The 144,179-nt window shown below is 40.2% G+C and overlaps 1 protein-coding gene across 3 annotated transcripts; it reads left to right on the plus strand.

Moving 5' to 3' along the window:
- Nucleotides 1-3,867: 3,867 nt before the first annotated feature.
- LOC124124320 (homeobox protein Meis1-like) lies at nucleotides 3,868-115,386 on the plus strand. Of its 3 annotated transcripts, none has more exons than XM_046487454.2 (13): nucleotides 3,868-4,196; nucleotides 18,428-18,541; nucleotides 18,668-18,891; nucleotides 19,282-19,429; nucleotides 20,139-20,189; nucleotides 20,913-20,963; nucleotides 22,117-22,317; nucleotides 45,823-45,955; nucleotides 63,955-64,112; nucleotides 74,492-74,568; nucleotides 108,602-108,741; nucleotides 111,080-111,154; nucleotides 111,550-115,386. In XM_046487454.2, the coding sequence occupies exons 2-13, from the start codon at nucleotides 18,530-18,532 to the stop codon at nucleotides 111,885-111,887; spliced, it is 1,608 nt and encodes a 535-aa protein (XP_046343410.1). In that variant the 5' UTR covers nucleotides 3,868-4,196; nucleotides 18,428-18,529; the 3' UTR covers nucleotides 111,888-115,386. The 3 variants fall into 3 exon arrangements, with proteins under 3 accessions (XP_046343410.1, XP_046343417.1, XP_046343426.1); XM_046487461.2 differs by lacking the exon at nucleotides 3,868-4,196 and adding an exon at nucleotides 17,592-17,715; XM_046487470.2 differs by lacking the exon at nucleotides 3,868-4,196 and having other exon boundaries at nucleotides 17,807-18,541; nucleotides 108,602-108,660.
- Nucleotides 115,387-144,179: the final 28,793 nt, after the last annotated feature.

Here is a 144,179-nt window from a genome sequence, read left to right on the forward strand (position 1 = left end):
GCACAGAGGATTGTTAGTTTCATTGATATTCAACAGTAAATGCACATGTCCTTTTTCAAAGGATTTAATTTGATCAAACTTAACAGACAGATTAATCTCCTTCAATAGAATTCATAATTTCATGCATAAATGGTTTTCAGATCTTTTACCGATCGCCCTTACATTTGATAACTTATTAGATTTCAGAAACATAATTTTAAAGTTAGTTTTATTAAAGTCAGTGGATTGATTACCAATATGGGCGTATGCTCCGATCATACGCTCTTGAGACCCGGGTGTGAGATAAATAAAGGCCTGGGGTAAATTACAGAAATGTTGTTTTCATAGGTTTGTAATCGAATCAGTTAAGTTTAACAGCTGAAATTTACAAACATAAAAAAAATTAAGTATGGACGGGAAATACTATAACGTGAATTGTGTTAATTTGTAACTTTAGAATGAAAACTTCAAAATGTGTGAGTTAAACCTGTTTCATGTTTGATATAAATATTCACACGTCATTTTTTGTTGTGCAAACCTGTCCGTAATGCATACATTGAGTTTATGTTGAATTGTTTATTGACGAATAATTACAAAAACATGAACAATGTATAATTACAAACCTTTTGAAACAGTATTTCAATACCTAATAGTACGAAAATTCATTTTCTGACCTTAAAGCAGTTTTTAATGTATTTTTTTTCATATAATGAACAATACATCGTGTCACGTAACAATAATTAGTTTCAAAACGTGATGTGACATATCTTCTTTCCTGAATTCACACATTAATAAATATTAATTCAGCCAAAGGGTGTTTTGGGCTAATTGAATTTCAAAGTAGTACTTTACTTATACACTAATATGACATTAAATTTCATAACTTATAATATATGTACATGTATATTTCAGTAAATATTTTATATCCAGGATTGTTGAATGGCATGAATATATGTAGAATAATAGTAATACATGTACTTGTGAAATATTTGCCAATTCCTCGAGTTGGCTCTGGTAGTCTGTCTGCTTTAAGTGCTTACGAAAACGCTATAAATGGGCGGAATCAGTACACTAACGTAAAAAATATATATGTAAATATATTCGCGCGCGCTGTGTGTCCGTGTGTGTGTGTGTCTGTGTGTGTGACATGATGCTATTCATGTTGGGTTGTTCTACTGTGAAATGGCATCTGATGGTGGTATTGATACACTCGCAGTCTTGTACAAAAGCTGACATATCTTTTCGACACAAGAAGAAATCATTTAAATATGATATAGAAACTATTCTAGTTTTGGTTGCATGTCTGTGTATATCAGATATACAGATATATCGGATACCGTTAGTATTTACAAGGTCTTACTTGTGTCGATGGTGACATTTTCCTCTTCAAGTTATAAGGCGCCCCTTGATCATCACGACTTTTTAACCGGTAACCACACAATACGGATGATTACGCTTGGCACAAATCACTTGCTCTACTGTAACATGGGTTCGTTACTTGCAGACTATAAAAGAAGTGATTTGTACTGATACCATGTGATAAGATTAATGGAATTTATTTAACAAATTAAACATATTTTTGTATTATTATTATTGTTGTTGTTGTTATATACAGAATATGCTACACAAAGTGTTTATGGCATGTGCATTTGGAATAAGTTCATTGATTTTCGTAAACGTCCATTAAAAAATATCAATAATTTAATGCAATATATATGTGACACGAGCAGTCTGTAAAGTTCAGTATGTATTCTAAACTTTACACTTCGTATTTAAGAACGGTCGTGTGACATAATCTTGGTTTTGGAAAGTGAACACAATATAGCGCGATGAAACTATATGTTTTCTAAATACGTTAAAGGATCATGGTTCGTAGTAAGGGGTTGACGGCAGTTCAAGATATCTCATTGCAAGATACACCGTGTAGGGGTGGGGGCGTGGGGGGGTAGGGGGGTGGGGTGGGGTAGGAGGAGGGGAGGTCAGTATTGCAAGATGCAAAGTGGAAATGTATGGAATTTACATCTGTTGATATCAGTAATCAAATTGAAATCGTTACTAATTCCTGTTTAAAAACAGCATCGCTATCAAAAATATGTTTCATTATTGATGTGTACTAATCAATATTCATATATCAATGGAGTATATTTTACAAAATCATCAGTGATATTTACACTTGTGTAAACAAAGACAGTACATTTCCCAACCTCACCTCACCCTATGGCCACGAGGCACTACCCATCAACACGTCATGTACGCGGATATGTAACAACTTCACGGATCATCAAACAAACCAATACTTAATCGGCAACAGTTACGACAATGTAAACAACACTTAAGTTTCTCAATATACTAATTATCCCAACAATGCTGAAACAAATAACAACAAAATGCCCCGAAGAACTGCTGCCGCTGACACAAACAATAAACAACGCCAATGGTCAAAGCGTCATGGCCGCCTAATTACCGTCCGACTCATTAACGTCAGCGTCGCACTAACGTCACGGTGCCTGCACATGAGGGCTTGGATGGAAGTTACGAAATACCCAGGGGTATTCCTTGATGGTAAACGCATCGGAATCTCTTTATTAAACCAATATACGTTGGCGTGACATGTACACAAAGGCAATTAAACAGTATCTAATTTCGTCACGTGACGCCGAGCATCACCTTTGTTTTAGGGGTGTTGGATGACGAGCGATGAGCCTCCTGGAACATGCTTCTTTGTATATAATGGTCATGAAGTCGATGATGTATATGAAACGTTTATTTTGATTTTGATACGACAGTGGGCGTTGCGGCTTTTACTGAGTTAGTAAGACTGCAAACATTAGCTTTCTGCCGATAAACACGAAATCTTACGATTCTGAAAGTTTGATAATTGATTTATACTTTATGTGACGGAAGCGTAGTTGATTATATAATAACACATATGCATGTTACATTTTAGACAGTTTAAGATATACGTGAACCCACTGCGTTTGTGTTGTATTTATGGCGTATGTTTTTTTCTGATTCTCAATCATATGTTATCATATCAAGGCTTAAATTCGAGAGGACTATATAATTGTCATGGTATCTCCACCATGTGTGTTCTCCACCTGGATTCAGTACCTGAAACATAAAGCTTGACATTCTTTTATGGAAGAATGATTCACAGTTTTATCATGCACGAACAGATTCTGATAGTTTCACTTAGGTTTAAAAGCTAATGGAGGCTTAAATACACATATGCCATTTAAAGACAGTACATCAAAAGGCCGTTTAAAACCTGTAACCTCGAAATATGCCTCGGTAAATTCAATTTTGTTAGAGACTAAATAGTTTAACTCAACGTTATATTCCTCCGTGTATTTTGTCAGATGAACCCGCGCTATAAACAGGGACAGAAAATATGTCGGAGATATTAATGGGGATACCCTTCCCTCTTGTTTCGGAAGTAACTGCCGAGCAACGAAATCCGAACAGCAAACGAGATTTTTCCACCCTGAAAATAGACTGTTTAATGAAAGATGGTGGATGGAGAAGTTACAGTGAAAAACGATACTTCCGAGAGCCCCCCTCCCCCTTCCCATCACTTCTGACACTTACCGCCACTCTCATATTGTTTTCGGTACTCAACAGATGCTTGTTTAGCTGGGCAAGGTGAAAGGCTGCAGGGGTGAGGACACGATTCCTGACTTCCCCGGGGGTGGGGATATTGTCACGGGGGTGATCTCGACTAATCACGACAATTTGAACGATCTTTGTCTCAGTTTGTAACTAACTCAATTATGCCACCGGTAGACTGTCATCAATTAATCTTCTTAACGGTTCGAGTGACCTCATCATCTAAATATGACCTTGACCCCCAGATAGAGGTCCTCGCCGTAAGAAAGTCTCCACGTACCCCGGGCTTTGCTCATATCCCCGAACGCATCACATTGTGACAGACGGGAGAAAATTTATTGTCCCTAATCGCAACTGGAATTTGGAACCCTAGGTTTTAGCCACGAAACCTATCGCGGAATCTCGCATAAGCGCTTTGGCGCGTTGAGAGAACCTGGCTGACGCTGGCTGTGTGAGTGCTGAAACGATAGTGGAAACTTATCGATTGTGGAGCACTTTACTAAAGTTACTAAAAGTTGGAGTAAGTTCAATTAGCCCATCCCACGGAATACCATAAACCTATACATTCTAAAAGACACGCTGGTCGGTGGAAACGGATTTACGGTTTGAAGGTAAGCAGCGAGATTAATGCGAAGCTAATATAACACAGGGAATCGCTTCTAATGTGAAATGTCATTATTTTTCGACTCGGGTAATTGAAATCTGAGGTTCGAGGGGTTTCTGGGATGTTCAGAAAGGATCCGATGAAAGCGTTTGAATGTGATAGAACGATAAGCTACTTGGATAGCCGCGAAATTCTGTAAACATTTTGAGAAAATCGTTTTATGGATTGCTCGAAGCCACGCGTGTGTATGTTTAAGTCGGTGGCGCATCAGCTCCGGACAACTTATCGAATGTAAACTTGCACCATACATCAAAAAGCTAGGAAATGCCGATGTTAACTTTTAATTCAAACAATCTCCAAGCTTCACTCGAATCTTTGAGGAGCAGTGATTCACATAGAGAGCAATCTTTCACCAAGGGATTCTGCGGCGAGAGTAGCTTCCTGGCGGCGATACAGCTACAAGCGCGGGAAATTCTTCGTTTCGTCTGCTTAGTAGCAGACGATCGCCGCCATGCCCGCGTTGCCAATTACATCCAACACTAAACAACACCAGCTTCGGCACAAACAATAGTAAGATTTGTTTACTTCAAATGATCGAAATTCCAATCTTGTCAATCCCACAGTCAACCGTATCTGGAGCTTTTGTATACGTTCAGCTATGAAGGACATTCGACGCTTTATATAAATTAGTTACTTACTTCGAAATTAACACCTAAAATACATGACCGCAGACATGATCTGCCATTATTGTTTTACGTCGTGTGAACATCACGTATACAGATATATGTGGAGCAGGGTTTAGTTGATGTTTCCATTGTCCTACCGGGACGTGATGACAAGGAAAATAATGACAATCATTATTAGTATTGTTATTGTTATTATTATTTCAATGAATCGCAACAATTATCATTCATGTAACGATTCCGTGTTGATCATGTAAAATCACAAAGAACACGTTGCAATAGGCCTCCCACTCATGTGGATAGTTATATTCTAATGGTAGAACAAAATCACATGCCAAACCATTGACTGTGAGTTCTGAACTGAGGTGAAGTGTTACAATGACACAACTACAAATTTATAGGCTCAAGTAATGAGCATTATTTTAGTATGAGACAAGGACATTTAACTTTGATGTGATTTTATGGTGTTTTTTTTTATTAAAGTAAGCCTTAGGATTATGACCCTGTACCATTCCCCTTAAATGAATGTGTATTTCACACGAGTGCTGATACAGTAATCAACCTTACATGTAGATATAAACAATTGTAGCCACGGTTATCTGTAAGTGATTTTATATATCGGGACTAGAGGGTGGGTGGGGTGGGGTGGGTGGGGTGGGTGGGAGGTTGCCTCATTACAAAATATTATAAAGGATAACTACGAATATAGTATGAAATGACAGTGTATCATAACAGAGTAATACAGCTTTGTTCTGTTTCCACCGGCATTAACTTGTTTCAATGAATTCCATTTGTTAAATCGAGATCATTAATATTTTAAAATATGTCGTGTCTTATCATAATGATATCTTCCTATTATATTTCAGATATTACTATCAAATTATTAAATAAATATGGAAACACTATTATTTTGATTCACGAACAATTGTGTAATCACCTATTTAAGAATTGAACCAAGCAAAAATATACACCTGGCTCGCCCGTTACTGCAAACAGTTGTATATGTAATTGAAAACGGCCCGGTTTAATAGCCAGCATAATTACACAGAAAATATTAAATACATCAGACTGCAAGGCCGTAATAGCTTATGGTTAGGATATATTTCTAGACCTACCTCCATATGTTGCTAACTTTTAACAGCGTGCCATATAAAACTAGACACAATATACTGAATGTCTGTCAACATGTCTATATAATTGTGTGTTTAAACAACATTATATCTGATTCTATTGTTATATGGTTTAATACTAAATATGATATTGAAGGATGGAATTATATTTTTGCACGAAACAGTCATTGTTGAATATACAATTTGACATATGTATTTTTAATATGAAGCCTGACAAACGAGTGGTATGTATATATTATAACTATCGACATGGCCAGGACACGTCCGACTTAAAAATTGAAATGTACGCAATTCCAGTAATGACAATACTGTGAAATGAAACTTACTTCCTGTAATGAATTGAGAAATTGACACATGTAAATTTCATTTTGGATGAAGTAGTTCTACCTTTCAATCAGTTTCACTAAATTATTCCTCGACATTACAGACCAGAGCTCTCGGCTCCATATCGTCTCCTACGCTAATACAAGTTCCATGTATGTTGATCAGTCACCTTTGTTTACAAAGCTCTAGAAAACCGACCCATTGTTTATCATGTAACTGAAATGACCTAGCCATCAAGCTGGGGCGTGCACGCGGCTGCTTGGACCATACACAACGTTGACGACGGAGCTTGTCCGGCACTGGTGTCGCCCTGGCGGCAGGGTCATTAGCTCGTGCTAACAATACCGACTCCACCCATCTACAGGCAGTTGTACATTTCCTACATGGGATTTCACTGCAGGACCTGCTCATGACGAATGACAATTTCACACTTTCTGTAGAAACGAAATGTCTGTTTTATGCATTCCCCATAATGACGCAGAAAAGTGGGAGTACAAAGTTAATTTCTTAGTATGCACGTTTGAATGAGAAGTTAGTGAGGCGTTGTACCAAATATTGCGCATAATTTGTAAACGCCCAAACTTTTAAATAGACTTCAGCGAAGTGAGACACAGGAATAATTTATTGAGAAGCTATAGAAAAACAAAAGTTGGTCGATGTTATCAAGCCTGAAGACAAATACTTTTATAACGGTTTTAACAAGTACGTTAATAGTTCATGTTGCAAAAGTACTTGACATCTAGTATTTCTAAAATGTGGATCAATTTTAAAATGTGAAATTAGAGTCCTCGTGGACTATGGTAAAGATTAGCATATGCTGTGTGATATGAACATGTTATTATAATGCTGCTGTGTTTTTATAATGTACAATTCGTATATATGATGTGTTTATACGGTTAGGAAAATATACTGATAAAGGTTAGTGGAACCGGCTATCTTAGCAGGTATAAATGCATGATGTTTTTTCTATACGTGGGGAAAAAAACAAGTAAGACGCTGTAGTTTATGTATAAAAACATAGTTGATAATAACACACACGACTATGATTATTTATCTGGTAAAGTGGTACTTTCCCTAATAACATGGAGACATACAACGACCTGCCAGAATAAACAAATTGACATAGACTTGTAAACTCAGCTCTGAAACTGACATCGGCGAGCCAGGGCCACTTACATCACTTTGCATCAGTAATCAATTTCATAATATACCGTAATGTCAACAAATTGAAACTAGCAGGGCGGGAAAACAAAATAAACACAGCAAGTAGGTAGGCATTAACTTGCCAACGAGTATGTCCTAATTGACAGGCCTGTGAAATCGACAACAACCTGGCGATCTGTCGGTAATGCTTTTCACCTGCAATGTACATTTCTCCCCTGGACGGTGTCTATATCATCATGAAGTCGATCAATGAATCGTTCTTGCAGAAATAGGTGGATACAAAAGCCGTGTCGCCTGACAGAGCAGCGATTAATGGAGAATCTTCATCGTCAATAGCAGGTGCAATCAACAAGCAGATATCGAGTGGCAATAAGCGATTATGAAAGTGTAGGTATTCGTGAAATTGACATCTCATGCTTCGCTGTTACGACAGGTGCGTGATCGGTGATGATTAAAACATAAATTCATTTATTCCGAATGTTATGGTGGTAATTTGATAAGCGGAAGAGAAAGAATAGCATAGTGAACTGATGTAAATTTCATGAACTACTGAAATCGATCGAATTGTCCCCGCACTGCAAACACCCAAGCAACGCATGTAATCAGTGTGTTCAAATGTATTCGGAAACAAGGCATGCTGCTGAACAATCCTACTGTTTAATGAGGATATATTTGAAACTAATTTACCGTTAATATCAGTTTCATATAAAAAAAAACCCCAGACCAAACAAAACCTCCACGGATAAATATAGTATAACATATTGACACAGCGACCTCAACTAAGAATGAATGTATCACATTGCGTGTTGTTTCTGTTATAATAGAACAACTTAAGAGGTCAGAATACAGTTATTATTCACTGCATGGGTAGAGCTTAATTTTATTGAACAAAGAAGTTCACCGAAATGTTTTTTTGAAAAAGTGAATTTCAGTGGGCAGTGGGCTATTAATTCCAAGTGAGACTTGTGACGAAAGATAAGTGACACGGACGGGCTTGGACAATGCGACTTGAGTCTTATTTGAGTGACAGAGTGGGAGAGAGGGAGACAATAGCCAACTTGGTATGTTTGTCAAATTTCATAATCAATTTTGACAAACTTTTGATGTGACATTTGTGACACGGGAAGCTCCCACCAAGGCAAATATGATTAATTCAAGAGGAGCGAGGTACCGTTAGAATTTATCCCGGCTTATTTTTCAGTGAAACTTTTAGCGTTTACAAACTGTCAAAAATTAAAATCTTTTATTTCGGAACGTCGGGAGCAGCCCCCCTCGACTCGTATCATTTTCACGGTAATGCTGTAATATTCAATTTGCTCGGCCTATCCATCAAAGATTTCATTACGAGTCAGATTGTTACGAATGAAAGCTTGTCAAATGAAGAGGTTACCAAATTGAGGGGCCACCTCTTAGACATCTCCAAGTCGCGACACAACACTCGCTGTGAGAAACAAGCGCTAAATACTCTCACTCCCCTATTAAACGAATAAAATCATCTTCAAAACACTTGATATGTCGAAAGTCCCTTGTTCTAGTAATTTTCACGTGCGCAAGACTAAGTCAGGAATGTTTGCGAACGTGCGTACGCACGCTATAGTTTGCGCAGTGTCGAGATGTAAAACATTGAGTCATCGCGAGGAGGTGTTGGCCCGAATCTTCAGCCTGTCTGGAGCCAATAAAGGAAATGAAGGAAGACTGACAGAAAAGACAAGTTAAGGGTGGACGAATGGTAGAAAAAGTATTCTCCAGATTAGGCCAAGGGGATGTGTGACACGCGCATTCTACTGGGCCAGGAAAGCAAATATAGCTCACTGTGTTTTTCCGATATATTGAGTAACGAATGTCTGGGAATCTTATTCGTGACCTTACCGAGGTTTAGTACTATATAAACAACGAGGAAATGCCCGGTGTTTGAAATACACGAATATATCACCTGGGGATTAGGATTGAACGTGTCACTTATCCTTGTCATTCAAACAACCGTATCAGTCCCAAAACTGCACATATCACTTATTGTCTGAGATATATATTAGCTCAATAGTCCGTCACTATCAAAGATGATTCCTTTATTTGAGAGAGCGATATTAGAGTGGGACGACGTGGTCAGCGACTAGCCCAGCTTGAAATCTGTGATGACAGGCTGCTGTCAGGTGTGTCTCCTCCCCGTTTCTTGCTCACAGTGTGTGATGGTCGCAGACACCTTGTTTATTTCTCTGACATTGAAATGTGCTACGTGTTCCAGCATGGTCTGCTACATAGCCAACGACGCGTGGGAGCGACCTGTTCAGATATAAACGTCATGTTGGTGATTGTTCATTACTTGGATATACATTGTCTAACCCGTACTGCATAGATCACCAACATACGTGGAACCCTTACCAACATACATCAGTATACCGCTTAGAGACTGGGTTGTTCTGTAAATAATACAATGGAATGCGGCAAACGTAATTTGCGATACATAAGATGCTAAGTTGTCAATTTCGCTCAACCTTTCTTGAAACTACAAAGTACAAAGATTTACATCTCTCCACAAAGCCTTAAATCGTGTCCAATCGCACCCCACCATTAATCTGCCCCCTCCCCCACCCCCGTAACTAGATCCATGTGCGAAGAGGATATGAAACGAGGCTAGGGAATGAAAGAATGAATAATAGATGAATAAATGACAAACTTATGTGACGGGCGGCGTACTTTGCAGGAGTAGTAATCAAGTCTGGAAAAGAATATCCATGATAAGTCGGCCCCAACACAGGGTCTGAGTGAAGCACTAGATAGACAGAATGAATAAATGATAAGAGGACGACAGCAGGATGAAATGTGAGTGTTTTCAATGCACAGTGTCAATTTCGCCTGGTGCAGATGGTACGGGGTAGAGTCGACCCTGATCCGCGTGACCTAATTGTTGGGAAGTTGATTGCTTCGATGCAGCAGTTTATGTGTTTATAATTTATTGATATATATGTTAACCATTAAAAGAACACATCAAAAGAACTACAGCGTACATTCACTTGAGATTTAATTTTTCAGAATCGTGCAGCAATATTACCAGCTTTCAGGAAGTGGGTTGTTCTTGTGAAACAAATTGTTAACGTTGTTTATAGGAAACGATTTCTCAAACAATTTCACGTAATTGCTTACATGAGCCCAGTAAAGATGCAGTTTCACGGGATTGTATTATCTGCTTTTAAAAACAATCGCCATTGTTGGATATAGCGGGCTGTCACGAGCTCTTCGTGAATATTCTTCTAATTCGAAGCTGTAAGGAGAAAAATGAGTAATGTAGTTTTCTAATGGATCGAAAGTAATGGGAAAACTGGGAGTTTTCCGAAAAATACAAAATTGAGTTAAAGAAATCGTTTTCTTATCAGAGAGTGTCGCGACATGGGCAGATAACCCAAACAGACTCGATGGAGTGAGTGAGGGGGAGAGTGACAGATGAATGAGTGATAGACAGTGAGAGGAAATTGTGTCGTGTTACTAACGCAATCAATCAGTATTTCATTGAACAATTCATACCGGCTGGCGAAAGCGGCTGGATCGAAAACTTCACTCAAGCGTGTGCGAGCGAGGCGCAATATCGTTTGTTGCGGACGGCTTAGGGAGATAGTGGGAATTTTCTTATTAATAAACTGTGGAATGAAAGAAAGACGGGATTTGGGAAGTGAGAGAGATAGTGCGTGAAACGGATAAGCAGCGGTGAGAGGTGAATAGGACGTACATGTCACAGAAATCAGTGGAACGAAAACAGAACACGAATGCGTGGCCGATTATTGGTAGATTTCCGACTCGGAGCAATTGACAAGTTCTGTGAGGCGAGCCTCTGTTCGATCGTAGCTCTAGGATGCGCGTATCTTCTCGTGAGATTGAAATGAACAGGGAAACGCCAGTGTCCTTATTTCAATCTGCTCCCCAGGACCGCGCCGTATGCGTTGTCGATTTCACCACGGATGAAATAAGCATCGTGTAGATTTCAATATCACGCCATCGTGTCCATTTCGCTTTTTTAATTGTATAATTCACCATCCTGGCGATCCTACCTGTTTTGTTGTGTCAATGGTAGCCGTTTTGTCTGCAATTGCTCTCGAATTGTTAAGTTCTGTGCAATTCTAACCCCCGTTAGCCTCGCACACAGTAGAACAACAACGAAGGTGGAAATCTCGCTTCATTTTAGTCGTACCCTTTAAACTAAACGTATGCATTTGGCTAAATAATGAATATATGATTTTATTGTAAGTTACTATTCGGAACACTGAGAGATATAAATGTATTGTGAGAATAATTAATCTCTATTGACCTGCTCCAAGTCTAAGTCAGGATGCATCTACATGCGAAACGAAGTGTCCATGCAGAAGTCTCCAGTGATGTACAGCATGTCAGTGACGCTTCTGTAACAGCAGTCTGCAGGTGAGAGGCTGACTGTAAGATACACCACTCTAACGCAGAGAAATTATTACCCATCCGGTTAGAAATAACCGAGTTAATATAAATCGTATGTGCACTATTTCAAATATCCCTTCACGCGCACCTGTGTATTGTTTACGTCGTCGGGGCGGCATTGTTGACGCCATTCGAATCGTAATAGTGACGTAAGGTCGGAATGACATCACACTAGAAACGACGTCATAGCAGAAGATTGTTGACGTCATTCGGCAATTGTGGTTTTCTAAGACGGCGGTCTTGATCAGTGAATTCTTCTGAAGGGGAGCTCAAAATGATTAGGAAATAATTGGCACTGAAGAAATTATTACACATGTAAATTCATGTATTACCCTCGCTCTCGCTCGGGAACTACAGGACTTCTGACTCGTTTCGTCATAGCAGTAAGCGATATATGCTCGTATAATAATCTCTATTTACGTGATGGGTTGTCAGTAGCTGTCAGTCGACCCATATTGCCTCCCTGTCCACGCTAGTATCCCCCGTGCACCTGAACACATACATACATTTACAATAAAGAACGTTTCCTTCAATATAATTTACCACAATTCCAGTCATCGTTAGAATGTGTGTGACAAAGTTGTGCGTAGTTGACAAACCGTCATGTTTTTGTTGCATATAATGTTGTTGTTTATTGTGAGACCGTGTCTTTTTCAACAGTGCGTAATGAACGGTACATTGATATATGGCTGAATCTTGGTTCGGAATTACCCGGGGGATGTTGGGATGCTGCACGTGTTTCTAAAATAACTAACAGAACGCTACTCCGGTATCTGCTCCACACATCCACGACAACGGATGTTGAATTCGCACTAAATTAGGCTTCTTGGGGCTGGCAAGCTTGCCAGTCTCTTTGCGTAAACGGCTGGAATTGCTACTTATGTTTTGGTGAAATCATTTCGCCGAGGGGCCCGTTTCGCTGTCGCCGAGTTGACGGTTAAGTCCTGACACGTCAACACAGGTCGTATTGTTGAAGTTAGGGTGCAGAGCCAGGGTGCCTTGCGCTGGGACGGGCCCCAGGGCTTGTGGGGAGGCAGGGAGGGGGTCATCAGTAACGAGCGCTCATTAAACCACCCAGGCTAAACACAGAAGTGACGCGCCGAGCTAAACGCAATTTCGTTCGTACAATCTCGTCATGGCGAATATGTACAAGGACATCTCGTTAAACCGAAGTCAAAATATCACCCGTGAGAGCCGGGGCCGAAGTGTGCCTATAGAGTAATTTCACGCTATCTGCCTCGAAAAAAGGCTAACCCTCGACGCTAGATGAAGAATAGCGGACCAGCTCATTAAGGCAGGGAGTCCATCGACAGTCATTTAGGGCCGCTCCGAGTGTCAGACGGGCCAATTCTCCCAGTCGGTTTGTTCACTTCGGGGTGGCGTTACATATCGAGGGGATATGGGGGTCACTCAGTGGCACGCGCATCACCGTTGAAGTGGTTTCATAAACATTGGTCAGCTAGAATAGGCCCTGAAATATACAAACTTAACACCATGCATCAGTGAAGTGGGTCTCTTTTAACGTGAACAACCTTTCCAAAAAATATGCAGGCTTCCTTGAAGAAAAAGTAAAACTTACCATTGATGAGTGATGTGTATATCAAATTGCATGTTGATTGATGTAATTAATGGCACTCATTTTGTTGGATGTTTATCATGATGTAAGCAGATAGTTATCCTCTAGCTGCTTCTAGCCAGTGACACGAGATAAAAACGCCGTGTTTTTGTCATTACGTGTCGGAGCATTTTTTTAAATTAACAGTTATATGGTCTTTGGTCACGTGTAATGGTCTTGACTGTTGATTATGTGTGGGATTTACATTACTGATTTATAGACATCTTAATTCTACCACCCAAAGGTTACAGCAATTGTAATCGTAGAAACACGTTTTCAGGAAAATGGTCGACATTAAGATACTTCTTTTAGAGACATGTGAAACTAATAGCAACATTTGTAAATTGCATAATTAATGATTATGATATAATGTGCCCATATTTGCTCAATTTTGTGAGTCATTGATACTAATTACTGGCCAAATATCAACTATAAATGGAAATCACCAACACCCTATCGACGAGACGTGATGCCTGGTCCGTATAAACAGTTACTTGTATGTTTCACCTTGCTAATTGCACAGATATGTACATGATATGTACATGACGTTGTGCATTGCACTGGGAGCCCTCGTTACACTACTCGTAATGACAGCTCCGTTTGTGTAATGGTTACGACTCGAGTACTTATTGTGAAATTGCTATAAAATGATGGCAATATCGAGGCGATTGCTATTCCGAATGCGGGAATTACACGCAATGAAAGTGACATGACACCTGCATACGCAAATACACAACTAAACTCATTTGACACAACATCAAAGTGAAATAAAGCTGATATATTTTGCTGTCGTTATTCCCACATTAATATGTGCTTTCAATGGTTCTTTTTAAAGCCCCCTCGCCAGCAATACGAACCAAACTGTTAGCGAGTGCCTATTTCATCGCCAAGTTCTATATTGCATCGGCTGTATACAAACTATGTGTTATGAGGCCATATTGGCATTGTAGTACCACTGGTGTCGGCGAACGGCGGTTTACTTTGAAATAGACATGGTGTATTTCACTCCAGGCTTGATTGACAAATCCCCGCTAGTTGTCAATATAGGCTATCCTATGCTATGTGTTTACACATTTGCTAACAACAACGGTGTTGGAGATATGTTATTTTGCTATTGGCTTTCGTGTTGATTTCATCCTTAGCTGAAACAGACAATTCACATTGGGTTTCTAAAACTGGTTACAATAAATAAGCGAGTCTTACAAATAATGTACTGTTATTCAGTGTTGCCGTCTCTTAAACACGTGGAGATGTATCTGGCGACTAGGCATGTGGGTCTAGGCTCCCTTAATTCACACTTATTGGCAGTTTGTTGAATTGTAAAGACTGTCATTCCCACAACGCGTTTTCAGATTCTAATCACACACTGAATGCAACTCGTATGGGAGATACACCACAGCGCAAACAGACAAACGTATAATTGGGAGATTTTAAACACCCTTCCTTCGTGTGGGCTTTGATTATTACTGTGTATGTAATTTCTGTTCGTGTATCGAAAAGTATAGCATTCATCCTCCGCTGTTGGTTATCAAAGTTTTCCACAACCCTTGCTAGGTTGTTTACCATTAGGTTTACATGACGAATATGTAATGCGAATAGCGAGGGTTCAAAACCCAGGTGACCCCAACTGACACACAAGTCATGTGACAATATCCCACAACATATTTATCACATATTTGGAATATGTAAGAGGTAAATGAATCTAGCTCTATTTCAAAACATAGAATTAAATGTTTAGACTAAATGACAGGGCTTTATTTTGGCAACACCGTCATGTTAACTCCACAGGGTGGCCTGGTCTACAGAAAGTAGACCAGCGATTGTTCACTCCGCTCTTAATGTAGTCATCCCAGATCAACCAACATTTCAAAATAAACCAAAACTGTTTTCTCATCAATAAAATCGTGTTTTGTCAACAAATCATAATTTATGCACCAATCAGTCTGCGATGGGATTCTCTTGGGACAGATTAGAAACCCCGAAGGTACTTTTGCCAAGTTATTTTAAATGCGCAGTGCTAAAATCAAATTTTGAAAATGATACTAGCAGACGTTTATTTTGATTAATTGCGTTTTCCATGTGTGCTTAAAGGTCTTCTCCTTTTTATCGCCATTAACAAATGAAATGTTACTGGAATCAACGTAAGTTAATTATGAATTTAATCAGGGGTTCCATCTTAATGAAACAATAGGCTGCTGTTTCTGGGAGGTTCAGTTTTAATGTGTGAATTTAAATTATTTTTTCTTGTATATTTAAGGTATAAACTCAAATTCATAGATTTTTACTTTTTAAACAAATTTAAAACAGACATGGTGTAATGTTGTGCATGTTTGGTCTTTGATAATTTATTTAAACAAATTCACTCTCGATTAGAATATATTTCACAAAAATGTCATTATCTTTCAAATGATATATATGGAGAGAGAGAGAGAGAGAGAGAGAGAGAGAGAGAGAGAGAGAGAGAGAATTTGCTTCTGTCAAACAACCAGAGCAAATCCTACAACTATTTTGACATATGATTCGTTTTACAATAAACACCAAAAACATACTCAGAAGGTTAATACTATATTCAGGCGGCACCGCATAGTGTTCACGTATCAAGGGATTAACTCGTCTGGTGTCACTACCATCTATATGCGTCTATAACGGGCAGTGATTGTAAACTATCGGTACCTCACGTGTAAACTGTAAATTCATTTGAATGTATGATTAGGCGCAATTTAAATTCTCTCCATACAGCTGATGCTAATATACGTATTTGTCCCGCCGTGATGTGTGTATATTTATTCATCACAAAGTTTGGATTCCGTGTGGTTTAGTACCATGTTGAAAGTGCCGCACACTGTACTAAACCATTCCTATACGTATGTTAAACGATGCGTTAATTCCAATGAAATGACCTATTCTAGGTAACCTGATAAATGTTGCATCTGTAGGTATGCCAGACAGTTAACCTTGTGGACAAATAAGCCCCATGACGGTCATTAAAATTTGAGAAAATGTATAAACAAATTCGCAGACCTAGTGACGGACACAGAAGGACCTATGGAATTCCGTAATTGTCCGCGCAGTAGATACTATACGCTTAGTACTCATTGTCTCTGTATCTGAGGGTGATTTGATTTATTCATGTTAAGCCAATAAAATCATGGCGCGGAAAATTGTGACGATTTGGCCAACAGTTCCCAGGTAGGTGGGACTGAGACGACATGAGATATTCCAGTAGTCCTACTGTGAGAACGTCGTCACTTTATAATGCCACCCTGTTTAGTAATTAGTGGGTGGTATTAATTATACCATCTGTTAATTATATCAAGATGGCTTAAGACATAGACACCGTTTACAAGGAGTATTACTGCTGTCATATTATACTGGTATTTTATGACCCCAAGTGGTGGCAATCTGGTTGATTTTGACAAGAAATTCCTACAGATCATTGTCGATAACACTAATGGCAATTTCAGATGCTCATTTCATGAAATCCATAAGCTGGCCGGCGTATAGCGTTAACAATGATTTATTTTTAAAATCAATAACTGTTAAGCCGGAGATTAAGTTTAAACGACAGAAACTGAAAAACACTTACAAAAAGGTTAGCATGAAAGAATGCGAAAATGTTAGTCACTAGAAGTCCTCCCGTGCAGCGGAATGAAATTGGGGCCATGCATTTCTTGCGATGTTGAGTCTATCATAAACAACGTTCCACGAGTACGCTTACTTGCTTATTCCAGTAGATAGGGATTACAGAGTGACTTTCCAGTATATACTCTTTTCCCCATATCAAATATTTCCCAAGCACTGGAATATCACAAGCATTGTACACGGAGCTAGTCCCTGTTGTCGGCAAACTCGGCCCGAAACCCTGGGAGCTGAGCAGAAGAAGTCGAATTTGCGCGGTGTATAGGCGGTCGCACTGCGATTGGTTGAACGCTAACGCCCGATTACCCTTGAGTGTCATAGCTGAAGTGGGGCGGGGCAAGGGGAGGAGCGGACGAGTCCATTTCAGTCCGCGTGGCTGAGAGGGCGGAGTGTTAGGGATACGGGTATTCAGTCACAGTATGACAGTCTCTCTGCAAGTCCGATGATAAACAGTAAAGAAATATAGTTCACACACTTTGTCACAAGCAGCGATCGCGGAGAATACGGATTTACACCGAGACAACAGTTTAGGTATATGCATGGTTTAGTTATGTTTTGCGCTAACGTGGACGAAAACACGTGGGGAACCTAGATTAAATTAGTGCCGGGCCTGTAATTTAATTCCGCTGAGTAAGGTTACTGGATACTTTAACCGACTGGCGCCGAAACGATTTTCCTCGCATGCTTAGTTTTTCTGCTGTCGAAGAAGACTGCTATCGGATGGTAGATGTTATCGCAGTTCGCATGTAGGAAAAGACTGCCGGGGAAAACGGGGTTAGGCGAAAAACTATTACAGCGCAATAGAGATAAACAATGGGCAAACTCGATACGACTGAAGTGATTCGGCTGACTGAGACCGATTGCCAGCAGAAATAGCAGCAAGGGATCTGGAAAAAGTCTCGGACAGACTATAGGAAGCTCCGTGCTCTGTACTTTCCATATTGTTTCTCCAGTTTGAACGTCTACGGCCTGCCACTGATAGAGAGCGTGCGTGAGTTTGTGTTATGTTGCAAACTCGGATCCCCTACTGGTTGAAGTCAGATCGCCCAAGGCAGGGCAGGCCTTGACAGCTCATTTGTTATCCCGTTCTATAGTAACCCTGGCTTGATTGACAGATTTAGTGGTACTAGCTATAGGCTGCGACAGGCCAGTTGTTAAACTAAGGTTGTGATGACGGCAGAGCCCAACGTGTTTGGATCTATGGAGCTTTACCGTGTTTGACAGTTTGTTTCTTCTTTGACAGGGCACTGGATTTGTTTATACCAATCTGGCGGTGGAAGTGTAAAAACTTACGCAATATCTGGACTTAGATTCGAGAGTGGAGACGCTCTCCCCCTTTACGCCGATGGCTCAGAGGGTGAGTATTATACCTACAGTCTTGTTTTAAATGAAATTTACGAGCACAGTGCTCCTGTTTATAATATTTATGAGAAATTGATACTGTGCTTGGTGGCTCGTTGTAAGGTGTTGGTCTCTCTTGCAGTTTGACAATGAACTCCCACATTACGGGAGTATGGACGCCTCGGCTATGTACTCGGACCCCAGGTCTTTGCCCAGTCACCCTCTAACCCACTCCTCCACGAGTCTCAACCACGGCCCGTCCCCCATACACCAGTACCCTCCCTACACGTCCAGCAGCACAATGCCGGGCGTGATGTCATCGACACAAGACAATCAACTAAAACGGGATAAAGATTCGATATATTCGTAAGTATATACCCGCTTATGGCAGGCAATAGTATCACCGTATAACGCGTCTAGGTCCAAAGTTTAGTTCACAACACTAGGCACGTGTAGCCTGGCTTGTCGTCTATGAAACTGTAACACATTGAGCCAATGTTTTGGTTCGGTCGCGGCTCTCCGGGTTTGTTTTGACTAAATCAGTCCTGACACTTGTGTAGTGGCCCCGTCTTTTGGCATTGCTCTCTGTAAATGACATCTCCAGGCCTTATGTCGGCATATTTTGTGGCATTTGGGGCCGATTTTCAGTGATGATCAGGAAAACACGCTAGCTTTGCCCTGTAACTAGCGGCTCCCAAAATGGCGGCCATATCTGTGATGTTAAAAAATAACTGTATCTTTTTCCGCTTCTTTCAGACACGCACTTTTCCCGCTTCTCGCATTAATTTTTGAAAAATGCGAATTAGCCACATGTACCCCCCGCGAACCTGGAGTAGCGGGTGGGGACGTGTGTTCATCAGAATCGTTCAACGAAGATATAGCCGTCTTCAGCAAACAAGTTCTCGTACGTATAAAAATCATTGTCATCAGCATTTCAATTTCCCTAATAATTCTCAATTATTTCCGAGTCGTTATCCGGAGAAATCTGATCCAGGTTTTAATATTTTTACGCACACTGAATGCATCTGCAATTTCTAGGTCGTCTAGTTTTTTCGTCAGTCCTTGTAATCATGTACAGGACAGAAATATTAAACCAGTCGGTTGGCGAAGCATTGTACGATAATGATTTCCAATCAAACCGGCACATTTCATTACTTGTTTAGATATTCCGCTTCGACCGTAGACAATAGAGGAAAAGTGAGAATTTTATTATTGTAACCTTGCACAATGCCTCAATTTATTGTCCGCCTTTTATTTCATCACTGCTCGCCCGAGAGTTATAGCGCTTTGCAGAGATAATGAGGAACATAATAAAATAAAATGGTCGGGATGGATGTTCCGATGTGATTTGGTTGAATTCTGTATATAGAAACCCATACTTAACGTGGCTGTTAAAACCGAGTGTGGTCTAAATGTAGAGACAGGCCAGTTTTGTTCCAGAGATGTGCAATAACATTGAATTTATTCGGTCAAGTCGATAATAAAGTCCAACTGATACGTGCAAAGTGGATCCTATACGATTCTTTTATAGATACATGGATCCAAACATTTCCACCATCCATATTTATATTATTATTACTCTTTTTTCCCGTTTTCTAATTTTTCCTTGGCAGGCCCGGTCGGACAAACCCTTTTTCTCAGCAAACCACGAATTGGACAGTTTGGTATGTTTTCGTTTTTATTTTCCCTCAAATCATCAGTAATTTACTTGCTTCCGACTCGGAACTAATAACGACCATTTCTCCTCATCCCCAATGCACCATTGTGGCCAAGTCGATGGAGATTTGTGATTCGGAACGGTCTAGTTTCATCAACTCCAAGTGCCACATCGCCAAATGACCGTTTTGGAAATTTCTTTCGCAAACGGAGCGAGTAGTTTGAGCCTCAACTTGCCCCATGTTTTCGCTGGAAGGTCGAATTCGCCAAGTCACACTAATGAACCGTGAGACGCGAGGGAAATTCTGAAAATAGCGCCTGGACTGAGTATTTTACTTTAGACTGATTCTGCCCGAGAAAAACGTTCCAGATGGTTTTATGGGTTAACCTCCAGTGGGAAGACCGTCTTCCAAAACAAAAGACTCCCTGTAACTGATACGAGACTTTTCCATCTATCCTTGATTAGACGGCGGGTCTCGACCAGCTCCCAGAAATGATACTTTTAGGGCGCAAGTGTTCAAGAACCCAAGAGGCATAAAATAAAATAAATTAAACTTTAATTGGCATCTGGTTCGAGTGGAAATTGAGAGCCTAAAATCGCCCATGGTCTGTTGTGAATTTGCTATATCGCCTCGTATATTTTATGGGGCATTATTAGTCGTGTTGTTATCGTTCGTATGAGTACAATGCAACTATATGAAGTTTCAAATTATCCATGTCATTTTTTCCAGATGATTCAGTCAATCCAGGTTTTACGTTTTCATCTGTTGGAATTAGAAAAGGTGGGTTGAAATATAGTTATATGAATTGTTTCCCCTTGCATGTTGCCGTTGAAACATCTTGGAGTAGTATTGTTTAATTAACGCTGTAAACAGCTGAACAAAGAAATTATTATCCATTGCTAAAATCTTGTCTAGCTTGCATGTCACGCTGGTATTTTGGCGGTGTCCATTACAGTATATGTCATGAAACTGGCAACAGTATTCGTTGGCGATAGATTTTGATTAAATCTCAAAGCGGATTAACTAGCTTGCAATTTTGTTACATGTGAATAATTAACTGTTTAATCTCTGTTTTATTCACACGTAGGAAATAAGGCGTTTCTTACATGAAATGCTATGTATAAGAAATGTATGTTATAATTTCGATCGTGGATGTTGCTCGTTGAATTAAGTGACAGGCCAATATCCACCCTGTTTCTTGGTGATATCGGCATGAAATCCACTGAAGAAAATTTCCTTCATTGATAACAGCATTTTCTTCAAGTTTATGCAAACATATAGGACCCCGAAACGATAACGCGAAGTGAGTCGCACTGAGCTGATTGTACTAAACGTTCTAGGCAATCGTCGGTAGATACCAAGTCTGGCACATTATTACTAGGTGGCATAGAATCTAACATTGTCAACAGCGGATATGTTGTTTAGAAAATAGCATCAGCAATTTATTTTTGACATTTAATATACAAATTACGTCCTTTTGGAAACCACCGGGCGATTGAAGCGCCCGAGAAAATCCGAAACTGCATTTGTTTTGGTCAATGCCTCGTGCCAGCATGGCGGTCTGTAGCAGACGACGCATGTTCGCCATGTTGGCCGAGCCACTAGATACAATAAAAGGCTAGCTCTGCTCGGAGCGTTTAGCCGTGATCTGCATTCGAAAGACGCTAATAAGGCATAAGGATTACTAATCTAATAAATGAGGAAAAATCCCTCAACGAAATGTATGCCGACTTTGTCCTTTTTGCTGACCAATTTTAGAATCAAAAATTCAGATTTGCGAATTAGCAATGGACTTTCAGTGCGAGTCGTTTCGCTTGTTTTGATTCGTGGAAATTCACATGGTGCTTTCTCTCTCTAATTGAATAATGAAAATACAAGAATGTTTCTGTAAGAAATATGTCTTAAAGGAAAATTGGTATAATTTATTTTGTAGGTGCACGAACTCTGTGACAATTTTTGCCATCGGTACATTAGCTGTTTAAAAGGCAAAATGCCCATAGACTTGGTGATCGACGACCGCGAGGGTGGGAGTAACAGCACACCCTGCAAAAGTTCATCATCTTCAACGACAGTGAATTCTTCAAATTCTGATAACCCCATTGAACATAATTCCGAGACAAATAACCAGGAACAGGTAAGCACACGTTTTTATTTCCATTTTGATCAGCCGTAGTTTTCATGCGTTTCCATGTATCATAATTCGCAGGTGCTATTGTTTACTTTGTGGTAGACATAACATTAATGACAATCGTATGATGCTGTGTCTATACATACAGTTGGACCAGTCACGTAACAATTATAGCAGACAAAATGATATTCCGACATATATTCCGAAAATGCATCAAATATTATTATACCATAACACTAGTAACAGTAAACGGTATATAATCAAAGTTGTTTTTTATGGTGATTTTGTTTGTTCGACGGTCACTTTTAAGGGCGGTATGAAGAAATTTAAAGCCACCGGCGCCGCCAAGTGATCATCTTTATGAGAGTTAATGAATAAAAATCTCAATAGGCCTATCGTAAAAATGACATTGGCGCACGGTGTCACCATGACACCAGTATTGGACATTTCACCTGTAATTGGCAATTCTTATCAAGACAAAATTAGACATTTTCAGTGAAAAACGAGATAAATGTATTTGTTTGAACCCGAGCCTCAATTTGAATAGTTGTTTGGTTCAGACGGGGAATTAACGTGGGAAAAGATGAACCGCTAAAAATTAATTCAATTAGCTATGTCTGTTCGGTTTCTTTTTTCTTCTCAATGGTTAGTGTGTTATTAGATTAAAATAGTTTTGTTTTGGAGGTAGTTATAATTTGAATGACGCGTTTTTGATATGGCAGACATAATTCAATTATTTCATTGAGATATACAATTTTCGTTCTTTATTGTGGTTGATTTTAGGAACATATCGTGAATATTTAATGAAATGATATCATTTGGAAACTGAAAACTTTCGTATTTTATGAGAATAATTTTAATGTTCTAAAATATACCACTTACAGCGCATTTATGGCTTCTTCAATAATAGAAAGAATACAATTAATTGTAATAAATACACGTGTGAATGATCCAGTTGCATATTATCCTGCAGTTTATGAAAAACTTATACACATAGCAATATCCATATTGTCTGATTTGTCAAGTATTCGATTTTGTTGGTGTTGGGATCTGAAATTAATACACTGCGTGTGCATTGCAGTGAATGTTGAAATGTACACTAGTTAGATATTAATGAGCCTTAGTTGTCTATGAAGACGATGCTAATGGCGGTCCCAAAAGACCGTTTGTTTAGTCTTTGAGTTTAACTAATATTAATTTGATTTTTTCGAGATAATTCGGTTATTGTACTCTGGGGATTATCCTAAAATCTTCAATTATATTCTGGTCGAACTTTAAGATTTTGGTTTAGAAACAATTCTTTTTATCCCTCCATGAACTTTTCAAGTCGTCTGTACTGAATCTACTGGACCCTAATATTGAGGAGTCGGGTGTCTTATCTGGTGGCCACAGCTTTACAATAGGCTGAGTTGGTTATCAGGCAAATGATTATTATTTCGTGCCAGACCAGGGCGGGATGCCTATGGTCTATGCCCGTAATAATAGCTTAAATGATTCTTGTTTTGGAGGGAATTTGAGGGGCGGTGTGTTTCTATAGGGACCTAAGACATTTCGTAGAGTTTTCTTTCTGCTGAACCTACAGGCGGGTCAGTGGCGTGAATTGGTATAAATCGTGTCGGTACATGTGTGGGTGTTTTTAAAATTCTGAACAATAAGAATTCACATTAAGCGTTAATTTTCTGTGTTAGTTCGTGGCAAATTCTTTCATGGGTATTCGTGTCAAGTCCTCTAGTATCGCCGGGTTTTCTACTCTAGTAGTTTTGTTGTTCGATTTTGCTAAAACTCGTTGAAAGAAAATATACTTCTGCATGAAAAGTTTCACGTAAAATTAATGGTGGGTAAAACTAAAGAGCTAAACACAATCCCCGTTCGTTTTATAGTCGTTTATGGAATGACTTTTTAATATTTCCGTAGGGTTTTGGGTGAACAGAAAAGTCATTTGTCATGCAACGGTATTGTTGTTACAACAATCGACAAGTTAGGAAAATTTACCCCATTGATCCAGCACCACAGTGCCTTGTTTTATTTACATTTCCAACAACAATAGCGATTACGACTAGAGTTTGAATTCCCAAATAAAAACTTGTGAAAATAATTAAATAGATTAGGAGTCTGCCTTCCGGCTACGAAGTCGGGCTATCTTTTTCAAGTGGAACGAAAGTTTCACTAAGCATTGGTTTGTTAGTATTGTGCCAGGGATGGTCAGTTACCATTGTACCTTTCATCAAGCAATCAGTGCACCGAACAAAAAGAAGTTAGACTTAACGACTATAAAATGACCCATGGTAAAACGTTTATCTCGTTTCAAAAGCAGTGTTTAAATTTGACTCGTCCGTGTCCCGCCTGGCAAAAGACGGTCACTTCGCCGTTGGCTAACGTTCTTCTGCATGGCCGATTCCATTGATAAAGGGGTGGATCGGGCGCACCCCCATACCCTTATGCCCTTGAGAGAAATGGAGGTTATGGTCCACTAGTTTTGTCCAAAACTGCCCTTTATAGAAGGGAACGATTAGTGTGGCTTGCTCAAGAAACAATTCCCCAATTGTTAATCGCCAGGGAGCCGACACCAAAAAATTCCTATATCTTCTTATCATGGCCATTATCTGTTAATTAGGAAAGCTCTCTTGGGATATCAGAGTGTTGACATTGGCGACCGTTTGGCCACTTCAAAACAATCCCCGATTTGCAAATCCAACGAGGATTTTCTTTCTCAGATTTGAGTTTATATTTCTACAGGCTTTTGTTTGGGGCGGTTATTTCTATTATACATTTTAGCAATCACTTGTCTTCTTTTGACAAGTGGCAACTGATGTAGCAGTTTCTCTCCGATCAATTAAAGATAAAATAAATTGATTTTGCTAGAGCTTTGATCAACGATATTGGCGCTATAGGAAGAATGAAGTGACGCGCCAGGATCGTTCAATTATCTTGTTCCCTACTTAGAAGACCGTTGCTAAATAGGTAGAAGCAGATCTTGATTTGTACATTGCCATTGTTAAATAAATACACACACCATTTGAGCTGCTGGAATGATAGTGGGATGAAATGGCATAGGTAACAATAATACATGTCAATGTCCCCCCTGTCTGTTGCACATAATATTCAGTTAACCAAATTTATACATTACGGTATATGTGGTCTAAGGTTTATGTAAATAAACAGATGTATATATTTGACTTTATGGTTTAAAACAGTTAAACAGGAAGCTAGTGTTCTAGTTAGTGGAAAAACTCACCGAACCTGCCAAATAGGAAGAAAAAAATGTGCTTGTTTTAGATATTTTTGAAGATAAATTTCATAAATCATGACATGTCAACTGATGTGAATTTTACAGACAGATTATGAGAAAAAGTTGTAAGTTCATTTCGGAGAAATCAATTTTGTGTTGTTTTGTATTTTTTTTACCAGCGGGAAAGTGTATTTTGCACCAGGAATTGTGTCTGTGGGTATGGTTACAGCAGCTGCTGGCAACAATATAACACAAGTGAAATTTGAGATGACAAGTGTTAGAGTCCTATGAATGAGAGATGTTATCTGTGTCTCCCTGGACTAGTCATGGCCTCTCTTCTTCCCCCCACCTTCTCCCACCCCCACAGCTGGCAATATGTCTGTGTTTATATTTGACCTGATATCATATACCCTAACATACTGAATTTATCTTTGAATCAGGAAAATTATATATTTTTTAAAGTTATTGAAAAACTAATACCTATAGTTCACTATATGTAATTTAAGTTTATTCCAGCATTTTGTTGGAGGATGTTTTCTTTTATGAGATATTTTGGAAAAACAGTAATTAATTGCAACTGAACGTGTATTTCAGTTTTCCCATGGGAAATTAGTAAATATGGTAAAAATTTATAATAAACATGGCGTGTGTTAGAATGAGTAAACATGTACTGATGTTGCCTTTCTGTGTACTTGGTTTTACTTCATGAAAGATTCATTGTGGCAAAATAAATTTCTCTTTTGTTTGCATTTTATTGGCTGTTAACAATTTATTGTTTTGTGATGTTCTGTCGTTACTTCATACTTGGTTTGGAGATGGTATCAGTTAATGTTAAAAGTGATTTAAAATTAATGTTAAGTCTGTTAGTTAATATTTGATAGTGACAGGTGATTGAAGTTGTCATAGTGATATATCTACCTGTGATGATTGACAGGTCAGTTTGAATGGGCCATGTCTGTTTCAGTTGAATTCTTAAACATAAATCAAAATGCTGATTCACCGATGACACACATTTCAGTCAAGATTGACAGATAACTCAACCTTTTTGTTGAAAATTGACATATTACTTGAAATAATTATTTTGAATTCGCTCCCTAAGTCTGATGAAAATATAATCAGTCTAGAAACAGATTTAGAAAAAAAGCAACAAGTTAAAAAGATGCACATTTCAAGGTGAATTGGATCTAATTTCACTTTTTTCACCCATTTTGTAACTTCCCTACATCCATCCGTAGTGTTTTCATTTTGAAATGAATAGAGTAATCAGATATTTAGGATTCGTCCATTTCACATCTGGGTCTTGATATGTGTCTATCCGTCGCAGGGAAATGTCTAAGAGGGGCCAGAGAGACTCAAATTGCTTAAAAAAATGAAGCTGTCAAGAGTTATAGAAAATTTCTTCAAAGTGGAGATTTCTCCACTGCCTTTTACAAAATCAATAAATGTGATATAGATTCAAAATCGCACACACTTTAAAAAGTGTATTGCATTTTCCCTGGGCCTACAAAATAGCTAATGGCCCCTTTTCCTTATTTTGTCAACCCCGTCCTTCCCTCTGGTGCTTCTTAATCCAATGACAGAGTCCTCAAAGGGTCCAAAGAGTTCTAGAGAGGAGGGCCTGACACCTTTGTTACTGAAACTTTGACAGGTTTTGTTGACAGTCATTTTTTCATCAAGAAAATCTTGAAAATTGTCTTTCAAAGGATCAAACAAATTCTTTCCAATAATTTTTCATGATTCTGAATGAATTTTTTTAATAGAAATAAGCAAGAATAATTTGGGAACTGTAATAACAAATTTTGAAATCACTTAATTGTAATATTATCCAAAAAATTAAATATACCTATTGAATATGATTGCAGGGAAATATTCACCACCTTGATCTCTCCGAAACCCTCTAGATTTCATAAAAAATTTAAGTATTATTAATTTTAGAAGTTTCATCACATGAATTCAAAGAAGATTTTTATGCCAAAAGGTGATATGATTTTCTTTAAGAATTCTCACATTGCTCCATGATGTATGCAATGTGGAGTTTGCCATTTTGAAATTTTAATCAGCTGACTTGAACATTACTTAAAAATTGTTAGAGCATCATCACTAATATTTTAACATTTACAAGCTAACAAAGGCTTAGATTGATTGTTATAGAATGTACTTATATTGTAATGGATTTTTTATGTTCTGAAAACTTTGTTGGAAATCAGACAAATAAAAACACATGTTTCAAAGTAGGAAGTGTAATGTGTTTCAAAGACTGACAGGAGCTGTCATGCAGGCAATAAATCAGGACATGCAAAAATGACTGATTTCTTTTTAAATCATTAGCCCACCCACAGGAATTTACATCAATTAGTATATTATTGCATCAACCATAGAAGGTCTCAAAGGGGATATTTTTCTTTCAAGATCTAAAATTCACCACTCCTTAGAAATTCTTTGATTTTTTTGACAGCTTACAATCTGATACGTTTCTTCTTGTTCAACTGACTTCCTCTGACTTTGGTCATTAGATTTCGTAATATTGACACGAAGGTGTCTCACATTTTTTGTCATCAAATCTCCAAAGGAAATTAGTAGTTTTTACCAGGGGTATTGTGGGATAAGCAGTGACATATTTCTATAATGATGATGTTAAAAATATTTCGATAATTGGACTGAGAATGTTTATTTTCAAACAAGGGCCAGACAGAGACCCTCATCAATCAATTGCAGGCGCTATCAATAAACAGTAAGAAAGTGCATTGTACATTTCAAGACGTATCCAAGCATTAAATCACAGTGTCATGCAAGGCTAGAGGTATAACGCCACCAATACCCTTAGCTATCCAGTTTCACACAACAACCAGACTCCAAAATACTATCAACAAGGGAAAAAATGCAGACTTGCGTGGAATTTTGGATGCGTTATTGAAATTTGATGAAGTTTTCACGAAAGCGGTTTGGCCCCATGGCCCCAAAGTGTCGCGGACCAATGTGGGAGTAGGAGGGAGACTTGGAGAAGGATTCAATTATGAAATATACGATTTAAGTGACAACGTTCATGTATCGATTTTGATCAGAAAAAAACTAGGAGTAATTCTCCTCTCTGACAAATATTTTTTTAAAACATTCAGCCAGGATGGAAACTGATTTCATTCAATAATAGTTTTGCAAGCAAATTAAATTTTATTGAATCAAACAGTGGAAGTATATTTTTATTAATTTTGATATGTATTTATTATGATGGACAACATGTCAACAATGTTATTTTGGTTTTGGATTTGAAAAGTTGGGTTTTTTTAAATTATTGAAATATTTTATAATTATTGTGTGTCATCCATATTCATGATAAGCAATGTAACATTGTAAGTTGTGGATTTCACAAGTCGTGATTTATGTGTACATATGATATGGAAATAGACAACTGGGTCAGTCAGGGGCTATTTATAGTACTTATCACCACTCTTATATGGTGTGATATCGGTAGTATATGCAAATAGTTACTCACCATCAACATACCTGTCTTGACCTGACCGTTACACCCTACTCTCCTGGTCAAGGCAAGATAACACTTATTTCACAACGTTCCTGTCTTTGATGAGTGAACTTGTCATAAATTAATGATTAGAAAGAGTGTCCCCAACACATGTACCTGTGACAGACAGGGTCCGAAGCCCACTCAATAGTTTGAGGAGACAGTTTTCGGCTGTTCTGCATTTACAAAAAAGGAAAAGCTTTTAAAAGTGTGAATTTGGTCAGGTCAATTATTTACAAGTTGTCGCCTTGTACACATTGTCAGTTTCTTTCAGGCCATCAGGCTTGCTAGCACATAAAGTCAGTCCCATGGGCCTTCGCCATACTACACACTTTCAGCCCAGTGAAAAACTCAGCAGAGGGTGTCTGCCCGTTCCCACAAATGCTGATATCAACTCACGCCTGTGGTGTCATTCCACAACCTTCGTATCATTGGTTTTGTGCCATAAAAAAATTACTTGTTTATTCCTTGGAAAACAATGTCAATTTCTGTCCTCGCGTAAGGTCAATGATTCTTGAAGCCATTACCCCATATCAACCTTTTACAAGCTTGTATCAATGGGTTTTACCAGTTATAAAAAGAATTGTCCTTTCTGTGATAAATAGTGTCAGTTTCTGTCTTCAACACAAGGTCCATGATTCTCGAAATCTCCCCTACACACTGAACTCCTGTGTCAGCGACATGATGTATATTATCATTAATGTCAGTTTTTGTAGGGCTTACCTATATACATCTTGTCACACACCCACCCACCCGTCACCTCCGACCAGCCCTACTCACCCCACACAGACAACAACCATCAGACACGGTGTTAATTCTCAGTTTATTTTGTGGTGCATGGTCGTCAATTGCACATCATCTGCGTCCACGGTGCTTGTCAGCCCATGTTAAGTGTCTCAAGACAAAGATCGTTTATGTCCAAAGTAGATTCGCCTTAGTTCAGGTCACCCTGGCGGCCGGCAGCGGCCGGCACCGTCCCCTGTGCTGGACTTGGCTTTATCAGAAAATAATGAAATTAGAAGTGAGACAAATGCATTCTGATGGATGTGAGCGGTATACTTGGCCTAGTAATCACAAGAGTAAGTGACTCGAGAAACACCACCAGTTCAGGCCCCAGCTGGGCCACAAACACAGCAGATTTTACCCATTACCACCACGCATTTTCTTAAGGGAGCTTGTCCTGACAATGTATTTAATTTTCCTGTTTTTACTGTTAAAATCAATATCTTGGACAAGTCTAGAAGCTTATATTTGAGAGCAAATTTGAGCGATTATCACATGTTGGGCATTTTGTATTGAGGAAGCTTTTTTTAAAAGTCTTTAACATTATTGTTATATTGTTATGTAAGTTGTTAAAAGTAAAATGTTTATATTGATCTGACAAAAGTACTTTGATGTTGACAAGAAATACCTGTTAATAATTTTATGTACACTAATCATAAAGAATAAAAACATTAAGTATACTTATAATTAATGATAAAAACTTTATCTACACTAATCGTAAATAATATATTTACATTTTACTTTCCCCTCTAAAAACATAACAATGATAGTATCGATTTAGTATATTGATAATCTATTGTCTATAATTTGCCAAATAATGTGCTAATCTTGTAGAATGCATAGATAGTCCTATGGTAACTGCACTATTTCTATGACCCCTCAATGCCTGAAGAGATGTTGTAGGGATTTGTTCAGCCTTTGAGGTAACAAAAACACACTAATAGATTTGAAACACACAGGGAATTAATTGTGTAAATATTATAGAGGTTTGGAAACAAGCTGCCTGAGGCCCTGAAAGCAGCCAGCCCGTGGGGTCAGAATGTTAAATGTATGCTCGTGGCAAAAGTCTTGACCCGAAAACACTGAGCTAGTTGTGAACAAACCAAAAGCCAAATGCATCGTTTACTTAGCGTTCACTTTACCTGTTTAAGCATACTTCTTGGGATTCAATCTGTGTAGGGAGCCTGGGCCTTTGTGCGCACGGCACCTGTCCTTTCTTCCCATGTCTCTGTGATCCCCTCAAAGCTCTTTTGCTGACCCACTCCGTGCTTCGGCAATGTCAATGAAATTTCTAAGAGGGGGTAACCGGCCGGGCTACCCCCACCATAAGATTCCAACAGTGCTGTTCACAATTTTGGACGTCCCTTTGACACCCCCTTGCTTTCATCCCATTGTGAATAACGTCAAAACTTCATTTTAGCGAAATGAAAACTGGTAAAAAAGATCTTTCGCAACTTGTGGGGTTTTCCATTGATGTGTTGTTGTTCGAGTCTCTATTAGCTCTTTCTTTTCTTAATACGAATGAAGAAGAAATACCGATGTGGTGGTTGGTTTCAAATTTCCATGATTTCCCTTAATAACCATCCATAACAAAACATGTCTGTTTGAGCAATGGAGGAGAAGGGGGACAAAAGTTCAACTTGAATTAAATCATATTATGTGCACTAATCTAAAGAATTTTGAGAAAAGGTGTAAAGCTGTTGAAAAAATACCCATAAAGCGTGAATCTTTAATTAAATTCTCAAAACAGCACACTTAAAGATTATATATAGAGTGATCTATTGCCTCTCACATGAATAGCATCAGCTGTTTATGTATATCAGTGACAAAGTTTAGCAGGCAGCATGGGGATGTTATGAAGTAAGTACATGTATATGTCTATATGCATCTGGTGTTTTCGAAAATATTAAATTATTTTTCAATAGCTATTGATTTGGGATCAAGGACTGAACTGGTCACTGAGTGTGTCTTTATTCAAGGGGAAGAACTCTGTGTTCTGTTTTTTAGTTTCTTCATAAAATCTATATCTATGAAAACTAACCTTTTAGTATTCTACACAATTATAACACATATCAATGAAATCTGCTCATTATTTAATATACAATTGTCAAAGAGAATGTGATACATCTTTTTATCCAAGGTAAATATCCGCTTAATATTCATAGAGAAACTCCTGTCCCAGACATGAAATCAGCATGAAATCAACATGTTTTATGTGCTAATCACCAGGGCATCACTATGTAATATACATGGATCAACGACTATTAACGCCTATAACTTGCAGAATTTATGAATTGAGGACCGAGATTTGGTGATTCAAGGAACACTGGGTTTATTTCTCAACAAATTGATAGCTATGAAATTGACGATTGTAGTGTTAGACCGACCAGGTATATTACTTGTTGTCCACGACAGCATGGTATGACACTTTACTGCCCGTACCACCCACAATTTCTTGCTGTAAAAAAGTGTCCTCCACAGGGGGGGACATGAAAAGAGTGACTATGGCGAGCTAATGGCGTCATGGCTAATCTCATCACCATCTCCGGAGTCCAGCTCACAGGAATTGCTCTTTATTTGGGATGATTCACTTTGATCGACAAAAACCGTGGCAGTGTTGGGTCAAAAAAGTTTCAGCTTTCTCACCCCTAAAATGTGTTTGGGTGATTGTCATGTTCTGTGGGTACTGTGGGTCAATGCTGATTGCTGTTAGGGCATGTAGAGAAATATCTGTACACTGATTGTAGGCTCGTACATTTCACATCAATTTCATGTAGTGTACAAAGTATGTTCAAATTTCTTAACCTTCTTATCAAAAGTTTGGATATTACTAGACAGAATATTCAGAATAACTCTTTTTCAATTACAATTCGTATTCATAAACAGGTATATTATAATCACACAAGAATAATTGATACATTTACAATATTTATTGTTGTGTAAAATGGACGAGAACATGTAATTGTGTTCATGAATGTCAGAGTTTGGGAATGAAAAGCTACTCAGTATTTTAGCCATGATCTTTAATGTTCTGTCAATTTAAAAAAAAAAGTGACTTGTAAATTTTGTTTATTTTTGGCCAAATGCAGGAATATTGCTCTTTTCTTGTTTCTTTCTATCTCAGCACTTCCAGCAATTCTCAACAATGAATCAAGGACCAAAGCAAAACAGCCAAGTGATCAACCAGACCAGCTTGGCGCAAAGCTTAATGTCCTATAATATTCATGGCTGAATAAGCTTCACGTTCTTCGTACCCAATGCACGAAAGGACAGGGATCCTATGCGTTCCATTAAAACGGCCGTGCTCGTGGATGAGGAACAATAGTGCCCGACAATGGACAACACGGGCAGTTAGCACACATTTTACACTTGACGGACTCGGTCGTTGTCCACAGACCACCTTTCTGTTCCTCCCATCTGCAACCCAGCAATTCCCCCAAACCCCAGTGTGAATATTCCCATGTTCTCATGCATGTATTGTGCAGCATAATTCGACTGATGGGGTGAAATTTCAGCTGGGACCTGGGATAAGACTGTATGCATTTCCGCCCTCAGTTGTGAATAGTCTTCAAGGGTTACTGTCTCCAAGATATGTATCATTTAGTGCTTTTTCTCAGTCGTGATATTTCACTTATTCCCAAGCTGGATGATGTTGTTGTTGAATATTCATTATAACGATTCTGTTTCGCATTATCATCGAAGGCATAATTCTTTGAAAATTTGCGTGATTGAATAAATATTTATTTTCACAACTGGGTTGTGTTTTGCACTGGACTTGAACCTCCAAGAATAGGACCACAGAAAAAAATGATTTTGTACCAAGTTCAGCATCTTCAGTTCATTACAGAAATAACACTGATCATATTTTGTTGTGCCAGACATGAACACGAATGCGGAGAATGCATCAAGATTACCAAATCTGTGTCCAAAAGCATCCCTCTGTGGAGTAGTGTTGTTTTGGCGGCTTTCTCACACTTCTTTTCTTCTGTTGAAGATTGTAATTTTCCCGAATGCGCCATAAAAAATGAGTTTTCGTCTGGCAATTGATCAATATCTGTAAGTTATCAATAAGATGTCTGGTGATTACTAGTCCTGGTCGTTTCGCTTTGCTCTCTGAGTTACCCGTCAAAGTGGATAGTATTCGCCTGTGATCTACACTATTTGCAAGCAGAAATCCCTCCTAAGGTCACTCTCCTCGCGCCCTCAAAAAATTTCAATTCCCTCATCAAATCAGTGCCAGATTTGTCTATTTCAAATCATGTTCATTTCGTTGTGCATTCACAGCTTGTGAAATGCCTTCCCCAATGGCAGTCACTTGTGCTGTATCACCATTAGCTAACTGATGAATCTAGCAGCAACCAGAAGCAATTAAGTCATGGTATTTGCTTGATAACCATGGCCATGTTGCCTACCTTGAAAAACATTCTTGAGCATTATTTTTCTTTTCTTTCTTCAATTTTATCAGTGATTTATTGCAACGGTTATGTGTCTGAGCATCTTGTGAAACAACTTCATCAAATATTTATGACACATTTTCATCAAGTACGTGCACATGGGCTATTTTGTAGTTATTAATTCATGCAAACTCATCACATAGGTCTCTAAGACTCATTAAATAGGAATAAAAAAATACCTTTTCATAAAGGCTGTTAAACAGATCTGTGACCCTGCACAAGACAACCTGATGAATGTATAGATGTGATGACCCATTAAGCTTCATGGCTTTTACATCACATTATTGCTTTTAGCAATATTTCTTGATATCTGCACTTCTTAAAAATGTAAATGTCTGCCACAGCCTGATCCACCTACATTTAAGCATTGTTAATTACAATCTCAACCACATGTCAAGAATGACACTTTGTAAGCGAACAATATACTGCAATCAGCATCACCTACACAACAAGGTATTAAAACTAACCATCAATACGACGCAATCCATATCTAAATTTACATTCCTGTGTTTCATAAGCTACAGCTGAACTGTTTTTTGAGAGAAGGAATCCGTCCCATCTTGGCGTGACTGTAGATAAGCACCGAGCACTTGGAGCTAAAATCTCCCAGTAGGCACCTCCACACGTACACAGATTCTGTCTCTCACAATCATCATGACCAGGAATTCAACTTCCTTATTCTGGCCAAGTTCCGATCCCCAAGTAATGCTTCAATGTAGCGAGGAGTAGCCATTGTTCTTGTTTAATTACCCAGACCTCTTCTAGGCCCCTCTCACAGTCATATCCTCAGCAGCTGACAAACAGCTGACGAGAATTAAAATCTTGCTATTAGGCATTTTTTAATTCACTGGCAAGTCTTAGCCTGTCTGATAATGGCTTGAGATTTCAGAAGAAGAGTTAGTTGTCTATCCATCTCCCAGTTAATTTGTTGTGTGTTGGTATTAAAGGAAATGCGTTTGGCAAAGTTAACAATTGACCAGGCCTTGAAAGTATAAAGAAATGTATCAGATATTCTGTGTGTTTTCTACCTATGAAATCGGCTCATCATGGTAAACATTTGAATTGAGTCCTTCAACGATTTACTTGTGCAATATCTGATAGAACGTCTTTGGTATCAAATGTTAGCAAAAGTCAACAGAAAAAATTAATATGGCGACCATGACAAAAATAGAAACCTTTTTTTTCCCTGATCAGAAAGCTTCTAATATGGGGTTGCTAATGATCATGTATTTTTGTGTCGACTTAAGCCAGGTTTTTTGCAAAGAAGGCTTAATTCTTCAAAGCACAAGTGACAGGCTGAAACACCTCCAAAGTTGCCAAAATCTTCTCCTCCAATTGCATATTCTCATTCTGAGCTGTGGTCAGCAGCGATAGTAAGCTGTGTAGTACCAAGCAAGCTCCTTACCGCCCAAAATCCCTGCTACGACAAACCTCGCAGTGGAATAAATCCCCTCTCCTCTCAGTGAGTTCATTAAAGGTATTTTCAACAGAGATTGATTGATTTTTGCAACACAAATGCTGGGGGAAATCCCAAGTTGGCGCTAAGACACCTGAATGCGGTACGCAGCAGCGTAACTCCGGAATACGAAAAATGCTGTGTTTCTCATTTGGCGAGGGTTTCACTACAAGAGCATACAGAGAACAGAGGAGGCAAGACACAAATACCATCTGATGCACTTTTTTTTCCTTCTAGATAATGAAATTAGTTGGGTTAATTAATATGTCGTGGTACCAAACATGAAATTTATCTGCTAATCTCATGGGAAAAACAAGACAGGATTAATGGCTTTTCTTAAAACATTATAAGGTTTATAGGGATTGAGGTATTTTTTTTCTTTTTTCCTTAGAGATGCTGTTTGATAATTATCTTGATGTGTGTCCTTGAAATGGCCCCCTGACAAGGAACCATTAGAAGATACCCTGAAACCTTCACTTGCACATTTCATTTATTGAAGTGATCATGAAATCTACAAACACGTATATTTCGGATATTGTGAAATGGACAAGGAATGCACTTCAGCAAGACATTCTTAAGCTGTGATGGCATCCTTAGTTATTCTTTTGATCTGGAACAGGTGGCCTTAGGAATGGAGAAAGACATTATTTATTTTAATTGACGCAGAAAATAGCATTACGTCACTGATTTAGTGGGCTGCCATTGTGTTGCGTTGCGTCATGACAATGTATCATTAACAGGGCAAACATGGAAATTGTTGAGGAATCTGTGTAGAAAATTAATGAGTTTCCTATGATGTAATGTGTGTGTTTGAGATGGCTGCATTCAGGTGCAGAGTATGTACATCCTGCTACTGGCCAAAGACAATGGGGCTACACTTGAACCCTATGTTTATTGATTGCTGTCTTTGTTTCTACTTGCCTGTCTCATAATCGAGTACTAGAGGATTACTCTGCCATAAATCACATCAGAGCACAGGTTATCTCTTCCCTGTTGTCTATTTCACTGGCTAGTTATGGACATGCAATAGATCACCCATGGCAGGCGATTTGCCGTTCATTCATACACACTGCATTCATCCATCCATTGATTCCCTCTTCCCTGCACACCAACATGTTGCATTGTTTTCTAAAGCCTGCTAGTAAAATTTTCCTCAACTCTCAACATAAATGGACAAAATCAATGAGACCCATTGATAAACCGCTGCTTGTTTCTAGTCTAGCCTCTGCACAGAAAGTGTACTTCTCAAGTTCATTCAACGAGAAATAAAACTCACATTCGACGATATAAGGCATGTTGGGAAATCCATTCTGTGGTACATTTCATGCATCGGTGAAACTATGGATCTATAAAAGAGAATATAATCGGAATCCCACCGGCACTGTAAGCTTGAAATTAAGTCTGACAGCGAAAATAGATAAAACATTAACTGCATTTCCTGGTTTGCTAACCTTTTGTTTTGTTGGTGAAATTTACATGAAATTTACGTATGCAGATTACATGGTTTTTGCGGAATGCAGTTAAAGTGCTGCAAGGCCACCTGGGTAGAAGCTTGTTCAATTCATTCCCAACAGCTATACCTGTACAAACATGGCAGAGCCTGTCAATTTTATGATCACGTCTATTGCGATTTTATCATCCTTCCAGTGTCGTCAAATCGGCAAGACACCAAATAAAGCACCAGGTTATCTCTCATAATAATCCAGTAGTTTGCAGACAATGTTTTTGACATTCTATCAAATCACAACCACATTATAGACCTGGGTTTTATGACTTGAGCACATGTTGCATTTGATATTGACCAGTCAGCGTCTATTTCCACGTCAGATTACCTGCGCCAAGGGCAGGTTATCTGTCCATCAGCAAAAACTCTGCAGCGTTTTAATTGCAGCAATCAGTCGATGACTTGTGCGTACATTCAATACGCTAACAGGGATACCTCTCTTTGCATAGTTTCAAGTGGAAAAATGTGTTACGGATCTAAATTTCAGCCAGTGTCTGTACTGAGGTCATTATACACCAATAGAAAATTGCGTATAACAAAGACATGAAAATTTGCCAAATGTTATATCAATACTAGTTTGAGGCCATAAATGTCATTTCTGACAGGTGCCCATTTGCAAGGGATCACAAAAGACCTGGCAAGCCGAAACAGGCCTTTGTGTTTTTGCTCAGTTGAGTGGAAAAATTCTATCGCAGATCTCAAACGGTATTCTCTAGATGCCTGTGTAATCAATAGATAAAAGTGACTGAAAAAAATCTGATCGTACAAGCTCACCCTTCCCAGGAAAAAAATCTAACTTAATTTATTGAGAGTGAAAACAACTATCACACATTTGGAAGGCATTGCATCAGCCTGCTTGGGGAGTCAAATATTAGTCTTATAGATTGTATGTGTTATTGATAATCAATAAAGACCATAAGATTCTCCTTTACATGAATTTCCATAATAAAACGTAGCTTCAGACCTTCTACTCCAGAGACTATGGATTTTTCTCTCTGTTTCGGCCGATTCTTTCAATATACTTGTGAATTGCAGGGAGCGTGTTTCCTTGTTAGAAATTCTGAACACGTGGGAGAGATGCATAGTTTCACTTTTCCAGAATTTAATGTGCACCTTTTTATACCGATTCAATATTTGAATTGCAATATTTTTTTACAGCATTTTGATTTTTCTCAGCAGTGGGTCTAAATCTCCATTGTGATGCTATGAAGTAGGAAACCTTACCTTGCTATAGAAAATAGAAATAAGATAGAAATAGAAACTTGATTTGCAATATTGTCCAAATTTTACACACTTGTTTTTTTACATATACTTTTAACCACAAACTAGGGATGGTGACACACAAAGAATACTTGTCAAGAAAGTTTTTTCAACAGTATGTTGTATGACATTTTTTTGCAAATAAATGACAAAGTATGAAAGGAGGTGGTGGAAATGGTTGTTTTGCTTATAATGGCTCTTGAATTTTGAACCTTATCATGTGAAAAGCTGTCAGTAGAGCTATGAAATGAAATGAAAAGGGGAGCACTGAACCATATTACCCGTATTGGTGAATTCATTGGGTCATATAATAATTATTGTGCATTGATAGTTTACTTGAATAACGAGCATAAAACTTGCACGTCCCATACATTCAGTGAATTATATAACACTAAACTCTCACTTGGGTAGGTGTGTTGAATTAAACAGTCCAACTTGTGTCTTGTAGCTGCTGGCTAATGTCTGGTAAAGACTTTCCGTTTGATGTTTTTTCAATAGAGAGGTATGCATCCACATGGCTGGGATAGGGCTTCATTGACAATTTGCACGCCATAAATCACATGCTAGGATCGAGTTTATACACTTGCGTACCAATTTAGTCCTAGTTAAAAGGCAAACTTTACACAATCAATTATATTCGTATTGTGAATTCGTCCAATGGGCTGTTCATCCAGGCATTTAATGTGTAGCTTTTCATTTTTTGGGGCGCACGGATATTTATCTATGTGTATTAAGAAGCGAGGCTTTATCACAAATTAATACAGCGAATTGATAGGTGCATTACAGCAGGTAATCCCGCAGGGCTGTCGTAAACACGACCAACAGAGAATAATGGGGCCCAGTGGAAGGATGAGAAAGCACCTATTAATCACGGCGTTTACTGGTCGCACTAGACCTAATGTTATACATACAAACCTTGAACCAGTGGAAATATACATGATTTATCATTACCCCTTCTTGACACAAACCCTGCCTCATGCAGAAACACGGGCAAATAAGGAGATAGATTTGACAGACCCAGTAAAGAGGCAAAGCTTGGCTCCCTGTTTCTGTATTGAAGGAATACGCTGGGGATTTCAATTTTTCTAGCCTAAAGGTAGTCTGCATATGTGTCTGTCATATGCACGGGGCTCACTCTATAAATCCTCTTCACAAGTGTTTTAGCCCCAGGACTTGTGATGGTAGCTACCCCTCCCATATATTAACTTTGACAAATTTCATCTTGGGACTAAGTAGAGAGAACTGTCAAATGGCTTAGACTGCTTGGAAAATCCTGTAAGTGATCTCTTCCTCAGGGCAACAGACAATCTGGTCATAGATTGCAATAGTGGTTACATTCACTTCCACTCCATTCACATTTCTCCAGCTTTATTCTTCTCAATTGTCACTGGTACTCCAGCTTCCTTTCAAGAAATGCAAGAGGTAAGATTCGTTTTCATTTGCAATGAAATATACCAGGACATATGTCGCTAATCTAAGCACATTGACTTTTTCTTGACAAACTTAACTCGGCTTAGACAACTGAATGCACTGTGAAATTTCTTCCTTTCAAATTCAGGGGAAGTTTAGTTCATTTGTGGGTAATTTATTTCACTGATATGAACCGTTTATTTGACAGTTGCTAAGGCAAATATGTTATTTCCAGATAATTTATTGATTAACAAATCTTAATCGAACAAATCTTGTTTTCCTGTCCTATATTTGCTATCCACAAGCTGGGGAAAATGTCACAGTGCTGACCCAGATGACGCCTGTTATCACATATCAGCGGCACTCACCTGCTGAAATATCCCTGACCCTCACAAGAGGGAGATATTAGTTCAGGTATCCAGTTTAGGCCTTACCGGGCACTTCAGGAATGTACTCCTACAGTTCGCTACACGTGGACTTCTACCAAGACGTTACAAAAGCACAAAATAGCAACAAAACTATGAGATAATGTCTTGATGAAAATATGGTACGATAAAGTTTAAAACCTGTCATCAGTGCTTAGCTTATGAACTTGCATCTTTGTGAACATTACAGGCAAAGGGTAAACCTGGTTTAAGGGGATGTATAGGCTTTGGTGTGTGTGCTTGGAAGGTTTGACCCTGTGTGCTTCCATATTGACAAATGTATATTTCAAGCTTAAGATCCACTAATATCTTTTCACAGATATGAATCATAAGAAAGCCAGGCATGATTTGATAAATAGCAACTTGTAACTCGATTTTCTCATGACCTTTTGTACATGTCATTCACCCAAATATCCTGAAGCTTCTCTTGAAATATTTTTAAAAAATCAAGTCAATTTCATTTGTGTCTTTTGGAGAGATTTATTCCCTAATGTTTGACCAAAAACATATTTTTCTTTCTCTTTCCTTTTTACCAAAGAGCATTTGATGTTAGTGTGTCAAATAATTTTCAATTACTGTTGATTTATCAAACAATTTTATGTTACATTTTGCATTGAATTTATTATAGCTTTCAGCTCAATTGGAATCAGTTGTTAATTTCTCTCTGAAATGGGTTCTTGTTAATTTCTGTAGTATGTGATGGTTCATAAAACCTAGCCCACACCTGTTAATTGATATACAATTACAGCAGGTAGGCAGTTTCAACCTTTGAGTGTAGCTTATCACAGATCCATCTTTACCTGAGGGATCATTCATTATCTGTGAATGTCTGCCTGTCACCTGCCTCTATTGAGTACTTAGTAGGGCTTTGTTTAACTGATTCCTCCCTTGATCAGAGATTTTTCCAGATGTCCCAAGGCCACTCAATCTAGTTTTTGTTAATCAATGGCTTCAGAAATGCGTCATTACATTTAAGCTCAAGGATAGAGAAATGATAAACTTGTAAACATACTTAGACAACTGGATTAGTCCAAAATACAAGAAGACAAAATCCATTCAAATTTCATTTTAAAATAATTATTATTTTCTTATGAAAATAAAGATATCAAAAATATATTTGAACTTTATGGAAGTCCCTATATTTGAAGTGATTGTCTGACATTGATATTTGTTGGGGGGTTTCAATTTTATTTATGAAAATCAGCCAAGCTGCCCCATTTGCAAAACATGTCTGCTCAGACCGGATCTGCGATGTTTATCTGCAGAGGTGAAGTGATTAGGAGTGTTTACTTGGGTGTAATATGTCATGAAGAGTGTTGGTCAGTGAGTGGGTCAGTCTTTGACCCTGGTCACTGTTGAGATTAGGACAGGTGGGAGTGGATAATGACGGAATCTCCAGTGGGTTTACTTGACCATTAGCATAAGCTCTAGGGCTTGTCTCACAAATAAAAGTGTCAATTTAGTTTAGAAGTAGGTAAATTTATTATAATCATGATAAGGAATGCTAGTTATCATCACACAAGCATGTACATTGATATAATATCCAGAAAAAATATTAGGCTTTGAATAAGAAATTGTGACAATAATTTTGGCAAAATCCAAATTTTGGTAATGTCAAAACATAGTTTGATATTTTGTTTGTGTTTACTTAATTTACAAATTTTGATTTATTTTCATACAAAGTACTTAGACATTTGAACATGGGGAATCGGAAAGCCTGTTAAAGCTATGAAACGTCTCACATACTTTATTGTACTAGATGTCATATATGGGTGAATTGGACGTGCTGATATCTACCATGTCATTCTAAACATATCATGAAATCGAATCTTTGCCGATCCCTCTAACTCCAGCAAATATCTGTTTGTTTTCCTTGTGCCATGTTGCTTATTTGTTTGATTTTCAATTCTATACCATGATGTACCTGATAGACCTGTGAGGTCTCCCCACTCGACCCTTGCACCTAACAACTGGCCCTTGTGTTCATTGCACGCCAAATAAAAAGAACCTCAGATAATAGGAAATGTAAACAAATCAAAACCCCAGTGCCACGAGATCAATTTCTTACTTACAGGAGCTCAAGTATTTTGAATTCATTCACAAAGCCATGGCAGTTAAACTGCAATCGATCACTGTCGCTTTCGCTTGACAGATGGCGGACTGACAATAACGTACATTTCCCAATTTATTGACAAAGATGGCCTGAATAACAAAACACATTTTGTTATATTTGTGCTGGCGTGGAAAATTAGGATATTGTGATATACAGAAGGCTAATGATTTTTGCACCCACCGGCATTTAAAATACAATTACAATAAATAAGTGGCCATGTGTGGCAAATTCTGGATAAACTGGTTGATTCTATAGTGACGGATAGATATTGATAAGGTTGTTGGCTGCAGATGTCTGTTTCATAGTATGGATATTTTCCTGACTGCCACATGAAGTCTAGTTCTGATAGCTGCTACTGGCAATAAATATAAAAGGTCATTTGGCAGCTAGTTGATCCTACTAATATTTGGGTTGTAACTAACACGGTATAATGTTGGACTTTATCACATACATTTTTCTGGCATGGAATATTTTATCATGAACAAAATATTCCACATTCCTCCTTTAATGTATGAACGACAATTAGTACATACTTACACGTTGTGATTGATGAGCTATGTGATAATGCTGTCAATTGAAATATAGCATCACTTGATTGAGTAGAAAATGTGATAGAAACAACTTATCCTTGTATAAAATATGAACATTTACAAAGTAGGTTTATTACAATACATACATGTTCTGTTTTTGTTAATAAAACTTTATTGGCAGATCTACCCCACTTCCTACTATTTCTATTAGTCATTGGTGCAGCAGTTTGTACAGGAAACCTGTGTGGGGCTGGCCATGGAACGACACACCTTATCAAAATGAGTCATGGGAAATCCAAATTACTGTTCATGTACCGCATATGACCTCTGACCTTACACGTAGCAAGAAAAAAGTTGCCTTTCTGAAAGTAGGAAAAAAAGTTATCCGTAATCTAGGTTTTTATGTAGTAATCAGTAATTTTGTTGAAGAAACATTCACGATACGACAGTTAATGATAAACAATATTCCCATGTTAAACATCTCTGCCCATGTTTTAAATTTCACATGAATAATCTACTCTCATTTTTGAAAGTACAAGGGATCAGCAATTAAAATATAAGTTTCAATCGCTTGTTATTTTAAGTACATATTTATAGTGTAATATAATAATGCCATGCAGTATCTGATGAGGGGGAAATACTTCAACAAGCCATTTTTGTTAAACTTATCTTGCTGAATGCTTTAACATCACATTAATCTCCACTGAAGTCCACACAACTGATCCACTTAGTGAAAATACCCCGTCACTTAATTGTCATTAGCAGAACAGGTGATTTTAAGATGTTAATCAAGGTGAAATGTATCTGTTCAGCTGATAGTGTATATCTAGAGAAGCGATTCAGCATTGATAAGCCTATGGTCTAATGAGGCAGCGCCATGGCGCTATCAAATCTAAGGTAATAGGTAGCAGCTATGATACATATCTACCGTCGCTATAGGTGGCAGTCTGGATCCGTCACCCTGCGTTGTCCCTACCTGTCGGTAGGGGTGTCGGGTGTGTCGTCGCGACGCCGCAAGTCAGGAGCAGACGCTAGTCGTGCATGAACCTTGGGCCATGTACTCTCGATCCGATGACACTGGCCTGCTATATAAGGTGCAGCTAGCACAGACAAGTGCTTCTTGTTCTTAAATTGACCGAAATAAACATTGTAAGATACACCTGCTTGTCTATTTCACTGTCAAGTTATAACTTTCATAATTTATGTTTCAGTTGGAGTTCTTAGAGGTTTATAAACTTTTTACTGAAAATGAGACCTTCAAGTTTATTTCATATTTTTAAAATGTTTTTATTTTTTTTCAATTACATTATTTGACAGGATTGTTAGGATATTTTTACCCATAATTCTGTATATATCTGTTGAGGTCAAATTATTTCCTCTTTCATTCATCAGTACACACTTGAATGAAACCAACTGATGATACTGTCTGTACTTGTGGAATGTGTGGTGGATGAGACAGATTTAGTGTCACAAATGAACACACACACATGGTGGCAACCTACACCAAGTACATAATTCACACCCCGAGCATTGTCTTTGTGTGTCTACTGCTCTGAACATTTCTGTTACCACTGCCACTGAATCACATACAATTAAGAAAACAATTATGCTGAGCAATGGTTTAGCTCATGTTGTTGCAGGAGTAGATCTGACCATCAGAAATTACCCAAGGGGAGGTAGACAAAGTCAATGTGCCAACAGCACCATGCAAATTTTTCTGCATTTAGCACTGTGAATGCTATCGGGCTATCTGAGCCACGGTGACTTTAAGATCATTCAGATCACCAGCGTTGATTTCAGTCTTTTATATAGTGGAAGTATTTGATAATTACAGAGAACCGCGGACACTCCAGAATTGTATGGGATAGGTAGGGCTTTTTACAATTGTCAACAATGCACAGCTTTATCGTAGACAGATAAAGTTCTTTCTAACCCTGTGTGTCAAGGAAGTCATTGTGGGACATTCTTGCGCTTTGCAAACTTTAACAGACTTGCTATTGAGGTCTCGTCACAAATGAGATTTCAACAGTGTTAAAGACACACACACGATACTACCAAGTCCACCACATTCACCAGTCTAGGGCGAGTAAACGGCTTTTTTCTTCTCACGAGTTTGAGAGCTTCAGAAAATAAATCCATCCATTTCATATCTGTATGAATAAAAATATAATCTTGCCTGCCTTATACAGTGTCGCTAACCCAAAGACATTCAGCCATGAATAGAAACCTAGTTAGCTCAAGACCAGGAGCGCAAGTGTTAGTAAAAGTGTCTAAAACCTCCTTTCAAGGACCTCAATATGAGATTATCGCTAGAATAGATTTGGCAGGAGTGGTCGAATGTAAGAAAAACTAGAGAAAGCCTACTCCATGGGCCTCTATGGTAAAAGCGGTCCCTTTCTCTGGTGTATTTTGTTCCCGGCGTCCTAGCTCAAACTAGCAAACATTGTGTGTGTACGAGCAAAACTCATTATGTATATGGTATCCTGAGACTAAGAGGTGACTTTGTATACAGGCCGCTGTAAACCCCCCTCGTTACCCTGCCTCGTTGACCCCAGTTGAGGAATATCACCTGAAACATGCAAATAAATCCCCCTGTCAATCAAATGGGAAATGTATCGCACAAAATTAACAACATTGACACAACCTTTCCTCATTAAATTGAAAAAAAATAATGTTTTGATGCAGTAAATTTGCAACTTTCTACTAGGGTGGTCATATGAAATGAAATTTATGAAAAAAATATGTTTAATTGGATTTCAAAATGTTTCTATTTGCAGTGAAATGTGCTTTAAAGTTTATATGTACATGGTGCTGATGTTTGTTTTTTCAGAGGCCGCCATCACAAAGTTTGAATTACAGCCAAGCCGATGATACACAGTCCTCGCGGTCTGGGGATACACCCGTGCCATCTAGTCAGCCAAATACTAATTCCTCACACAATGCAGAAAACAACAGCGAGTCAGGTAAAAATAACCCTTTTATTTCATCCATACCAACTTTTTATGTCTATTTCATGAAATTGACATTTTTTATGTCAATCACAAAAATGATACAGGATCTTCATATGGACCTAAATTTCATGCACCTAAAAACAAAATGAAAACTTTGAAAAAATATCTTTTTCAAACTTCAAGCTTCTCTTTGATTATTTTGTTTGAATTTTAGATTTATTCTCTGAGAAATAAATATCAGTAGTAATGAGAGAAAATCAGGAGAACTTTGAGCCCATTACAAATCTAGACTTTAATATTCAAAATGAGAAATGTGAATATCAATTCAAGTTAAAAGCTTAATTCTGTTGAAATTTTCAAAGTTTAGAACTAAAAGGAGTTGCAAGTTCTTTTCTGTGCGACTCAAGATCTCGTCAAGTTAGCCGAGGAAGAGCAGGTTCACTCACTCTATTGAAAAATGATGCACTACATTCTTTTGAAACATTGCATCTGGCCACAGTGCTTGTTAACCTTCTCACCTCCATTTCCCCCTTCGGTGGCCATGAAATCAAATTTCAAAGAATAATGTCTTGGAAAACAGGGTTAAAAATTTAGAGGCTTTTATTTGAAGTTTATAGAAGCATAGTTTTAGATAACTTACGGAAAGTCTTTGGCAGTTTGAGTCTTAAACATCAACACCAGGACTGAACCGTCCCATCTCGTATCTCTGATCTTTGATGGTAACATTCCAAAATTTGCTTCTTGGGGCTTGGGAGGGGGGGAATTCATGATAAAAGTGTTTTTTTAAAAAAACATTGAGGTAATTGATTGCCAAGATGTCAGTCATCATAATTTGACAGGTTTTGAGTTTCGGAATTGATCAAGTTTTTAGCAAGGAAATATGCTGTTGTTTCGCCCAGTGGATAAGAAAACATTGCAATGTGAGCCTTGCCAGTGTGGTAGAATGTTGGCCAAGTTGTCTATTTCGGGGAGAACGATATGTACATGTGTATATAACAAGGAGGAAAGAACAAGAAGACACACAGACAAGCACCCCAATTAGATTGTAACAGAAACGCAACTTCTTCCCCTCTTCATGGACAAGTTTATTGTTTAGTTTCAATGAAACTGCAATGTCTTACTGTTAAAGTGGTTGATGTCGGCTATACCCTGGAAGTGTGTTCTGTACTAAATCAGTCTAACTATGTATCTGTGATTTCAATCATGCAGTAGATGTGAAGCGAAAGTGATGCTCGTTTGTTTCAACCCTCGTCCCATGTACTCTTCCCCCTAATCTGTGGCCTGAACAGCCACAAGTTTGGAGAGAGGGGATTTTCAAGGGAACTGATCCAGAAAATAAAACGAAAGGAGATTTCTCACCCCCCTGAGTCCCTCCCCCTCCATCTTCCCCCCAAAGCAGCCATTCGAACAGGCACTGGATATATCAGAAAAGAAATCCAATATTGCGTTTTTCTCTTTAGGTCCGAGGTTTAGTCATGTGCACAAGTCTTTGACTCTGTTGGCCTTCCTCTTCATGCCTGAATACCGTGCTGATGGAAAACTTGTTATCCTTGCAAGAAGGGATTGTTTTGAGAAGGCGGAAGGGGCTGTATAAGCACTAACACACTGGTATATGGCCAAACAAATTCAACATCCAGTAATGAAAAAGCTGCAAAAATAAAATATTTACTACGGAAAGGGCATGATCTGTTTCCCCTACTCTGGACGACCAAGACATATGTCATCAAATTATGAGAAAAACTTGTGGGGAAGTCCCATTTCATCACTAACCACACTGATTTCATATTTGATTAACAGTATCAACATACTTGTGTTTGTTGATTTCTACCCCCAAGCCACCTTCCGGTTTAGTGTAAGTCAGCAAACGTTGGTAGTTATTTAGGTATCTAAGTTTAGGTTGGCTGACTTTAGTTTATTTCTACCCTCAAAACACAGTTGTGGCATAGCTGACATTCATTACTGTCAATAATATAGAAGGATGTTAATTTCATGTTGAAATGTGCATGACATAGACAATGAACGTGTGTGTCAAATGACTATTGTGTATCTCTATCCATCAAATCAATAGGACACCAGGAATAAGAGAAATATCATTTACGTGTGGCAGTAAGCTAATACTTGTCATACATTGCAGTGCACACTTTCTAAGTGATATTGTCCATTACCATGTGCAGGAGATATCTGCCCATCTCCAATTTCATGTAATGCTATTTCTAATTGCTTTCATGAACTATACAGATCTGTTAAATTTTGATTGATGTCTGAATTGATACCTAATGCAAGTAAAATTCATAGTTTTCTATTCAGTTTGTTTTTTAATCTAATTTCACGGTTTCAACTTGATATCACACGCTTAATTCTGGTTACTGTTCCTATGTTCAGTTCTTATTGTGACTGTGGAGTGAGAATAATATACATTTGTTACATGGGGGGCAAAAAATGTTTTCAGAAACATAATGATGCTCTTTTATGAGTATAAACTAGACATGTAATCATAATGTTGCTCTTAAAAAAAGCATTGACATTTTTATGTCCTTGTTTGGCTATGGCTATGATATTAAGTTTGTATTTTTCATAGCATTCATTAAAAAGCAGTTAGATTATATGGGGAAGCTTGCAACACATGATTTTAAATCAATATTTTTACAGTCAATTGCTGCAAAAGTTTTATGGGAAAGACATTCTTCCCAGACAATTTTTAATTCCAATTTTTCAAATGAACCACCATTGATATTTTATCAGTTTCGATATGAGTTTAGTCTCTTCATAATTGCAAAGAGTTACTTCCAAATCAGCAAACATGTCAAAAAGGGTGACCCAAATTTAATAATTTTGAGATATTCTGTACATATTTCTGATTTAGGACGACTTAATAACTACTGGCCAGAAATTGGCGAAGAAAGAGTTGTCATCATAATTTGGATGAAATAAACGTTAGCTCGTCACCTAGTCTTCCTGTCACCAACTTGAAATTTCATTCAGTTTACGGTCAGATTTTATGCTTTCTTGGGAGTTGCCGACACAATTGCAACTGTCAGTGGAATAACAAATTAGGCAGATTTAATAAAGTGTCTTCTCATAAAGTTGGAGAAGAACACGGTTTTTGTATGTTGTCTGAAAACGACCGGTTCAAAAGGGTGTCAGTTGCTGGCTATTGATTCCAGGCTTCCAATGATCTTTTTACTGTCCTATTTATGACGATGGGACATAAATGTCCCAACCGTTAATCTCTTGTCTTTACATCAACCTATCTGTGACCATACAGACACACACAAGACGTGTCACACGTTGACTTAAGAATCTCACGTAGTGGTTTCATGTTTAGAAGATGAGAAATCAATTATTTTTATGATTTCAAAAATATTTCTGAATCTTTATTTTTGTGACCAGCTGTATACTTTTGCAAGAGCTGAGGTTTTATTTCTCTGTGCTGGGGGTAAAACCAATAATGTTTGCTCTTGATTATTTATGTTGGATAAAAAAAAACAAATTTAATAATTTTGCCTACTTGAGATATCTGCTTTGGGCCGTTGAGAATTGTTTTTATTCCAGCTTCACATGTTTGCATTCTTAACAACACGAACATTAACCTTTCCCGTTCTTGATGTGTTTTGGATTGCCACAAATCGAAAACGTGTGGGAATGAAATCTAAGTCCCTTCCCCTCTCAACCAGCCACCCTTCCCCCTCAGCGCCTTCCCTCCCCCCTCAGCACTCCCCCTTCACTGTACAATCATGTGGCTTCACCTGGTCTGCACGGAGGATCTCATAAACTCATTTTCTAAATGTATTTCCTGCCATGTTCAAATGTTCCTCAGCCCTGTAGAAAGAAAGCTTGATCATTGTCAGTGATAGGCGGTTAATACTGGTCGGAGATTGCCGAAAAATTTCTGAAAACACTCGAAACCCCTTAAAAACATCTTCCTTGGGGTCACATTTGATACGCCATTCCTGAGCCACTTGGGATGGATACACTCAAGGCAAGGAAATGCTAAACAGCTGTGCCAGGGAACAATTGGGCAGGCCAAACAGCCTCCAAAACAAACCCAAGAGAATAATAGTTTGGTGTAGAGATTGATAAGGCTGCAAGGTATGGAGAGAGAGAGAAATGAACGGATCCCAGCAACATGAGAAAAGCCTTGAGCCCCCTAGTTTGTGTAGATAGAGCGCAATGCAGACCGGTTGAGTAGATTTCCTTCACCATAGTCCTGAAAGGAACGACCGATCGGCAAGATATTAATTCCTACATAGGGCACCCTGGGTTAGATTCTAAGATCACCCCATAGTTGAGAGGTAGCTGTTATCGATTGTTAGGTATGAAGCTTTTGAAAGTCCCGTTCCGACCGCCCCAGTCTTTATCATAGTGCATTATGGTTTTATCAACATGGGTTTGGGGAGCACGGCGAGTTTGACCAGGTAGTCACTTGTGATCGCTGTTGGTACGCCAGTACGGTGGGCATTGTCACCCACTGATAGGAAACACGGCTATTGAGAGACACAGTGCACTGGCATTTGATTTCATTTCACGGCTCCTATAATACCCCATTCACAGGGTTTAGCAGCTGCGAAGCTGTACAGTGAAAAAAGACTGCCTACTATTCAATGTCCACACAAATCGCAACAAAACGTTTAGTCAACTCTCTGAAAAGGGCTGTAGAGTTTAAGCTAAGGAAACCACGATCCTATAACACAAGTAACATTACCTAAAAGGAATTAATGTTGGAAGGGCTGGGCTATCATTTGTACTGGACAATGGACCTAATGGTCCTTGACTGGTCAATGAGGCCTAAGACCATGTGATTTGATGCCCAGTTGGGATAGGTAAAAGATGAAATTATTACGAGGGATAAATGTCCCATAAAAATCAAATAGACTGTTCCGCCTAGTTAGGACAGTGAGGACAGTTTACACAATTTCATACTAAGTTTTTTCGGGGATTTTCTATCCGCTTCATATTCAACCAAGTCCTCCTCCGAGAGTATTTTGATAAAAATGAATGAAAAGCAGGCCCCCCCTCAGCTCCCCAAATTCTATCAGCAAGCCTAATGTGAAAATAATGGCATAATTCTTTAGCCTCTGCCCCCAGAGTCATACATCTAAAGAAACGAATCCGGGTTGGGAGAGGCAAAAAAGAAGCAATTCCTCTGTGTTTACAAACATATTCTTTCCACTATTCACAGGATACTTGTGCCGGGGTGAAGCTTGGACAATTAGCGTTTTCACCTTGGTATGATTTCGGTCGACCCAGGTTCCAGGTAGAAAGATGGTTCAAAGTGAGGTAGTGATCACTATGCACTTTGATGTATGCTCATCGGAACACATGGCCGGCAACGGCTTCTAACCCTCCTCGAATATTCTTAATAATCTATTCCTTGGCATACTCTACAGGGAGATGGGAGTGAACGGAGAATTATTTCGAATCCACAGATGTGGGTGGCTCAAATTTCATCTGGCACAGCCAAGTTAAAAACAATTTCCAGCGTATCCCGAGGAATCGGTAATTAAATCGTGCATTCATCTACATACAACAGTGGTGGGGTAAGCTCGGGTCCCAGGGGCCACCGTCCAAAGTGATATTCCATCAAACCATTCTCAGTGTCCCACAACCCACACCTGGGCTCGCTTGTCGCAATGCTAATGAACATTGATTGGATATTATATTATGAGGATAATGGACTGTTTATCCAGGTAGATTTCATTACAGGTAATGTAGCAGTCGATTTCTTTAATGGGAGGTATGCAGAGGGTGGGGGAAAGTAGGTCAGGGGGTGGGGGGTAGTTATTGAGGGGTGGGGATCTAGCAAGTTAGGACAGGAGGATAGCTACAAATGGAGAAGTAGGTCTTGGGCAGAAAGTGATGTAAACCTGGGAAAAGATATTATGATGATTGTACTGAGATATTCGTTCAAAATTGATGAAATAAACATGACGATGTTGATATATATATATATATGTCGCTGGTGTTTGACCTGGGAAGATGGAACAGGGATGAGTGTAGAGGAAGTGGAGTTTATAAACACTTCAAACTGATATGCATTTCGTATTAGATGAAATAAACATCACGACTGACCATCATCACAATTAATTAAGATTATTTATGATATGTGAAGAGGAATCGGTACACATTACCAAGCTGTTAGCTTAGGGCTAGCCATGGCCTGAGCCTGACTGGACATTAGGTGGCCGCAGGGCAAAATTAACGGAAGTGGCCAACGATTGAGGAAGTGAATAAAGGAAATATACATGCAAGAGGGTCAAGCATTTGGCTACTGCTGATGGCCAGTTGGACTGTGTCAGATAGGGGATGGGGGAAAGAGAAGGGGGTATCACTTTCAAATTAATGACATTGTTTTGAGTTTAAGCATTCTTTGAGATAGCAAGGTCCAGCTGTGGCCTGTTGTCAGGGACAAGCTTGGTCAGTTTTGAAGGGTCATTTAGCTGACCAACACCAGGAATTTTTCTAAGACTGAATTGCAGGAGTGGCATGGTGAAACTATTTTAATTGGCTGTGAGAGGACTGAGAAGGGAATTTGGGCACAGCTAATGAGGCCATATGAAGAATTTATTACCCTGGGATGATATTTAATGTCAGTTTGAATCCTTGGTGATAATCATGCTTGACTATACAATAATATGCCTCTGGCAAATAAATTACAAAGTTCTAGACCCTAGGAAATTTCTTAAAATGTCTGAAAGATTTACAAAATCATTTTCCCAAATATGCCAAAACAATTTTCCAAAAATTAATAGTAGCTGTCAAAAACAGGAATGATTGAAAATAGTAATAATAAAAATGATAGGTCAAAATTCATTTTTGTTAAAAATCCCATTGTCCTAAGCACCATGTTGTTAATGAATTGCCTTTCAATTCAGGAATTAAAATGTCCCCACCCACTTAGTCGAAGCCCTTTATTTCACAAGGTCAGGCTTCAAATGGGGATTTTAATCCGCCTCCCTCCTGGTTTCTGAGACAATGTTACAGTGATGATACCAGGGATTAGGTGTCCCATGGAGACAAAGTGTGTTGGATGGGGGACACAGGAGAGGGAGGGGAGGGGATTAGGAGCAGGGGGGGGGGGGGGGGGAGAGGGTGTTTCAGTTGCCAATGAGAGGCTTGTATTTCACATCAGCTGACTCCACCCCCAACAAACCAGGCATGTCTTATCAGTGTGGATTTAAACTTTGACCTGGGGTCGAGAAAACTTGGCTGATGGCAGTTTTACCCAATGATTTTGAAACATTACCACTTACAGTTTGAACCATTTTTTTTGGTGAGTGAGTACTTGTTAAAAACTATTTTGTCTTGAGAAACTGAATCTGAAATATATTGTCGATCCTGCATATGACATGGTAGAATAATGCTTTATTTCCAAATTGAAATAATTCAGAAAGTTCAATTTTTGTGTAAAGTGTCTAAAATCCTAGTTACAGGCAGGGGTCTGAGTCAAATAGTTTCTTTCTTCAAATAGATGTAAATGATCCTCTAGAATGTTTTTTGTTTGCATAAAAAGTGGATTTTTATCCCTTGTTGTCAATTTCATGTTTAAGATTTGATAACCCCTCATGGTTTTATGCCGTGATTGACACTTTGACTGACAAGCCAAACAAACAGCCTTCGGAATTGAACACATTTGAATGACATTGTTTTCTTAGCAGGAGAAAGTAGTCCTGTTTTCATTTGGCTGTAAGATATACATGTGAATATTTGGATAGAAAATATGGCAATACCTTTAATCTTTAATTGCCAGTAGCTTCTGTTCCGTTAGAAAAACTTGGACCTGTTTGTTTTGAGTAACCGGAATTCTGCCTAAAGGCGAGGTATACATTTCAGTAATGTACATTGCAAATACATGACACCCTTCTTATGTTCATTGGTAAGAAACGTGATGTGGTCTTACATTTTGAATAACACTGACTCCTGAAACAGACAAAGTTTCCGTCTTGCAGTCGTTGGATACTATATTGCCAAGATGGACAGAATTTGGAAACAACTCATACATTCAGGAAATAAACAAAATTAAAGTTGCCGGGAAGATATTAGGTGAAATCAAATGCCTTGTTCATTTCAATTTCATGAATTGATTATCAATGAAATAGACATTAGGACATTTTTCTTGGGGTTAAAATAGATAATTTGTTGGTTGTACATATTTATTTTCCTATGATGAAATCGACACTTTGTCAGCAAGCGTTGATATCAAAGTAATCAGTTATTTGTTGGGACAGTCAGTGCAACATTGATACTCATTTCAGTTTGTTATTGTGCATTTCACTATCTGATAGTTAGTTCCTTGTTTGCAACGTACCCATGTTGATGCCGCACATTTTTACGATCCTGAGAGATAGAGCATGAGCCAAGCGAGGGTGTCGACAGAATGAAAACGAGAATTATCATTGAAGCACCCGCCACCTGAAACAATAGCTAGGTTTGTTGCTACATGTCCTTTGCTAACCTCTGCAGTGGGAACCCTGGGTTAGTGCAGTGCTCACTGACAGGTTCCCACAAGATAAACACATGAAAGAATTTCACAATTGGTTTGGAAAACATTTCCTTAATTCGATCTGTAATGTGATCACATGTAAAACACTTGTTTCACATTTGCCACTGTCACCAGCTACTATACCAACAGTAGATGCTGACAGAGCCATGGCCGTGATAGTAGTGGCGTTTGCACCTTCATTTCATGGTGCTTGAAATGAACATATCGAAAATTCTGTGATATGATACATAGCAGTAGCTTTATCTGAAGTGTTTCTTCTGAATCAGTAGCGTTAATTTCACCAAGTCCTAAAACTGCCATCCATCAGTTACATCCATATGACACATACACACATGTTGAGTTTTGGGTTTTTCTACTGGGCTTGTTCCTGGTAAATAGAGGTACCGGTATTCTAGAACATATGGAAATACACCATGGTCTTGGAAAGAGAACATACCCATGACTAGCTTGCTGGATCGCCAGACTTTTTATACAGTGCCAAGTCACCTGTAGACATGTTCTTCCCACTAGTCTCATGTAGAACCTCATATCACTGGCATTTGTAAAGGCCAAACTAATAATTAAAGTGAAAAGACATATACCTCTTTCTGTATGTACGCAATGTTACACCAACAACACCCAACGAACTTGAATACCAACAAAGAATCCATAAATAGATTGAGCATGTATACTGCAAACCAAAAAAGGAAAGAAAAGCAATAGGTTTACTTGGATATAGACTTTGAATATGCTAACAGCTTAGATTTCTGAAAAAATACTTTCAATTACATGTACAAGGCTGATTACGTGAGATTTATAGGTTTGTGGTAAGGAAGAATGTTTTAAGTTGTAACTGGTTGTGAGTCCTATGTTGCCTTCTCTGGAGAAGGAAATGGATCTAGCTTTGATGGAACGAGCCTGTGGGTACTTCCCTACCGGGCTGATAAGTTGACTAGTTAAGTAAGTAAACCACCACAGCATGACTGTGGACAGTGCTGAGAGGGTCTGATATTAAACTGAGATCTTGTTGACACAGACCACAGGGGTCCTAAGCATCAGCCTCAGAGAACCTTCACTTTCTCAACAGCAGCGAGAGAAATAAAACAAAGAAATATGTGAAATAAAACAAAGAAATATGTGCGTCTGCAGATACACAAATAGATATTTTCTGTAGCTTGAGATGTAATTGGTTATAACTGCAATGAAATTTGAAAGAAACGAATGTGAATTATGTGATTGAAATGAACATGCTGCAATGGATTATATACATGTCGAAATGTATATATGCATCCATTTTGTTCAACATCTTTCAAGTCTATAATAAGTTTTAAGGGTTATTTTAGAGTTGTTTAGATTTTAAAAAGCTGTAAAATTCCGATGAAGTATTGTAGTAGTAAAGACACAAATATTGAATGTCAACATCCTCCAAATAGCTCAGTGAGCTCTGCTTCTTGCGAGTAGCAGAAATGAGGGCAACATTCCTGGAACTAGAACTATCTCATTTCGCTATCAGGGACTCCATTTCCTTCTATCAGCTTGCAGCAGAAAGTTGGCCTGCCAAAAGTAATGTGGCTTCCCAATATATCTCAAAACTTCACACGCTTTCCACTCCCCCATTCCCCTCTAGATTAAATCTCAGCCTCCCAAAACAATTTTTTGCTCAGTCTTCAGAAAAAAACTTTGGGTTGATAAATGTTGTTTTTGCCTTTTTGGCATTGCAAAGAAGTTTTCTGCAAACTGTATTACTACTTGCTATTGATTTTAAAATCTGACTTTAAATATACTTCTATTTTTTTTAATGTTATGCAAAAAGGATGACGCCTCTATGAGAAATACAGAATTATGCTTCCATTTGTATGGATCATGTTGGTATAGCATGTTCAGCATCATAGTATGTGTTATTTATTTTTTGGTTCCAGCACCATATCAGCGAGCTAGTGGATTTTACCAGCATTAGGATTGAAGCCTGCAGAAATAAACAAATATGAAAGATTTTAATAGTAAATCAATTCTTCAAGACGGTTGTTGGCACAGTTTTCTGAAATATTTTCTTCCTCATGATATTTCTTTTTAATGGTTAGAGATGACTTGGTCACGTTCTTCCTACAGGGGGAGAACAGGAAAAGTCCATTTCTTGACATTGAGGCTTTTGAGGTTTTGTCGGACTTAAAAGTGGTCAGAAGCATTTTTGCCTGTGGGAACTATAAGAGGAAGATCGTCTGATGCAAATCCCATGTTTGCACAGAAAATTAAGGCAGTGTTGCCGTTAAGTTTGTTTAGAAGTTACTTCACCTCGTTGGCTGACTTTTGACTTGGGAGGACTATTGATAACCCAAGTCCTCGATTGGACCAAATGAAGAAAATCAATGAAAGTTTGGGACTTTAATTAGATTGGATCGGGGAAGCCTTCCCAATTATGTTTGCCCAAAACTTGGGGAGAAAGCTGGAGATATTGTTTGCAATTAGCTTGTGCCATTCACCAATGATTTTTCCATAGTTTGGACTTGAGATCAGAAAAGTTACTATCAAATCTAGCCAATCTCAGCATTTTTATCACTCATTTCCAAATTTCGGCCATATTACCAAAGATTTCGTCTCCAAAAGCAGTGCCATTTTCCAACCTTATTGATTCTATCTTAGTAACCAATAAGCAAAGCTCCCAATACCCCCAGAGTGTCAGATTTGCCGTAATGAACGCCAGAAATCAATGCGTCAATGTTCATTTCAAGATTTTGTCGAATAATTACTTCTGTGCTCCACGACAGAACGAAGACAACTTTGGCATATATTCATATCTCTTTGTTTTATGGCACTAGCCATGGATAGATGGAAGCTATATTGTCTCTTCCAGTCATACCTTCATTTGTTTATGTACATTACAAACTCATTGAGACGTTTGTCAATTTTCGTTTAATTATTGTGTTTCATCTATTACATTGCGTCGTATGATGTTGCCAGTAAAAGTACTCCTTGGGAATATTTATTCATTCATTCTCTCCTTCTGCATCTATTCATTTATGACCAAGGACAATAGATCACCAGTTATTATTTTCTCATCAAGATATTTCCCTCGTTAATTACTGCCAGTGCATGGCCTGTGAGCTGAGATTGACAGCGGTGGCAATAAGCATGACAGGAGGCATGTAAAGCTGTTTATAAGTCAAAGTCTTCATTCATTTAAACAGATTTAGAAATTTAATTTAGCAGAGCAATCGGTGCATATTTCAAGCCTTTTGAAGTTGCTATGGGTCACAACTGGTGAAATTTTCAATAGCAAACAGATTGGACAGCCAGTCAAAAATTGAGGGATCCTTGATGAATGAATTGAAGTATTGGAGGTCTGTGGAAAATCATTGGAAAATGTGGGGTTGTGCAGCGATTGGTCGGATGCTTGTGTAGTTAATTGCGATATCGGTGAGTGCAAATTTCAGGGCCAGGGCCTTAGAGAAGATAATAGCTTGACTACTGGCAGTCTACATTTATATGTGACAGTTTCCTCACTTCTCCACCAGGCTCCGTATCAGACACAGCTAGAATTAGCCAGATTATTTGTTAACCTCTGACATCCCTCCGACAGGGTCTGTTTGATGCCCGAATGAGGGTTCTGATTAGACAAACAAAAAGTTCATTACATGCGGGGCAAGTCCGCAAATGACCCCTGACGCACCCCGCGATCCTTTTCACGCATTTTCTCCAACAATATGCCATATTAAATTGCGAATCATATTTTTTTCCTTCCACTACATGACTAATAGAAGTGCTTATCTTGTTGTTAAGGGAATTGTAAAATGCTAAGACTCGGTAGGCTTGTGGTAGTTAGTGAGTGGTTAGCTTGTCACGGTCAGGGATGGAACCCTCATATTAGGTTATATTGGCCTGGATCGATAACTTGCCCTCGGTAATGTCTATGATATTGCCCGAAATGATATGTAATCTTCCAGCTTGAGGTTTGCACCACCGATTTGATGGAATATTTGCATCCTGTCATCTTGTTCAAATTCAGACAGCATTCCATCACACCAAGTCGACCGAGGGTTTTCTAAATTGCTGTATTATTTCCTCTCATTTCCATGGCAACCAAAACATACATGTGAACAAAACAAAAAATGTGAAGTGGCTTTGTTGAAAAATTGCTTATCGTTGTCAGGGTACGAAAAAATTATTTCTTTGGCTGTCTGCAAAATTTGGTTCCCGAATCCCACAAAAAACAAGCAAGGCACAGCGCTAACAGAGGCAGGTAGAGTTACATCAGGAGGCAGTGGGCTTGAAATATCATGGAATCTGTTACAAACAGTCCCATGTTTTTTGTTACAGTCCGACTTTTTTAGTACGATTAGTAAATGCCAGGGTTGTCACATGAAATTTGATATCTGGCTTGCAAAAAGTCATCCTGCAACTGACAGTGTAGAAAATATGGAACATGATCATAAAGATCAGCTAGATGAAAAAGCATCTTAAGTGTCAGTTTCACTGCTTTTGTGCAGTACATTTCACACATTTACTTGGCCTTCGTTCCTCATTGCCATTCATAGACACAGCGCTGCAATGAATAGAATGAATATTTTATTGTTTCGTGGACCAAAATACTTTACAATTGCTCTTTTATGTTTGTAAGTCCTCTCAAATTTTCACCTGAATTTTGAAATTTTGATAAGATTAATAGCCCAGTGTGTTTGGAATGAGGATACTTGTATTTATGCCGGGAAGAGTGATGTTGATTGCAGTGTCTATATACTGGATCCCGTTACAAGGGGAGGCATATTTCACTATGTTGATTGTGCTGTTAGTGATTAATGCCTTCTCTCAACCTATGAAAAACAGTTTTTGCTCATGTTGGTTTTTCCGTTTGCTAATTCATCAAGCCATGTTATTGACTACTATGAGGTCAGTTGGCTGTCACTGGGATACTTTTAGTAAATAATTGTGCAATGAAGCATCATAACTCTCAGTGCTAGGCTTTTAGCCTGCTTGCCAATGGCATTTTTTCAGACTGTTCATATCTAACTGACAAGAATAAAGGGAGCTTACTGGCTTTTATCCCCTGGAAGATTTTAATCGTTTTTGTGAATGATCTACGAGTTCAGTAAGCATGTGTGAGAGGTTGGGGTCTGGAAATACGTATAATTGACCAGGAGACAGCACGGACTACATCCAACATTGGACTTGGATGCTTGATAACCGCACAGGGACACAGCCAGGGTACCGAGAGTCATATTTTTGATTCGATAAAATCATGAATTATGCATTTCTTCACCGGTAGTACGAGGGTAGGGAGGAGTGTAGGGTCCACGGAGAGAGTCGGCCTGGTACCAGGTGATGATCCAGGCTCTGCTAGCAAGTCTGGCGTTGAGAAAAACGATACTCCCATTGGGGCTAGTTCTCTCTTTTATCACCAGAGGGCATTGTTGTTGAGAGTTGCAGTCTGTAGGACTCCAGCGGGTCGGTGGGCAGCATCAGTTCTGTTTCGTGGCCACATCCCGGGGTGTTGGAAATGGTGTTGCCAATACCAGGCCACTCAAACCAGTGCGCAATTGACGACAAAACGACATAGCCGGGGAGATAGTTTCAGCTGTCAAACGCACACCTTCTTCCGCCATCACTGCTATAAATGAGGCTATTGTTGGTTTTTCGGTACAATTGTTCGAGCAATAAATATATGGAGGACAGTGTTGTCAGGCCCAGGCCAGCGACCTCCTGGCAAGGAGCAGTTAGCAAATCGGGTGCTGGTAGTCGACATTGTCCCACATGTAACAAGCCGACATTGGGTGCACGTCGCCGCGTCTGTCTCTTGGTGATAGTAACGAGATTGAATTCTGTGGATTAGGGCAAATTGGTAAGGTAATTTGATCCTTGTGAAAGGCCCCTTCTAATGGTTTCATATTAGATACAATGCTCAAAAATACAAATACAGATCTAATTTCCATGGACAGACAAATGGTAATATGCATCAATGATGTTGTAAATGCGTACATTTTGTTGGTGAAATCGACGATCTTGTAATCTGTATGAGGTGATTACTTCAAGGATCAGGTCAGCACCTCTGTCAAATTTCTATTTCCTATGGAAAAATGAAATTTGAATGTAGTTGTACTTGTATATTATACAGAGGAGTGAAATATGCTCACATGAATAGGTTGGGGACTACATTAATTCCTCATAAAGCGTTTAGCCTACCGAGAGGTAAATTACATAATGTCCCCGCTCTACTATGCTTTTCTGGGTCCTGGCCACATGAAAGATCACATTTTACCCTGAGTAGACGACTTTAAAAAAAAATTAAGTACTGCATTAAAAATCCATTTTGAACCATATGTCTTGCAGTCTTTCGCAAGTAGTAAATCAAACCTAATGTGCAGCACAATTTGGGGCAAAAAATCCTGTTAACATGGTTGAGAAAATAGTAAATCTAATTTGCAAACATCATATCAATTTTGCATCGTGGATTTTCCTATCGAGTGAGTCTCTTTACTTTGACCTCTGCATGTCTTTGTGTTAGTATTTGATGTTCTACGGGAACGCCAGTGGGGTAGATGACCAAATTAGTGTGGAATTTCATAATTTCATAATACAAATATTCCATCTTCATAAACGTCCATGGCTGGTGTGTCAATGCAGTTGTTCCTTTTTGCCCATCACTGATCATCAGTCAGAAGAAGTCGGCATGCAATATACATGAAACATGTCAATGACTGTCACAATAATGATTGATGGGCTCAAATTGATTAGAAAATTCATTTCAGAAATTGAATTTAAAACGATATTTAAAAAAAACGATACCAGTATTTAAAAATGCATAATTTTGAAAAAAAGGAAGTTATTGAGATTTATTGTGAGTGGCTGATTCAAAGACATTCCTCTTGACATGAGCTGTAATATATGTCTGACGTTAATTTCACTTGGGATCTGTCAATATCCTACGAGGTTTCCCATGCTTTTTGATGTGCCTTTCTACCTGTATTACATTTGAGTTTACCTATGTGGGAATTTCCTGCGAGGCTTGTTAGGCAAGTTGGTACAAAGAATCGTGACACTAACGGAAGATGACGGAAGGGAAGATGGATGGAGATTTAAACTGGAAGTGACAGATAGTTTCATTTGACTCTTTCTTAGGTAGACCAAGAAATACCTAATGAATTTTATCTGCGGTATCCAGCATCCATCCTGCTACAAGCATGGAGTATCTGAAAACTACTTCTGGATGCTGATGGTTCTCGCAGCTAACGAGTGCCAGGATAGTTTTCCCATTATTTATATGTGTCAGTAACATATTCCCTTTATCAATGCACAGTAGGTTTTGTGGCTTGTCACTTATTACTCATAGACATGAAGATTTTATTTTTAGAACTTATGCTTTTAATTTTGAAAAAAGGGATTTTACAAATATCACTTTTTCTAAGTAATGATTTTTGTTTGTTATGAATATTTTTTTATGTCATTTCAGTTCATTTTTTAATTAATTATTACTGCTTCATTTAAGCTGTTGAAAATTGTATTTACTTTGGCATATCTTTTCACACATGCATTATTTACAAAATGCTTTTAATGTTGTTTACTCTCTCTTCAAAATCTCATCATCAAGAAGAACAAAGTTTCTTAGCAGAGGGTGAAACAGTTTCGAAGTTTTCATTACGTTCAGGAAAATACATCTTAACACAGAGAATTCTCTCTTTCAGCATTTCATCTTTTCAAATCATAATTAAGTTTTCAAAGCAGAGATTGGGGGCTGTGTAGCCTGGGCCCTTGTGTGGCTGAAAACCCTCCTCATCCCCGTAACGATGTGCGGATATTGAAATTGTGTGCTTCCAAAGTGACACAATTGCGTCTACATGCAACGATCGCGTGATTTATATGCTTTGGTGATCTAGTGGAAAGGCTTTCGGCCGGGCTCAGCTCCCTCAGCCTGCAGGAGGCCGCCAACCTTTCCTCCCTAAATTGATTGCTTGTTTGGGCTTCCAACTGCACTCTGGGGTACTGGTCAATTCCTTGAAAATATAGACTGGATATGAAAACATTCATCTCACTGTATATGCCATCAGAACAAATGAAATTGACCAATAGTCATATATTTCCTCGCTGTGACTCTGATTGTGTTGTGATGTGAATTTGAATATATTTTCATTCACATTTTTAAACCTGAAAACTTTTAACATGATTTTGACATGGTGAATTTGGTATTGGTTTTGTTGAAGTGTAACTCCTTAAACTTGTGAGTAAGTTTTAGAAAGTAATAGGAATTTTGTAAATATTCAAAAATTATGCCCCATGACAGAGTACCTGAACCTTTTGAGTGATATGGATTGGGTTGAAAAGTTGTTAAAAATGCCAGAACAGATCAAATAGAACTTATTCATGTGATTGTTCCTAAAAACTGCTGATGTCAACATTACTGAATGAATAGACCTTGATTAATGATTTTAGAAATAACAAATTTTATAGGCAGAAAAAAATGAAGGTAAATGTTGGTTCAACTTTTTTCCCCTGTGTCATGGATTCAAGAAAACTGAAGAAGTCCCAGGACTGGTCCAGTGATTGGAATCGAATGGTTTAGTTTTCCCAATTCAACAAAGTTTGTTCGGAGGATACAAAAGAAACAAATTGACGAGCAAGCTAGTCGGATTACCCATGATTCCTTTCAATCAGTTCGCCAATGTTGTTTGTTGCCACTGCTTAACGTTACTAAACCGTGACTTCAGTAAACACACTTGCTCGAGAGTTGCGTCATATGAAACTCTCTCGGCCATGGATTATTTGTGGAAGAAATTAAATTTGTCAGATCTCCCTCAATGGAGGTTCGCTCTTTGGCAGAATTTTCCCTCTAGCTCTTTTCGCAAGCGATCAGGCTGTAGCTTTTCAGGAAATGGAGATTGTTTTCACAATTTGTGGAAAGTAAATGCCCTATTTGTCAGTGAGAAAAGCCCTGACCTCTAAAGAAAACCCTGCAACAATAACGCTTCCTTGCAACAATGGATGCAAAAGGCTTAAGAATCATTCAGTCAACTGGTTCATGTTTAGATTGGCATGAAAAGTACACATGGTTGGAGAAAGTGTCATTTATTAAATGCCCTCAAGTTTGTATCTAAGATTAGATTGTTTGAACGCATCTGTCGCATTGTGTATTGGCAATCAGGAGGTACTTACAACACTAAACGTAATGACTGTTGGCGACTAAACATGTCAATTTCGATATGAAATTGACAACATTTGCATCTGTCAAGGAGAAATGTTTATCAAACAATTATCATTTATTATTTTTAAGACTTTATTGCCGCCAGAAATTAGTTGTCAACGGTCATGGTTTAGTTCAAGGTTACAAGTGTGCATTTTTAGGCCTGTGATGATGTGTCTGCTGCCTTGCTATATTGTATTACTTACATAATCGTTGATATCGAACACGTAAATGTTACCACAGACAAAGTCCCAGCGTAACATGCCATCACATATCATGTGTCAACTACATAGATTTGGTGCTTATTTCACTGGTGTGATCAACATGTGTATGTATATTTCAAATGTTTAATGTTTGTTGTGACAGGTGATGGCCTTGACAATAGCGTAGGGTCCGCAGAAGGAACAGATTGCGAGGACGATGGAACAGGAGACAGTCGGTCAGCAAAACGCCAAAAGAAACGTGGAATTTTCCCCAAAGTTGCAACTAACATCATGAGGGCATGGCTATTTCAGCATCTTTCAGTAAGTGAAAAAATACAGCCCAAATAATGTCACTTTCATTGCAACAGCGAGCCACTTTGAAACTATTTGCGAACTTATTATGAAACATAATTCAGGCATTCCCAAAAAATTCACTTGAACGACATTCAGCTGAAAAGGTTTATGTAGTAGCGATAAATTTCTCATGGTCAGGGATAATAGAATTAGCCATGATGAGACAATTGCTGATCGAATGTGAAAATAATCCTATCTCAAGTCCAGTTTAGTAGCTATAACTTTTCCTTGGGTGTCGGTGCAGTGTAACCGGTGAAAAGTATTAGCTTTGAGGGGTAATGATAGATTGTTTTTATTTCACCAGTGTCAAAGAGAATGGCGTTGCGATGATGACATTACGATATCTACCTTCTAAAATCACACTTAAAATGCCAGGAGTGTTGATTTTATGCCTTGGTATGCTTAGCAGGATTTGTGGCATTAATGGCTGCAGGGAGAAGGACGATGGTCCTCCATTGCTTCCATTTATTATAAATTTCAGTCACTTAGGGCTCCCGTTCAATATCTCATTGTTCATAATGGCAGCATTAACCAAACGCGCCTATAATCCAACGCAATACCTAAACCCACACTTTCGCCAGCGACTTTGCCAGTTGTGCAATAAAAAAACAGCCTGATTCAATGTGAAAAAAATCTCTGGTAGGGGGAACATGGGAGGATCCTTTTGGGCCATCTTATGGAGTTGATATTTTTCTATTAACATTCATGACTTTAGGATGACTAAATTTGCCGAGTGGCTGTAATAGAAAATCCGATGATTATCATTTTTGGGCTGTCGATGATTGAACAGCAGATAGGGCTGATTTCGCACCCGCCAACTTTGTGATAATTCCCTACCTAGGAAGGTGCAAGAATTAGAGAGCGTATTAAAAGACTTCGGCAGTTAATGAGAAATCGGCGACTGAGTGACAGCTTGGGATGCAAGCCTAGACCCTGTGTTAGTTTTGGGGCTTTATCAGCCGAATTTGTTCGGCTCAAAGGATTTAGATGACAGGCAAATGACCAGTAGAAAGAAGATAGGGAAGTGTAATAGGGTCCACAGGATCGCAATTGCCGCCTTCGTCGATTTCACTAGCGCCTATTTCACTATCGTCGATTTTGGAACAAGTTTCACTGTCCAAGTATTGCCTCTCCTTGCCCCCTTTTCCAATTTTCCTGACTTGAAGAAGCCTCGCTCCATGACTATTTGTTGAGAGTAATTCTTATTTGATTGACCAGCGGTCAAGTTATATGTCCAGATGAGAGTTTGATTATGAGGCTGCATCGGTCAACATGCCACATACTCCACTGCTGGTTGAAGAGAGGCCTATGCCATATATTCTCCATGGCACTATGAAAAACACTATCATTCTTCTTCCGGTTACAGCGCACAGCTGTGGGTAGTATGAACATATCATTTAGAAATACGAGCTAAAGTCAAAGTTAAAAGTGAAAAGTTCATCGCCAAATCAGCTAGGTTTGTGTTGTAGTGTAAATTGTCAGATTACGGGCTTGACAATAATTGAATACCACTACTGGAGTTGGCATTGGTGATTTTCTTTAACTTTCTGCTTAATTTCCAACACTTTTAATTTCTTAGTAATGAGAATTTTGTCGGTCAACAACTCTGGAGAAAATGAGGAAGAAATTGCTGATTTTCTTTTGTTTAATCTAAACTTAATTTTCTTTATCTTTTTGATTCAGGGGCGCGTCTTTTGTGAGAGCGTGTGAGTCATGCCTACCGCTCATGATAAGAGCAGGGATGCCCCTTTCAGACCCTGCTTTGAACAATTTCTAATTAAGGAACCTTTCTTTTGAGGTGTCCAGAGCTTGATTAATGAGAATATGGTCGTTAGTATATTGCATATTATGTAATTAGGTACTAGGAAAGTCACAACTTCCGCCATCAAAAGTTTGCTCCAGGAAGCAGGATGTTTTTGACGGATAGCGACAACACACAAAGACTAGGTTAAGCAACATGTATTTTTCATTAAACAATTAAATGCTCATTATTTGACAGAAGACTCCAATTGCACAGATTTTGTTTGAATAGCTGAAAGTGTTTGGAGGGGCGAGAACAATCTGGAATATTCCTGGGGAATATTTTGTAAAAATATTGTGACATAAGAAATGAAGAGTAATCCTTAAGGGTTTTAATGTCCAAAAATATGTTCAGAAAACTTTCAATTGTATTGCAATGGGTATAATTGCTAAAATTCTGTATTATGTTTCAAGTTTCTTGACTCAGTCGTTAATTGCAACATATCAAAATGTGCTTTGATTTCCTGTGTCCCTGGCTCGACTTACGAACATGAGATTGTTGATATCATACAAAAGGCAGCAACTTAAAACATAGTATCGTTGTTCCACACTTTTACTTTCGATAAACGATAGAAACAAAGTTACCCAAGAATAGACAACTTGAAAGAAGTTTGTTGAGCAGAGGGAAAAAAATCTAAAACGGAAAAGACAGCGTCTAACGTCGAGCTATCTTGTTAATGTCGTCGGGCTGACTCAATTACGCTCGGCTGCCATCTTGCTTGTAGGCGAACCTTCGTAAGACCTCATTTCCGAACTAATGTGGAACTCAAAGAAAAGATGCCCTTTAATAATCTGAAGGCAGGTCGAAGTTCGTATAGATTCTTTAATTAATGGGCAGGTAAATCTAATTACTGCCTTTTTCAATCACGCGCACTGGCCAGCTGACTTAAATGAATCTGGGAAATCAGCAAAAGAATTCCTTTTATTTTGTTCGCGTCACAATGTTGCCGGCAAAGTTACCAATCAGTGACTATTGAATTGTTGTATTTTCCAACTGTGAAAAAATATTGGGGTATTTATCTGTAGTAAACAGAGCATTGCTTGCAAAACCTTTTACCTCAGAAGAGGCAGAGCATAGGAAATATTTCATTACTTTTTATTGCATGTTTAATTTAAATTTTCATATTTAAGAAGCATCATCAAATCTGATTGTGTTTATTTCAGTTTGCCAAGAAAAAGATAAATTTAATTATTGAGCTCGAACGAAATAGTGTAGGAATGAAATCAATGTCTAGTAATGGTATCAACTAGTAATGGTATTTTTTTTGTCATCTACAAGATGGAGACTACTCACTTTGCCAATAAAATTGATGGAAATTAAGGCAGTTTTCTCCAGTAGATTCCATATTTATGGTTTGTATTGCCAATGTGAGATGCAAGAATGTTATCACAATATTTCCCAATCTTTTGGTACTTTTTCTCAACAATTGCATTACACATTTGCCTTTAAACAACTTGCAGGAATTTTTAAAAAGTTAGATAGCTTCATTTTATCTCCTACAAGGCAATGGTGAAATCACAAGCCTTAAGGAAAAATCATTTTGTGCTTGAGTTCCCTTAATGGCAAGCGAAATCTGTTTAAAACTTTCCCTACACTCATTTGATTAAAGTTGAAGAGTGATCGCACAAAATAAGATATTTATGAGTACTTCAAAGCTAGTAAGCGTGACAATTATATTTTCTTTTTATTTATGCCCAATGATCCGTGGAAGCTGTTGGATTAATCTGGTAATGTTTCAATTAAGCGGATATTTTTTCCTAGTTTACCAAACCCTACGATAGAGTTATTTTCTCTCTCATTTAAAAGGCTTTCAGGCAAACAATGAAAACACAATAATATTGGCTTTAAAAGCTGGGAGAGCTGACAAGGGGGTCTACGGGTGGTCGTTCATTCTGCTCTGTTCACTGAAAAATTAGTGACCATGTCCGATTTGTGGGAATTCCGATAATCTGTTAGCCAAAATGAGTCATTTCTATGCTGAGATATGCAAATCAAATATACATGATGAAAATAAGCAGCCTTTTCGCTGTCTTTCTCCAAAGTATTTACAGTCATTTGTTTGAGAAATTTCAGATAAACAATCTACTTAGAGTTGAGAGTGTGGGGCCAGTTAATCCCATTTTGACATTGGGGTGCTTACGATTCCCTTAACTGGATAGGGCGACCCTGCACTGATAACAGGCAATTCAATTTGCAGAAGAGCATGCATAATGCAAACGCTTCTGTTATAGCCTGTTTGTACAATTACTTTTGGACCTACACACCAGAGTCTTGGCATTGTATTCTAGTAGGTATATCACTTTGATTAGGAGAAAATGAATCGGGGGGAAACTTACCAAGAAAGCATATGAGGAGAAATTAAGTTTCCATCAATTTGTTGGTACTAAACGCTTATTTCATTGCCATTCAAATGACTTGAGAATATTGGTATTGGTAAATGGGTCGTATCAGGTCTTTAACACTATATAATAAAGTTTTTCATATTCTGAGCTTGAGGCGATACGGTATACGTTTCACACCAACAGTATTTGGTTGCACTGATTCTTTTAATAATAATCCTAATGACAAGGCTTTGCAGCAGTTGTCTCTGTGGTTGTTTTGATGTCGGTAGATATGAAATGGATCTGGGAAACTGATTGGAAACATGGATTTCTTCATCTGAGAACTCTTTGAAATATTTTACGACATCATCGCAAGGTAATCATGAAAAAAGAAACATTTTGGTAGCTGCAAGCGGCAACTTGTTAGTTGAAACATTAATTGTTTTAAGAATGGTCCTTTGAAAACAACAATTTGTTAAAGAAGCGTAACTAATTTCAGACAATGGCGTAATTGCTCGGATGTGCACCATTTTTTCTGCCACTAGCCGGATGGACAAGGAAATGAGAATGTAGTCAACGATGTAGGAATATAGACTCGCTTAAGTCCTTAAATTGCAAAGCTGTTACCAAATGTTTTCCATCATGTTTTCTCGATAATCAAGAAAAGAGGACCTCGTATTGTTGCTTGCATAAATAAATCAATACATAATTTCACAACTAGGCTTCAAGTTATACTGTAGTATTACTGTTAATTATTGTTATATCATCCGTGTAGGTCCAGAACAACAAAACACTCAGTTTGGCTTTTCGCAGCATAGATGTGGCTTGTAAATGGATCCCTGTGTTTGGTGAATTGTTGATGTATAGATCGTCATTATCTATTGTGTCACTGGCTTGTCTTTGATGCTTGGATTTCAACTGCATCGTGCTTTTAATTACACTATCAATGCATCCTTTGATAAATGTAAAAGGCCTGGACAAATTACTGATTCTGTGATCAAGTTAGATGAAAAAAGTCTTTTATGATGAAAAAACTTACAAGCATGTGTTTGATTGGCTTGATATATGGTGTAAACGACTCGGGCAACAAGATGAGACCCAACTCTACACAGTATTTTGAAAATTTCAAAGCCAGTTTTAATTTTGTGGAAAAATGACACAACAAGTTAAAAGGCATGCTTGCCACGAGACAGGTAATGTGTTTGGAATGCTTTTTGAGAACAACGTATACCATTAATTGACAATTTGTACCTGACTTAAATGATTTGATGGACAGGAGAGATACTCATTTCAGTGAAATGGACAAGTTTTGACATTTTTTATGAAACTTACATGTCAACGGCAGATACATCACTATCAAAAATTGAAAAGTGCAAGTTGTAAATTTCAATTAACCCTTTTAGATGATGATGTAAATGGAGTCTTTCCTTGAGTAGTTCTTACATTGTGTAATCCCAAATCAAACAGCCTTGTCGTAAATTTCAGGTGTCACAAAGCCAAATGTGTGACAGAACATGGGATGCCATCGACTCTGCCTTATTACATGCAACATAAACCCTAATCAGGAATTGTCCCGCACCCTCTCCAGCCCATCTTTATGACATCAATAATGTACTGACAAGCTGACCGCCACTGACCGTCAAAACAAACACAGTTACCCGTACAATACCCGCCATTTAGCCACCTAGGGTAAATGTAGTGGACTGTGGCTACCCAGTGTCCACTAGTGTGTCCACTCAATACAAGTGTCATCCCTTTGTCCCCCTCAGTGCTCCCTAATTGATGACCAGCCACCCGCCCCTATTGTCCACTCGCTGGACACTGGGCAGCCGATCATCGGATCACTATCCTACAATTACACTTCACAGGCTATGAAAGGAGAAACTGCAATTTTCTAGATCTAATTTCAAATCTAGGTTGTGTTTGGAATTAAATATGCAGATTGAATGTGACTGATTGACATATGAAGACAATGATGCCAGTTAGCTGTGCTATATTGAATTTGGAATTGGTTTCAATAGCTAGATGACCTTCTTTTTTGTCTATGAGAAATCTAATCAGGTTAGAAACAAATCTTGCATCAATCTAGTATTTATCCTTTGTTTTAATAATTTTCATATTATTAAATCATACCCAGACTTTGCGTCAATTTCGTGTAACCTATTTCAAGATGCTGTCTGTTTCGTTGATCAAGTACTCCAGAGTATATCAACGAGAGACCACATCCACAGCCTAGGAAGGGGAATCTCCAAAGTAGCTAGCCCCCAGTGGGCCAGGGGCTGGGGGTGGATCCGACTGATTACAGGGGTGGCAAGTACATTGTGTCCTGGGGGGGCTCAGCTGGGGGTTGTGTCCCAGTAGCTGTTGTGTCAGTCACTCACCACCCCAAGTGTCCATGTCCATCTCCCCTGACCAAACAAACATCCCTTCCTTCAGCTGGGGAACACACTCATTGTTTGGACAGATGCAATGAGAGCATCTCCCCCTTAGAGAGACTTTCAGTAATTGTGGTTCATTTCAATAATTATTTAATGCTTAATGTTGTTCAATCACTAGTGGTCAACCTATGTCACTTTCTGAAATAAGTTTGAACATGGAGACCCAGATACCTGGCTTGTCAGTAGTTCTTTGATGGAGGTAAATATGTGAATGCCATCGCCCTAATTGATGAGATGTCATTATGACAGATCATTTCTATTTTGGTTCATGACGGTTTTGATATAAAATTACTATCTACAGTCTCCAAGATCCTTTAATTATATTTCAAATAAACGTAAATGCTCGTCTCCATAGCTTCACAGTTGTACATATAAGTGATATTTCTCAATGGCTTAAAAACATCCATTTAATTCCGTCTACTGTTTAATACCCCACTGAGTAGCATGATGAGCCAAGATGGGTCTTGGCACCAGTTATTTTCTACAGCTCACAGCTCAGTTAGAAAACTGTGGCAATGACCTAGAAATTCGGCTGAAAATAAACAGACTTAACTCTTTTTAAAAAAGGAAACATTTTTATTTCATCGTACCTTCTATCTGATTTAAGGAAGTATTTTAGGAGGGATTTAGATAGATAATGTTTTATGTTACTGCAAATACTATTTTCAGACATATTGTGTTTTTTGTGTAGCTGTTAAAACAACTCTGAAATATAGCCCGAGTATATTGGATTTGTGCGAGCGTGGAAACAATGGCGGCTGAATTGTGTTAGGTGATGTAGATTAAACACTAGGTATCATCAGACTCACCTCTGGAATGTTGTTAATTGCTAATTGACAAGAAATTGACACTCGTAACCAAAACATTTTTCAAACCCTGTCATGTTTCAATAATAAATGTATGCATGCTCCGGAAAATAACCACATATTATTTTGAGAAAGTGATATCTGCTAATTTCCCAACACCTGTTTGTTAGCTTGGGGAAATTTTTCGTTTCTACAATTATGTTAGTTGGCTTTTTTTTATTTTAAATATTTTGAACAAATGTTACAATTTGATTTTTATACAGGTTAGCCGTCCAAGATAATTAGTTTAGTTTTTCTACTCCCAACATCAGTATGTTAGGTTGCAAGTACTTTCTATTGTCTGTTCCTGGTTGTGTTTCAGACAAGCTTGATTCAGTGGTTTAAACATGTATTTGGCCAACTTAAATTAACTCTATTTACATCATGCTGAAGGAAAACCTTAGTTGTCTGTAATGAAGAGAAATGGTTGTCCATCGTTGTTGTCTGTTGCCGATTTCTGGAGTGAAGGAAAATTGTTCTCTGCCAAAATGTATTTTTAGCCAGAGATCCAAATATACAACGGTGCCAGGGTAGATTATAGAGTTGAAATATGACGTAGGGTATTTTTAGGCTGTTTTCTTTGTTTATAAGTGTTATACTTTGCACATATCTTGAAAGTTTGTGACTGGATGTAAATGTCATGTTAATTTCGGTGGTGCTAGTTTCACTATTGTGTGACAGCTTATATTAAGGAGAGACTAGATCACTTCTTTCCCATGATAAGAAGTTTGGTCACAATCCAGAAAGATAAACACACATATAATATTGCCAAATTACTAAAAATAAATAATATTCCCAGACATCATAATTATCACGAATAAACAAAATTTGTCTGGGCCATCTTAGACACATAATATGACAATAATATTATCAGTGATCTTGACAGGCGCAAGTGAGATTAGAAACATACATCACTTCCTTGAATATTTTCTATCAGGCTATGCTCCAATCACTAATCAAATTGCTTAGGTTTTTACTATTAAGTCAGACAATCATGAAATACACAAGTAACATTTATCATTTTAAGATACAGAATTATTGCATTAATTTCAGATTATTCATAATGCTTTTTAGTAAAGTGAGAAGTCTACAGAAGTATCAACTCAATGTTACAAAGGAAATAAGATCTCAGTAATCCTCAGTGCATAAGCAGATCTCGGGCTCCCCTATCGTGGGCGATGTTTGCCTTAGTTGGCAAAGTACACAATGCAACTGACTTTGTGATTGGGCGGTCCCGCCTCTATAAATTGTCAAAACATGGGGTATTTACCCTTTGTGTGCATAGTAGGGTCAATGTCGCCGAGGTAACTGAATTAGGAAAGTACCACAATGAAAGTTGAATAGCCATGTTTTGCAGAATTGTGCTCAGTGTGGTCTAAGTATACACAGAAAATCAGAAAATCTGTATCCAGTTTCCAACGATGTTTGGATAAAAACCAACTTGTTTACCATTCTGTATTTGTTATTTTTTAAATCCAGACTATTTTCTTTAATGTTTGAATAACATTTATTTAGTTTCACAGCCTTTTTTGAAAACTTTCCAAAAATATCTTTTGATATTGAATGTTTTAATGGAAACATATTTTGTAAGGTCATAGCTTTAGCTGTGTCGCTGCAGTTGGGGGGGGATTCAATATGGAAATGATAATCATGTTATGATAATCGTTTTCTCAAACATAGAATAACGAATATGCAAAAGAGAAAAATTGTGAATTGATTATGATGGTCTTGACCTCCTTCTCGGTTGTAATGAGCAAAAAAATCTGATTGGAAATCATGTCACTCCCAAAATCCCGCGAGACTTGATCATTTCTGTCAGCTAGGCTTGATCTGACTGGCCGACAAAACTTTGGCGAAAATTGAGGTCTCAAGTCATCACAACAATGGAAGTCTGACCCTGAGTCAGAGCAAGATACTGCATTGTTTTCATCTTTAAAATGTTTAACGAGATGGGAGTAAAAAGGGACGTGACATTTGGCCACCCCCCTCGCCACCCCCCTATCTCCCAAATCAACCCCACAGAGTCCCTGTGTTTCCTGTCCAGGGTTGCTGGAAGTGCTTGATGGCCCGTGGTTGTAATTTTAGCAAACTGCCACATGACCTTTCACTGCTATTACGACTTGGTCCATAATCACGTTGGTATATTGTTTGTGCACCATCACACCCCACTGGCATTTAACACCTTATTGTAGGACAGTTTCAAGGATATACGAAATGGCCATTCTTAATGAGTTGACATTACACCCAAATTGTAAAAATATTTTACATGGTATCCTAATGTCACTATATGGCAAGAAATTGGATCCAGTTTTGAAATGCTTGAATTAGTTTATAGGTTATTTTTCAGCTTTTGTGCAACTGTAAATGTTGTCAAGTTTTGTTTGTGAATCATGTAATAAAACACCATCTAACAGTATGCGTCTTCTGTGTAGTTAAATGCCGTTAAGTAGATGTTAACATTTAAGTAGAGTTTTATGATTTTATATGTGTATTTATTCAAGCATATTTATTGCATTATGTGAGTGCAATGAAATCTAAATCCTGTTTATTCGCTGTATATTCTGAGATAGAGTATTTCAATATTTCCAGTAACATGAGGTCACAAATGAACAAAGATGTATCATTCCTCAGTCCCCTTTTTGTCTACAATTGAAAATATAATCTATAAATATATTCCAGATGGTCCAGCCCTGATAGAGCCTGAACATATTACTTATCTTGAGTTTAATCGGCTTGTGGTCCACACTGAAATATATCCTTTCTAAACACATTTTGTTATGTGAACTCACTCCCAAGGAAGATTTCAGTTCACAGTTTAAGAGCCTTCCCCAAATCAAACAAATATTTTCCGAGGTACGAGAACGTTACTCAATTAAATAGCAAGTGGGTAAACGCAGGTTTATTTTGACTGCGTTAATGACGTGGCATCTTTTGGTTGCAGCATCCCTACCCTTCAGAAGAACAGAAGAAGCAGCTAGCTCAAGACACTGGTCTGACGATACTACAAGTAAACAATTGGTAAGTGCCCTCGAAGCGACCTTCCCCAGACTTCCCTCAACTTTAAGACCATTCTTGGAGATTCTTTGGGGCACGGAAAAGCTACGAGCCCCTCCAAATCATCTCAATGATGTCACCACTGCAAGGTGAAGCCCCACTAATGAGGTGGACGACTATATTCTCCCCGCTAGACGAACTACTTGAGAGAGAGGCCAAGTCTGTGGCTCCATTTGTCTAATTAGAGTTACGCAGTTTTACAATCCACCAAGATAATGGACATATAAAAATGGATGCCGGTTTACTGGCTTGTCATATCTTCCTGCAGGAATTTGAGACCATGTCTGCTACATGACCGCCTCAACTGATTAAGGGGGATGTTTTTAAGAGGGACTTTTTCAGTCCAACTTTGTCTTTTTGAGGAAAAAATGTAGAACCTTTACTAGTTATCTCCCCTGTCCCTACTGTTCCCCCACCATTAAGTCACAAACTTACATTCTCGTAATCCTCTTGGGGAAATATGTAGTGGCTTCCTTGTGTTTGTGTAGCAGGTATATTTGTGCTTGTTGATCGGTGATTGGGTGGTGGTATTTTATGAGGATATAAAATATTACAACGTCTCGTAACCAATCGGCTTAATATGCCCAACATTTTGGATTTATAATTTACAGATGGGTTTTCGACAAGTCCATTTAATATCAGGTACATGATGAGGGGTAGGAGGATTGGGGGGAGGTTTTAAGTCAAGATGGTCATGTGATCAGTTCCCGAGCTGACCTTGGAATAAGAGGGTTAATTGTCCCTGCAAAAGTAGCTCAACATTGCATTATGATAGCCTTGTAAGATTGCCATTAGTTTTGACTTGCCAGCTTGCAAATATTTTATCACTGCATATATCAAATTAGGATATTATTTATACACAAGCAGGTTATTGTTCTACACAAACTTATTTGTCCATGATCTAAATTCCACCAAGGCTTTTGTTGTACTGTGAGGGTCTAATCAGGTTGGTAAGGGTCAAAGGTTAATTCAGGAAGGTGCTTAGGGTCAAAGGTAAATATAATTACAGTTTGAAATATTTCCCAGTGATAAAAGCAAGATACAATTCAAGCAAGGAGCATGCTTTCTATTTAAGCAAGCAATACAAATACTGTTTGTACACAATAATATGCCCCGGACGAGATTATGCAGGTGTAGATTTCTTAAATCTTGTCAAGTGATATTTTATCACAAATGTGTTGATAGGTGACTTGGCGGGGGAGCAAGGACATCCCTCTTGCCCACAATACTCAGGAAATGATAAACGCCATCAAGTACGATTGGTACTCGGGTTATCACGAAATCCTCACGAGCACAAATCTGTGTTACACAATGACTGCACACGCGATACTGTGCTCTAATTTGACTAGGTAGTATCTCCAATGGAAATTCAGGTAAGCAGAGGTCAAGCCAGAGTGACACATGTTGAAAGGTACAAAGGTTGACGTGGTTGACAGCGATTAGGTACACGTAACTTGCGATGTGGAGGACCAAGCACGGTACTTTAATGTGCTACATGTCAGGTTCCGGAACTCCTGGTTCATTTAGTACATAATTTCAAAGATGTGGGATGTCACTTTGAGGCCTGTTCATTTCATGGTTTGAGATGTCAGTTTCAGGAAGTTGTCAATTTCATAAATTAGAATGTATATTTCACATCAGCATGTGTTAATTTGGCTTATTAAGATGGTTTAGTTGTAGGATTTGATTAATTTGTGCAGTATGATGGCAAGCGCCAGTGTGTAGGAGATGGCTGTAGTTCTGTTTCAGTGGAGATCCAGGGATACCTTGTCAGGCTTATCGGGATCACCCAGATTTACTGTGATATATTTGATGTAGGTAGCTGTCAATCACTCTCGCTAGGGATCAGGGTTAATTGTCACCAATGCTCTTTCCATGGATTGCAGTGTTTGCTTTGTAGGACTGAAATGAGACTTACTGGCCAGTTTGACAAATCATTTCTATCTAGTTGAAACATATTTCTAAATGATGCATCAGTTAATGATCTCAGTAGCAGGTTATAACAACAGCATGGTCTAGATTTAGTCATCATTTCAAGTAAAACAGACACTGTAAGTTTTTAGTGGCATAATGAAAATCTCCAATAAATAACATGCCAGTATTAATTTGGGGGAATTAAGCTAGAAGGAAAAACTAGTTGGAAGGTGTGTTTCTTGGGATTGTTATCTACAGGGTAATTATTGCCAATGCTTCGTACACGTGGCAGTTAAGTTGGCGAGGCTCCCATATGAGAGCAAGCCAATTGAGATTTGTGTTGAATACTGCCTGCTCAAGTCTGTCGTTCATGTCTTTGGCTTTCTGGAGAAATACCCCTTGAGCATTTCTTCCACAGTGCAATTGACAAGGTCAAAATATTTTGGCATAACTCTTTTAACTGTGTAGCCACTGGAACCCCACCGGGTTTGTTAGTCTTTGAACCAAACCTGGCACAGGGAATTTGCCTTGCTGCAAATCATTGGTCTAACATTTCAATTACAGCCAATCTTCTAAGGATTGTTTATTGCACTGTAGATTCTCCTTGCAAGGGAGCAGTACAAGTGTGTTACGGTATATTTACATTGTCAATTTCACACATACACTTTTGTTGTTATGATGCACATTTCTCAAAATTGATTCTGAAATTGACATCTCTGTATATGACAGAAGTTATCAGGAAATATTTATCTACGAGATTTATGAAAAAAATAATGAATTACTTTTTGTTTTTGATAAAATCAGAGTTTATTGCATGTTATGAAATAATTTGTGGAAATATTGGTTGTATGTAAACAGGGGTCTGTCTACATTATCTCTAGGAAACAGTGAGTTCTTTTACTGTGGAATTTCAGGAATGTTTATGGTGTATCTGAAGAGGGGGAAATTATCTTACTGGCTACAGTGGCCATTATGATTTTGGCACTCTTTGTTGGCATTTACTCTCGTCGACTAACAGGCCAAGAGATTGCATTCAAGGGAGACAAATTATGCGAGATTAGGTATACTTGACTTAAGGGGAATTTCAAATGTAGCAAAAAAAATGGTTCATGTTCAGTTTCAAGTTTTATATTGTCCTTGAATTTTGATATTATCAGTCCATGTAAATTTCACTTAAAATTGACATCACTGCACCGACATGCAGTGTCGCCCGTCATTTGCATGTTATACATGTTAGTGATGATGTATGTTTCAGCCTTTTCTGTCACAATGCTGATAGCTGTTAACTGATAAGAATCTCCATTTCGAGTTATGTAGGTGGACAAAAGAATCATCTTGTGTGTAGAAGGACTTTTAAAAGTTTTAAAATTGAGGTTCTTACAAGAAAAGAAAGCAGGCTAACCAAGCAATTTTGACCCTTCACATAGACCAGCACTCTTTTCTGCTTGGCTCGCCACCGTGTAAGCATAGCATAGGGAGGTGAATATGAAGACTATCTTAGCTTATATCTGCGATCCCTGTATCTTCTAATAGTGCCCCACCATCGGAGCAGCAAGCTCGCTCTCTCAAATGAGGAACACTCACAATGGATGACGGCAAAATCACAAAAAAAAGAGCATCAGCCAGTTTAGGCTTTGTTAGCTGTGAATTCATTGAAGGAACTAACAATGCTGCGCGCCCGGGTGGAAAGATTGCTTCGGGCTTCGTCTTTTGTGAGCATCTGGGTAGCCCGTTGCCAATTCGGAGGGGTCCTCTATCAAAATGCATCTTTTCGCCAAAACGGAATCATTTAGATAAAGCTGGTCTCACGGAATGTATGTCAATTTCGCTGGAAGGGTTGTATTTCCCCAGTATATCTTTGTCGATATCAGCACTGTTTTTTGGTACATATCTCCAGGCGATTGGGTCAGTTTCACATTCCTCTACAATTTGTGTGTCCATTAGGGTCTTGACCTATTTATTCATGAGTTGATACCTCAATTATCTTCATGTAGGACCCCACCCTTCACACCCTTCTACCCCATCACCTAGCCACCCACCCTGATGCACAGTTCATTTCTATTACATGTATCAAGTCGAAATCATCCAGTTACTTTCTCTGCCATTTATCACAAATCCTTCATTCTAAGTCTCACTTTATTCATTTAACTGTATTTTAATGGACTTTCAAACATTGCTGTGAAATGTCAACTAACAGACAGTCATGGAAATGGCACTATCATGTCTCCACAGCTAACAGCATGGCCACAACATGCTTTATTGAATTTAAGGAGGAAACTCTCCTTTACACACTAATATACATGATATGTTTTAAAGGTCATAAAAGTTATCGTCAGTTCTCCCAGCAACCACTCCTAAATTTCATTTATTGAATCGTGAAAACTTAAAATGCAGTTTATGAGCTAGTTTCTCTACTCCAGATAAAGCCCTGTCCTTCAGCTCATGTGATGAAATGTTGGCTGGCCCGGACTGGCCGGCACGCTGCTAGGTGGCAAAGCTCTGCGTTTACTTATCTTATCTTATCACCATGCATTATGGGGAGCAGGCCTGGTAAAGGCTCCAATAAGCAGTTAGATTGATTCGATTTTCGTTTCACATGCAACCTCACAACACCCTGTGGATTTTGAAAACTCTTGGAGTGTTAAGACTGTCTGCGTGGCTGGAACAAGAGGGGCTAATTCTTCCTGATCAAGGGGGTTAAGTACAAGTGAGAGGTCCAACTTGCAACTGGGTGAAAGACAATTAAATCTCCTCTAGAGAATCGTTTGTCACAGACTTACAATTTTTCCTCAGGAGGTCCTCCTGTACCTCGCCCTTGCTTAAACTAATGGTGTGGGGAAGCCATGCTGACTTACATATATTTATTTCAATTATGGCCTACCCATCACTTCTCCCTGCCTGTAGTGCTTAAAAGACACATAGGTAACTCCAAGTGGAGAGCTCATTGCTGCTATCGAGGAGTTAATTACTGGTAAGATAGTTTCCAAATGTTTATCACCAGTTCTTACCTTAAATGACATCGCATTAGATTAGAATAGGCAGCATAAGTAAGAAAGTGTTTACAATTATGACTTGGAACCAAACTACACACCTTGGAGAAGCACTAGAAAAAGGGCAACATCTGGTGAGCCAAAAATTAGCCTTCATATTTTGGGTTAAAGGGTCATTATTAATGGGCTCCCATCTCTCTCAGGATTTGGGATATTTTTACCCCTCTGCCCCATTTTTCGCACCATCCTTGTCAATCTTTGGCTGATTATTAACAAGAGAAGCTGCTCATGTTTCATATCGGCCAAGGAAGAATGTCTTGGTGTATAGAATATTGCTGTGAAATGAAGCAGATAATAAATTCAATAATTACATGGGGAACAAAAATGGTTTATCGAAAAGAGCTGGGTTTTTTGACCACGGCTGAGAGGTCTCATCTTCTGTGGGCACCTTTGTGTGAAATAACGCATTAACTGGAGCCAACTGCAAGCATATCGCTTCACTGAGAAATAATTGGGAGTCTAGACAAGCGATTCGGAATACAGTCCCCTCCTCTCGCCTCCCTCCTCTACCTCCTCTACCTTTCTGGGTAGGTACGGCAGCATCTGGGGATTTACCATCATCATTTTCATCATCTTCAGTTGGTGTCTTTACTTGCAAACAAAAACTTGTCTGTTGCGGATATTGCAGAAATGAGTGACTTTTGACAGTTTACATGTCTATAGGGGTTTCACACTTAATCTCAACAGATTCACACAAAATGTTGCAAACTAGAAATGTTGCCTGTATCACATGGACCCTTGTACATTTCCCTGGTTGCCTGTATCACATGGACCCTTGTACATTTCCCTGGTTGCCTGTATCACATGGACCCTTGTACATTTCCCTGGTTGCCTGTATCACATGGACCCTTGTACATTTCCCTGGTTGCCTGTATCACATGGACCCTTGTACATTTCCCTGGTTGCCTGTATCACATGGACCCTTGTACATTTCCCTGGTTGCCTGTATCACATGGACCCTTGTACATTTCCTTGGTTGCCTGTATCACGTGGACCCTTTGTACATTTCCCTGGTTGCCTGTATCACATTGACCCTTGTACACTTCCTTGGTTGCCTGTATCACATGGACCCTTGTACATTTCCTTGGTTGCCTGTATCACATTGGCCCTTGTACATTTCCATGGTTGCCTGTATCACATGGACCCTTGTACATTTCCATGGTTGCCTGTATCACATGGACCCTTGTACATTTCCCTGGTTGCCTGTATCACATGGACCTTTGTACATTTCCATGGTTGCCTGTATCACGTGGACCCTTGTACATTTACCTGGTTGCCTGTATCACATGGACCCTTGTACATTTCCTTGGTTGCCTGTATCACATGGACCCTTGTACATTTCTTTGATTGCCTGTATCACATGGACCCTTGTACATTTCCCTGGTTGCCGGTATCACATGGACCCTTGTACATTTCCTTGATTGCCTGTATCACATGACCCTTGTACATTTCCCTGGTTGCCTGTATCACATGGACCCTTGTACATTTCCCTGGTTGCCTGTATCACATGGACCCTTGAACATTTCCTTGGTTGCCTGTATCACGTGGACCCTTTGTACATTTCCCTGGTTGCCTGTATCACATTGACCCTTGTACACTTCCTTGGTTGCCTGTATCACATGGACCCTTGTACATTTCCTTGGTTGCCTGTATCACATTGGCCCTTGTACATTTCCCTGGTTGCCTGTATCACATGGACCCTTGTACATTTCCATGGTTGCCTGTATCACATGGACCCTTGTACATTTCCCTGGTTGCCTGTATCACATGGACCTTTGTACATTTCCATGGTTGCCTGTATCACGTGGACCCTTGTACATTTACCTGGTTGCCTGTATCACATGGACCCTTGTACATTTCCCTGGTTGCCGGTATCACATGGACCCTTGTACATTTCCTTGATTGCCTGTATCACATGGACCCTTGTACATTTCCCTGGTTGCCTGTATCACATGGACCCTTGTACATTTCCTTGGCTGCCTGAATCACATGGATCCATGGACATGTCTGTGGTTCCTGTATCACATGGACCCATGGACATGTCTTTGGCTGCCAGCATCACATGGACCCATGGACATGTCTGTGGCTGCCTGCATCACATGGACCCATGGACATGTCTGTGGCTGCCTGCATCACATGGATCCATGGACATGTCTGTGGCTGCCTGCATCACATGGATCCATGGACATGTCTGTGGTTCCTGCATCACATGGATCCATAGACATGTCTGTGGCTGCCTGAATCACATGGATCCATGGACATGTCTGTGGTTCCTGTATCACATGGACCCTTGTACATTTCCATGGTTGCCTGTATCACATGGACCCTTGTACATTTCCCTGGTTGCCTGTATCACATGGACCTTTGTACATTTCCATGGTTGCCTGTATCACGTGGACCCTTGTACATTTACCTGGTTGCCTGTATCACATGGACCCTTGTACATTTCCTTGGTTGCCTGTATCACATGGACCCTTGTACATTTCTTTGATTGCCTGTATCACATGGACCCTTGTACATTTCCCTGGTTGCCGGTATCACATGGACCCTTGTACATTTCCTTGATTGCCTGTATCACATGACCCTTGTACATTTCCCTGGTTGCCTGTATCACATGGACCCTTGTACATTTCCCTGGTTGCCTGTATCACATGGACCCTTGAACATTTCCTTGGTTGCCTGTATCACGTGGACCCTTTGTACATTTCCCTGGTTGCCTGTATCACATTGACCCTTGTACACTTCCTTGGTTGCCTGTATCACATGGACCCTTGTACATTTCCTTGGTTGCCTGTATCACATTGGCCCTTGTACATTTCCCTGGTTGCCTGTATCACATGGACCCTTGTACATTTCCATGGTTGCCTGTATCACATGGACCCTTGTACATTTCCCTGGTTGCCTGTATCACATGGACCTTTGTACATTTCCATGGTTGCCTGTATCACGTGGACCCTTGTACATTTACCTGGTTGCCTGTATCACATGGACCCTTGTACATTTCCCTGGTTGCCGGTATCACATGGACCCTTGTACATTTCCTTGATTGCCTGTATCACATGGACCCTTGTACATTTCCCTGGTTGCCTGTATCACATGGACCCTTGTACATTTCCTTGGCTGCCTGAATCACATGGATCCATGGACATGTCTGTGGTTCCTGTATCACATGGACCCATGGACATGTCTTTGGCTGCCAGCATCACATGGACCCATGGACATGTCTGTGGCTGCCTGCATCACATGGACCCATGGACATGTCTGTGGCTGCCTGCATCACATGGATCCATGGACATGTCTGTGGCTGCCTGCATCACATGGATCCATGGACATGTCTGTGGTTCCTGCATCACATGGATCCATAGACATGTCTGTGGCTGCCTGAATCACATGGATCCATGGACATGTCTGTGGTTCCTGTATCACATGGATCCATGGACATGTCTGTGGCTGCCTGCATCACATGGACCCATGGACATGTCTGTGGTTGCTGCATACTTCTGAGTACATGGACATGTCTGTGGTTGCTGCATACTTCTGAGTACATGGACATGTCTGTGGCTGCCTGCATCACATGGACCCATGGACATGTCTGTGGTTGCTGCATACTTCTGAGTACATGGACATGTCTGTGGTTGCTGCATACTTCTGAGTACATGGACATGTCTGTGGTTGCTGCATACTTCTGAGTACATGGACATGTGTGTGGTTGCTGCATACTTCTGAGTACATGGACGTGTCTGTGGTTGCTGCATACTTCTGAGTACATGGACATGTCTGTGGTTGCTGCATACTTCTGAGTACATGGACATGTCTGTGGTTGCTGCATACTTCTGAGTACATGGACATGTGTGTGGTTGCTGCATACTTCTGAGTACATGGACGTGTCTGTGGTTGCTGCATACTTCTGAGTACATGGACATGTGTGTGGTTGCTGCATACTTCTGAGTACATGGACATGTGTGTGGTTGCTGCATACTTCTGAGTACATGGACATGTCTGTGGTTGCTGCATACTTCTGAGTACATGGACATGTCTGTGGTTGCTGCATACTTCTGAGTACATGGACATGTCTGTGGTTGCTGCATACTTCTGAGTACATGGACATGTCTGTGGTTGCTGCATACTTCTGAGTACATGGACATGTCTGTGGTTGCTGCATACTTCTGAGTACATGGACGTGTCTGTGGTTGCTGCATACTTCTGAGTACATGGACGTGTCTGTGGTTGCTGCATACTTCTGAGTACATGGACGTGTCTGTGGTTGCTGCATACTTCTGAGTACATGGACGTGTCTGTGGTTGCTGCATACTTCTGAGTACATGGACGTGTCTGTGGTTGCTGCATACTTCTGAGTACATGGACATGTCTGTGGTTGCTGCATACTTCTGAGTACATGGACATGTGTGTGGTTGCTGCATACTTCTGAGTACATGGACATGTGTGTGGTTGCTGCATACTTCTGAGTACATCGACATGTGTGTGGTTGCTGCATACTTCTGAGTACATGGACATGTCTGTGGTTGCTGCATACTTCTGAGTACATGGACATGTCTGTGGTTGCTGCATACTTCTGAGTACATGGACATGTCTGTGGTTGCTGCATACTTCTGAGTACATGGACATGTCTGTGGTTGCTGCATACTTCTGAGTACATGGACATGTCTGTGGTTGCTGCATACTTCTGAGTACATGGACATGTCTGTGGTTGCTGCATACTTCTGAGTACATGGACATGTCTGTGGTTGCTGCATACTTCTGAGTACATGGACATGTCTGTGGTTGCTGCATACTTCTGAGTACATGGACATGTGTGTGGTTGCTGCATACTTCTGAGTACATGGACATGTCTGTGGTTGCTGCATACTTCTGAGTACATGGACATGTCTGTGGTTGCTGCATACTTCTGAGTACATGGACATGTCTGTGGTTGCTGCATACTTCTGAGTACATGGACATGTCTGTGGTTGCTGCATACTTCTGAGTACATGTACATGTCTGTGGTTGCTGCATACTTCTGAGTACATGTACGTGGTGCAGGGAGCTGGTATGTATATCCGGCACAGAGATGTACATTCCGCAAGTTGCCAGATCACAGTCTGTGTCGGTGTAGATATCTGGCAGATAGGTGACCAGTGTTTGTTTACATTCAGGACGGGGATGATTCACCTTGCCATAACACTCACTATCGCAGTTTACCTGAAGAATTAAATCCTTGTGGAGACTGTGCTGTGATTTACAGCCTCCCAAAGGAGCCTTTTTATGGTAATTGTGATGGCTCTTCACCTACAGCTTCCAGTTTCACCACAACTATAAATGTGTCTGCGCCATATCGCAATTGTCAAATATTTACCAAAAAGCACAGCTGGTTTTAAGGAGTCGAGGGTAAAGTTTTCAGACGGGATACACAAATTTGTAACATTCTAAAATCTAGCAATCCAATTATGACGTCATTTCAGCCTAAACATAATCCTTTTCATAAAATCTTGCAATGTGTTTTACCTACTTAAAAAGTTTTCTGTTTCTACAAGAAACATTGTCTTTTAACTTTCTGTTCAGTTAGATAATTTAAGCACACACATAATTGCAAATAACATACGACTCTTAAAAAGACCCTAGTTATCTTTCATGATTTAACAATCCTCCCACAAGTAAATCATATAAACAATAAGGAGTAGATACAAGGTATTACTATGGTTTTCTCTCTGTGTGTCGTGTACACAGTTGCCTTGCCATCTAACAAGCAGACAGCAAAGAGCTGCCCCACAATATAATGGAGGCTGCAGTCCTTGCTTACATGCCTCAGGCTCGCTATTAAGCTAATTTTCTTAAGTTGTGCTTGTGACAAGAAAGAATACTCGGAGGCAGAAAGCAAGTATTACTCTAGTTGTGTTCAAGGATGCTATTGATAATCAGAGTATTATAAAAGATATCATCTTTATATCAGAGCTTCCTTGAGGTAGTTTAGGCTTTCAGTCCACGCTGATATTGGTGATTGTCTTTTATCAAATCACACAAAATTGACACAACGATCCCAAGCTAGTATTTAAGTTATCTCCGTTGGTTTACGTCCTTGTTATTGAGTAATAGTGATCATGCTGATTGAAAAACAGTCCCATTAGTTCGTTTCAATGGCGTGTGTCGCTAACATGCCTGGGAGGAGAAAGACAGTGGGGATCGGCGTAGAAATAGACGTTTTATGGTACTCAGGCGTCGTCGATAGCACTAACCCTACAGCTTGTTGCAGCATTTCAGTCTGGATTATACCCAGCCATTTAATGGAACTTTATACTTAATATATACTTGCTGTATATCCACTGTTGGCTAATTGTAGTGATCTGTTTGTCTGGGTTTATTAAAGTATTTCAGGCAGTGTTAATTATCTTATTTATGTTTGATGAGGAACATTTAAGTAATCTGCTTGTTTAGGGTTCTTTGAGCAAATCATTTTCAAATATTGTTTCTAGGTCGTTGATTTCATGTTTAGTGTTGAATATTCCATAACACTTCAATTCTGTCAATATGTGTTGCACATTTCAGTAAATTTTCATAAATGGGTAATTTGAATTCTTTTGACTCCAAGCATGAGTTAGATGCTTGAAGCGTGTGACAAATGAAAGTCATGTAAAGTAAATAGATAAGGCAATGTCAACAGCAGAGTTGAGTGTTGTCAATTACAACACTATGACATAGCAGATCCTTAATGGGCCACTGCCTCACTGTAGTGTATGGCAGCGATTTCAACTTGCCAATTTCACTCATCATGTGCTGATTTCACTGATTAATTTTCCGTGAAGTGAAATGCTAATTATTGCCCCCTCCACGGGAGGGTATATTTTCATGTTTATTTCAATGTTCTTGTCATAGATTTTTCCCCGTTATGCAGTTTGATGAATAGACAAGATTATACAAAGAATTACCAAGTCTATGTTTAGAAGAGAAGATTTATGTTATAAGCAATCTGCTTTGCTGTTTGTTTACATGAGCAGCTTATCACATGATCACGCTTTATTTAAATAGGCTAGTTCATACTGCGACTTCATAGTGGGTTCAAAAGGCAGCACTTTTTTCAACACCACTAAATGTTTGACTGTGTGGTAGATTTCGCAATGACACTAGTTCCATTATGTGGGCAATTGTGCTTACAATTCCACTCCAGAAAACTTGTGTCACAATGTCAAGCAAGTTTGCAAAGAAAATTTTCCATGGTTGGTTGGCGCCTCTGGGACATAAACTGGGCTATTGATGTGTGTGAACTGCATGTATAGTGGTATCTCATTGATAGATAGCTAATGTGCCAGATCCCGCTATGCCAATCAGGGTTGTATTTGACCCAATGCAGAACACAGGCCTAGTTGTTCGCCTTATCAAACAGAAAACACCATGTGTCACTGGTTAAAAAAAAATCTCGATATTTTTCTTCTCTATTATTTTGAGCCTTTATATGGTAATTAGACTAGTTAGGGAGATGCGTGTTGAATGCTCTTTGAAATACGGCAATAAATTCTTCTTCCCGCCTCTAGCTAGCTCCTCTGCAAATATTTACTTTCTAATCCGTACGAGCTATTAGCTCGCCGCTCTAAAGTAGAAGAACCCTTATGCATTATGTATCAGCATCGCATGTCGGCTAGCGGACCACTGTGCCATATACTCACACTTCATTGACAAAAAAACAGAATAGCGAGACTGTGTAGGGAAATTGATTACTTGATTTGGGCCTGCATGGTCCACGGATTGCGACCAGCCGACCGACCGACCACACACCACCTGAGCAATACAGGCCCACGGCAGGACTATTCATCTGTCTCCACAGTCAACCTCTCTCCTGGACGGCCTCCATTTTATCTGCATTTGTTTTTGTATCATATTTACGTTTTCTGCATACTGGCCGGCGAATCGGCATGGAGATTCGGGTCGAACTAAATTGAAATTGTCTAGGCTATTGAGACGGGTTGGAGCATGACGCTGGCCTCATTGAAGACTTGGAATCAACATATATCCGATTACAATTATGGATTTGATATTATGAGCTAATGGTGGAAAATTGTGGTGAATCTTTCCCTGTCTGGAGATTGAAGTCGGCCTGGAGGCAGTATGATAAGAGAGTGTATCAAACCCAGGTTTAGCTACCATGCTGCTTCAGGTTTTGTCGTTTCTCCTTTTTCCATGTTCTTCCGCACTTTGGTATTCAGTCGTTGTCTCCTTGTCGACTCTGTGTGAATACATTTCCCGATTATATGCCAGTGTTGTCAAGAAAAGTGCACATTTGCTGCGACGGTTCCGCTAGCCTAGATGACACTGTAGCTTTAATACCATTACGAACACTAGAACAGAATTTCAGAATATAACTGTACCAACTGTCTAATGTGATACCTTCTTTGTTTGAAGCGTACAGGGCGCAATCCCGCTCCATCTAATGAGATTTCCGTATTAAGCCATTCGCCACACAAGCCGCTGATCAGACAATGGTACTTTATCGGACCCATTATGGCGGCATGTTTGGGACGGAGAAGTTAGACAATTAGCATTTGGCCACAGATTTCAAGACGGCCCCTTTGCATTTTCGCCCATTATCTTCTAATCCGTAGCTAAGCTGTCTATTCCTTCGATACAATGCCTAATGATAGTTTGGGATGGACGCCCCAGTTAAGAGCTATAACCAGTCCCTACATCGCAAGATAAGACCTGTTTAATACACAATTGTATATTAGCCCCTCATATTGCCACATTATTCTACATACATGATCACTGATATCGGGCAAGTGTGGCTTATTTTCTCCTCCCTTTTCCTCCCCGATTTGAATTTCATGTGCTGTTCATCCAGCCTGAGATGACAGTAAACCAGGAAATGGATAATATCAGTAATTGGGACAGACAGAAATTTTGCAGATTTTCCCAAAAGTCGTATCTGTATCCGGCATTAGCTTTGCTAAATATATGTAACCGATTCGGACACCCAATTATGAATTTTCATGTAGTACGAATCATATTTTGAGCATTATGTGATAAGATGGTCAATCTAAGAAGAAAAAACTCATTGTGCTAAATGGATTATTATCGTTAGAGATGTGAAAATTTTGCTACAGTAATTGGACTCATAATTTGATTATTACAATGTGCTCCAACCAAGATGTCGCCTGGATTTTTTGAAAGGATATAATGAGTACAGTAAGAACGGATCATTTCAAATCTGAGTAAGAAATGTGTAATTGAAGAAAAATGTGATTTTGCACTACATGACCTTTGGTCTGAGAAATCCATCACATGTCCTCTTGTACATTTCAATATGAATCAATATCGAAGTAGTTCATATGATGTTTTGTCCGGATTCGTAGACGATGAAACGTCATAGAAACTTTACCAGCCAAAAGAAGGAATATTGTATGCAGTTCAGTAATTTCATTTTGTGGTGACTTCAAAAATAACATTTAATAACTTATCATTCTGTGTAAATCGGGGGATTTGTTTGTTATAATTCCAGGTTTGTAATAATAAAAAATGTTTAAAAATCCTAAATCGAACCAGCAATCATAGGGAGCGAGCAACTGTTATTATTTGAAATCATATTACCACATATTCGTCATGCTTATTTTCTTTTATGACAGGAAAGATACCAAGGGCTGACCCAATGTGTTTGAAATCTCATTTTAAGGAGGCAAATCGCATCTTGGTACGAAACAGTGCCGACGAGTTGTTCATCCCTTCGCTTCCCACGAATTGATTAATCCATTCATTTGGCTAAGTCTTAGACTTGTAGTCTCCTATGTTTTGAAAAATTGATGATATTGAATTAAAGGGAGTCATGAAAATTCTGAAACGTAATCAATAGACGTACATTTCATATCGCCAGGCAACAGTTCCGATTACAAGGGAATTTTTTTTCAAATTTACCAAAAAGCAATTTTCACTGGCAACAGATGTGGAAAAATGGGTAATTGAGAATTGTTCTTTTGAATAAACGATAATTTTTCCAGTTAAAAAAGGGCGTGAAATTGTATGCTCAATATCTAATCTCTCATTACATACAGCTGTGACAGGAGAAACAGCCCAGATTAATATCTGATCATTTACAATAGTGATTATATGTTTCTAAAGTCTCTCCGGTGTACTGCTTTAAATCGGGCATGTCATCATACATACTGTTATAGGTATTCTGCATCAGTTCTTTGGATTCTGTGTAAACACTACATTATCTCGTCTTCATGCACAAGATGCTCGAAAGAAAATATGACACATGACCTCTTTTAAGCTTCTTATATTGATGGAAGTATATTCAGTTAGTTGAAAACTTAGTGTAAAGGGAGCACTTAGAGGTGACATGAACAAGTCATCATAAGTATACTCTTGTGTAGGGGTGGGGGGGGGTTGGGACCATTTCTGTGTGTTGCTATTACAGCCTAGATGATGTATTCTGAAAAAAGCAAAGTATTGTCATTATGTTTATTAAAAAACACTTCTAAATATAGTGCCCAAATAGGAAGACATGTCATGTGTTGTTGCCTTCATGACCTTTTGCAACAAATATCATTTTAAAAGTCGGCATGAGATTAAATTTTACATACGGCTCACTGATCCATTTCTGTGGGTGAAATGGCCAGGGGAGTTCTCTGACCCCCTGAAGGGGCTTCGAATAATGGAAAATGAGGAAAATTAAATAATCCTTTATGAAAGGAGTAATTTGTTGAGGGGATCTTAGGTGAAAGGGTTTATGGTATGGAAGTGGGGTGTAATGTACCCAGTGCAGTGTTTGTCCGACACCACTGGCCAGCAGTAGGGCTTGTGCACAGCTCGTTTGCCACAAGATTTGATGCTGGAGAATACTTGGTCATTGTACTGGGTGTTTTGGACAAATAGGATTGGTCAAGAAATGAAAAGTAAATCTTTGGTCTTGATTTGAAAGGTCCATAGAGGTTGCCTCATCTGTTCCTAGGACAATTGAGAAAAATGGCTTTAAGAAATGGGTCTCCTTTGTTGAAGCATTTATGTTGCGATGAGGATTATTGAAGATGAGGGGCCTTACCTAGATTGGACAGGATCAGGAAATTTCCTAAGGGGCACTCGAGCGGAGAGAGGCAGTCAGGCTGTGTATGATGGCTTGCAGGAGGCCTTATCGATAAAGGAAATTCTTTCATTTAACTTCTATATTCGACTGTTTGGCTTCATGCACAACTCGGCCAATTATCCTAATACTTGAAAGCTGGTCGCAGCAAATGCTACCTCTGTTTTCGGCCAAGCCCAGGTCAGCCTGGGTAATTTTCACACAGCGTTGAAGCAATTGCTGTAGAAATCTCCTCATCGGAGGGAGGAAAAAAATAGAGGTCGAGGGTCAACATGATGTGTATTTTTGTCTGATCGTAGAGAATCACGCGAATCTGTCATTAAGCAACACATTTTCTAGAGAATTTGGGTGCCAGTACTGTTGAATGGCCTGGCGTCTCTTGTTAGGAAAACAGGTAGCAATTTTCCCCCTGACTGGGTCCTGCGTTGTGTCACTGGGGGAGCCGCAAGGTAGAGTGTGACCAATGGGTCACTGATGTGAGGTATATTACAAGGAACAGCCGGACACTCCTTAGCATGATGGGAATTTATCCTCATCTCTTCAGATAAAATGTAGCATTTATTCAGTCAATCAGTTGAAAGCTTAAAGATGTTCTGCCAACTCAAGGCCATTATGGTAGCCTTGTGGCCATTATTTCACAATGTTTTCTACCACTTGAGAAGCAGATTGAATGCACTTTGATTATTAAAATTGTGCTCGAGGGGAATTCTAACGTGCTAAAGTTAATGAAAAAATATTGGTTTTAATTTTGCTAATTAGCTTCGCTCCATGCGTGCCATACCGTTAAAAATTTATGAATATAAACTTTGTGATTATTTTGACATTTTGAAGGTCGGTGATACATAAGATTGTTTCTATTCTGTTTCAAACTGCCACCCTCTGTCCTATCCATTTCACATTAATTTAGCAAATTTATGGAAATAACAAGGTTTTTTTGGAACGGCAACTATGCAGTGTTGTGGAGTATGATGGCTTCTCTAATCTTTGTTGTATTCCCAGACTGCTAGAGAGTTAGCTGCCCCCAGCTGAGAAACAGGAATAAAACCAGTTGTATACTCATTTGACCAGACTCGGACAAATCATGCAAGAAATTTTAATGTCTTCCAACATGCTTTCATGAAAGGCCCACCACGGGGATAATGGCATGTATTTCAACCCTGTTAAGTGATCAACAGCAATGAGACGGCTTGTTAAAGCCGAAAGCCTTAAACAAGTATAGTGGACAAAGATGACACAGTTAGTGATATTACCAATGTATACGAGGCAGCCTAGGCAATAGAACGTGTTACTTATTCTCACATAACGAAGGCGTATAAATCTCCTCTAGTTCAGTGGGGTGTGAAATATGGCTGCTATCTAGAACCAGTGGTGCGGAACACTTCAGCATGGCAAAAACACTGATCATTGTCAAGAGCACCATCTCTTCAGACTGTCTTGTTTACGATCCTATTGGAATTTGCAACATTGTAGCTGTTGTGCTGGTTTAGTGTAGAGACGTTGATTTCGCGTGAATTCTGCTTCCAACAGTCACGTGAGCGATAAAAATGACAGTAAATTAATTGTTGTTATGGATCTGTGATCCGAAATACATCACAAGAAACATGTCGACGCCCTGTGATTCATAAACGTTCAACCTTACCAGACCTACGTGAATGATTATGCATATGCAGATCCTATTTTGATGCGCGACCAATTAAGCATGAGGCAAGTGCACTCATGTATGTAATTTGGCCAGAATTAATCTTGTATTAAATTTTGGCAAAAAAAATTGGGCATTTTTCATAATTCCCCATTTTCAATGTTCAATTTGGCTATGGAGTTTTATGGTGATTTTATTAGAGTTATCCCACTCTGAATATAATCATTTTACGATGATTTCAACAAGGATATAATTCACCTAGATTTTTCCTTGTGTTGATGGTAAGGCATGAATGAATATCTGTAGGTGGAGGAAAATTGATATTTTCTGTTTGAGAGACAAAGTTTGATTACTCTGAGGTGATTGTGTCATGGAATGTTTAGACTCTTTGTTTTGCCAACTCTTTGATGTTGAAAGAAGATCAAGATGTGAAAATCTTAATCGCTAATCAATTTTTGCTGCACAGCTGGATTAAATATTCAAGAGGTATACCCAGAGGACAATGAAACCAAAGAAATCTCCTGAGTAGCTAAACAATACAAATTTAATATTTTAATGCTCTCAAACACTTTCTTAATCGTTATCAGTAATTATCCTTCTTTAGTTATCTCTAGAAACTGGAGAAAAGAGATACTGCCTCTAAAAGATTCTATTTTCAAAGTTTGAATTTCAAAACTGACATTTTGGAAAATAATTAAATTCTTATCTATTGGAATGATCCGATCAGTTGGAGACACCACAATGGAGGTTTCTGAATAAATACATTAGTTTACAAAGTATTGGTTCAGATTCAACTCCCAAGATAATCACATGATACAGGGTTGATTTATGTATGGGGCTGTATTGGAAAATTTGGATTATGATTAACTCAATCTTAGGGAGTCTAATGCAAAGATGGTCATTCGACACTGACAATAGTCATCTAAGACTCCTCTTGTTAAGCCATTTAGTGAGGCCACTTCAGTCTAGGCCTATCCTCTTCTTGGAGACAGAGTTGTAATTTTCTCGGGGAAGGTGCGGGTTTGGACCATCTTGGAGCCACCTTGGTAGCCAGTTAGTTATTATCCCATGTATCCAAGACGTTAAAGATGGCCGTAATAATATCATCAATGTGGAGAGAATCTCATTATGGGAATTTGATGATGGTACGGTTTCTGCGGGAACTGCACAGAATCTATTGGATTGTTGGGAGCAATTTGTGCCCTGATGGTACCTACAGTAGTCACTGGACAAAGACTGCAATCTCAGACGTCCCACTCTCAATCCTTTTAGATATTGTTCACATGTGAGGGGTTTTAACATTGGTCATTAGAATATTGCTTGGTCAGATACAACAACAATGGGAAGCGGGCATGCTAAAAACCATGACTTAGGAGAATGTTTTGTGTGAATTATATTGCTTTTGAATGAAGAGTAAAAAGGGTTGCCGGATGAAAAGCTGTGTCCAGCATAAGGGCTTAAGTACTTCCCTTTCATTGTTATGCAGACATTTGAGTCCAGGTTTTGCTCAACAGGAATTCCTTGAATGGTGGACTAAACGTGTGAGTTTGTGAATGGAAGCAGGGCGGGTAAATTTAGGTATCCATTCTATAGGGGGCGCTGCAACATTGTCCTCTTCCTGCCACACTGTGAGGCTTTGTATAAAGGCCATATGCCCTTATCAAGGGTAGCCATGTTGACCGGTGTTGTATCTAATGGGTCAGAAGTAACATGGTGGTCAAGCTGACCACTGTTGCAACCCACCCCCTAATCATTTGTCATCTGTCAAACCCAATAACACGCTCAAGCCCTTCTATTCTCCCTAATAGCCTTTCTTCCATTGAGCTTCAGCCACCCCTTTGAGTCCCCTCTGTTCCCACATCCCAATACCAGTCTTTGCTTATGGAAGCATCTCTGATTTTCTCTTCCCTAAACTGTATTTAATTGAAACCATTTGAAATTGGTCGTCTATGGAGGCTTTTTCTGCCACTCCGATCTGCTTTCCTCATCGGAAAACATTATTGAAGTATAGGACGAAAGAGAAGAATCTCTTTTTCACAGGCGACTTCGACACAAGATATCATCTTTGATGCAAGGCACACTGCCAAAGTCCTCAAAAGCTAGTGAAATACTCATAAAAGAATTGTGTGGTCACTATCAGTGGTCAAGGTGTCCAGAGTGGCTGCACACAGGCCCCTTTGCCACATTTGGCCAAGCCTAATGGGGTTTTAATGACAGGAGTTTAGAAAATCAAGAAGCTAGGGTTACCCCCTTTCCTTGGCCTTGTGTGTTGATGGTTCACCTTCACTTGAGCCAAGTGAATAGATATCTCTCTTGATCTTCTACATAGGGCAGCCTTTACATCATAGGCCCGAGGCAACAGAACATGTGGCTTCCATCCTCCTCCCTTCTCTCTCCTGCTGTACTTCCCCTTGTATTTGTATTTTCCTTGTGTTCCCTGAAGCTGTTCCAAGCCCTGTTCTAATGTTCTGAAGAGAAAATAATGCAGAGCTTTTGCGCGTGGCTATTATCATACAAGAATTTATCCAAATATCACTCCTTTATCAATAAATATTTTGAAAGCTTATACCAAAGCTTTGCCTTAAAGTAGAAACACATTGAAATGTTATAATGTGAAAAGAAAATTGTTTTTCTTGTGCATCCATTCTCATTTTGTGTTCATATTTGTATGCAAGCGTCGTAATTATGCCATTGTTTCAAAGATGACATTATGTTTTTTACAAAACAAGTTGCAGCTACTATCTAATTGCATTTAATATTAGTATGTCAAACCAGAGAAAAGTGATAATGTCAATGACAATTAAATATTATTTCCAGAATGACATCCTGGCATTGACTATAGTTTCTTTGTGATATTAGATTGTAGCTTAGTCAGTGATGCTCTGCAGTGAAAAAGAAAATGTGTTTTTTTCTCAGTCCCTCCTCTACCATCATCAATCAAATATATCACGTCTGTCATACTTGTAATAGACCAAGACAAATTGTTGCGAGCAAGACACTGGCTCAGAAAGGAAAAAAAAACAGTTTATGTGGTATCACACTGCTTTAATTTAAGGACTCGTCAGCCGTAATGAAACTTGCCTCATTTTGACCTGTGACTGAAACAAATATGCTGAACAGAAAATGAATAAGGAGTTTTGATTTTTTCTGGCAGGTAATGAGAATTTTGTGAGATCTGCTTTTTTTTAACAAAAATATAAATAAGATAAAATACACATCCATCAGTTTAAGAAGCTGAGAGCCCTAAATGTATCTTATTCTGGTACTGGCATTCCTGTGTCTGGTCCCCTCAAAGTCCTAAGTGGGACCCCTAAGGGCTGACACCAACAAGGGTGCTCATCTCTCACCTCTGACCCTCTTGCCAAGGGGGGAGGGTGGTGGAGGGAGACGAGCTGCGTGCTGCTACAGTGAAGCATAGCATGGGATGATTATAGTTTTTTGGGGAGCAGGGTAATTTTCACAGTCTTATCCAGCACACATCTCGCATTACATTTTAATGTTGTTTTCTATCCCTTATCAGAATTTTAATTTGTGTTGCCATGGTGACAGAATGGAAGGAAGCTGGAAGGGGGAATAATTTATGAGAGGGGGACAGGGAGTTTAACTATGTCTCCGTTCCAGCCACCCACCTCTCTTTTCACATAAAACAAACTCCCAATGCGCTGGCTAAGTCAGAAAGTACCTCCATGGCTTGGGACCATTTCATAAACTATTCTCAAATTACTTGTCTCTTCCATTTTGTTTAAATTGAATTATTTGTGATATTCTTTTTCTTCAAATTTTGAATTTTAAATAAAAATTGGGGGCCATAAATTCAGGAATTGAGTGTGAAGATTTGAAATCAGGTCAGGATCATAATTCAAAAATATATTTTTTTAACATCCTTAGCTTGAGTGATTTAATATTTGAAAAAAAAGTATGAACTAATAATAATAAGAAAAAAAATACTATATGCCAGCCGGCTCTGTTGAGAACAATCCAACACAAGGAATATCATTCCAGGAAATTTTATTCAAGGAAGATTTGAATACACCAAGAAAGACAAATAGCAAGAGACTGTAATGAGAAATGCGAGATGTGGCTTCCTTCTCTTTATGGCTTGTCTTCCTAGACCTGATGAGGGACGTAGCCATCCATCACTGCCCGGACAGTAGTGTCATATCGGGGTCTGCCAGGGCCAGATAGGGCCCTTCATACAGGCCTGGCCAACAAACTGAAAAATTGTGGCTTCAGTCTTATCAGGAGAGACCCATCATCCTGGATAGGCGCGCAGAGAACCCACTGGTGCTAATTAGGGGCAAAAATTGGGAGTTTGGCCATTTCTAGTATAGATTGATGTATCGGTCTGAAATTATGTCAAGAAATATGGATTTGAAGATTAGTGTCTTTTTTCACTGCCATTAATAGATTTTGTTGTTTGTAAAAATAATTCTTTGTATTATTCAACTGGATTTTAAGTTTGAAAGAATAATGCATCAATTTTGAGTATTGTTTTTTATACATTGTTTTTGTGTGGTAATCTAATAAGTCCAAATGTATTTCATACATTTTACTAATTGAGTTGCCGATGTGAATTGCATCGTTGAGGTTTAATAATCATATATGTCAAATTTACATTTCTACAGTCTGTTTTCATCAAAAGGTCCATTTATCAGAGATGTCATGTTGGGGAATTTAAATTTATGCCAAATGCCAGAAATGCGTGGAGCTGGTTACCCAGAGAGTATGGAGAGTGTACAGAATATGCCATGATAGCCACAAACCACACACATCATATTTACACCGCTTTTCAAATTCATCACCACGACAGGGACCAAATAGACAGAGGTTGAAATATGCAAAGGTACTGAGAGCGTTCATGATGTAATATGTCAGAAACACTGAAAGCATGCTGACTTCACGGCAGGTGCCCTGTCAAACCCACCTTTCCCTGCTCAGCCTCAGTGTATTAGAGATGGAGATTTGGAACCTGCACTTCCAAATACTGATAATAAGCCTGTCTGGTTTTAGTTGTTAATGGTCTTTGCTTGGTTGGCTCATACATCATCCTCAGCAAGCAAACTGATTTCAGAATAACCCTGCATGAATTTCAGGGTTTATTTCAAGCCGAGATGGACGCTCATGCCACATTTGCTAAGCTCATTATCTCCAATCAGATAAAAAGAAGCATAATTTCGCCAGTGGTGTCACAGTTTTTCCAACTGGTGTTTACTTACCAGTATATATACCAGTAGATGCCAGTAAAGATGAACACTAATAGCCTGATAAGAACTGGGGCAAAAATTGCTTCATTATATCGACTCAATGACATGAGGCCAACATTACGATTTAATAGCTTTTCAAACTGCCACTTTGGACTGAGATGTACATGGATGCCCAGTTACCCTACTGAATATTAAACTTGCCGGCCCTCCTGAGCAGACACGCGCATTCTGGCACACTCGTAAAACTTTTACAGGGGGCAGTAAAGCTCCTCGTGAAAACATATCTGCAGGCTTTTTACATGTATCTTGCTGGTACCGTGCAGAGGAAACGCCATTAAACTTCCATACATCTTGTGGCATTTTCAATACGCTGTCTGCACAGTAATCTTGCTGTTTTATGAGAAAAGTTTCAATTTGTATGTTGGTATATGGTGCAAGGTTGACTCGGAGAACCGTTGTGATGCGTAATTAGCCATTTTAAGATTGTGTTCTCTTCATCTATTTACATTGCGATCATCAGGAGCATTACTTGTACATTGATAAATGTTCTCTTTTACATCTGGGTCCTCACTGAGAATTCCCACTGAAAACATCTCAACTTCATTAACAAGACATTGCTCCATTAAGGGGGATAACTCATACTTGCCATTTAAATCTTCAGAAACATATTTGAAATGATTTGTAGCGATTGTCAAAATGGAATAGAAAAAAATATAATCATTTCTTTTCCTGAGTTAAAGGAAGCATTTACTTGCCAAGTGCGTGGTCGACTTTTGTGAATTTCACAAGTATGTAGGCAGGTGTGCTTGAGAGTTGTTAAATAGTCATAAAACGCCGTATTTATATTCACTATAAATCTCCCGAATCTATTCTTAGGGACGCAAAGGACGACAGCCATTAATGATAAGCACTGGGAAACTCACAATTACATCTTATAAGTTTTTATGACCGAATTCCCAGGTTACGTTTATTGTACCGTTTACAGTCACACTTGTGCCTATGTTGTTATGACACTATTCATGCTGTCAAAATTAAATTGCTAAAATTTCTGAATCATTATTCAAAGCATATGCATGTTTCTATGTACACATCACTGTGATGAATGTAGCCTATGAATAATACTATATTTCGCCTGCTTCATCAGCTGTCCATCAGCGTATGTAATCCCTGGCCTACATTCCCATTGTGTGTCTATAAATGTATGTTATGATGTTAATATCCACTACCTCTCAACTGACGCGAGTCACAGTGTCTATGACTGGTATCTAACCACTTTAATGCGATAGCTTAGTGCCCTTTTTGCAAAATTATCGCTAATATCCCTACCTCCCTGCTGTTTATGACATTTTGTTTTCATGGATGATGAACGAGACATTTGCACCGTGGGTGATTGGTGTTTGTGCTGGCCCCCTATTATAAGTAACCGCACATCGCGTTTGTGCTGCATTAAGTGTCAATCTCTCGTAATTGACAAATTAAGAATTACAATCAGCAAATTATGTGTTAACCTGGGTAATATCATGGAAAAGAACAGGTCAACCTCAGGGTGTGGCTACCCACTCCTACTATTTTCTACACCCATATTTCTGGATTCATTTATAGATAATGACATCTGTGAAGTTCAACCACAAACATTTGTAGATGTTCCTTGCATTGTAGAGATGTACATAGCAGTGTGTTGCTGCCGACTGACAGTGATGAAATGTATGCCTCATGATTGATGGCTTGACAGCTACGAGATGACAGTCACCCATTAATACTGCTTCTGTTTTAATGAATAGAGGCAATGCTATGTTGCTAACGGTGGAGTCCTACATGATAGTTAAGATGGGAAGGTAATAGGTCAAATGGTGATGTGAATTTCATACTTTGTAAGGATGTATGATAAATGGATTTTATTATCTAACTGATGTTCATTTCAAGTGGCTTTATGAAAATTCGAGTACTTAATGAAAGATGTTTTTGTCAAAGTTTTCCAATTGAAAAGTTTAAAAATTTCATGACTTGGTGACAATTTTTTATTTTAAGATGTGGAAGGAGGTAAATTTTAATTCAAATTGTAAACATCAAGAAAGACGTGACTTGTCATCGTCCCAAACAGTCATGTCTCTTTGGGAAGCTCACAGGCAATAAAGTATTCATCACACGATCCTTCAAATTCCTACAAATCAAAGTTTATCGTGGGAGATAAACTGTGGAGGAAATGATACCAAAAAACGGCAAAAGGATGTTTATTTAGATACAAAAATCCCATCAGTGCACATTACATCGGCAGTAAAGTGGGGATGAAATTAACGAGTTAAGTACATACTATCAGCTGGCACATGGCTTTCACTAGAGACGCTGATTGCGTCGTGTTATGAGCACTGATACAACTGGTGAAAATCACCAGGAAATGAGACTTTTCTAAACCTGTTTATTAGTGCTATTTTGTGCACGGTCTCATTTCAGCCCTTTACGGACTAGCAGAAAATTGCCATCGCCTCAAACGAGCACTGAAGTACAACTGATGCAATCGACACAGAATTGAGTTTATTGTAGGATTAAAAGAAATGCACAACCCCGAAACAAATGTCATTTTCGTGAAACTTAAAGGTATAGAAATAGCATTTTGTCGTGGCATCCTTGGTCAGCGATGGGGCAGGTGGTTGGAGTGGAACTGCCTGTGTTCCAGGCTTGCTTGTGATTGCTGTAGAATGTGTTCACTAAGTCTCTTGTAGCACTGACATGACGACCATCTCAAGCATGTGCATCTTTCTGTATTATTTCATGTCCTCATCTCGGATAGCCAGGGGCAGTATTATAAATAATCGATGCCATGGCCACCTTCAGATACAATGAAGCCATAAGGATGGTTTGGTGTCTTCTACTTGTCTAAAGGATGAGACTTCGGAAGGTGAAAGTTGTTAATTTCCTGAGTGTAAAAATGAACACATGGCAATTAGTGAAAATAAAAGGAGGTTATCTGGGTGTCATATCCTGTAGACGTGCTGGAAGAGGCCTTAAAAGACTTTGTTATTACTGGGCTGCAATGATAATGAGAAGCTTATGTCAAATTTGTCCATTTCACCAACATCGCAGTCATATGTTGGTGATACCAGCGGGGGAGAAATAAGTATATTATCTCATTATTCTAAACAAATTCATTAAGAAATATGAGCAGTGCATGAGAAACCACAAAAGAAGAAATTGTGGTCATTAATACCAAGTAATACGTTACAGAAAATTAGGTCTGATGAAATGTAGAAAAAGCTACCTTGAGTTGAAATGAACAAGAATTGATCCAGTCAGTGCGAAATCGATTGATAAGCAGTGAAATGATTAATCACAATTCTCATAGAGAAGTGAGAGAATAGGCTATAGTTAGAAATCCGTTTTTCTGTGCAGGCTATATGGTAACAGGGCACCTCAGTTAATCAGGAATATCAAGAGATCCGCTATAGTAATTTTTGGAAAATGGGGTTTTTATTCAGGGCGCTTCTCCCCTAATTTTCCTATTGAAAAGTGCTACCTTTGTAGAACTCTCTCGGGAAAGGGGAGGCCCGGAATGGCGGCATAGATGTGGAGTGCGGAGACTCTGGGTAGAGATGATCAGCAGCTTACGTGAGGTACAAGGCTCGTAAATATCACTTATGGTTTATATTTCCTGGACAGATAAGTTTCACACTCAAGTGAATGTCAATTAGGGCTTGGTAATTGTGCTTTATTGCACTATATTTATGGAGCATGTACATGTCAGATAAACCACGATACCCCCAGCCAACTTGCATTAATCATACCTTTGTTTATGTCATAGGGAAAAACATCATGTACATTTCAATAATCATATTCTTGTCTAACAATCATCACAAGAATGTTCTCCCTCGTTTCCTGAAACCGAATCTGTGTGTTTGTGAAATATGTTCCCCTCTGAGGCTGCATGGTCGTTGACTTCGATGTTCAGTTCACAAAGCGCACAACACGTAAATTTCACTAATCATGTCCATGCTCTGCAATCAACACAAGAATTGCTTTTTCATTTCACTCAAGATGAGTCTAGCAGCTTAATCAAATTCCTAGCAAAATATTCAATTTATAAAAATCAGATCAGTTTCAAAAATACAATTTTAAAGTCTATAATCTAATAAAATTTCCACCTTTTGTGAAGATGGTAAATTCATTACTGACACATGTCTCCCGTTTGACTAGCTGTGATGCTCGGTGTGCCATGTGAGGACTAATGATTCAGTAAGTGGTGGTTCATGGCACTTGTAGAACATGTGTAATCTGTGCACAGAGTGGTCCCTGGCCCCTCCATGGCCCCTGCAGGGCGCCAGGAAGATGCACATGGTGCAAGGCTTGTCACTGCTAACCCACTCGGACTCCACGCAGCCAAGCGCAGGCAGTGACACTTGCCTAACCCCCTTGGGGGGACTGTGGCCAGGTGGGACAGCCCTCACAGCTCACATCAGGAACTGTACATGATAGTGCTTACATCTGTTTCACATTGACAAGTAGTGCCGATATTCCAATAAGAAGTGAACATTGTAATGCCTATATCCATCATGAAATGTACATTATAATGCTGATATCCTTTCATGAAATGTACATTATAATGCTGATATCCTATCATGATATGTACATTATAATGCTGATATCCTTTCATGAAATGTACATTATAATGCTGATATCCTTTCATGAAATGTACATTATAATGCTGATATCCTATCATGAAATGTACATTATAATGCTGATATCCTATCATGAAATGTACATTATAATGCTGATATCCTATCATGAAATGTACATTATAATGCTGATATCCTTTCATGAAATGTACATTATAATGCTGATATCCTTTCATGAAATGTACATTATAATGCTGATATCCTATCATGATATGTACATTATAATGCTGATATCCTTTCATGAAATGTACATTATAATGCTGATATCCTATCATGAAATGTACATTATAATGCTGATATCCTATCATGAAATGTACATTATAATGCTGATATCCTTTCATGAAATGTACATTATAATGCTGATATCCTTTCATGAAATGTACATTATAATGCCAATATCCATCATGAAATGTACATTATAATGCTGATATCCTATCAAGAAATGTACATTATAATGCCAATATCCTTTCATGAAATGTACATTATAATGCTGATATCCTTTCATGAAATGTACATTATAATGCTGATATCCTATCAAGAAATGTACATTATAATGCCAATATCCTTTCATGAAATGTACATTATAATGCTGATATCCTTTCATGAAATGTACATTATAATGCTGATATCCTATCAAGAAATGTACATTATAATGCTGATATCCTTTCATGAAATGTACATTATAATGCTGATATCCTATCATGAAATGTACATTATAATGCCGATATCCTATCATGAAATGTACATTATAATGCTGATATCCTATCAAGAAATGTACATTTTAATGCCGATATCCTATCATGAAATGTACATTATAATGCTGATATCCTTTCATGATATGTACATTATAATGCAGATATCCTTTCATGAAATGTACATTATTATGCTGATATCCCAATAAGAAGTGGACATTAGTATGCCGATATCCCAATAAGAAGTGAACATTAAAGTGCTGATATCCATCATGAAATGAGCATTATTATGACAATATCTTAATATGAAATGGACATTATAACGCTGATGTCCCATCATGAAATGTTCATTATAATGCAGATATCCCATCATGAAATATATATAATATTGATGTTATTATCATGCAACAGTATGATCTTTGTTTGAAAATTATTTTCATTGTGTTAAGTTTTAGACTATCATCTTTACGTACAATCCCAATATTTACATGTCCAGAACTGTGTGGAGTCAAATGGGATGCATACCTTTCATCAACATGACCATATTGTTTCAGGTATTAAATCTGAATCAGTGTTTCAATCAGGATCTTTCCGTCTCCATCATCGGATACTCACTGAGAATGTTTTCACTAGATTATTATGCATTTGTAATTCTAGAAGCCATCTGAGACATTTTGTTTGTAGTTCAATTATTGACAAGCTAAAGATGATTTTCCTTAAAAACTCTACTTGACTCGTATGGATCCGGAAAGATAACATCATCTCCACAGCCCTAATTGATCATAGCAATACCTCTACTTAGACCTATAAATATCAGCCGGAATATAAACTGATTGATAAATGGGCCCTCGTTTCATCCATAAACAGCAACTTTTTCATATTTAGAAAGAAAACACCATATCCTCTCCTCTCTAGGAAACACAGCCTCTCGGATGCAGCATTTCCTATAAGGGAACAGGGAAAAAGAAGGTCATAATAGCTCAGAAAGGGCGAAGGAAGTCGAAAATTGGACGTGTAGTCGGAGAAAGCAGAAAATGATAGTAATACAAAACGAGGCAAGGAAGTTAGACATCCTTGATGCGAAGTTCTTACGATCAGTGCCACCTGTCCGCCATTAGATGGAGGTCGGCTCATTATAAGTCGAAATAATTGCTATATCCCTATTAACTGGGGCTAGACCCCCACATGGTGATAAGGGGGTACACGAGAGCAGGCGAGTTTTCTCCACACCATCTACAGCTTCAGGATTTCATTGGGGAAGGAGGCTGAAAATCATGTGTGCATACTTTGATAAAACAAGTCATTTGTCTTGTGCGATAAGTATACAGTCCTTATCCACTGCTGTGTGGGATTCAAATCTGTAGCATTTATGCAATTTCATTTCAATTTTCGGTCAGTTTTGAATTAAATTGAATTGTTGTGTCTGGTAGAATTTCATACACTCATATAGATTTAACAATCTTGAAGAAAAATCACAATTACTAGATTTTTGAATGATGAGTATTTTTTTTAAACTCTGGGGAATTTCAACTCATTTCCGACTAGGGCAATTCATTATTTTATGACAGTTTAAGCAAGTATGGATAGATGACAAGCTGATAATGTTGACAGGTTTAAGAGGAAAGAAATCCTAATGTAGGTTCTAAGATTCTAGATGTCAGAGCAGGTAATGAAGAAAGGGTTCTCAGGTTCTAACCCTCATAGTCATACATATTTTACTTCTTTAGTTTCCTTTACAGTTTCATATAATTTTATATCAGTTGATTTTAAATTTGTGAACTTTACTAAATCGAATGTTCACACTTTTCGAAATAGTAGAAATGTGCACAATTTGTGAATGCTTTGCCAAAGTCGCGTTCATGAGCCAGATTCATGGCAATATAGAAACACCCGCTACAGAGAATTAAATTTTTGGAACCGAAGACAGGGAAATGGAACTGCTTTCGACTTGATCAGAATTGACTAAAAGAGCCATCAGTGGAGTCGCCCATATCCTTCAATATCAAAATGTCGTCAGGAAAAACTCGCATGGAAAATGGCCCTCCAAATCCCGTGGGAAAGCAGTAATTTCTTCAGTAGATTATTGGCGGATGATTGGTACACTGGAGGTCGAGGAGGGCCTGCCCCAGCCCTGATGACCAAACGAGACGACCTTGACAGAATGAGGGATCCTGCAGGGTTAATATTGCTCAGGAACCTGGCAGGATAGGTCAGTGCGGTTATGAAACTGTCACGATGCCATCAAATATTTCATCCAACGTACCCAGTCCAATATAATTGCCAGTGAGCATTTCTCTTGTGTCCCTGCATTCAGTGAGGTAACCCAAACAATCTTGGCATATTAACCCAACCTCATATCGATTTGTAGGATTCGAACACCTTGAAAGAAGCAGTTGCATTTCAATTATGGTGAAGATTTGAAATGATTTAAAATGTTTTTAAAAGTCCTTTAATTTAAGGTTTTATTCTCTAAAAACAAAAAAAATCTTTATTATTTTTTACTGAAGATTTAGTTTTAAAATTCGAAAATACAAAACTGCTTGGGGCATTTGAAAGATAACGTAAGGGAAGTAACTCCTTCCACCTCTGCTGGCTCTGTCATGGACAATATGTCACATCTCCCTTCACCCTGCAGACATAATACAAACTTATTTGAATTGGTTGAATTTGAAATACGTGACTGGAGAAATGGGTAAAGTTTGTTAATGTTATAAGCCATCTGTTCACATGGAAAGGTTATAAAAACTCTCATCCAATGACAATAATGATGTCGCACAGTTTGTGAAATACAACAAGAAATGATACCTTGCATCACATCCTTACTGGACCAAAACTCAACTTTGCATAGAAAGTTGTCTGTAATTTTTTGCCTATCAATCAAGGCGGACAAGCTCAATTGAAATTTGCACCATTTAGCATAACTAGAGAACGCTTTCACTAATGAGCATTCAGGAGGGAGAAAAATTTATTTGCACAAATTGTTGAGCCAGTGTTATGTCAAAGCCAATATTGTAGCTTATGGGTCATGTAGCTTACATTAACAAGGGATAATGTGCTCATTAGTGCCATCAATGGTACCACCAACCCAAGGCTTTATTTCAATTATCAGTTGGGCTCAGTCAGAGAATTTCCAACAGCTCAGGACGTCCTCGGGGAGGCTTTGATTAGAGTTGGAATTTATCGTAGATGGGACGTTGCCTGCCCGTAACTGCCATTTCTTGTGATCCTGGCATTCTGAAGTGCAAATGAAAACGAGGGGAGAGTCATTTGTCGTGCAGTTTGGACCAAGGCCCCCTGTGTTCCCCAACACCATGTGTTGGGGAGGGAGGGAGGTGTACAGGGCAGGCTACAGTGGGATGAGGATGGGGAGCAAGAGGGGGAGAGAATATCATCAAATCGTAACCCGATCGCAGCGGACCTGGCTAATGAGAATGAAGATGTAATTTGGACCAGTGGAGTCTTGGAAAGAATATGGCAGAGCCCCGGGATTCAGAGATCGCTTTCACCCCTTCCGCCATTAATCACCCGAAAAACGAAATTTTAATTTCAAAGAGTGTTTTTTGTCAGCCCTATTTCCCTAGCCTCTCTCTCCTCCTGGGCCTGTGGTGCAATTTGTGCAATTTCTTCGGAAACTATCTGTTCCAAATGGAGTCAGAAAGGTCATCCTCTGACCTCTTAATGAGAACGAGTCATCCCAAACCCAAACTGCCACAAATTGCCAAGCTAGGCAGGTTCGTCTTGGCGCCTCGATAGTGTATTCAGCAATTAATCATAAGGTACTCTGCAAACTACACAGTTCTCCACAAGGATTTGCCCACCACCAAAACTCTGTGGTAATTGTTCCGACTGGAAAACTGTCTAAGACAAATTTGACCGATCTGACATTGAGATTTTATTTACCCTCCCCACACAAATTATCCTCGGCTTTTTCCAAGTTTAAACCAATGTCAGAAAATTATGCAATACAGCAAATTATTTGGAATGAAGATTGGGGATATGAATATTTGGAGAGGGTAATATGCAGGCCCAGTGGGACCCTATTATTTCAATTATTCAAATGTGCCTTGTCAGGCCTTCATTTCAATTCACATAGGAACTAGTCCGTAACTCAGAATTTCATTTGTGTCTGTAGTTGTTTCATCATTAGACTATGTGGCACATGTCAGGTTTTTTTTAGTATTAACCCATAAAATGTTCAATTTGTATTTAGCCAGAAAATTTTCTCTGATCTCAAAGAAAATATTATTTTGATAATTTTGGGTCTTTGAAAGCTTTGCTGTCCCCAGTTCTAGCTTCAGAGGAAAACTTATTAGATTTGATGCTATAGATTTTGTGTTAATGCAATCATTACAAAAGTTCACAATTTCATTTTTTGTCTAAGTTAATTTCCAAAACTTATAGATCAGCATGACATTTTTTGTTGTAAAAATACTTAAATCTAGAAATGTTCTTTGGATGGAGGAAATGACAATAAGACATATTTCATTTTTGAACGCTTGCCAGATAAAGGACAGAGTAAGAATGGGTGTGACAACTGTATGCACTTGCTGTTATTGTCTGTGTCTATACCACAGGCCTTTTATTGCTTTGTACAAGGTACAGGCTTTGTTTATTGCAAATAGGATAAAACAAGTCAATGACAGCTAGAGACAAGTTAGTGACAGCTATAGACGTGGTAAAGAGTATTCTGTTCTCAACAACACTGTCTCCAACCTTTAAATAAAAATTAATAAGCTAAGTTTCAAATTTCAAATTTAAATTTTTGTAATCAATGCTTTGAGAAAATATGAAAAAATATGAAAGAGGGGCTGAAGAGAAATACTACAGTATGAAATTAGCACCCAGTGTCAATATCACCCCTTGTTATTGGCAAGCCCACAGTTGTAGGCGAAACAAGGTGGGAAATCTGCATGCTTGTGATAGGACCCCCAAGCCAGCAAGCAAATTAAGTTCAACAAATAAAACGATTGGCATTGTGAATCAAAAACTTGCTCCGCCTAGAGTCTCAACATTGGTATTGTTGCTATTAGCCTATGCTAACAGGTTAGCGCCCTCTAGTGCCGCGATCTACTTCACCCGAATATGCCTTTGTAACTAAGCAAATAAAACAGATCCCAATTATCCCTAGTAGGTTTCTGTCAAGGAGCATTGGCATATTATTATTGAGGAATGAGAACTCGTTTGGAGAAGTTTGGAGATAGTTTTCAAACACTTTTGCTTCTCATTCTTACCTCGCTTGGCTAGTGGCTTTTATTTGTATTACTTGTATTGAAAATGTGCATAGAGAGTGTTTTTTCTTCCACACAATATCAAGTGGACCATTGTTCCTCTGACAGAATAAGAGTTCCTAGAAAATACAAATTGTGAAGAAATATTTGTGGAGGTTTCTGCTTATGATTATCACCCATACTTTCAATAGTAGTGGGCTACTTTAATGAAGCTCTAATAGCACTTGTCACTTCTCGAGTGGTTTCAGCAAATTTCTGGTGTGAAAAGACTTTTCATTCTTGCTAGAATGCACTGATGGGAGAGCCAGGTACAAACCTTCCAATTACCCCCAGTTGCTGTGTGGCCATTCACGGTCGTGATTAGGGTGTCAAAAATTATTATTGAGCCTGTTAATTTTGGTGTATTATATGTTATTCCTTTGTTCGTTCAACTTTCATCCCCATGGCAAACGTGCTGCCTTGTAGAACAAAGGCGGGATAGGCTTAGCTTGATGCTTTACATGGTTTGTTGGATGTTTTAGGAAATACTGTTTTTTGCTTTCAGGTTTATCAATGCAAGACGAAGAATTGTTCAACCAATGATTGACCAATCAAATAGAGCAGGCAAGTCATCTCAGCTGGTAACTGTGTTCAAAAATCGGAGGCGTAAGTCGTCATCAGCTGAATCTCTCGGCCTCTCCCCAGGTAAAACTCGGACTTGTGGTCCGAAAAAGAGAGAGCACATAATTGCTCAAAACACAACTAGGAGAGAGTAGAGATCACTGGAGAGAGGGAACTGACCTGTGACCTTGACCTAAACTTGGTGAAGGTCACTATCCTGCCCCCCAAGCCCTTCCCTTCCCCACCCACAAGAGATGATGACTTACCTTTCCAAGATATGTGCATGCGCTTGCAACATCTAGATCTAGTCTCTTTTTTTCTCTACTCTTTCTTCACCATTTTCCTGTGTCTCTTTTTTCCAATTTTGGATGATACTCGAATACTCATAAATTGCATGCTGCACTTTGCACTGTACATTGACCATACTCCAAGTACAGCCTCTGACACATCAATCAAAAGACCTGTCAGAGATGAAATAACATTTTAATGGAATACCATGATCATCTGCTGTATATCAGTATTAAATGGACATATTTGTGTCGGTCTGATCACCCGGTAACATGATCACAGGTAATTAATATCCAACAATAATCACCACACAATGTGTTTTTTAAAAGCAAAAATTATTTTCTTGTCTTATTTTATGATACCTGTTTAAATCATGCCTGACTTTTATCAGCATGTCATCAACTTCTTAATGAAATGGACAACATAATCTGACAAGCGAAACGATTTCCATCTTTCGTCTCATTAGTAGGGATGCTATATAGGAATAGGAGTCTCACTCAAGATGTGGGAACTTATAATTCACAGATGAAACATGCTTGCGCATTGCACTAGCTGTCAATCACACATGCATGAAAGTGCAAATTTTCCAAATCTCCTGCCGAAATTGGCATGTACCTTTCTGTCGGCACTACCTACTCCTTGCTTTGTATGTACCCTCCTGCTGTTCCTGCTAATCTTTCTCTCTCGTTAGTGTGTAGACTTTTCTGTCATTGTTTAAGCTTGTACATTTCCAACTGACAATTCCGAGAACCACATGCTAGTAGGTCCCACTGACACTTGTACATATCACAACTGTCACAATATTTGCTATAATTACTCAATAAATCTTCTTTTAGTGGTGATGATTTTTATTCAATTGTTGCACTTAATTAGTCCAGTGGGAGTCCAACTCAAGCAAGTTTTTCTCGGAATGTGCGTCTGTTTCAACTTGATTATTTAATTATCCCAATCAGACTGTTTGATGTTTAATTCTCTGACTTTTTCAATGGTGGGGCAAATTACAATAATCAAATTTCCATTTCATGTGATGATATGGGCACTATGCCATCTACGACAAATCGTATGCACCATTAACGAAGATGTGAGGCTGATTTTTCAAATTTGTACATCACTGAGCTCTTACAGCCAAGCCGCCATACCAGTCTTTTAGCCAGTTTGTGAAAGAATTTTAAAATGTCATTTGAAAAACCAACATTAGCCAAGGTCTCCCTGGCTACCCATCCGTCCCAACACAGTCGTCGTTATTGACAGAAATCAACGATCTGTGATTGATTCTGGAAAGTGTTTTGAGATGTTTTTTCATTGGCTTAAACAAGGGTACCTGCAGCTTGCCGATTCCTCAATCTGAGCAATTACTCACAAGCCTGCCCTCTACTACAGTCGACATGTTCACTTCCATTCACTCTCATCACGATAAACCATCATAGATCACTAGTCAAGCAGATAAGAATTGTCAGGAATCTGATTGGCTAAAATTTTTCGAATCCTCTGTGGCCTAAAATTCGGAAGCAGCATCGAAGGCTCATTTGAGCAGTTTTGCTTTGATTCCAGTCGCAGTTAATACGGGGCTATTTTATTTTCTCACCATCTTCACAGTTAATGTATAAATATTGGACAAGTGGAAATATTTTGAGAGTTATTTTCCAAATTAAATTGCACATTTAATTGATCAATAAGGCATGCCCACCTCACCTGCATGATGAAAAAGTTGTATATCTCTCAACCTTTGACCTGCTGCTGTGTGTTCTGGTGGTTTCTTCCTGCATGATGTCAATCAGCTGTCAATCAAGATGCAATGTACAACCCGAATATGGCACCATAACAGTGTTCATTTCACAATTAAAAAAAACTGAGGCAATTCGATAAACAAAACTATTGGTATCTTTAACCTGTAACAAAATGAAACACTGTATATCTTATCTTGATTGACATTCTCTTTTCATTATGATAATACTGTTTTTGTGGCACTTTTTCAAATGCATGAACATCTTTATTTACAATTTGCCATTGAACAACATGCCTTCCCTGTACAAACATGGACTCATCCTTTCATTTGCTGCTGGAAGAGTCCATCTTGTACAGGGGGATGCCAGAGGCACCTCTTCAGTTTCTAATGTCCGTTCTGCCGTTCTAGGTCCAGGAGCACATGCAGCATACAATCCGGAGGCAGGGATGGGTTACCTTGACAACCAACACATGCAGATGGGAAGTAAGTACATATGCATTGTGACCTCTATGGCTGTCCCCTGGACATGTGTATCTATCATCTCTCAATCCAGAAATAGCTGTTTAATCGAATACTAAATGTCTTTATCTATTTTATATGTAATCACTTATCTTGTTTAAATTATATAATTTTGCACCTACTGATACGTGATTTTGTCTGTGTTTGTTTTACATGTACATGTACTTATTTTTTTGGTCCAATTTAATATTTCAAAAAGATTCATGAAGTAATTCTTGATGAATCTTAAGTTTGATCTTAAGTTTCTTAGTTTCTAAGTTTCAACAAGTGAAAGAAATTCTGATCTAATATAAGTTTAAACACTTCACAGCCAATAATCTTACAAGAGCACTTGACTAAGTGTTGTGTGTGTATTTCAGGGTTGCAAGGCATGCATGGAGCGGACATGTACGATCCGATGAAGGCAGGGTACTCCCACCTGGAAGGATCACAGCGCTATGATATGTTGGGGGTTCAGGGGATGCACCGGACTGATATGTATGCACCCCCTGTCAGCGGGTCCTATGCACAAATGTCCCAGTTCAGCCCCCCTGTGCACTCACAAGCAATGCTGATTCCTGGTCATCCACATCACATGATGATGGGGCACGGCGCCACAGGAATGGCTCACCATGGGATGTCCGCAACCCAAAGTCCTCCCCTTCACGCCAGCATGGACGGAATGGGACAGCATATACAAGACATTCACGCTGGATAAACGCTCAAACGGGTTCTGTCAAAAGTGTGACGATTCTTGTTGATCCTCGTTATATGTTCCGAAGAAGTGTTTTTTGGGACAAAATTACGAGGGATATTTGGCTGTGGCCGAGCGTCGCCAAACCGGCAGCTGTGCACGTGCTGTGCTTGATTATAAAACTCTGTAGTTGTAAACTACGGTGCAGCCACATGCATATGTCGTGACGCGACCAGTTCAACGGGTGGATGGATGAACGGAAGATCAGACTTCTGGGAATGTGGTGGTGGTGGTTCACAGCAGACGCTGCAAGGGAATAAGATTCCCACAATGCTTTAGTTGACATTTGCGGTGTGGAGTTTTGACTGGAGGAGTTCCCAGGAGCTGTGCTACAGTGTGTAAATTCTAACAGGACCTAGTCACAGAGGACATTGATCATAATGTCTTTTTGCCATTGTTAATTTCCTGCCCATGCCAACACGGTGACATGACCAAGATAAGACATGGCACCGCTAGAAAAAAAAAATATTTTCATTCAAAAAAAAAATCATTCTTAGCTCCTGGTTTTGAGTTAAAACTTTATTTTCTCTTGAGACAAATGATATGGTTAAGTTTCCCCTGCCCAGGATATGATATGACTGTTATCACTCCCATTCCCACCCCTCCCCTGTCAAGTAGCAAGGAATGTGTATGTACAACATTTATAGACTCCGATACTGGTGACATGTTTGTCCTGCAACAGCTTTACAAAGACTCGAAATACCTCATTTCAATGTTTTAAGCTTCAAGAACTGTGTTAAGTTGGAACATAAAAATGTACTTGCATTCCAAATTAACTTATTGAAATTAACTGGAGCTGCAGAGCTGCGAGCAAAGAGGCACGGACGCTTTATGTCGCTCCAGATCTCCTGGAGGCTGAACAACGCCTCAGATGTAGCCCACATCAGGCAGGGCCTATGACCAAAGTATTTTTTAGTCTCTCTATCTGTCCTGATATGGACAGGTCCTAAGGTCTATAGTATTAGCCGGTTGTTATGTTAATGAAGAACCCAGTCATTGAACCAAAATGTTCATCTGGGTCACCATGACCTGTGCTAATTGGGTCACCCTGACCTCACTGTCCTTTTCAAATTTGTACATGTATCATAGAAAAATAAGCAAACTTTTGCTGTGTAAAACTTGGTGCAAAATTGTTGAGTATTTAGAATAAATGCTGTTGATTTGTGGAAGTTGCTGCATGGTAGAGATAAATGGTGAACATGTAGATGTCCACCGTAACAATCTGTATGTGACCGTATTATTCAACCAAGATTTGATGCCCACAGGAATAAAGAATCATTTTCAAACAATTGCTCATACCAAATGTTAGTATTTTGTTTGCTCGACATTTTTCTTTAAGTGTGTAACTAGGTATGTCATCTTTTCAAAGCATTTGAAATCAGTGAGTAATCTTCCCATGACATTGATCACAGATTTGGACATTTGACAAGAGCAAGAGACCAGGAAGTACACTTCAGTTCTCTCTCTCTTGATATCACAAACAGCGACGTTTGTTTGCATCAGGTGACCGATCTGTGATGAAAGATGCATGATGATAGGTATCACTTGATTTATGGCATGGCAAGTACAAAGTGTATTCTGTCAAAGTTTGCATTTACAAATCAGTCCTTCAAAAATATTTTCTTGTATCTTTTGGGTAAGCTGAGACAAATTCATAAAAGAAACCAAATGATTTCTTCATAATATTATGTGATTTAGTCAGTGAACATAGAAACATGTTTTAATTAAGTTTTGTCTTGGACAATTAAAAACTAGATATTGTCATTCACAAAATAACTGTATAGAATAAATAATGCATTTTTGAACATAGATTATGAGAATATATTCAATTCTCAGTACCCAGAAGTCTAATTTAGTGTCAGAAGTCACTGATCATTATAAATAACAAAACCCATCTGAAAATATATATTCCATTATTCATAAGGCAGGTTGCTTGGTTGTTTCTCAACACTCTTTTCTGAAATCTTTCTTAAGAAGGCAAAAGAATGTGTTATATTTCATAAGAGGTTCAGAAAATATGAAAATAATACAAGTTCTTTGTCATCTTTCTTCTTATGTCTTTAAAGTAGCCATTAATGATTCTCACACAAATATCCAAACTGCTTGAGCCGATGTCTGACCACATCATTCAGGTCTCCTACTAAATGTTTCTCTTTAAAACCACATATTTTGAACAAACTTTAACTATATGCAGAGTTAATGTTTCTGAAATGTATCTTTCCATCATGACAGAACAAAAACAAGTTTCCAAGTTTAAGAACTATCCCACCATACACCTCTTTTGGACAGCCAATATATCATACATTTTGTTTGGAAAACAATACTGAACAATGAAATTGCATAGATGTGTTAGAGAACTGTTGGACATATTAAAACAATACTGTCAAAATGGCAGTCAGAAATATCAAGGGAGACTACTCTCTAGACAAATCATCATGGGAGATAACTCTGTAATGCTAGCTGCTGCTCTTATGTTTGATGTCAAGCACAGGAAGACAATCAGAGAGGGAAGATCAGGGTTTAACCAGATTTATAACATAAATAGCCGATAATATTTTTATTACAATGTACAGTTTTGTAGATACTGAACATACAAGTTCCTTCATGTTGTGGAAGATTCACAGGTCATTTGTTGTATAAATCTAACTCTGTTTATAGTGTTCATACCTGTCTGTATTTCGTGTATTAATGTCACTCTGCTTCAAGTCAACATTTTGGTGTAGCTCAAGCCCATCTTTGATGTTATTGTGAGAAAAAAGGGAAGTAACTGGGTTAGATATCATTGAACCTCGCTAGACTCTGTGTGACATATCAATTTGATATTTACGTGTAATGTGCAAGAGGTGCAAGTATTTATATTTCTGTTGAAGTGATGGTATGTATATATGTGGATTTTGTCTAATCACATTATGACGACATGCTTCCTGTGTATTAACTGAGTTCAACTTCATCATAATCGCCAAAGAACTTTCTTTTCCTCATTTTCCATATCTAGAGTATGATATTAGATTATTTCTGTTCAAGATATGCAAATCTTTATTTCACTGAAAATTGATAACTGTGTTTTCTATTTCTGTGATAATCATTCATCAATAAAAATCAAATTATTTGCCAAATTTTTATTTTCCATTGCCAAGCTTTAACTTTGCTGACTGTTGTTCAATACACTGATTACACCAAAGATTACTATTTATTTGCTTCAAATTGAATGCCACACAAAGTTTTAAAAACATGATCTGTAATTCATACACGGCAGGTTTAAATATTCATATTCCCTCCCTGTATTCCAAATGGACTCGTCCAAAGAAAATAGAATTTAAGGTCCATTATGGGAATACAAGGGAGAGAGAAACTCATTCAGCTGTACTCCACTTTCTTTAGCTTTCAAATAATTACAGACCAGATTTTTGGTTTTGCCATGAACTCTTGCAGAAATAAAAATATCTTTATTATGGAAATAAAATTTGTGTTGGTTATTTTTACTTGTTGATATTTGAAGACCTGTGTTCCAGAGGAGTGACTATGGCATGGATTGTTCATAGTCCCCAAGTGGAATATGCCAGCTGCGTTATTCACTTGGAACATGTGAGATAGACAGTTGTTTTGCTGGAAGTGTTAGAATTTGTCATCATTTGGTTGGTTTGACTTTACCTGATTAATAAACAATTTAGCAGTGCAATGCAAATTGTGATGCCAGTAGCAGGCTGAACTGCCATAGATGCTGGACAATCTTCTTCAAGTCTTCAGTTGTGTGAGTCGTACCCTCCCAAAGGAGTTGCCAACTGCATAATGGATATTTTCACAAGGGGTATAACATTAGCTGTTCTGTGCAGACACCTGATTATGCAAACATGAATGTGGAGTGCTGTTGCTGTTGACAAGGACGATGATACCTGTCCCGCGGGGGACTGGACAACACAGGTGATGTGTTCTGTACCCCCAGGTTTAACAAGGAAACTGTGTATAATAATAACATCCTTAACATCTTGTGTTAAAACTTGAAACCAGTATTGTAATGGAGGTGAATGTCTGTACATCTTCACCACAGACGCTCATAGGTCTTGTTGCCAGGTCATTCAGTCAGTGCCATTTCTTGAAATTGGCTTGATATTGCAGCTATATGTATTGGGGCATCCTGTATATATATGTAAACTCTGCACCCATATCATACAAGAGCTCCACAAACCTTGCACACATACTTAAAACACTCACCCACAACCTACATATATCCCCACTCTCTCACTCCACACACCTCGCACACTTCCTCAAAACACACTCAACTCACATACTTCCTCAAAACACACTCGCCTCACACATAAACCCCAGTACCTTACAAACATGTCCCCCTCTCAGCTCATGTGAGTCCTCCACACACACCAACGCCCTCAACTTAAGTAAATTTCAATGCAGACATACCTTGTGCACATCACACACCACTCACATGCCCTCCTTCCCACATGTGACACAAACTCTCCACAATCTCCACACTACAACCTCACACTCATTTCATCTCCCAACCTTCACCAACCTCATGCCAGAACTCACAGAACAGACTACCGCCGCACACACTCCGCTCATGTCACACACCCTCCACACATCTCACACACTCCTTTCACATCACACACACTCCATACATCATATATACCCTTAACCAACCTCACAAACAGCTTTCACACAACTCACACACACCCTCCACCTACCTCGCACACCCTCCACACACCTAACATACTCTTCACCAACCTCACAAACAGCTTTCACACAACTCACACACACCCTCCACCTACCCCACACACACTCAACACAAATAACATACTCTTCACCAACCTCACAAACAGCTCTCACACAGCTCACACACCTTCCACCTACCTCACACACCCTCCACACACCTAACATACTCTTCACCAACCTCACAAACAGCTCTCACACAGCTCACACACCTTCCACCTACCTCCAAACCCTCCACACACCTAACATACTCTTCACCAACCTCACAAACAGCTTTCACACAACTCACACACACCCTCCACCTACCTCACACACACTCAACACAAATAACATACTCTTCACCAACCTCACAAACAGCTTTCACACAACTCACACACACCCTCCACCTACCTCACACACCCTCCACACACCTAACATACTCTTCACCAACCTCAGAAACAGCTCTCACACAACTCACACACACCCTCCACCTACCCCACACACACTCAACACAAATAACATACTCTTCACCAACCTCACAAACAGCTCTCACACAGCTCACACACCTTCCACCTACCCCACACACACTCAACACAAATAACATACTCTTCACCAACCTCACAAACAGCTCTCACACAACTCACACACACCCTCCACCTACCTCACACACCCTCCACACACCTAACATACTCTTCACCAACCTCACAAACAGCTTTCACACAACTCACACACACCTTCCACCTACCTCACACACCCTCCACACACCTAACATACTCTTCACCAACCTCACAAACAGCTTTCACACAACTCACACACACCCTCCACCTACCTCACACACCCTCCACACACCTAACATACTCTTCACCAACCTCACAAACAGCTTTCACACAACTCACACACACCCTCCACCTACCTCACACACCCTCCACACACCTAACATACTCTTCACCAACCTCACAAACAGCTTTCACACAACTCACACACACCCTCCACCTACCTCACACACACCCCACACACCTAACATACTCTTCACCAACCTCACACACATCCTACACATAACCCAAACTGGCTTTAAACACACATCACGCAGCCCCATCCCCCCCCCCCCCCCCCCCCCCCACACACACACATACACACACACCTCACATACACCCGCCACAATTGTACACACACACCACACATATACTCCTTCCACACACAACATACTTACCAACCACACACAAATCGCACATACCTCACACACGCCCGCCACAGTTGCACACACCGCACACCTATTGTACAGACACACAGTCCCTCCACACACTTTACACACCTTACATATCTCACACGCACCCTCCATACACTTCACACACCAACATCACACACTTCACACACACCTCACATACCTCACACACCACCCTACACACTTTACACACCAACAACACACAACTCACACAGATCCTCCACACACTTCACACATACTTCGCCTTCACCTCGAATACACCCGTGACCAACCTCACACAAATACTTAACACACTTCAGACACCCTTCACACACCTCACATACCCTTCAGACATCCAAACAGAAGAAATCCTCCACATACCCTTCACACATCCACAGAGGAATCCTCCACACTTCTCACACACACTCCACACACCCCTCACATACCCTTCACACATCCACAGAGGAGTTCTCAACACTTCTCAAACACTCCAAACACCCCTCACATACACTTCACACATCCACACAGAAATTCTCCACCCGCCTCACACACACTCCACACACCCCTCACATACCCTTCATACATCTACAGAGAAGTACTCCCCACTTCTCACACACACCCTACACACCCCTCACATACCCTTCACACATCCACACAGAAATACTCCACCCGCCTCACACACACCCTACACACCCCTCACATACCCTTCACACATCCACAGAGAAGTTCTCCACACTTCTCACACACCCTACACACCCCTCACATACCCTTCACACATCCACATAGAAATACTTCACCCGCCTCACACACACCCTACACACCCCTCACATACCCTTCACACATCCACAGAGAAGTTCTCCACACTTCTCACACACACCCTACACACCCCTCACATACCCTTCACACATCCACAGAGGAATCCTCCACACTTCTCACACACACCCTACACACCCTCACATACCCTTCACACATCCACAGAGGAGTTCTCCACTCTTCTCACACACACCCCACACACCCCTCACATACCCTTCACACATCCACAGAGAAATACTCCACTCTTCTCACACACACCCTACACACCCCTCACATACCCTTCACACATCCACACAGAAATACTCCACCCGCCTCACACACACCCTACACACCCCTCACATACCCTTCACACATCCACACAGAAATACTCCACACTTCTCACACACACCCTACACACCCCTTACATACCCTTCACACATCCACAGAGGAGTTCTCCACTCTTCTCACACACACTCCACACACCCCTCACATACCCTTCACACATCCACACAGAAATACTCCACACTTCTCACACACACCCTACACACCCCTTACATACCCTTCACACATCCACAGAGGAGTTCTCCACTCTTCTCACACACACCCTACACACCCCTCACATACCCTTCACACATCCACACAGAAATACTCCACACTTCTCACACACACCCTCCACACCCCTTACATACCCTTCATACATCTACAGAGAAGTTCTCCACACTTCTCACACATACCCTACACACCCCTCACATACCCTTCACACATCCACACAGAAATACTCCACCAGCCTCACACACACTCCACACACCCCTCACATACCCTTCATACATCTACAGAGAAGTTCTCCACACTTCTCACACACACCCTACACACCCCTTACATACCCTTCACACATCCACACAGAAATACTCCACCCGCCTCACACACACCCTACACACCCCTCACATACCCTTCACACATCCACACACAAACCCTCCACACACCTCACAACACTACTTACGCACTCTCTATAAATCCGCTCTCCAAACTTCACACCCACCCTCCACGCACCTTCACATCCCCTTTCACCTTCATTCCCACACACCTTGACATACACCTGCACTCACATCTTCACATTCATCCTTCTCACACCTTCACACCCATCTCCACACCAACACACCCACAACGCGTAGTCACTCACCATATACAGGCGTACATACACACACAGCACATATACACACACATACATACATATAAACACACATACATTAACTTAAATATACACACACATACAAACACACTTACGACCACATACACACACACGTACATGCACACACATACACACACTTACATATATACACATTTACACATAAAAACACTTACACACACATGTATAGACACACACAAACATATAGACCCACACATATACACACAACCCACATACACCTTCAAACACACTCACTTCACATACAACTTCACACTCACACCAACTCATTTCACATACACCTTCACCCGCACCCCCACTCGCTTCACATATACCATCACTCTCACCCACACTCACTTCACATACACCTTCACATCCACCCCCATTCACTTCACATACACCTTCACACTCACCCCCACTCACTTCACATACACCTTCACTCGCACCCCCACTCGCTTCACATACACCTTCACACACACCCGCTCTCACTTCACATTCACCTTCACACTATCACCAACTCACTTCAAATACACCTTAACCCTCACACACACTCACTTCACATACACCTTCACACACACCCGCTCTCACTTCACATACACCTTCACACTCACCCCCACTCACTTCACATACACCATCACACTCACACCAACTCACTTCACATACACCTTCACATCCACCCCCACTCACTTCACATACACCTTCACACTCACCCCCACTCACTTCACATACACCTTCAAACTCACCCCCACTCATTTCACATACACCTTCACATCCACCTCCACTCACTTCACATACACCTTCACTCGCACCCCCACTCGCTTCACATACACCTTCACACTCACCCGCTCTCACTTCACATATACCATCACTCTCACCCCCACTCACTTCACATACACCTTCACATCCACCCCCACTCACTTCACATACACCTTCACACTCACCCCCACTCACTTCACATACACCTTCACACTCACCCCCACTCATTTCACATACACCTTCACATCCACCTCCACTCACTTCACATACACCTTCACTCGCACCCCCACTCGCTTCACATACAACTTCACACTCACCCCCACTCACTTCACATACACCTTCACACACACACCAACTCACTTCACATACACCTTCACACACACCCTCTCTCACTTCACATACACCTTCACACACACCCTCTCTCACTTCACATACACCTTCACACTCACACCAACTCACTTCACATACATGTAAAGCCACCCATCCACGGAGTCTGTAGACGTGAAGCATGTGGCTTGTGGTATGTAAAGCCATCCATCCACGGAGTCTGTAGACGTGAAGCATGTGGCTGGTGGCATGTAAAGCCACCCATCCACGGAGTCTGGAGACGTGAAGCATGTGGCTGGTGGCATGTAAAGCCGTCCATCCATGGAGTCTGGAGACGTGAAGCATGTGGCTGACGGCATGTAAAGTCACCCATCCACGGAGTCTGGAGACGTGAAGCATGTGGCTGACGGCATGTAAAGCCACTCATCCACGGGGTCTGGAGACGTGAAGCATGTGGCTGGTGGCATGTAAAGCCACCCATCCACGGAGTCTGGAGACGTGAAGCATGTGGCTGGTGGCATGTAAAGTCACCCATCCACGGAGTGTGGAGACGTGAAGCATGTGGCTGGTGGCATGTAAAGCCACCCATCCACGGAGTCTGGAGACGTGAAGCATGTGGCTGGTGGCATGTAAAGCCACCCATCCACGGAGTCTGGAGACGTGAAGCATGTGGCTGGTGGCATGTAAAGTCACCCATCCACGGAGTGTGGAGACGTGAAGCATGTCGCTGGTGGCATGTAAAGCCACCCATCCACGGAGTCTGGAGACGTGAAGCATGTGGCTGGTGGCATGTAAAGCCACCCATCCACGGAGTCTGGAGACGTGAAGCATGTGGCTGACGGCATGTAAAGCCACCCATCCACGGAGTCTGGAGACGTGAAGCATGTGGCTGGTGGCATGTAAAGTCACCCATCCACGGAGTGTGGAGACGTGAAGCATGTCGCTGGTGGCATGTAAAGCCACCCATCCACGGAGTGTGGAGACGTGAAGCATGTGGCTGGTGGCATGTAAAGCCACCCATCCACGGAGTCTGGAGACGTGAAGCATGTGGCTGACGGCATGTAAAGCCACCCATCCACGGGGTAAGATCCACCCAATCACACTTTGTAATAACAACTTATGTGTAAGCGATTGACACGTGACTACCAACGCTGTTGTCCGACATACACTGCTCACATAAAGGATGGCTACACTATGTGTAGGACATAACTCCGTAACTGCTAGTAAAACATTGGACTACACAGTTGGAGTACGAAACTAAACTACAACAGCCAGCCAGCCCATCCCGGATCCAATCTTCGCAATTGTCGTCACCTTCAAAATACCAGTTAATTATAACTATTAATTCCAGTATGTTTGTTTGGCCGAATGAATTGCAAGCATGTTGATATCACATACGCATTTGAATATCACTTTGGCAATGTATACATACTTAATTACTATTAACTACCATCATATTGTTTTAACTTCATTTCAACGATATATCCAATGAAGTTTGTTTTTCCGACCAGGAGATTTCCGGTGAACGTTCTCCAGATAAATTGTTTACTTAAACATCGAGACCATCATCATGATATGGACAATGTTTGTAAACATGCGCACCGTCAACTTGCAGGTGCGTGTTGGGATCGCCCCTCTATCTCCATAGCAACCGTAGAACGTGCCATAGGGTGACACGGAAAAATTCCAACTAATTTCAGGGAAACGCATTTTTAGCACGTGGGTGTAACGAGTCCATTATATAGACATGGGGACATCGGTTTCGTCACATCTCCTGCATTATCTACCCCACTACTTAATGGACTGCCCTGCCTTTATCTATATATTGAGGGAAAGCAGTAGGAGTTGTCGAGGCGGCTAACTTGTACCAAGCCTAAAGGTTTAGATTGTGTCTCGGCGAGTCTGAAACACGCTAAATCGGTTTAGAGGGATTTGTCACATTTTCACAAATAATTCAGTGTGATTAGTTATAGAAAGCTAATAATAATAGTTAATACGTGAGGAAAATATACAAAAAAAATTTTGACTGCCAGACGACTGAGGTGTTGACGAATCAAGTCATTGTGGCAGCACGTGCTGGTATCCCTTTGCCTCTCAAGATTCTGCTAGACTCAAAACTCCGGCTTTCAGAACGAGGAACCGATCAACTGGCGGACATACTTGGATATGTTTGGTAAACCAGTAACTAACAGATGCCTGGATGAACGCGCTGTAACCTCACACCATCTGGACTGATGGAGAGTGTGGTGGTACGAGCTATATCACCGTTACGGCACCTGTATAGGAAATATGGTGCATCGTCGCAGCCAAAACAGTTCTTACTTTTCAACTTACATACGTGTACAGGTTGTCTGCGACTGCAGGTAGGACTGCTTAAAGGGCGACTTTGCTCCATGGTCTGGTGCAGAGTTTCTAGACGTTGAAATGAGTATTGTGAAGTGAGACGTTACCTCCAAGTGATTAGAGTTAGAAGTACCTGTTATAAATATAACACATGTTTAGGCAGCAGGTAATTCTTTTAATCAAACTTGGTGGGACCGCTTATTGACCCGAGACTATAGTCTTTCCTTCACTCAGTGTGGTACGTTAGTGTGGTAGAGTATTCAGAACACAGTATTTCAGTAACACTGACATTGTGACGGAACGTTCAACCAAGACAATCGGCAATGTATCCCGTGAAACTGTTGTAATATGTGGTTCTTTGTCCGAGCGTCCTGTAATGGACGGGTAGTTATATGGGTACCTTACCTATAAAGCCATGTTACAACGTTGACTTTATAAACCATGCCACCGTGTCTACAGCTAAGTGGTTGGGTAGCCTAGTGGTGTATGCGTTCGCTCATTACGTCGAAGATCCGGGTTCTATTGCCCACTTTACGAACTCTCCTGCTGCTGTAAAATCAAATTACAGCTAACAGTTAAAACCCCAAACACTCTCGTATGTGGCAAATTAGTCAGTAATGCAGACACAGTCACGTGACGATATGAGTTAGTAATGCAGACAGTCATTTGGCATTGTCATTAATTCAGACAAAAACAAGGTGGAATTCAGTCAGTAGTACACAGACATGTATTCCTACATTCCTCAACACATTTCTGTGTAGAAACAGACCTTTTACACCCTAAGTGTCTTTGTGGGTGAATTCCCACGAAGGATCAGGACTTCTGCCAAATGGTCATGTGCGCGCACCCGCACCTGACTGAACTATGTCCTTCAGGACTGTAATTTTTCGAGTTTGGGGACCAGTCCCAAGCTACATGTAACATGAATATACATTCGTTTTGACGTTGAAGGATCTTTATACATGAATATTGACCAAAAAACACCACCTCACATTAAAGTCGGTCTCTGCGTCATTAGCCCATTGTGTAATACTGGTACTTATTGTCCCAGTGGTGACGACCGGCATAAAAACACTCCATCACTTAACATCCATGCAGGAAGTCACCAAGCACCCTAGTGATCATTCGGTGACCACCCTACGTCGCATTACAAGTGAATAAAAAACATAATGCGACAATTTCCCTTCGCCCCTTGGGTGCAATGAACGTATTCGTGGGTTACTCGTTCAAGAATTAGTTGGTTTGGACGAAATTTTTTTTGGAAGATTTGTCTAGATTTTTTTCCTGTTCCCGAGAAGCACAGACTACGCGGCATTTAGTATTCTTTTTTTTTCAACCGTCTGTATGAGAACAAGCCACGCGGGAACAATTAGATGAAAGAAACGCTTGGAAATTCACGGGCAAAAAGGTTAGCACTCAAGTAAATCTAACTATAATTGATAATAAAAATGGCCATTCAAAAATTAACACTGTTAGATTCTACTTAGAATATGGTACGAGGAGTGGGGGAGTTTTTTCGGAGTCTCTGGCTGCCCCATGTTGGCAAACATTAACTGTGGCGACACGTTGGCAAAATGAATTGAAACAGTTTCCCTTTTTTGTAGTCATCTGTTCTCTATGATCAGTGTAGCTGACAAATACGGTTGAGTTGGTCAGGGTCCATATTCATCAGGTTCCGTTGTATTGATGTGATCAGTCCGTAGTGTTGGACATCTGACCTTCCATATCACTCGGACCTCCATATCACTCGGACCTCCATATCCCAGGGCATTATTCATGCGTTACACACAACACTACTTCTTTATAGTCGAGCCTATTGGACTTAAGACCGAAAATATACATGATGTTTGACACCTACACCTTAATATATACATAATGTTTGACACCTACACCTTCATATATTCATGATGTTTGACACCTACACCTTCATATATACATGATGTTTGACACCTACACCTTCATATATTCATGATGTTTGACACCTACACCTTCATATATACATAATGTTTGACACCTACATCTTCATATATACATGATGTTTGATTGACACCTACATCTTCACATATACAAGATGTTTGACACCTACACCTTCATATATACATGGTGTTTGACACCTACAACTTCCCATATACATGATGTTTGAAACGTATACCTTCATATATACATGATGTTTGACATCTACACCTTCATATATACATGATGTTTGACACCTACACCTTCATATAAACATGATGTTTGACACCTATACCTTCATATATACATGATGTTTGACACCTACACCTTCATATATACATGATGTTTGACACCTATACCTTCATATATACATGATGTTTGATACCTACACCTTCATATATACATGCTTTTTGACACCTACACCTTCATATATACATGATGTTTGACTTCTACACCTTCATATATACATGATATTTGACACCTACACCTTCATATATACATGCTTTTTGACACCTACACCTTCACATATACATGATGTTTGACACCTATACCTTCATATATACATGATGTTTCACACCTACACCTTCATATATACATGATGTTTGACACCTACACCTTCATATAAACATGATGTTTGACACCTATACCTTCATATATACATGATGTTTCACACCTACACCTTCATATATACATGATGTTTGATACCTACACCTTCATATAAACATGATGTTTGATTCCTATACCTTCATATATACATGATGTTTGACACCTACACCTTCACATATACATGATGTTTCACACCTACACCTGCATATATACATGATGTTTGACATCTACACCTTCATATATACATGATGTTTGACACCTACACCTTCACATATACATGATGTTTGACACCTACACCTTCATATATACATGATGTTTGACATCTACACCTTCATATAAACATGATGTATGAAACCTACACCTTCATATATACATGATGTTTGACACCTACACCTTCATATATACATGATGTTTGACACCCACACTTTCATATATACATGATGTTTGACACATACACCTTCATATATACATGATGTTTGACACTTACACCTTCATATATACATGATGTTTGATTGACACCTACACCTTCATATATACATGATGTTGACACCTACACCTTCACATATACATGATGTTTGACACCTACACTTTCATATATACATGATGTTTGACATCTACACCTTCATATAAACATGATGTTTGAAACCTACACCTTCATATATACATGATGTTGACACCTACACCTTCATATATACATGATGTTTGACACCTATACCTTCATATATACATGATGTTTGACACCTACACCTTCATATATACATGATGTTTGAATGACACCTACACCTTCACATATACATGATGTTGACACCTACACCTTTATATATACATGATGTTTGACACATACACCTTCATATATACATGATGTTTGACACTTACACCTTCATATATACATGCTGTTTGACACCTACACTTTCATATATACATGATGTTTGATTGACACCTAAACCTTCACATATACATGATGTTGACACCTACACCTTAATATATACATGATGTTTCACACCTACACCTTCATATATACATGATGTTTCACACCTACACCTTAATATATACATGATGTTTGACACCTACACCTTCATATATACATGATGTTTGACGCCTACACCTTCATATATTCATGATGTTTGACACCTACACCTTCATATATACATGATGTTTGACACCAACACCAACATATATACATGATGTTTGATTGACACCTTCACCTTCACATATACATGATGTTTGACACCTACACCTTCATATATACATGATGTTTGACACCTATACCTTCATATATACATGATGTTTGATACCTACACCTTCATATATACATGCTTTTTGACACCTACACCTTCATATATACATGATATTTGACACCTACACCTTCATATATACATGATGTTTGACACCTACACCTTCATATATACATGATGTTTGACACCTACACCTTCATATGTACATGATATTTGACACCTACACCTTCATATATACATGATGTAGCAGTAAACATTCAGCATGGACAAGAATATATCTATGTTTGAATGCATGCGATATTATGTATTCGAGACACGGGTGAGGGAAATCTCATGATGACCTTCAGTGTATCATTCATAAAATCAATTTTATACGTGTCTGTGACATTTTTGGTGAACATCAAGAAATGACGAGTAAGCATTTCATGTATCTAGTAAAAAACGGTATATCTAAAGTTAAAACGTCCTTTACATTTCAGCCATGTGTCTCTGGGTGGTCACACGTATATATGTCAACACGCTACATCGCGACTAGTTTATGCTCCGACATATAACGTTTTACTGAAATATGTTGACGTCCTTCTCCTACTCGTTATTTTCAGAGGAACTCTCAGCTTGAGATTTGGACAGTTTCACCACGTGCATTGTTTAAGCAGGAATGCTAGGAATTTCAAAAAATATTCAAAATATACTTTTCTACATATTGCCCTAATTCTAATGTTCCGTCCTAACATCACGTCTATCTGTTGCTCATTATAACACGAGGCAGAGGCGGATAAAGTGTCGCATTGATCGGTCTGCGAACATAACAACTAAAATCTTATTTTCAAAACATGCTCGTTCAAGGGTAATACTTCCCTCGTTTTGGTTATCATCTACCTGAAGAGGTTTTAAAGGCAGCCATTCTGACCAATTTGCTGTTGATACACACACACAGATCGAGGCTGTTTCCGAGGCCATGCTGTTTTCGTGAAAGCGATAAAAAAAAAGTAATGGAGCATTCCTGGGGTCTATGGACAGAGAGGTGTGAAATTTGACGAAGGGTACATCCGCGCTTCCCTCCGAGAATTTTTTATGATGGTCTTTTTTAACGTATCGAGTTCCCTCCTCTGCTCGAGAGGCCATTCTCATTACATTCCGCATTCCGTCTTTTCTACCGGAACTAGCGCTAAACAGCTTTTAAATTAACTTCATCTTCGCAAGGCGATTCAAAATGGCTAGGGTTTCAACCCTTGACGATGGAATCGGGGTTTTGTCGACTTCAGTGTCGAACAGCATTCTTTTTCACATCCTATCTTTTTTCGGACTGGAAATATCGGGCGTCATAGACAGTTTTCAATTATGTTGTGTCTGCCGCGTGTCCCGTGCGCCTTGGAATCTTATTAAATGCGATACACTATCAGCATAGAGGGTACCGTCGACAGCAGATAAACCCCGACACTGCCCCTATACTAACCATTGTTTGCTTGAAAACGAGATTACCCGTTGTTACGACAGAGAATCTGTTGATATGTTGTCGACATGTCCCGCTTTCCAACAGCTTCCCATCGTCAGTCAGAGGGGGCGTAGTGCTGTACCTCACCTGGCTTACTCACACACGAGCCCCGGAACTCACTCCAGTTGTCATTAAAGACTGTCCTTTTAAGAGTCGACCGAAGTAAAGATACAGTTATGCAAAACATTGTGATTGATATGTTATATCGAGAAACTACTGGGTTTGTTTGTTTGTTTGTTTGTTTGATTGATTTTTGTTTGACGTCGCATTCAGTAATATTCAAGCTATATGACGACGGTCTGTGAATAATCACGTCTGGACAAGACAATCCATTGATTGATACCATGAGCATCGATCCATGCAATTAGGATACAATGACATGCATTAACCAAGTCAGCGAGAACCCGATCCCGTTAGTCGCCTCTTGCGACAAGCTCATAACACCCCTTTTCGATACCATCTTCATACAATACAAACATCGGAACTGTAAATGGAATATCAGATTTTATTTTCCGAAACATTAATCGTTTCTGGAAATAATAGGGGAATGTGTATTTCTAAAGTCTTAGAATATCCATGTTGAGTTACAGGTGTAAGGTAAAACTGTGCCATATTCAGTACACCATCCTGGACACTCATGCCAGGCGCGGGGGTTGCAGGGTCGTAGCACATGATCTTGCAGACTTATCATGTTACAATGCATGACTTGCGTTGTTTTTACCCACACCCGTGTTGGGAGTTTCACCAACATGCAGAACGACTGTGACCGGTGATCACTCTCGGCTTTCATGGGCCCTGATATAACTGAAATATCGTCCATAGCCGAGTTAAACTTACAAAGTCAGAACCAACAAAAAGGTGGTTCGTCAGGTTAATGCAATTAATAGAACCAGTAATATGCATCCCTAGTTTCCAAAACTGCTGTCTCCGTGCAGGTGTACATTGCCTACCTAACGGCCGTCTCTGTGCCAGTGTACATTGCCTACCTAACGTCTTTCTCCGTGCCTGTATACATTGCCTACCTAACGACTGTCTCCGTGCCAGTGTACATTGCCTACCTAACGGCTGTCTCCTTGCCAGTGTACATTGCCTGCCTAACGACTGTCTCCATGTGTACATTGCCTACCTAACGACTGTCTCCATGTGTACATTGCCTACCTAACGACTGTTTCCATGTGTACATTGCCTACCTAACGACTGTCTCAGTGCCAGTGTACATTGCCTACCTAACGGCTGTCTCCGTGCCAGTGTACATTGCCTACCTAACGACTGTCTCCATGTGTACATTGCCTATCTGACGGGTGTCTCCATATGTACATTGCCTACCTAACGACTGTCTCCATGTGTACATTGCCTACCTAACGACTGTCTCCATGTGTACATTGCCTACCTAACGACTGTCTCCATGTGTACATTGCCTACCTCACGCGTGTCTCCATGTGTACATTGCCTACCTAACGACTGTCTCCATGTGTACATTGCCTATCTGACGGGTGTCTCCATATGTACATTGCCTACCTAACGACTGTCTCCATGTGAACATTGCCTACCTAACGACTGTCTCCATGTGTACATTGCCTACCTAACGACTGTCTCCGTGTGTACATTGCCTACCTAACCACTGTCTCCATGTGTACATTGCCTACCTAAGGGCTGTCTCCATGTGTACATTGCCTACCTAACGACTGTCTCCGTGCCAGTGTACATTGCCTACCTAACGACTGTCTCCGTGCCAGTGTACATTGCCTACCTAACGACTGTCCCCATGTGTACATTGCCTACCTAACGACTGTCTCCATGTGTACATTGCCTACCTGACGGGTCTCCATGTGTACATTGCCTACCTAAGGGCTGTCTCCATGTGTACATTGCCTACCTAACGGCTGTCTCCATGTGTACATTGCCTACCTAACGACTCTCTACATGTGTACATTGCCTACCTAACGACTGTCTCCATGCGTACATTGCCTACCTAACGACTGTCTCCATGTGTACATTGCCTACCTAAGGGCTGTCTCCATGTGTACATTGCCTACCTAACGACTGTCTCCGTGCCAGTGTACATTGCCTACCTAACGACTGTCTCCGTGCCAGTGTACATTGCCTACCTAACGACTGTCCCAATGTGTACATTGCCTACCTAACGACTGTCTCCATGTGTACATTGCCTGCCTGACGGGTCTCCATGTGTTCATTGCCTACCTAAGGGCTGTCTCCATGTGTACATTGCCTACCTAACGACTGTCTCCATGTGTACATTGCCTACCTAACGACTGTCTCCATGTGTACATTGCCTACCTAACGGGTGTCTCCATGTGTACATTGCCTACCTAACGACTGTCTCCATGTGTACATTGCCTACCTAACGGGTGTCTCCATGTGTACATTGCCTACCTGACGACTGTCTCCATGTGTACATTGCCTACCTAACGACTGTCTCCATGTGTACATTGCCTACCTAACGACTGTCTCCATGTGTACATTGCCTACCTGACGGGTGTCTCCATGTGTACATTGCCTGCCTAACGACTGTCTCCATGCCAGTGTACATTGCCTGCCTAACGACTGTCTCCATGTGTACATTGCCTACCTGACGGGTGTCTCCATGTGTACATTGCCTACCTAACGACTTTCTCCATGTGTACATTGCCTACCTAACGATTGTCTCCATGTGTACATTGCCTACCTGACGGGTGTCTCCATGTGTACATTGCCTACCTGACGACTGTCTCCATGTGTACATTGCCTACCTAACGACTGTCTCCATGTGTACATTGCCTACCTAACGACTGTTTCCATGTGTACATTGCCTACCTAACGACTGTTTCCATGTGTACATTGCCTACCTGACGTGTGTCTCCATGTGTACATTGCCTGCCTAACGACTGTCTCCATGTGTACATTGCCTACCTAACGACTGTCTCCATGTGTACATTGCCTACCTAACGACTGTCTCCATGTGTACATTGCCTATCTAAGGGCTGTCTCCATGTGTGCATTGCCTACCTAACGACTGTCTCCGTGTGTACATTGCCTACCTAACGACTGTCTCCATGTGTACATTGCTTACCTAACGACTGTCTCCATGTGTACATTGCCTACCTAACGACTGTCTCCGTGTGTACATTACCTACCTAAGGGCTGTCTCTATGTGTACATTGCCTACCTAACGACTGTCTCCATGTGTACATTGCCTACCTGACGGGTGTCTCCATATGTACATTGCCTACCTATCGACTGTCTCCATGTGTACATTGCCTACCTAAGGGCTGTCTCCATGTACACATTGCCTACCTTACGACTCTCTCCGTGCCTGTGTACATTGCCTACCTAACGACTGTCTCCGTTCCAGTGTACATTGGCTACCTAACGACTCTCTCCGTGCCTGTGTACATTGCCTACCTAACGGCTGTCTCCATGTGTACATTGCCTACCTGACGGGTGTCTTCATGTGTACATTGCCTACCTAACGACTGTCTTCATGTGAACATTGCCTACCTATCGACTGTCTCAATGTGTACATTGCCTACCTGACGGGTGTCTCCATGTGTACATTGCCTACCCGACGGGTGTCTCCATATGTACATTGCCTACCTAACGACTGTCTCCATGTGTACATTGCCTACCCGACGGGTGTCTCCATGTGTACATTGCCTATCTAACGACTGTCTCCGTGCCAGTGTACATTGCCTACCTAACGACTGTCTCCATGTGTACATTGCCTACCTAACGACTGTCTCCATGTGTACATTGCCTACCTGACGGGTGTCTCCATGTGTACATTGCCTACCTGACGGGTGTCTCCATGTGTACATTGCCTACCTGACGACTGTCTCCATGTGTACATTGCCTACCTAACGGCTGTCTCCGTGCAGGTGTACATTGTCTAGGTAACGGCTGTCTCCGTGCAGGTGTACATTACCTGAGAGAGAGAGAGATGTTCAGGCGAATGTTCCAACAGATCGCCGGTGATGCTTCTGCCTAACAGGTAAGTTAACGTGTCATCGTTGCCGGTGTGTGAGTGAGGGGAGAGGAGCTTCAACTCCGTCACATGACGACTGTCCAGAAAGATAATCAACGTTTTGAGATACAAACTAGCAGGATCTGTTGGTTCCAGATTAAATAAGTGATGTGTGTGTGAGTTGTTGTATCGCCGCTTTGAGTATAATTTCAGTTATATTCACGGTATGGTAGCCTATGTCGAATGGTAACTCAGAGGAGACGATTGCCCCTTTGGGAAAACCAACGAGCACGGTGACTAATGATCAGACCAAGCACATCCTGTTACCAAAGGGACACAACTCCAAAGGCGCATGAGGCCAGTGTCCTCAGTAATGAATAGTCTGGTAAGTATCGTAAACATTAACAATTTGTTTGACATCTTAAAGCGATCCCATGAGTCATGTTGATCTTAATGATTATTCATTGTGTGCGTCATACACATTAAAACTCCAAATTAAAGATATTAAATGTAAGAGTTAAAGTGTAAAAGCCGTACAATTCTTCCTCACAATAACTCCGTGTCTAAGTGACAATAATATACCCCCATGCCTTGGGAACATTCTCTCCACTCTCACTGCGCGCGCAGACGCATTTACATATGCATGTGTTGAACTTTGGTTATGATCTAAACGTGCGGCGCTTCAATCATTATATGGATCAGCAGACGTAAACATGCAATAATTTTCTACCCGAGTGAATTAACATGCAAATAATAATATTACGTAGAGTAATTACGACCCCCATCTCTTCGGCGACGAGGCAAAGCTTTAATTCTACATTCTCTAGCGGAACTACAACCGACCCTGGCCCTGTCAATCTAGCCACACATCTACTAGCAGTGTTATGTTACGATAGTTTTCATTGGCTGATAAAATGTAACGCGACTTGTGAATGGTCAAAATGATTACATTTATCTGGCAATTCGGAGAATATGAGATAAACGGTCATAAAACCAGAGACATGCTTCTTTATTCACAGATCGATGGATATTGAGAGACCTCGCAGAAAGTGACAATTAACATCGTGCACTATTTTTATTCAGCGGGCGTAAAACGAGTGTAAATTGGCGCCGTCACGCTAACGGCGCATTTATTATTCCGCACATTACTGCTAGTCGTCTCGGACTGAGTTAAAGTAGAGTGTTCTCCGACTGCAGTTCGCTGCAAGTGTTATTATCTATTGTTAATTCGTCTAAGTACACTTTCGCTCACGAACCTAAGTGAATAATCTGGCGGCGCTGTGGGTGTGAGCGGAGCGTTGACACAGAAGCGCGGCACGAAGAACGAGCTCCCCTGGGGTACGGAGAGCACGGGTGACTGTCGAGATTCAGGGAAAGCAGGGGCTCACGTTGCAGCGACGTACCATCAATGTTTACATATATTGTGGTGGTCCCCGGGGTTAAAATGGGTCGCCAGCTGAATGGAATCAGGTCACACACCAAATTCTTTGAGGTGATGAATTGAAAACACGTCAAACATCGACAGGTTCAAGGTCGGTAGGTTTGCGGGGGTCATCAGCACACTGTTCCCACAGTATGAGTAGTTATTTAAATCGATAGTAAAAACATTTCAATCATGACGGTCCGCACTGAGATCATCCATTTTCGAAACACCGATTGGAAATGACACTGAAACAGCCAGCCATGGTGTGGGGAAGATGTCGCCCCTTCAGGACAATCGCACGTCAGATATATGCAGTTTCCGGTAGTCGAGGTCAAGGTCGTGTCTCTATTGACAAGGTGAGCCATTGTTGGAATGAGAAAATTGAAATAAATAGACATAAGGGCCTTAGAATTCAGACCACTGTTTCCAGATAACTAGTCCGAAACTCATCCCATCAAAATAACCAAAGTTGCTGTAACAACAGGCGCCGATAGTTTCCGCTTACAATAATATGATATCGTTTACCCGCAGATCCAATGGTGCCATGTTCTGTCAATAAAGTCTAAGTAGCCATCAAGATGACCTGGCGAGGTCATCTCACGTTCCCATGTCCACTGTGTGTGTGTCTGTATGTGTTGCCGCTTCAAATCCAAGGCAAACACGTGGATAGGGAAGCGTTGAAGAATATATCGCCACGGAGAATGTTTACACAAAGTGTATCATCTCGTCGCGATTCCGAATAAAAGATGGCGAAGTGGCCTGACCCCTCTCGGCTGTGCCTTGACGGAGTGCCACGTTGTTTAACACTTACATAATCACAGAACTACTACCAGCACTATCATTTCCATAATTCAGCCCAATTAGGGTCTCCGCTCTGGGGGTGGGTCATCACGTGATAGGTGGCTAACGACTGAATTTATCATCGCTTTTCAGAACAAATAGCCCTCGGCTGCACCACACCGCAGTATAAATTTCAACCGTAGGCTAAAATATTCCCCGTCTTGTGATTGCAACCGAAGGGTGTTTTCTGTGGGCCGTCTATTCCCCATATCAGATTTGTGATAGCTCTTGAGCTTTGTTGATACAAGAACGGTAACCGTGTTGATATTGTAACGAGCAAAGTGTTAACTATATCCTTTTCACAGATACCCTTTTTGTGGTTATCTCAACTCCTGACAAAAACTGAAAATCAACAAATCACAAGTTGTCATAATAAATGTGATTGACAAACATGTCGGACTGGCAATTAGTGCTACGCGATATGCTTAATTACAGGACTAGCCAATGTTTGTTTTTGAAAACTAACGATCTCAACGTGAAGAAACATCGACTGTCTGTTGACAACATGTCACTCTTTAACATTAGAGCTTATTGTCTGAACTGCCAACGTTTGCACAAAAACGGAGATCTGTGTTACAAATATTCAGCATAGCTCAAGCAGGCATTCTTCAGGTATTGAAAGGCTTATTATATTTTTCGGTTTTTGTAACAAAACGTCATTGTAGTTGTCTTGCTATTCTGGTTCATGTATTCCCATATAACTCGATTATACCAAGTGCAGCAATATTCAATATACACCCTCATTTCCGCGTTATTGTACCTGAGAATGGTGCCTTACATTATCACTTGCGTCAATGTGTTTTCAGTGTTAAGGATCAGACGTAATTTCCGCATATTTCGAAGAAATCCTGATTACAGACGTATCCACGATGTGGTTTCTCCAATATTTATAGTTCCAGTTTTTCGCTGTGCTTGACGAGGCATATGGCGGGTTTATGTATTTGTCACCTCGCTCTTACATTAATAACATCCGCCCATTCGTGACTAACTCGTGTTATTTCGGGACAAGCCGAACAGCGACTCGTGCCCCTCTCATGGCCATTTTTGCGACCGGGTTCCGTCTTAGCCCAAACGGGCATACCTAAAACAATTGTCAACTCGTTGCCTAATTGTTAACATATATTTCTCCATATATTATATATATTTCAGATGCAATTTAAAGCACATCGGGACATGCGGAATTTTACAGTATGAGTGAACACATGTAACTGTGTCTTGGGTATATTTTTAGATGCAAGACATATGTAAAATCAAAAATTAATTCTGAGGGATTCTTTGACGAAGAACTTGAAATCATGCGCGCATTCTGGTTGGTTTGTCGTATTTTCGCACATGACATTCATCGATAGGAGGACGAGTCTTCTTGCGGGTTACGGAAAGGGGCGAGTGGTAACCTGACTCCATACCCCCTAACCTGACTCCGTAACCCGTAACCTGACTCCATACCCCCTAACCTGAGTCCATACCCCGTAACCTAACTCCATACCCCCTAACCTGACTCCATACCCCGTAACCTGACTCCATACCCCATAACCTGACTCCGTAACCCGTAACCTGACTCCATACCCCGTAACCTGACTCCATACCCCGTAACGTGAGTCCATACTCCCTAACCTGACTCCATACCCCGTTAACGTGACTCCATACCCTCTAACCTGACTCCATACCCCGTAACCTGACTCCATACCCCGTAACCTGAATCCATTACCCCTAACCTGACTCCATACCCCGTTAACCTGACTCCATACCCCGTAACCTGAGTCCATACCCCCTAACATGACTCCATACCCCGTTAACGTGACTCCATACCCTATAACCTGACTCCATACCCGCTAACCTGACTCCATATCCCCTAACAGGACTCCATACCCCCTAACCTGCCTCCATACCCTGTAACCCGACTCCATACCCTGTAACCTGACTCCATATCCCGTAACCTGACTCCATACCCCGTTAACGTGACTCCATATCCCGTAACCTGACTCCATACCCCGTTAACGTGACTCCATACCATGTAACCTGACTCCAAACCCTGTAACCTGCCTCCATACCCTGTAACCTGCCTCCATACCCTGTAACCTGACTCCATACCCCGTTAACGTGACTCCATACCCTGTAATCTGACTCCATACCCTGTAACCTGACTCCATACCTCCTAACCTGCCTCCATACCTCCTAACCTGACTCCATACCTCCTAACCTACCTCCATACCCTGTAACCTGACTCCATACCCTGTAACCTGCCTCCATACCCCGTAACCTGACTCCATACCCTGTAACCTGCCTCCATACCTCATAACCTGCCTCCATACCCTGTAACCTGACTCCATACCTCCTAACCTGACTCCATACCCCGTAACCTGACTCCATACCCCGTTAACGTGACTCCATACCCTGTAACCTGACTCCATACCCCGTAACCTGACTCCATACCCCGTTAACGTGACTCCATACCCTGTAATCTGACTCCATACCCCGTAACCTGACTCCATACCTCCTAACCTGCCTCCATACCTCCTAACCTGACTCCATACCTCCTAACCTGCCTCCATACCCTGTAACCTGACTCCATACCCTGTAACCTGCCTCCATACCTCATAACCTGCCTCCATACCTCATAACCTGACTCCATACCCTGTAACCTGACTCCATACCCCGTTAACGTGACTCCAAACCCTGTAACCTGCCTCCATACCCTGTAACCTGCCTCCATACCCTGTAACCTGACTCCATACCCTGTAACCTGACTCCATACCTCATAACCTGCCTCCATACCTCATAACCTGACTCCATACCCTGTAACCTGACTCCATACCCCGTTAATGTGACTCCATACCCTGTAACCTGACTCCAAACCCCGTTAACGTGACTCCATACCCTGTAACCTGACTCCATACCCTGTAACCTGCCTCCATACCTCATAACCTGCCTCCATACCTCATAACCTGACTCCATACCCTGTAACCTGACTCCATACCCCGTTAACGTGACTCCATACCCTGTAACCTGACTCCATACCCTGTAACCTGCCTCCATACCTCCTAACCTGCCTCCATACTTCCTAACCTGACTCCATACCTCCTAACCTGCCTCCATACCCTGTAACCTGACTCCATACCCTGTAACCTGCCTCCATACCCCGTTAACGTGACTCCATACCCTGTAACCTGACTCCATACCCCGTTAACGTGACTCCATACCCTGTAATCTGACTCCAAACCCTGTAACCTGCCTCCATACCCTGTAACCTGCCTCCATACCCTGTAACCTGACTCCATACCCCGTTAACGTGACTCCATACCCTGTAATCTGACTCCATACCCTGTAACCTGACTCCATACCTCCTAACCTGCCTCCATACCTCCTAACCTGACTCCATACCTCCTAACCTACCTCCATACCCTGTAACCTGACTCCATACCCTGTAACCTGCCTCCATACCCCGTAACCTGACTCCATACCCTGTAACCTGCCTCCATACCTCATAACCTGCCTCCATACCCTGTAACCTGACTCCATACCTCCTAACCTGACTCCATACCCCGTAACCTGACTCCATACCCCGTTAACGTGACTCCATACCCTGTAACCTGACTCCATACCCCGTAACCTGACTCCATACCCCGTTAACGTGACTCCATACCCTGTAATCTGACTCCATACCCCGTAACCTGACTCCATACCTCCTAACCTGCCTCCATACCTCCTAACCTGACTCCATACCTCCTAACCTGCCTCCATACCCTGTAACCTGACTCCATACCCTGTAACCTGCCTCCATACCTCATAACCTGCCTCCATACCTCATAACCTGACTCCATACCCTGTAACCTGACTCCATACCCCGTTAACGTGACTCCAAACCCTGTAACCTGCCTCCATACCCTGTAACCTGCCTCCATACCCTGTAACCTGACTCCATACCCTGTAACCTGACTCCATACCTCATAACCTGCCTCCATACCTCATAACCTGACTCCATACCCTGTAACCTGACTCCATACCCCGTTAATGTGACTCCATACCCTGTAACCTGACTCCATACCCCGTTAACGTGACTCCATACCCTGTAACCTGACTCCATACCCTGTAACCTGCCTCCATACCTCATAACCTGCCTCCATACCTCATAACCTGACTCCATACCCTGTAACCTGACTCCATACCCCGTTAACGTGACTCCATACCCTCTAACCTGACTCCATACCCTGTAACCTGCCTCCATACCTCCTAACCTGCCTCCATACTTCCTAACCTGACTCCATACCTCCTAACCTGCCTCCATACCCTGTAACCTGACTCCATACCCTGTAACCTGCCTCCATACCCCGTTAACGTGACTCCATACCCTGTAACCTGACTCCATACCCCGTTAACGTGACTCCATACCCTGTAATCTGACTCCATACCCTGTAACCTGCCTCCATACCTCATAACCTGCCTCCATACCTCATAACCTGACTCCATACCCTGTAACCTGACTCCATACCTCCTAACCTGCCTCCATACCCCGTTAACGTGACTCCATACCCCGTAACCTGACTCCATACCCTGTAACCTGCCTCCATACCTCATAACCTGCCTCCATACCCCGTAACCTGACTCCATACCCCGTTAACGTGACACCATACCATGTAATCTGACTCCATACCCTGTAACCTGTCTCCATACCCTGTAACCTGCCTCCATACCTCCTAACCTGACTCCATACCCCGTAACCTGACTCCATACCCCGTTAACGTGACTCCATACCCTGTAACCTGACTCCATACCCCGTAACCTGACTCCATACCCCGTTAACGTGACTCCATACCCTGTAATCTGACTCCATACCCCGTAACCTGACTCCATACCTCCTAACCTGCCTCCATACCTCCTAACCTGACTCCATACCTCCTAACCTGCCTCCATACCCTGTAACCTGACTCCATACCCTGTAACCTGCCTCCATACCTCATAACCTGCCTCCATACCTCATAACCTGACTCCATACCCTGTAACCTGACTCCATACCCCGTTAACGTGACTCCAAACCCTGTAACCTGCCTCCATACCCTGTAACCTGCCTCCATACCCTGTAACCTGACTCCATACCCTGTAACCTGACTCCATACCTCATAACCTGCCTCCATACCTCATAACCTGACTCCATACCCTGTAACCTGACTCCATACCCCGTTAATGTGACTCCATACCCTGTAACCTGACTCCATACCCCGTTAACGTGACTCCATACCCTGTAACCTGACTCCATACCCTGTAACCTGCCTCCATACCTCATAACCTGCCTCCATACCTCATAACCTGACTCCATACCCTGTAACCTGACTCCATACCCCGTTAACGTGACTCCATACCCTCTAACCTGACTCCATACCCTGTAACCTGCCTCCATACCTCCTAACCTGCCTCCATACTTCCTAACCTGACTCCATACCTCCTAACCTGCCTCCATACCCTGTAACCTGACTCCATACCCTGTAACCTGCCTCCATACCCCGTTAACGTGACTCCATACCCTGTAACCTGACTCCATACCCCGTTAACGTGACTCCATACCCTGTAATCTGACTCCATACCCTGTAACCTGCCTCCATACCTCATAACCTGCCTCCATACCTCATAACCTGACTCCATACCCTGTAACCTGACTCCATACCTCCTAACCTGCCTCCATACCCCGTTAACGTGACTCCATACCCCGTAACCTGACTCCATACCCTGTAACCTGCCTCCATACCTCATAACCTGCCTCCATACCCCGTAACCTGACTCCATACCCCGTTAACGTGACACCATACCATGTAATCTGACTCCATACCCTGTAACCTGTCTCCATACCCTGTAACCTGCCTCCATACCTCATAACCTGCCTCCATACCCCGTAACCTGACTCCATACCCCGTTAACGTGACTCCATACCATGTAATCTGACTCCATACCCTGTAACCTGCCTCCATACCTCATAACCTGCCTCCATACCTCATAACCTGCCTCCATACCCCGTAACTTGTCTCCATACCCTCTAACCTGACTCCATACCCTCTAACCTGACGCCATACCCCGTAACTTGTCTCCATACCCTGTAACCTGCCTCCATACCCCGTAACTTGACTCCATACCCCGTTAACGTGACTCCATACCATGTAACCTGACTCCATACCATGTAATCTGACTCCATACCCTGTAACCTGCCTCCATACCCTGTAACCTGACTCCATACCTCCTAACCTGCCTCCATACCTCCTAACCTGCCTCCATTCCCCGTAACTTGTCTCCATACCCTGTAACCTGAGTCCATACCCTCTAACCTGACTCCATACCCTCTAACCTGACTCCATACCCCGTAACTTGTCTCCATACCCTGTAACTTTGTAACTTTTAAAGCGTTTGTTCGTCACGCCAAGGACCCGAGTTTGATTCCGCAGAGGGGTACAATGCGTGAACCCCATTTCTGGTGTCCCCCGCCATGAAATGGCTGGAATATTGATAAAAGCGGCGTAAAACCAAACTCACTCATACCGTGTTACCTGGTTCCATACCCCGTTAACGTGACTCCATACCCTGTAACCTGCCTCCATACCTCATAACCTGCCTCCATACCTCATAACCTGCCTCCATACCTCATAACCTGCCTCCATACCCCGTTAACGTGACTCCATACCATGTAATCTGACTCCATACCCTGTAACCTGCCTCCATACCTCATAACCTGCCTCCATACCTCATAACCTGCCTCCATACCTCATAACCTGACTCCATACCCCGTAACCTGACTCCATACCCCGTTAACGTGACTCCATACCATGTAATCTGACTCCATACCCTGTAACCTGACTCCATACCTCATAACCTGCCTCCATACCTCATAACCTGCCTCCATACCTCATAACCTGCCTCCATACCCTGTAACCTGACTCCATACCCCGTAACGTGAGTCCATACTCCCTAACCTGACTCCATACCCCGTTAACGTGACTCCATACCCCCTAACCTGACTCCATACCCCGTAACCTGACTCCATACCCCGTAACCTGAATCCATACCCCCTAACCTGACTCCATACCCCGTTAACCTGACTCCATACCCCGTAACCTGAGTCCATACCCCCTAACCTGACTTCATACCCCGTTAACGTGACTCCATACCCTATAACCTGACTCCATACCCGCTAACCTGACTCCATATCACCTAACAGGACTCCATACCCCCTAACCTGCCTCCATACCCTGTAACCCGACTCCATACCCTGTAACCTGACTCCATATCCCGTAACCTGACTCCATACCCCGTTAACGTGACTCCATATCCCGTAACCTGACTCCATACCCCGTTAACGTGACTCCATACCATGTAACCTGACTCCAAACCCTGTAACCTGCCTCCATACCATGTAACCTGTCTCCATACCCTGTAACCTGTCTCCATACCCCGTTAACGTGACTCCATACCCCGTTAACGTGACTCCATACCCTGTAACCTGACTCCATACCCTGTAACCTGCCTCCATACCTCATAACCTGCCTCCATACCTCATAACCTGACTCCATACCCTGTAACCTGACTCCATACCCCGTTAACGTGACTCCATACCCTCTAACCTGACTCCATACCCTGTAACCTGCCTCCATACCTCCTAACCTGCCTCCATACTTCCTAACCTGACTCCATACCTCCTAACCTGCCTCCATACCCTGTAACCTGACTCCATACCCTGTAACCTGCCTCCATACCCCGTTAACGTGACTCCATACCCTGTAACCTGACTCCATACCCCGTTAACGTGACTCCATACCCTGTAATCTGACTCCATACCCTGTAACCTGCCTCCATACCTCATAACCTGCCTCCATACCTCATAACCTGACTCCATACCCTGTAACCTGACTCCATACCTCCTAACCTGCCTCCATACCCCGTTAACGTGACTCCATACCCCGTAACCTGACTCCATACCCTGTAACCTGCCTCCATACCTCATAACCTGCCTCCATACCCCGTAACCTGACTCCATACCCCGTTAACGTGACACCATACCATGTAATCTGACTCCATACCCTGTAACCTGTCTCCATACCCTGTAACCTGCCTCCATACCTCATAACCTGCCTCCATACCCCGTAACCTGACTCCATACCCCGTTAACGTGACTCCATACCATGTAATCTGACTCCATACCCTGTAACCTGCCTCCATACCTCATAACCTGCCTCCATACCTCATAACCTGCCTCCATACCCCGTAACTTGTCTCCATACCCTCTAACCTGACTCCATACCCTCTAACCTGACGCCATACCCCGTAACTTGTCTCCATACCCTGTAACCTGCCTCCATACCCCGTAACTTGACTCCATACCCCGTTAACGTGACTCCATACCATGTAACCTGACTCCATACCATGTAATCTGACTCCATACCCTGTAACCTGCCTCCATACCCTGTAACCTGACTCCATACCTCCTAACCTGCCTCCATACCTCCTAACCTGCCTCCATTCCCCGTAACTTGTCTCCATACCCTGTAACCTGAGTCCATACCCTCTAACCTGACTCCATACCCTCTAACCTGACTCCATACCCCGTAACTTGTCTCCATACCCTGTAACTTTGTAACTTTTAAAGCGTTTGTTCGTCACGCCAAGGACCCGAGTTTGATTCCGCAGAGGGGTACAATGCGTGAACCCCATTTCTGGTGTCCCCCGCCATGAAATGGCTGGAATATTGATAAAAGCGGCGTAAAACCAAACTCACTCATACCGTGTTACCTGGTTCCATACCCCGTTAACGTGACTCCATACCCTGTAACCTGCCTCCATACCTCATAACCTGCCTCCATACCTCATAACCTGCCTCCATACCTCATAACCTGCCTCCATACCCCGTTAACGTGACTCCATACCATGTAATCTGACTCCATACCCTGTAACCTGCCTCCATACCTCATAACCTGCCTCCATACCTCATAACCTGACTCCATACCCCGTAACCTGACTCCATACCCCGTTAACGTGACTCCATACCATGTAATCTGACTCCATACCCTGTAACCTGACTCCATACCTCATAACCTGCCTCCATACCTCATAACCTGCCTCCATACCTCATAACCTGCCTCCATACCCTGTAACCTGACTCCATACCCCGTAACGTGAGTCCATACTCCCTAACCTGACTCCATACCCCGTTAACGTGACTCCATACCCCCTAACCTGACTCCATACCCCGTAACCTGACTCCATACCCCGTAACCTGAATCCATACCCCCTAACCTGACTCCATACCCCGTTAACCTGACTCCATACCCCGTAACCTGACTCCATACCCGCTAACCTGACTCCATATCACCTAACAGGACTCCATACCCCCTAACCTGCCTCCATACCCTGTAACCCGACTCCATACCCTGTAACCTGACTCCATATCCCGTAACCTGACT

This window comes from Haliotis rufescens, unplaced genomic scaffold (assembly GCF_023055435.1).
Source record: "Haliotis rufescens isolate VD_foot unplaced genomic scaffold, xgHalRufe1.0.p SCAF_3, whole genome shotgun sequence".
Taxonomy (NCBI): domain Eukaryota; kingdom Metazoa; phylum Mollusca; class Gastropoda; order Lepetellida; family Haliotidae; genus Haliotis; species Haliotis rufescens.

What these genes read in the sequence shown, in the direction of transcription:
- LOC124124320 (XM_046487454.2), top strand. An exon ending in AGACAAATAACCAGGAACAG is followed by an intron (nt 22,318 to 45,822) that starts GTAAGCACACGT and finishes TTGTTTTTTCAG; the next exon opens with AGGCCGCCATCACAAAGTTT. An exon ending in ATACTACAAGTAAACAATTG is followed by an intron (nt 74,569 to 108,601) that starts GTAAGTGCCCTC and finishes TTTTGCTTTCAG; the next exon opens with GTTTATCAATGCAAGACGAA.